The 144,179-nt window shown below is 43.5% G+C and overlaps 4 protein-coding genes across 12 annotated transcripts; 1 reads left to right on the top strand and 3 right to left on the bottom strand.

Moving 5' to 3' along the window:
- Positions 1–61,512: 61,512 nt before the first annotated feature.
- LOC115156592 (nucleoside diphosphate kinase A) lies at positions 61,513–71,285 on the top strand. Its single transcript, XM_029704087.1, has 5 exons — positions 61,513–61,655; positions 63,883–64,012; positions 67,263–67,364; positions 68,754–68,866; positions 70,910–71,285. The coding sequence occupies exons 2-5, from the start codon at positions 63,887–63,889 to the stop codon at positions 71,022–71,024; spliced, it is 456 nt and encodes a 151-aa protein (XP_029559947.1). The 5' UTR covers positions 61,513–61,655; positions 63,883–63,886; the 3' UTR covers positions 71,025–71,285.
- A 3,994-nt stretch (positions 71,286–75,279) lies between these two features.
- On the bottom strand, positions 75,280–89,301 carry mbtd1 (mbt domain containing 1). 6 transcript variants are annotated; one of them, XM_029704032.1, is made up of 17 exons: positions 89,122–89,300; positions 87,980–88,181; positions 87,578–87,711; positions 87,267–87,387; positions 86,887–86,969; positions 86,604–86,721; positions 86,278–86,412; positions 85,998–86,086; positions 85,648–85,873; positions 85,479–85,534; positions 85,256–85,360; positions 84,896–85,043; positions 84,597–84,679; positions 84,103–84,337; positions 83,320–83,391; positions 80,267–80,440; positions 75,280–79,717 (listed from the first exon to the last, which is right to left on the bottom strand). In XM_029704032.1, the coding sequence occupies exons 1-17, from the start codon at positions 89,140–89,142 to the stop codon at positions 79,596–79,598; spliced, it is 2,124 nt and encodes a 707-aa protein (XP_029559892.1). In that variant the 5' UTR covers positions 89,143–89,300; the 3' UTR covers positions 75,280–79,595. The 6 variants fall into 6 exon arrangements, with proteins under 6 accessions (XP_029559892.1, XP_029559914.1, XP_029559902.1 ...); XM_029704054.1 differs by lacking the exons at positions 75,280–79,717; positions 80,267–80,440 and adding an exon at positions 82,294–83,022 and having other exon boundaries at positions 89,122–89,301; XM_029704042.1 differs by lacking the exons at positions 75,280–79,717; positions 80,267–80,440 and adding an exon at positions 82,294–82,982 and having other exon boundaries at positions 89,122–89,301.
- A 229-nt stretch (positions 89,302–89,530) lies between these two features.
- On the bottom strand, positions 89,531–99,164 carry tdrkh (tudor and KH domain containing). 3 transcript variants are annotated; one of them, XR_003868286.1, is made up of 16 exons: positions 99,054–99,164; positions 98,062–98,194; positions 96,597–96,754; positions 96,421–96,509; positions 95,496–95,712; positions 95,231–95,367; positions 95,030–95,143; positions 94,644–94,839; positions 94,267–94,433; positions 93,840–94,015; positions 93,488–93,704; positions 93,221–93,331; positions 93,079–93,133; positions 90,671–91,846; positions 90,351–90,427; positions 89,531–90,132 (listed from the first exon to the last, which is right to left on the bottom strand). XR_003868286.1 is itself a non-coding variant. In XM_029704021.1 (14 exons), the coding sequence occupies exons 1-13, from the start codon at positions 97,687–97,689 to the stop codon at positions 90,372–90,374; spliced, it is 1,767 nt and encodes a 588-aa protein (XP_029559881.1). In that variant the 5' UTR covers positions 97,690–98,008; the 3' UTR covers positions 89,531–90,132; positions 90,351–90,371. The 3 variants fall into 3 exon arrangements, 1 of the variants encoding a protein (XP_029559881.1); XR_003868284.1 differs by having other exon boundaries at positions 98,062–98,104; XM_029704021.1 differs by lacking the exons at positions 90,671–91,846; positions 98,062–98,194; positions 99,054–99,164 and adding an exon at positions 97,616–98,008.
- A 6,164-nt stretch (positions 99,165–105,328) lies between these two features.
- On the bottom strand, positions 105,329–128,616 carry LOC115156546 (transmembrane protein 94). Of its 2 annotated transcripts, XM_029703996.1 has the most exons (30): positions 128,433–128,616; positions 127,305–127,602; positions 120,828–120,953; positions 120,594–120,721; positions 119,590–119,726; positions 119,201–119,415; positions 118,878–119,029; positions 118,392–118,494; positions 118,220–118,306; positions 117,973–118,089; positions 117,833–117,889; positions 115,355–115,459; positions 115,099–115,254; positions 113,494–113,673; positions 113,070–113,379; positions 112,794–112,967; positions 112,527–112,629; positions 112,239–112,447; positions 111,861–112,039; positions 111,556–111,768; positions 111,377–111,476; positions 111,063–111,171; positions 110,697–110,886; positions 109,626–109,703; positions 109,427–109,512; positions 109,245–109,326; positions 107,465–107,723; positions 107,124–107,217; positions 106,830–107,000; positions 105,329–106,659 (listed from the first exon to the last, which is right to left on the bottom strand). In XM_029703996.1, the coding sequence occupies exons 2-30, from the start codon at positions 127,326–127,328 to the stop codon at positions 106,587–106,589; spliced, it is 4,017 nt and encodes a 1,338-aa protein (XP_029559856.1). In that variant the 5' UTR covers positions 127,329–127,602; positions 128,433–128,616; the 3' UTR covers positions 105,329–106,586. The 2 variants fall into 2 exon arrangements, with proteins under 2 accessions (XP_029559856.1, XP_029559861.1); XM_029704001.1 differs by lacking the exon at positions 117,833–117,889 and having other exon boundaries at positions 128,433–128,615.
- Positions 128,617–144,179: the final 15,563 nt, after the last annotated feature.

The following is a 144,179-nucleotide window of genomic DNA, read 5'->3' as shown; positions in this document are numbered from 1 at the left end:
AATATTTCCTCACCAATCGACACACAATACCCCATAATGACACATTGTTGCAAATGTCTTAAAAATAAAAAAAACTGAAATATCACATTTACATAAGTATTCAGACCGCTATATTGAGTTTTTTGTTAAAGCACCTTTGGAAGCGATTACAGCCTCGAGTCTTCTTGGGTATGAAACTACAAGCATGGCACAGCTGATGAGGAGTTTCTCCTATTCTTCTCTGCAGATCCTCTCAAGCTCTATCAGGTTGGATGGGGAGTGTTGCTGCACAGCTATTTTCAGGTCTCTCCGGAGATGTTCACTCGGTTTCAATTCCGGCCTCTGGCTGGGCCACTCAAGGACATTCAGAGACTTGTCCCAAAGCCATTTCATTGTCTTGGCTGTGTGCTTAGGGTCGTTGTCCTGTTTAAAGCTTCACCCCAGTCTGAGATCCTGAGTGTTCTGGAGCAGGTTTTCATCAAGGATCTCTCTGTACTTTGATCCATTAATCTTTCCCTCGATCCTGACTAGTCTCCCAATCCCTGCCGCTGAAAACATCCCCACAGCATGATGCTGCCACCAGCATGCTTCACTGTAGGGATGGTGCCAGGTTTCTTCCAGACATGACATTTGGCATTCAGGCCCAAGAGTTCAATCTTGGTTTCATCAGACCAGAGAATCTTGTTTCTCATGGTCTGAGAGTCTTTGGGTACCTTTTGGCAAACTCCAATGGGCTGTCATGTGCCTTTTACTGAGGAGTAGCTTCTGTCTGGCCATTCTACCATACAGGCCTGATTGGTGGAGTGCTGCAGAGATGGTTGCCCTTCTGGAAGGAACTCTGGAGCTCTGTCAGAGTAATCATCGGGTTCTTGGTCACCTCCCTGACCAAGGCCCTTCTCCCCCAATTGCTCAGTTTGGAAGAGTCTGGCTCTTGGTGGTTCCAAACTTCTTCCATTTAAGAATGATGGAGGCCACTGTGTTCTTGGGGACCTTCAATGCTGCAGAAATGTTTTGGTACCCTTCCCCAGATTTGTGCCTCGACACAATCTTGTCTCGGAGCTCGACGGACAATTCCTTCGACCTCATGGCTTGGTTTTTGCTCTGACATGCACTTTCAACTGTGTTACCTTATATAGACAGGTGTGTGCCTTTCAAAATCATGTCCAATCAATTGAATTTACCACAGGTGGACTACAATCAAGCTGTAGAAACATCTCAAGGATGATCAATGGAAACAGAATGCACCTGAGCTCAATCCCGAGTGTCATAGCAAATGGTCTGAATACTTATGTAAATAAGGTATGTTTTTAAATTTTTTATACATTTGCAAACATTTCTAAAAATTTGTTTTTGCTGTGTCATTATGGGGTTGTGTGTGGTAGATTTGAGGAAATGTTTAATTTAATACATTTTAGAATAAGGCTGTAACGTAACAAAATGAGGAAAAAGTCAATAGGTCTGAATACTTTCTGAATGCACTGTATTTTGATTCAATGAATTTCTGAAGAACAGAGGAAGATTTCAGTGGGCCTTAAAAGAATCATGACAACAGAAGTTTTGTGATATGAACTTCGGAGTAGAGGACCTGTCAAATGAGTCATCTCAGGAGCAACAATGGACGATCAGGTTGAATACCTGAAGAGAATTCCTGGTGTGGTTGGTGCCCGGCATCTGACCCGCTGGGTGAATGGAGAAAAAGAAGGAAGTCTGTCGGTCTTGTTGTTTTTTGATAAAGAGCATCTATCTACCTACGCATGTGAAGCTTGGTTATGTAAGACACGCCTTAAGAGTTTTTATTCCCAAGCCACTGCAGTGTAAGAACTGTAAAGAATTTGGCCATGTTTCAAGTGTGTGTGGACAGACGGAGAATAATGAAGAATGATATGTAGAAGGACGACGGTGTTGCAATTGTGGTTGGAATTAAGATCCCGAGTTCCTGGAGTGCCAAAGCCCTGGAGTGCCCTGTAAGGGGGAAGGAGATTGAGGTAGCAAAAGTTAGAGCGACCAATCGAATCTCCTATGCGGAGGCAATTCAAATAATTGAGAAAACAATGCTAGTGAAGATATGGTAGCGGATGCACCACAGCCTGCAGTAAATGTTTGCTGCCAGTCAAAATATACACAGTGTGTTAAAACGGTGGATTATTGCTACAGTTATGATCTGTACGGCTCAAGTCTCAAAGAAGTCTAAGAACCTGGACATTATTGTGGCTGCGGCAGAAAAGTTTTTGGGACTTAAGGATTCTACATCTGAAGACGTGCATGGGGTACTGGCGCTGGAAGATGGACCGCCCTATCAGGCTCCCCTTAAGCCTGTGTATGGATCAGATCTATTTATTTTTTAACAGTAAAGTTGTTTGATTTATTTTAGGTAATTTTTTGGTTCATTTTTTGTGTAGGTTGTTCGATTTCTGGGGGGGAATCTTGTTTCCATCCCGCACAATCATCAATATACCATAAAAGAAGACGAAGATATAGACGGTCCATGAACCGGCATATGTGAACCTGTGGCTCAGCTGGAAGAGAATGGCACTTGCAATGCCAGAGTGGTGGGTTCAATTCCTACAGGGGACCAGTATGGGAAGAAGTTCAAAAATATATCCACTCATTACTGTAAGTTGCTCTGAATAAGAGTGTCTGCTAAATTACTGAAATGTAATGTCAACATGATTCTGTTGAAAACAACGGGTGGACATCTTGTAGCCAGTCTCCTGTTCTTATAGATGGGTCAGATGACAATGTCAGGAAAACAATGTGCACGCTTCAATGGGGCCGAAGTCTGAATAGTTGTGATCCTGGATGGCCATATAGCTACCAACAATGAAAAGGAACTGCCATGTGGGGAATAGTAAGTAGCTAGTTTCATCTTGTTCTTGATACCATGTCTTGTTTTGAGGTGTTTTGGCTGATTATGTCAATGATAATATGGCTAACATTCTCTAGCTAGCTAACCAACTGTAATGATGTATTTGAGAGACAAGTACTCATTCTGCTAATTTATTTGTTTTCAATAAACATTGGAGACAAAATATAGTTTGCATGTTGTCAACTATCTAAGCCAACCCTGTCTGTTTTGCCCCATAGTTGCGCACACGTTTGTTATGTTAATAAACAACTAACTAATCTATTATATGTCAGTGATTCAGCCCCATTCAGCAATATGGCGCGCTTCAAATTCAAATACTTGCGGCTTCATGCACCATCGGGAGTTTTCCATAGAAATACATGGATGACGTCAGCGCTACCACTATCTACTGGTTTTAATGTCTATGGCCTCAAACTCAACTCTGGACCTCAAAGCCAGTTCCACTGCATTTTTTTATTGTTCCCCTCTAATCAGGGACCAACAACCTCTCCCTCAATGTGCGCAAGACGAATTAGATTATTATGGAATACAGGAAAAGGAGGGCCGAATAGGCCCCCATTTACATCGACTGGGCTGAAGTTGAGCCGTTTGAGAGTTTCAAGTTCCTTGATGTCCACATCTCCAACAAACTATCTTGGTCCAAACACACCAAGACAGTCATGAAGAGGGCACCACAACACCTATTCCCCCTCAGGAGACTAAAACGATTTGGCATGGGTCCTCAGATCCTCAAATTTCTACAACTGCACCATCGAGAGCATCCTGACTGGTTGCATCACCGCCAGGTATGGCAACTGCTCAGTATCTGTCACGACTTCCGCCGAAGTCAGCTCCCCTCCTTGTTTGGGCGGCGTTCGGCGGTCGACGTCACCGGCCTTCTAGCCATTGCCGCTCCATTTTTCATTGTTCCATTTGTTTTGTCTTGTTCCCCGCACACCTGGTTTACATTCCCTAATCACACTGCATATATATACTGCTCAAAAAAATAAAGGGAACACTTAAACAACACATCCTAGATCTGAATGAAAGAAATAATCTTATTAAATACTTTTTTCTTTACATAGTTGAATGTGCTGACAACAAAATCACACAAAAATAATCAATGGAAATCCAATTTATCAACTCATGGAGGTCTGGATTTGGAGTCACACTCAAAATTCAAGTGGAAAACCACACTACAGGCTGATCCAACTTTGATGTAATGTAAAACAAGTCAAAATGAGGCTCAGTAGTGTGTGTGGCCTCCACGTGCCTGTATGACCTCCCTACAACGCCTGGGCATGCTCCTGATGAGGAGGTGGATGGTCTCCTGAGGGATCTCCTCCCAGACCTGGACTAAAGCATCCGCCAACTCCTGGACAGTCTGTGGTGCAACGTGGCATTGGTGGATGGAGCGAGACATGATGTCCCAGATGTGCTCAATTGGATTCAGGTCTGGGGAACGGGCGGGCCAGTCCATAGCATCAATGCCTTCTTCTTGCAGGAACTGCTGACACACTCCAGCCACATGAGGTCTAGCATTGTCTTGCATTAGGAGGAACCCAGGGCCAACCGCACCAGCATATGGTCTCACAAGGGGTCTGAGGATCTCATCTCTGTACCTAATGGCAGTCAGGCTACCTCTGGCGAGCACATGGAGGGCTGTGCGGCCCCCCAAAGAAATGCCACCCCACACCATGACTGACCCACCGCCAAACCCGTCATGCTGGAGGATGTTGCAGGCAGCAGAACGTTCTCCACGGCATCTCCAGACTCTGTCACGTCTGTCACGTGCTCAGTGTGAACCTGCTTTCATCTGTGAAGAGCACAGGGCGCCAGTGGCGAATTTGCCAATCTTGGTATTCTCTGGCAAATGCCAAACGTCCTGCACGGTGTTGGGCTGTAAGCACAACCCCCACCTGTGGACGTCGGGCCCTCATACCACCCTCATGGAGTCTGTTTCTTACCGTTTGAGCAGACACATGCACATTTGTGGCCTGCTGGAGGTCATTTTGCAGGGCTCTGGCAGTGCTTCTCCTGCTCCTCCTTGCACAAAGGCGGAGGTAGCGGTCCTGCTGCTGGGTTGTTGCCCTCCTATGGCCTCCTCCACGTCTCCTGATGTACTGGCCTGTCTCCTGGTAGCGCCTCCATGCTCTGGACACTACGCTGACAGACACAGCAAACCTTCTTGCCACAGCTCGCATTGATGTGCCATCCTGGATGAGCTGCACTACCTGAGCCACTTGTGTGGGTTGTAGACTCCGTCTCATGCTACCACTAGAGTGAAAGCACCGCCAGCATTCAAAAGTGACCAAAACATCAGCCAGGAAGCATAGGAACTGAGAAGTGGTCTGTGGTCACCACCTGCTGAACCACTCCTTTATTGGGGGTGTCTTGCTAATTGCCTATAATTTCCACCTGTTGTCTATTCCATTTGCACAACAGCATGTGAAATTTATTGTCAATCAGTGTTGCTTCCTAAGTGGACAGTTTGATTTCACAGAAGTGAGATTGACTTGGAGTTACATTGTGTTGTTTAAGTGTTCCCTTTATTTTTTTGAGCAGTGTATATTCCTCTGTTCCCCAATGTCTTTGTGTGGAATTGTTTTGTTATGTGTCTTTTGTTACGCCTCAGACTGGTTGTTCCCCGGGTATCATGTTTTGACCCGTAGTATGTTCATTGTCATACATTTGCATTATTGTGAGTGTTTTCGCACTTATTCACTTTTGCCATTGGCTGGAGGTTTTTGGACGCAGTTGCGTCTGTTTTTGTGCTTCTGCCAAATAAAGTGCACCTGATCAAATCAAATCTAATGTATTTATATAGCCCTTCTTACATCAGCTGATATCTCAAAGTGCTGTACAGAAACCCAGCCTAAAACCCCAAACAGCAAGCAATGCAGGTGTAGAAGCACGGTGGCTAGGAAAAACTCCCTAGAAAGGCCAAAACCTAGGAAGAAACCTAGAGAGGAACCAGGCTATGAGGGGTGGCCAGTCCTCTTCTGGCTGTGCCGGGTGGAGATTATAACAGCACATGGCCTAGATGTTCAAATGTTCATAAATGACCAGCATTGTCAAATAATAATAATCATAGTAGTTGTCGAGGGTGCAACAAGTCAGTAACACAAGAGTAAGTGTCAGTTGGCTTTTTCATAGCCGATCTTTGAGAGTATTTCTACCGCTCCTGCTGTCTCTAGAGAGTTGAAAACAGCAGGTCTGGGACAGGTTGCACGTCCGGTGAATTGGTCAGGGTTCCAGCAAGTCCTTTGACAACAGGTCTGGGACAGGTAGCACGTCCGGTGAACAGGTCAGGGTTCCATAGCTGCAGGCAGAACAGTTGGAACTGGAGCAGCAGCACGGCCAGGTGAACTGGGGACAGCAAGGAGTCATCAAGCCAGGTAGTCCTGAGGCATGGTCCTAGGGCTCAGGTCCTCTGAGAGAGAGAAAGAAAGAAAGAGAAAGAGATAATTAGAGAGAGCATATTTAAATTCACACAGGACACTGGAAAAGACAAGAGAAATACTTCAGATGTGACAGACTGACCCTAGCCCCCCGACACATAAACTACTGCAGCATAAATACTGGAGGCTGAGACAGGAGGGGTCAGGAGACACTGTGGCCCCATCCGATGAAACCCCCGGACAGGGCCAAACAGGTATAACTCCACCCACTTTGCCAAAGCACAGCCTCCACACCACTGGAGGGATATCTCCAACCACCAACATACCATCACAACTCTTTGCTCTCCTGCACCTGACTTCTTACCAGTAGTGCACAACCTTGACAGAATTCCACACCACCCATGGAGTCAGCAGGAGCAGGTACCCCGGTCAGAGGAGTCGAGGATCGCGTCCAAAAACACTCGGCGATGCTGCAGCATCTCGGCGCCACGATGGATTGCGTTGTCCATACCATGGACCGCTGGGAGAGACAGGGAGTCTCTCCAGCGCCTCGACCAGCACAACCAGGGTTACCTCCATCAGTCCCTCCTGTATCCGGTCCCAGTGGGATGCGTCTCTCCCTTCCCAGGGAGTATGATGGGATGGCAGCAGGGTGCCAGGGATTCCTGTTACAGCTGGACCTATACGTAGCCACCGTTCACCCAGCTCCCTTGGGAAGAGAGAGGGTGTCCGCCCACGTCTCGTGTCTCTTGGGGAGAGCTCTGGATTGGGCAAACGCCGTGTGGGGAGAAGGAGATATGGCGTTGGACCACTTCGAGGAGTTCACCTGAGGCAGGGGACGAGCAGCGCCCAGGAGTTTGCCGTGGAATTTCGGACCTTGGCCACCGGAGCAGGATGGAATGACAGGGCCCTTATCGACCACTACAGATGCAGCCTGCACGAGGACGTCCGTCAGGAGTTGGCCTGCAGGGATGCCACCATCACCTTTGACCAACTGGTGGATCTGTCCATTCGGTTGGATAACCTGCTGGTCACCCGCTGACGTCCAGAGGGGCTCTGTCGGTTCCATCTTCCAGCACCACCGCTCCGGTGCCTATGGAGCTGGGAGGGGCTGAGCTTAGGGAGGATGGAGGAGGGGCCTTCACATGCCCCATCTGTGGCCGCAGAGGGCACACTGCCGGTCGGTGCCGGGCTGGTTCCTCTGGGAGTCGAGGCAGCAGGCAGGGCTCTCTTGAGTCACCCCAGGTGAGTCTGCACCACTCTCATCCGGAGTCCTCTGTTGTCCATCTGTTTGTTCATGTTTGTTTTCCTGAGTTTTCCCCGCATTCCCAGCATAAGGCGCTCGTCGATTCAGGCAAGGTTGGGAATTTTATCGACAGAGCGTCCGGCCTTAGTTTAGGGATCCCATTGTTCCTGTGGTTAGACCCTTCCAGGTACACGCTCTGGATAGTCGACCATTAGGGTCCGGGTTAATTAGGCAAGCCACCATCTTCCCTGGTTATGGTGATGCAGGGGCGTCACAAGGAGAGAATCAGTCTCTTCCTCATTGACTCTCCTGCGTTTCCCGTGGTACTAGGCCTTCCCTGGTTAGCTCGTCATGACCCCACCATTTCATGGCAACAGAGGGCTCTCATGGGGTGGTCACGAGAGTGCTTGGGGAGGTGTGTAGGGGTTTCCGTTGGTGCTGCCACGATGGAAAGTCCAGACCAGGTCTCCACCGTGTGCATCCCCCCAGAATATGCCGATTTGGCTCTCTCCTTCTCTAAAAAGGAAGCAACTCAATTACCACCCCATCGACGGGGGGGTTTGTGCAATAAATCTCCTGGTAGACGCTACACTTCCCATGAGTCACATGTATCCCCTGACGCAAGCGGAGACGGTGACTATGGAATAATATGTCTCTGAATCCCTGCGTCAGGGGTACATTCGGTCCTCCACTTCACCTGCCTCCTAGCACACAACCTTGACAGTATTTGACCGCAAGTCACTACAGAGGGTAGTGCGTATAACGGAGCAGAGCAAGTAGGTCAAGCAAGTGCAGCCAGTCCGGATGAGCTACTTTGTTTTGCCCGCGATATTTATTACGGCTTCTACTTTTAACATTTTGTGCTTTGGCACCCTCATTGCCCCAATATGTCTCTGTCAAAAAAGAGAAAAGTGGATGCAGAGTGTTCCAAGAAAAATGGTCATCCTCCTATTTATTCACGGAATTGAATGGGAAAGCTGTATGTTTGGTGTGTTCACAGCATGTTGCAGTGCTGAAAGAGTATAACCTTCGTCGCCACTATGTGAGTCTTCATGCCGACAAATATGACAACTTTCAAGGACAGCGGAGAAGAGAGAAGGTGAATGAACTGTTGGCGGGTCTGAAGAAACAGCAGTCTGTGTTTACTCACAGCCGAGACATCAGTGACACTGCAGTGAAAGCTAGCTACCTCATTGCTAATGAAATCGCAGTGGCTTCAAAACCATTTAGTGAGGGTGAATTTGTAAAAACATGCATGATGAAGGCAGCGGAGATTGTGTGCCCTGAAAAGCGCCAGGCTTTTGCAAATATCAGCCTGACAAGAAACACAGTTGCAGACAGGATTTCCGATCTTTCAGTGGATTTGGACAGCCAGTTGAAGCAAAAAGTAAAGTAATTTATTGGGATTTCAGTTGCAATTGATGAAAGCACGGACATTACAGATGTTGCACAACTGGCCATAGTTCGTGGAGTTGGTGCCAATGACAGATACAACGACAGCAGCTGATATTTTCACCGCACTCGTCGGCGCGCTGGACAGGGTCGGAGTGGACTGGTCCCGCGCTGTCAGCCTGGCTACAGATGGTGCGCCCTCAATGATCGGGAAAAAAGCAGGCGTTGTGACAAAGTTCAGAGAGAAAGTGCAATCTGCAAATGGAGGACGTGATTTTTGGACTTTTCACTGTATTTTGCACCAGGAGGCTTTGTGTTGCAAGTCATTAAAGATGGATAACGTCATGAAGGTGGTCATCCAAACTGTTAATTTCATCCGATCCAGAAGCCTGAATCACCGTCAGTTTGACAGCCTTCTCAGAGAGAAAGACCACATCCATGGCCTGCCATACCACACTGAGGTAAGATGGTTAAGCCGAGGTGCTGTGCTTAGGCGTTTCTTTGATTTACGAGAAGAAATTGAACAGTTCATGGAAGAAAAGGGCAAACCAGTGTTAGAATTTCATTCCGCAGAATGGATGCAGGACCTTGCATTTATGGTGGATGTTACAGAGCACCTGAATAACTTGAACAAACAGCTGCAAGGGCGCAACAAAGTCGTCACGCAGTATTATGACAGCATACGTTCTTTCAAGTTGAAGCTGTCATTGTGGGAGACGCAACTTGCAGGTGGTGATGCAGCTCACTTCCCCTGTCTGAAAAATGTGTGCGCGACCCAACATGTGGCAGACATGAAGCGGTTCAAAGATAAAATAACGGCAATGTTACGGGAGTTTGAGCAACGCTTTCAGATTTTTGGTGAACTGGAGAAAGACTTCAACGTTTTTTGCTCGCCATTCACCGTGAATCCCTCTGATCTGCCCGTCAGCATCCAACTTGAAATAATAGACTTGCAGTGTGACTCGGATATGAAGGGCAAATTTGCTGCAGCTGGCTTGGACACATTTTATCAGAATCTCTTGCCAGGTTACCCCAACTTGACAGCCCTCGCTGCAAAACTGTTGTGCATGTTTGGAACCACGTATCTTTGTGAGCAAGTTTTCTCTGTAATGAGCATAAATAAAACAAAACTGCGCTCAAGGCTCACGCACAAGCACTTGAATCACATCCTGAAGTTGGCTGCCACTCAGGATGTGACGCCTGATATTGATGCGCTGGTGAAAGCTAAAAGATGCCAGGTATCAGGAGTCAAATAAACTATGCAACCCCACTTAAAGTGCTGCATGAGACACCCTGATATAGTTCTGTGATCTGTGATATACTTCTGTGAATCACTGAGGCATTGTGTGTTTGTGTGTTCTTTTTCTTTAGAATTTTCAAATAAACTTGAGATGTTTTATGATTAATAGTGATGTTGTGCTTGTACTATTGTGGACACACTGTCCTCAGGCTCCAGCTTTATGTTTTATGTTGATCGTATTAAAACAAAGAAAACAATCTGAAGTTGTTGTTTTTAAGTTATATATACCATGATTTTACCGGTCCGGCCCACTTGGGAATAGATTTTCCTCCATGTGGCCCCTGAGCTAAAATGAGTTTGACACCCCTGCTCTATGGCCTATTTATTGCCTTACCTCCCTACTCTTCTACATTTGCACACACTGTACAGTGAGGGGGAAAAAAATTGATCCCCTGCTGATTTTGTACGTTTGCCCACTGACAAAGAAATGATCAGTCTATAATTTTAATGGTAGGTTTATTTGAACAGTGAGAGACAGAATAACAACAAAAAATCCAGAAAAACGCCTGTCAAAAATGTTATAAATTGATTTGCATTTTAATGAGGGAAATAAGTATTTGACCCCCTCTCAATCAGAAAGATTTCTGGCTCCCAGGTGTCTTTTATACAGGTAACGAGCTGAGATTAGGAGCACACTCTTAAAGGGAGTGCTCCTACTCTCAGTTTGTTACCTGTATAAAAGACACCTGTCCACAGAAGCAATCAATCAATCAGATTCCAAACTCTCCACCATGGCCAAGACCAAAGAGCTCTCCAAGGATGTCAGGGACAAGATTGTAGACCTACACAAGGCTGGAATGGGCTACAAGACCATCGCCAAGCAGCTTGGTGAGAAGGTGACAACAGTCGGTGCGATTATTCGCAAATGGAAGAAACACAAAAGAACTGTCAATCTCCCTCGGCCAGTCAGGCTGGGGATTATTGCCGTCCTAAGGAGGAGATTGAGGCAGCGACGGCGGAGCGGCGATATTATGAGGCACTATACCAACCACGAGGCAAGTGCGAGAGGCAGCCCCCCCAAAAAATTGTGGGGGGGGGGGGCACACGGGGAGATTGGCAGAGTCAGGGTGGAGACCTGAGCCAACTTCCCGTGCTTACCGTGGAGAGCCGAGGGGTGAACCAGAGCCAGTCAGGGAGTCGAGTGAGGAGCTCGATGCAAGATTCTGGAGAGGTGCTGGCGTGGAGAGCGCTGAGGAGCGGGCGTGCTGAGGAGCGTGACATCAGTCCGGTGCGTCCTGTGCTACCTCCCCGCACTCGCCCTGAGGTGTGCGTCATCAACCCGGTTCCACCTGTACCGGACCCACGCATCAGGCCTCCAGTGCACCTCCTCAGTCCAGTATATCCTGTGCCTCCTCTCTGCACTCGCCCTGAGGTGCGTGTCATCAGCCCGGTGCCACCTGTACCGGTCCCACGCATCAGGCCTCCAGTGCGCCTCCACAGCCCAGTACGTCCTGTGCCTCCTCCTCGCACTCGCCCTGAGGTGCGTGTTACCAGTCTGACGCCACCTGTGCCAGCCCCACGCATCAGGCCTCCAGTGCGCATTCGCAGCCCAGAGCCTCCGGCGGCGGCCTGCAGCCCAGAGCCTCCGGTGGCGGCCTTCAGCCCAGAACCTCTGGCGATGATCCACGGTCCGGTGGCACAGAAGCAGAGGGATCAGCGGGTGGAGCGGGGGTTACGCCCTGAACCAGAGCCGCCTCCTCTGTTGGAGGATCCGCAGGATAAGAAGGTTGTGTGTACTGCACCAGAGCCGCCATAGACAGTAGTTACCCACCCTACCCTCCCTTTAGTTTTTTTTTGGGGGGGGGGGTTTGTTGTTTATGTGTAGGTGCGGTCGGAGTCCGCACATTTGGGGTGGAGTCCGCTCATTCCTACGACAACCGTGACATAGATGGCCTAGTATCAACTTCTCCAAACCGTAGTGGGGAAGTCTGCAGGTTTTACATCCATGTTTTGACTTATAAATGAATAAGACATATTACTGATTCTTGAAGAATGTAATAAATGCCTGGTGAGCTTAGTTCAACTATTGTACTCCATCAGAACCCAAGACGAGTTTGTTTTACTCTAGCTGCTTTTAGCAACGCGGGTGTATTTACATACACAAGCGTTGCTTTCAATTGTATTGGGTTGCACATAAACAGTCCGCAGGCAGGACGGTTGGTCATTATTACCAGGGTCTTTGATACAAAGGCTGCGTTTCAAACTCAAAGTAGACAGCCCTTGGCCCAAGGGGGAATACCCGCCGACATATTTGTCGTCGGTCCAAATTATGAGCCAAGCAAGGGAAGTTTACAACGTAAGCCCCTCAGCCTTCGTTTTTACTATTTTACAGCATTTTAAAGACAAGACTCTCGTTAATCTAACCACACTGTCCGATTTCAAAAAGGCTTTACAGCAAAAGCAAAACATTAGATTATGTCACGAGAGTACCCTGCCAAAAATAATCGCACAGCCATTTTCAAAGCAAGCATATATGTCACAAAAACCAAAACCACAGCTAAATGTAGCACTAACCTTTGATGATCTTCATCAGATGACACTCCTAGGACATTATGTTATACAATACATGCATGTTTTGTTCAATCAAGTTCATATTTATATCAAAAAACAGCTTTTTACATTAGCATGTGATGTTCAGAGCTAGCATACCCACCGCAAACTTCCGGTGAATTTACTTAATTACTCACGATTAACGTTCACAAAATACATAACAATTATTTTAAGAATAATAGATACAGACCTCCTTTATGCAATCGAGGTGTCAGATTTTAAAATAGCTTTTCGGCGAAAGCACATTTTGCAATATTCTGAGTACATAGCTCGTACATAGCTCGGCCATCACGGCTAGCTAATTTGACACCCACCAAGTTTGGCGCTCACTAAACTCAGAATTACTATTAGAAAAATTGGATTACCTTTGCTGTTCTTCGTCAGAATGCACTCCCAGGACTTCTACTTCAACAACAAATGTTGTTTTGGTTCCAAATAATCCATAGTTATATTCAAATAGCTCCTTTTTGTTCGCGCGTTCAGGTCTATATCCGAAGGGTGATGCACGAGCGCATTTCGTGACAAAAAAATTCTAAATATTCCATTACCGTACTTCGAAGCATGTCAAACGCTGTTTAAAGTCAATTTTTATGCTATTTTTCGCGTAAAATAGCAATAATATTCCAACCGGGCAACATTGGATTCATTCAAAGGCTGAAAGAAAAAAAATTTAGAATTCTCATGAACGCACATCTCCAGTGTCACTGTTCCCAGCCTAACCACTCACAAAATCTCCTGCTGTTCTTCGTCCAGAGACAGGAGACACGTCATTCCACTTTCTGGCGCCTTCTGAGAGCCAATGGAAGCCTTAGAAAATGTCACGTTACAGCAGTATTTTTGATAGAGATGCTACAGAAGGACAAGAAATTCCTGTATGGAATCTTCTCAGGTTTTGGCCTGCCATATGAGTTCTGTTATACTCACAGACACCATTCAAACAGTTTTAGAAACTTTAGAATGTTTTCTATCCAAATCTACTAATTATATGCATATTCTCATTTCTGGGCAAGAGTACTAAACAGTTTAAATCGGGTACGTTTTTTATCCGGCCGTGCAAATACTGCCCCCTAGCCCTACAGGTTAAATGAGATGTTGTTTTGGAAAATGCTACACTGTGCTCTAACATAGTCTACATTATTAAAATGCATCCAAATGCTACTGTGCTTCCAACTCATTTCCAGCTGTTGTTTTCACAGCTGTCCCTCCTCTCTCTCTTCGGCTGCTAAGTGTGTGACTGTGAGTGAGTTGGCTCGGCCCTCCCTCACGCATCTTTGGTTCATTGGTTGACGCTGTGTGTCTGATTGACAGGAACAACAGGTGAGGCTGTTAGTCTGAGCAGACAGTCAGAACGAATGTGTGCGCTTGAGCATTTAAGCCTATATTATTTCTTTCTTTTTTTGTTCTTTGAATTAGTTAATTCTATTCATTTAAATATTTTGATTATTCATATCTTAATTTTTCACATTTTTATAAATAGATTCGGCTCTTCTGATATGCGAGCAGGCTCCCAACGTTCACCTACAAGAGCCGGCTCTTACACGGAATCCAAACCGGCTGTGCACTTGCGCCATCGTGCATACATTTATTTTGTCCCCCTACACCAAACGTGATCATGACACGCAGGTTAAAATATCAAAACAAACTGAACCAATTGCATTAATTTGGGAACAGTTCGAAAAGCATTAAACATTCATGGCAATTTAGCTAGTTAGCTTGCACTTGCTAGCTAATTTGTCCTGGGATATAAACCATTGAGTTGTTATTTCACCTGAAATGCACAAGGTCCTCTACTCCGACAATTAATCCACATATAAAACGGTCAACCGAATCGTTTCTAGTCATCTTTCCTCCTTCCAGGCTTTTTCATCTTTGAACTTATATGGTGATTGGCATCTTAACTTTCATAGTATTACTACACCGACCGGCCACACAGTTCGTCTTTCAATCACCAATGAGGAGATGACACGTGGGTACCTGCTTCTATAAACCAATGAGGAGATGAGAGAGGCAGGACTTGCAGCGCGATCTGCGTCAGAAATAGAAAGGAGTTCTATTTTAGCCCTTGGCAACGCAGACGCTCGCGAGAAGTGTGGGTGCAATAATTGAATAGCATAGATTTCTACATTTATTTTGCAACTTGCACGAGCGGTGTGGTTAGCCTATTAGAGCTGACTCATTCGCGAACGACCCATCAATAACATCCGCTAAGAAAAGTCAGCCAAAACTTAAAACCTCAACGTCAATATGGAGTCAACATACAAGTGTAAGTAAAAACAAATGTAAATATGTCAAGCTTGGGTGTAGTGGGTGAGGAATCAAATGCAGGAAGCTGCGATACAGGGTAGTGGCTTTAATAAGCACAACGGCAAAAACACAAGCCTTCCCAAAACAGCGATCAAAGCGCACAACAAAACAAGGTGCCCCAAACACAGGGGACAAAACACTGTTGGTGCAAACACACGCACTACTGCAAAATACAAAATCAGAGTGTCACCAAGCAAAGCAAACAGAGAAACACAATCACGTACAAAAACCATACATCCTACGCTAACCTAAATAACCCCCCCTTTCTAATGACTAACCCAAAACAGGTGCGTGCCTACCTAGACCTAACCAAACGAAAGTGAAACAAAACAGGGATCGATGGCAGCTAGTAGTTCGGCGACGACGACCGCCGAGCCCCGCCCGGCCGAGGAGGGGCGCCACCATCCGTCACAGTCGTGACAGTACTCCCCCTCTGACGCGCGGCTCCCGCAGCGCGCCGTCGCCGACCTCGAGGACGCCCCGGAGGGCGAGGCGCAGGGCGATCCGGATGGAGGCTGTGGAACTCCCGGGTGAGCGCTGGGTCCAGTATGTCCTCCACCGGTACCCAGCACCTCTCCTCCGGGCCGTACCCCTCCCAGTCCACGAGGTACTGCAGGCCCCTCGCCCGGCGTCTGGAGTCCAAGATGGATCGGACTGTGTACGCCGGGGCCCCCCCCGATGTCCAGGGGGGGTGGAGGGACCTCCCGTACCTCATTTTCCTGCAGCGGACCAGCTACCACCGGCCTGAGGAGAGACACATGAAACGAGGGGTTAATACGATAATAAGAAGGAAGTTGTAATCTGTAACACACCTCGTTTGTTCTCCTCAGGACTTTAAATGGCCCCACAAACCGCGGACCCAGCTTCCGGCAGGGCAGGCGGAGGGGCAGGTTCCGGGTCGAGAGCCAGACTCTCTCCCCTGGGGTGAACACGGGGGCCTCGCTGCGGTGCCGGTCAGCGCTCGCTTTCTGTCGCTCCCTGGCTCGTTCCAGGGATTCCTGCACAGCGTTCCAGGTCTCCCTTGAGCGCTGCACCCATTCCTCCACCGCAGGGGCCTCCGTCTGGCTCTGATGCCATGGCCCCAGGACCGGCTGATAACCCAACACACATTGGAATGGTGACATGTTGGTGGAGGAGTGGCGCAAAGAGTTCTGAGCCATTTCGGCCCATGGCACGAACCTTGCCCACTCCCCTGGCCGGTCCTGGCAATAGGACCGCAGGAACCTGCCCACCTCCTGGTTTACCCTTTCCACCTGCCCATTACTTTCGGGGTGAAACCCCGAGGTCAGACTGACCGAAACCCCCAGCCGCTCCATAAACGCCCGCCACACTCGGGACGTGAACTGGGGGCCTCGATCTGAGACGATATCCTCGGGCACCCCGTAGTGCCAGAAGACGTGGGTGAATAAGGCTTCCGCGGTCTGCAGGGCCGTAGGAAGACCGGGTAACGGAATCAGACGGCAGGACTTAGAAAACCGGTCCACAACGACCAGGATCGTAGTGTTGCCCTGAGACGGCGGGAGATCGGTCAAGAAATCCACCGCCAGGTGGGACCATGGTCGTTGTGGAACCGGGAGGGGTTGTAATTTCCCTCTAGGCAGGTGCCTGGGAGCCTTACACTGAGCGCACACCGAACAGGAGGAGACATAGTGCCCCACGTCCTTCACCGAGGTGGGCCACCAGTATCTCCCACTAAGACCACGCACTGTCCGCTCAACCCCTGGGTGACCCGAGGAGGGAAGCGTGTGAGCCCACCGAATCAGCCGATTGCGAACACCGAGCGGAACGTACTTACGACCCACTGGACACTGTGGAGGAGTAGGCTCCGTCCGTAACGCCCGCTCGATGTCCGCGTCCACCTCCCAGACCCCGGTGCCACCAGGCAGGAGGCTGGAAGGATGGGCGTGGGCTCGGTGGACCGTTCCTCGGCGTCATGGAGACGAGACAGTGCGTCGGCCTTAGTGTTCCGGGAACCTGGGATATACGAGATGTTAAACCGAAATCTCGTAAAGAACATCGCCCACCTGGCTTGACGCGGGTTCAGTCTCCTCGCCGCCCGGATGTACTCCAGATTGCGGTGGTCAGTCCAGATGAGAAAAGGGTGGCGCGCCCCCTCAAGCCAATGTCTCCACACCTTCAGGGCTCTGACCACAGCCAACAGCTCCCTGTCCCCCACATCATAGTTACGCTCCGCCGGACTCAACTTCCTAGAGAAGAAGGCGCAGGGGCGGAGCTTGGGGGGGGCGCCCGAGCGCTGGGACAGCACGGCTCCTACCCCAGCCTTGGACGCGTCCACCTCCACTATGAAGGGCAAAGAGGGGTCCGGGTGCGCCAGCACCGGGGCGTCGGTGAACAAAACCTTCAGACGACTAAAGGCCCTGTCCGCCTCCGCGGACCACTGCAACCGCACCGGGCCCCCCTTCAACAGTGAGGTAATGGGAGCCGCCACCTGCCCAAAGCCCCGGATAAACCTCCGGTAGTAATTGGCAAATCCCAAAAACCGCTGCACCTCCTTCACCGTGGTGGGAGTCGGCCAATTACGCACGGCTGAGACGCAATCACATTCCATCACTACCCCTGATGAGGAAATGCGATACCCCAAGAAAGAGACGGCTGGTTTGGAAAACTCACATTTCTCAGCCTTGACGTATGGGTCATGCTCCACCAGTCGCCCAAGCACTTTACGCACCAGAGACACATGCTCGGCTCGTGTAGCGGAGTAGACCAGAATGTCATCGATGTACACCACTACACCCTGACCGAGCAGGTCCCGGAGAATCTCGTCCACAAAGGATTGAAAGACTGCGGGAGCATTCTTTAACCCATACGGCATGACGAGGTACTCATAATGGCCAGATGTGGTACTAAATGCAGTTTTCCACTCGTCCCCTCCTCGGATACGCACCAGATTATATGCGCTCCTGAGATCCAATTTCGTGAAGAAGCGCGCCCCGTGAAATGACTCCATCGCCGAGGCGATGAGAGGTAGTGGGTAACTGAAACCCACTGTGATGGCATTTAGACCTCTATAGTCAATGCACGGGCGCAGACCTCCCTCCTTCTTCTTCACGAAAAAGAAGCTCGAGGAGACGGGTGAGTGAGATGGCCGAATGTATCCCTGCCTCAAGGATTCAGTGACGTATGTCTCCATAGCCGCTGTCTCCTCCTGAGACAGGGGATAAACGTGACTACGAGGAAGGGCAGCGCCCACCTGGAGGTTTATCGCACAGTCTCCTCGTCGATGAGGTGGTAATTGGGTCGCCTTCGTTTTACTGAAGGCAATAGCCAAATCGGCATATTCTGAGGGAATGTGCACGGTGGAGACTTGGTCTGGACTCTCCACCATAGTTGCACCAATGGAAACTCCTATGCACCTGCCCGAGCACTCATTTGACCACCCCTTAAGAGCCCTCTGTCCCCACGAAATCTTAGGGTTGTGAGTGGCTAGCCAGGGAATCCCTAGAACCACTGGAAACGCTGGGGAATCGATGAGGAAAAGACTAATCCGCTCCTCATGACCCCCCGCATTACCATGACCAGAGGTACAGTGACCTCCCTGACCAGCCCCGACCCTAGTGGTCGACTGTCTAGGGCGTGTATGGGGAAGGGTTGGTCCAACTGGACCAGGGGAATCCCTAACTTAGCCGCAACCCCACGGTCCATAAAACTCCCTGCTGCTCCTGAATCGACTAGCGCCTTAAACCGGGAGTGAGGGGAGAAACAAGGGAAAGACACTGACACATACATGTGACGTACAGGGGGCTCTGGGTGAGGCTGGTGCTGACTCACCTGAGGTGTCAAAGGAGCGCTCTGCCTGCCGTCTGGACTCCTAGGGGAGTCTCCCCAGCACCGGTCCACAGTGTGCCCTCTGCGACCACATGAGGTGCAGGAGCGACCCCCCCCCCTCCAGTCTTCCTGGCTGCTGCCCCCCCTATCTCCATAGGCGTGGGAGCAGGAGGGTTGGAGGGTGGAATGAGCAGGGCCCGGGTCGGACGTCCGCGGGCGGCCAGCAGATTGTCCAGTCGGATGGACAGATCCACCAGTTGGTCCAGTGTGTGAGTCGTGTCCCGACAGGCTAATTCCCGGCGGACGTCCTCCCTCAAACTACAACGGTAGTGGTCTATAAGGGCCCTCTCATTCCACCCTGCTCCCACGGCCAGGGTCCGGAACTCGAGAGCGAAATCCTGCGCGCTCCTCGTCTCCTGCCTCAGGTGAAACAGCCGCTCACCCGCCGCTCTCCCCTCCGGGGGATGATCGAATACTGCCCGAAAGCGGCGGGTGAACTCTGGGTAGTTGTCCCTGGCTGAGTCCGGACTGTCCCACACGGCGTTTGCCCATTCCAGGGCCTTACCCGTGAGACAGGAGACGAGGACGCTGACGCTCTCCTCCCCCGAGGGAGGGGGACGAACGGTCGCCAGGTATAACTCCAACTGGAGTAAGAAGCCCTTACACCCAGCGGCCGTTCCATCGTACTCCCTGGGGGGGGCGAGCTTCACCCCACTGGTACTGGGAGCTGTGGGTGCTGGGGGGGGCGCAGGCTGTTGGACTGCCGCGTTCGGGGGGCCGAGAGCGCGTCGGTCCCAGCTCTCCAGGCGCGCCAACACCTGATCCATGGCGTTACCCAGCCGGTGGAGCAGGGTAGAGTGTTGGTCCACGGTTTCCTCCATGGACATGGCTGGCGCTGAAGCTCCTGCTGACTCCATTACGTTAGGGTACGTGATTTCTGTCAAGCTTGGGTGTAGTGGGTGAGGAATCAAATGCAGGAAGCTGCGATACAGGGTAGTGGCTTTAATAAGCACAACGGCAAAAACACAAGCCTTCCCAAAACAGCGATCAAAGCGCACAACAAAACAAGGTGCCCCAAACACAGGGGACAAAACACTGTTGGTGCAAACACACGCACTACTGCAAAATACAAAATCAGAGTGTCACCAAGCAAAGCAAACAGAGAAACACAATCACGTACAAAAACCATACATCCTACGCTAACCTAAATAACCCCCCCTTTCTAATGACTAACCCAAAACAGGTGCGTGCCTACCTAGACCTAACCAAACGAAAGTGAAACAAAACAGGGATCGATGGCAGCTAGTAGTTCGGCGACGACGACCGCCGAGCCCCGCCCGGCCGAGGAGGGGCGCCACCATCCGTCACAGTCGTGACAAAATAAGTTAGAAATTTGGCTACTAATGCACAAATACGTCTCATAAAAGTAATTATGTTTTTGTTTGGTTAGCTTTTGGAAATTGTAGAAATAAACATTTTCCTTGAGAAGTTAATTAATTTGCTAGCTATCATACAGTAGGTGTATATTAGTAATTATATAGTTAATATAAGTAGACATGTAATAATAATTGATTGTAGCACATATATAGCACCCACAAGCTACCGGTGGCTGAAAACACAATCATCGCGGGATGAATGAGTGACGAATTTCAGGACAAGGGCGGTCCATTTAAAAATCATTCCTTCCTCCCTCGTCCTGCAAGTGTATACTCGTCAGACGTCATCAGAAGTGTCCACTTAATTTGAGGGTAGAGGGGATAGTGTGTGTGTTTTAAGTGTTTTGGATACAGCCAAAGGCTGCGTTTCAAACGCATAAAAGACATCCTCCTCAATTTACTCTCGCCTTGGGGGAATCCCCGCGGCCATCTTTATCGCTGGTCCAAATGATTAGTCAAGCAAGGGAAGTTGGCAACATAAGCCCCTCAGCCTTTGTTTTTAATCGAATTTGCGAGTGTACAATTATGTTCCCTCCGGGCCTGAAACGCCCCATAATTCAATTCATGATGCATCCGCTAAGAAATATCAGCCAAAACTTAAAACCAACATTTTATATGGAGAAGTCAACATACAAGTGCAAGTAAAAACAAATGTCAATAAGTTAAATTGTGCTACTAATGCACATGACGGCTCAAACACGTATCATAAAAGTCATGATTTTGTTTGGTTAGCTTTTGGAAACGTTAACTTGCAAAGACCACACAGCTCTTGATATATTCACAGTAATAAAATTACTACTTGTTTGTGTCTTCTAGTTTCCCTCCATGGACTGGATCCATCCCCCGGCATCATCATCCTCCACACTGATATTACTAATGGTTGTTTCACTTCACACAGTTTAAAAGCCAGGCAAAGAGGTATTTGTTCTAAATTCTGTTTAAATTTAAGTATATTTATACTCATATAATTATACTTAAGAGTACAGTATTATATGTATAAGTTTATACTGTATTTCAGAGCAATAGACAGACAATTCTCAGTTATATCCACTAGAGTAGGGTTCCCCAACTGGTGGCAGGTATCGGAATACAAAAAACGCTAACTGTAATCCGTTACGTTACCATCACAAATATTGTAATCGGATTACATACTTTTGAAAAACTAGATGATTACTAAGGATGTTTGCAAAAAAAAATCTTTGACACTTCTCTGTTTTCTCAAAGACATTCAAATCAGCATAAGTTTAAGTTTGTTCTACCTGAGCGACTCTGACCACAAGTCAGAGACCACTATGATGGCACACCAAATGTGTTTGATGGATCGTGGAAAAAGAGCAGGAATAGGCTTTTGTAGGCTACAGTCCAAGCTATGTCTTCTAATGGTTCGACTGCTGTCGGCATCCAAAGATTATCCAACATGAATAAACGCTTGGAGGTAAGGATGACAGCAGTGGTGTAGTCTACGGTGATATGGATATCACTTATTATTGATATCTACATAGTGCATTGATGTGAATCACACTGATGCTCTCTCATTTAGCCATTTGCACCTTGCGGATTGTGGTTGTTGTGGATGGCGGTTCACAAATCTAAATGTGTATTTGAACCCAAAAATGGTTGAATTCAAGAAGTTAATAACAATGCCTATCAATCATTGTTTTTGAAACCAGTGGACAGACAGTGAAAAATGCACTCTTGCAACAGCTGCATAGTGCAGATCCCAACCTATGGAATAAAAGTGAGGCTTTTATTGTTCACTCTAATTTATGCTGATAAGAAAAATAAATCCATAGGCCTAATGGATACATGCTCAAACTCACACTTTTGATAGACTTAAAGGGGCAATCTGTAGTTGCTACATCCATTTTTGGACTTATAAATGATATTATTGTAAAGATATCATTTCATTGTATTATTATATGTAGTAGAAAGAGATGGGTTAGAAGAAGCATACATAACCAACCCATAAAGTAAAAAAAACCTAACTGGTGAACAAGGGTTGTGGATGAAATCTGTTATTCTGTAGGATTTTCAGACACCGTAAGTGAGGAATTTGTGAGCATTTGGTCAAGATGGTAGTAACTTCCCTGAGACAGAGTGACCAAATTTGAGCTACAGCTCGTGAATGAAAGAGAGGACAGGAAATGGAGAACGAGAGGGATGGAGAGCAGACCGGTCAGATATTTCTCTCTCTCTACTTTCTAAGTTGCCTTATTAGAACATTCTCGAAGCTTCTAAAACCCACAAAACACAATCTAAATCTTCAACTAAACTTGCCAGACTGAGTTAATCTATATGGTTCTGGCTTTTCCTAAATTGAGCTGCTGTGTGTCTTTCATTTGGCTAGGTTGCTAATTGTTCCCTATGTAGAGCGGCTCCAATCAATATAACCAAGGGAGTGATTAACAGAGCATGTCAGGTGACCTGCTGTATCAGATACATGACCTCTCACTACCTCTCTCTCTACCTCTCTACCGCTTTCTCTACCACTCTCTACCTCTCTTTCTCTACCTCTCTACCACTCTCTCTACGACTCTCTACCTCTCTACCTCTCTCTCTACCTCTCTCTACCTCTCTCTACCTCTCTCTCTACCTCTCTCTACCTCTGTCAGGCAGGTCACCCATGATACAAATCAGTATTTGACGTCCATCCATGTCTGAGGACGTTGGGAAATGATGTGGAAACAGGACACTAGGGGCAACAGTGAGCGCTGTTACCTTCAAGTAGGTTTCTGTTTTGCTAGGGCGTTGTTGACGGGGATGCTGGATGTGCATAAGCATCTGCTTTTGATTCCAAAGGTTGCAATATTGAATCCAGCGATAGAGTTGTTTTGATATTTTTGTCTTAAGCCTAACCCAAACCTTAACCATTCTGAGTTAACGCCTTAACTTAAGAATTTGGAGTTCATGCCAAACTTAACCCTAAGCTTCAAAATTTGGAGTTAATGTCTACACCTTAACTCCCACTTGTTTTGAACTGTTTAGCAAAAAAAGTATATACAGTACCAGTCAAAAGTTGACACACCTACTTTTTCAAAGGTTGTTCTTTATTTTTTACAATTTTCTACATTGTAGAATAATAGTGAAGACATCAAAACTATGAAATAACACATATGGAATCATGTAGTAACCAAAAAAGTGTTAAACAAATCAAAATATATTTTATTTTTGAATTTCTTCAAGGTAGCCACCCTGCCTTGATGACAGCTTTGCAGAATACTGGCGTTAACAGATGTGCCTTGTTAGACATTAATTTGTGGAATTTCTTTTCTTCTTAATGAGTTTGAACCAATCAATTGTGTTTTGATAAGGTAGGGGTGGTATACAGAAGATAGCCCAATAGTAAGAAGAGACTTGCTTGGGCCAAGAAACACGAGCAATGGACATTAGACCGGTGGAAATCTGTCCTTTGGTCTGATGAGTCCAAATTTTAGATTTTTGGTCCCAACCACCGTGCCTATGTAAGATGAAGAGTAGGTGAACGGATCACCTCCGCATGTATGGTTCCCCCCGTGAAGCATGGAGGAGGAGGTGTGATGGTATGGGGGTGCTTTGCTGGTGACACTGGGATTTATTTAGAATTCAAGGCACACTTAACTAGCATGGCTACCACAGCATTGTGCAGTGATACGCCATCCTGGTTTGCGCTTACTGGGACTGTCATTTTTTTTCAACAGGACAATGACCCAACATGGAGGAGGAGGTGTGATGGTATGGGGGTGCTTTGCTGGTGACACTGGGATTTATTTAGAATTCAAGGCACACTTAACTAGCATGGCTACCACAGCATTGTGCAGTGGTAGCCATGGTAGCCACAACACCGCCAGGTTGTGTAAGGGCTATTTGACCAAGGAGAGTTACGGAGTGCTGCATCAGATGACCTGGCCTCCACAATCACACGACCTCAACCCAATTGAGATGGTTTGGGATGAGTTGGACCAAAGAGTGAAGGAAAAACAGCCATCAAGTGCTCAGCATATGTGGGAACTCCTTCAAGACTGTTGGAAAAGAAATCCAGGTGAAACTGGTTGAGAGAATGCCAAGAGTGTGCAAAGCTGTCATCAAGGCAAAGGGTGGCTACTTTGAAGAATCTCAAATGGAAAATATATTTTGATTTGTTTAACACGTTTTTGGGGTACTACATGATTCCATATGTATTATTTCATAGTTTTGTGCTAATTAGCTCATGTTTGCCAATAGATCTATGTAACTCCAGTTCATGTTGCAAGGGTTGTTTTGTTTGCTCAATGCACTGTCTGTGCGTCGGTATATTGTCTATAAGTGAATCCTTGTGATTGTATTTTCTTTTTAGACCACATAGACCTAATAAAATACTGGTAGGCTAACTGTCTCTCTCTCACTCTGTGGCGACTTAAAGAAGAGTAAAGTTAAGGCCTGAACATCTTGCTCAATTTATCTGAACTAACATCTGAATATCTATCGGTGTCTATTTTGAAAGTGCTGAACAAAGGCCTACCTCGTCGCAGTTTGTTTGCTTGCGAGTGCTTATGCTTAGTTAATAATATAAAAACATACATTATGAATTTACATAAATGTAATAAAGTCAAATGAAGCCAAAACTCATGTCAGCATTCATAATTTTTGAAGGAGATAGCAGTTGTTAATCGAGTTACACAAATCCACAAGGAGTTAGTAGAAACCATATTTATTTAATTAAGCAAGTCTGCCACATCAGCTGTGTTTCTTAAAATGGCAGAATAAACTGTTTCGCTGCCAGACAAGGCTCTGCTGATAGCCAGGTGTAGCGGTGGTAAGGATTGTGCTGAAAGGAAAGCTCTCCTCTCAGGACAGCTTTATGTAGGCCCTAACAGTTTGTGGGCACCGTTTGTTACCATTCTAGTGCAATTAATGTATTGTTTAGTGTTGTGTAGTGGCTTTGTTGGCATGCATCTAAAAAAAATTGGTTGAGTTTGCGCCACCAAGCTCCACTGATGAATTTCTGTCTAATTCTGACTTGAGACTGGTTACTCTCTGTACCACACCTCCAGTCCTGCTGTAAATGACCTCCTATACTCTGCTATACCACAGAACCTCCAGTTCCTCCTCTTAACTAAACAGCTCCACTGAAGAGTTGACGCTTTAGCCACTGCACAGGAGGTTGGTGGCACCGTAATTGGGGGAGGACGGGCTCGTGGTAATGGCTGGAGCGGAATAGGTGGGATGGTATCAAATACACGGTTTAATGCCATTCCATTAGTTCCGTTCCGGTCATTGTTATGAGCCATCCTCCCAGTTTTCAGCTGTCCTTGTGTCTCCTTAAATTCTTCTACATTGATGTGAAACAACTAGACAGGTGAAATCAGGTTCCTAAAGGTTGTGGTCAGAGCGAACAAAGGAGAGGTGACCACTAGACTATTGAGACAGACCCAAAACTCATCACTGGAACAACACTGCCCCCTGGTGGCCAAGCCATGTCTTATTTTACTAGGCAAGTCAGTGAAGAACAAACTCTTGTTTACAATGACTTCCTAGGAACAGTGGGGTTAACTGCCTTGTTCAGGGGCAGAACAAGATATTTTTTTGAATTTTTTTTTACCTTGTCAGCTCAGGGATTTGATCTTGCAACCTTGTGGTTGCTAGTCCAACACTCTAACTACTAGGCTACCTGTAACAACACAACATGGTCTTGGCATATATTACAGTTTATATAATAATACATTTCGGCACACAGCTTCAGTTCTCCGTGGGGACACAATTTATAATGACAATCTCATCCCAGTAAATCCCCTGATTAACATTTTTGTATCAGATGATCCTCATCTGCATCATAAGATTTGTAAGTCGCTCTGGATAAGAGCTGTCTGCTAAATGACGTAAATGTAAATAAGATGAAATAAGAATTCTCAATGTATGAATACGTTTCTGCCATATGAAGGCTTCTGCATGGCAGCATGCATGTATGTCAAAGCAGTGATTGGTCTGTGGATGTGGGTCAGGCAGCAGTCCCCAGTTCACACATGAAGAAATGAAGAAATGAGCATCCACTTTTTTACCTCGCTGCTGCTTTCCTGGCTCCTCCCTCTTTCCCCCTCTCTGTCGCTCTCTCTCTGTCTCTCTCTTCTCTCTCTCTTCTCCCTCCTTCCCTCTCCCCCTCTCGCAGAATTCCTTGATGCGGTTACAAGGACATGAGCAGTCGTGAATACTAACTACTGTACTCCTGTTCTGGCTTTTATTCTTGTCCTGTTACTGTCATCATCATGCACCCCTCGACAAAACTCCTTGTGATTCAGCTAGTCTGTTTTGCCCTCCTACTGTGTGAATCCCACTCAGACAGTACAGTATATTAGAGTCATGCTGTGTATAAGGACCTGTCCTTTCGTGTGGTATCCTTTGGCTACTGCTCACCTTTCCCCATACCAAGACCCATGCCTGTATTCGGTTGATTTATCTTCTCCCACCGATATCTTATTCACTAAACTCAGGTAGGTAGTGTATCAGAGGAGGCTGGTGGGAGGAGATATAGGAGGATGGGCTCAGAGTGGGTGAAAACGCGCTTTGGTGATGACTTCTCCCTTCTTTATGTTACAAAATACATGTTACCAAGACAAATATGGATTCTTAATGTTCTGAGTCGTTGAGCGAGATCTTTCTCTAGCATTTTCTTTTTCTTAGTGGGTGGCAGGTAGCCTAGTGGTTAGAGCGTTGGACTAGTAACCGAAAGGTTGCAAGAATGAATCCACAAGCTGACAAGGTAAAAATCTGTCATTCTGACCCTGAACAAGGCAGTTAACCCACTGTTCCTAGGCTGTCATTGAAAATAAGAATTTGTCTTAACCTCTTCACTATAGGGGGCAGTATTTTCACGGCCGGATGAAAAACGTACCCAAATTAAACTGCCTCCTACTCAGACTCAGAAGGTAGGATATGCATATTATTAGTAGATTTGGATAGAAAACACTCTGAAGTTTCTAAAACTGTTTGAATGATGTCTGTGAGTATAACAGAACTCATATGGCAGGCAAAAACCTGAGAAAAATCCAACCAGGAAGTTTGATATCACATGGTTGTAGTAATTTCAAATTATGTTCTATCTAAACTGCAGTGTCTGTGATGTCATTTTGCACTTCCTAAGGCTTCCACTAGATGTCAACAGTCATTAGAACCTTGTTTGAGGCGTCTACAATGCAATTTGATTGAATAATACCCGGAACAGTAAGTGGTTGACCTGGTGTCATTGACTTACCTCTTGCGCGCTCACATAGGGCTAGCCATTTTTATTTTTATTCTGTAATGAATCTGCTATTGTCCGGTTGGAATATTATCAAAATTCTAAGTTAAAAACACCCTAAAGATTGATTGTGAACATGGTTTGACATGTTTCTACAAACGCTGAGGGAACTTTATAACTTTTCGTCGACGGTGGATAGATGTATTTTGGAATGGTGATCTGGACGCGCCATCAAAACTGATTTATTTCGACATAAATTATGGACTTTATCGAACAAATGAACATTTCTTGTGGAAGTGGGAGACCTTCCAAGTGCATTCAGCCGAAGATCAGCAAAGGTAAGATAATATTTTTAACATATTTCAGCGTTTTGAGGATGCCGTGGCTGGACGGCTAACTCAATAGCTTTGGGCTCAGTACTCACAATATTGAACAATGTCCTTTCTCCGTAAAGTTATTTTGAAATCTGACAAAGCGGTTGCATAAAGGAATAGTTCATCTATATTTCTTTAATTAATTGTTATATATTTTGTCAACATTTATGATGAGTATTTCTGTAAATTATGGTGCCCATTCACCGGGAATTTTGGGGTGAATACATTTTCTGAACGTCACGCGCCAATGTAAAATGTTTTTTTTTATATAAATATGAACTTGATGGAACAAAAAATGCATGTATTGTCTAGCATAATGTCCTAGGAGTGTCATCTGATGAAGATCGTCAAAGGTTAGTCCATAATTTTAGCTGGTTGTGTGCTTTTGGACGGCTACCCTTGCTTGGAAAATGACTGTCCTTGCTAAGAAAATGGCTGTGTTGTTGTTTTTTTTGCTGTGGTGGTATCCTAACATAATCTAATGTTTTGCTTTCGCTGTAAAGCCTTTTTGAAATCAGACAACGTAGTTGGATTCAGGAGAGGTTTATCTTTCAAATGGTGTAAAATAGTCGTATGTTTGAGAAAATTGAATTGTGGTATTTTAGTTGTTTTTGTATTTCGCGCCATGCGATCCCATTGGCTGTTGGCTAGGGGTTCCGCCCGTTCCGCTAGCGGAACGCCTAGATGTAAGTTAACTGACCTGCCAAGTTAAAAAGAAATGTCATTAACATTGTAACCAAAAAGTCAGATTTCGTAACCTAATACGTTGGGTAATACACACCTGTTGACAGAGCGGCGTGGCTTTATCGCTGAAAGTTTTGAAGATTTTACATTTTGTGGTCATCGTCTTCCAAGTTGTTTCCGCTGGTTGCAAAATTAGCATGACACGAGCTGAATTAAAACCTCTTAAAGCTACTTAAGGATAGGGGGCAGTATTGACAATTTCAGAAAAAATATGTGCCCATATTAAACTGCCTCCTACTCAAACTCAGAAGCTAGGATATGCATATTATTAGTAGATTTGGATAGAAAACACTCTGAAGTTTCTAAAGCCGTTTGAATGGTGTCTGTGAGTATAACAGAACTCATATGGCAAGCAAAAACCTGAGAGAAATCCTACCAGGAAGTGGAAATCTGGATGCATGGGCTCTCTTCAAGTCGTTTCCTACTGAATACACAGTGACGTAGTAATAATTGTGCACTTCCTACAGCTTCCACTAGATGTCAACAGTCTTTACAAAGTTTGTTTGAGTCATCTACGATGAACAGAGTCCGAATGAGAAGGCTGGGAACTTGGTCACCAAGGGAATGACATCACTTCATTGGGGCGCGTTCACGAGGATGGATCCTCCGTTCCAAAATGTTTTTCAAGACACAGGAACCGTCCGGTTGAAATATTACTGAATCTTCACGTTCTAAAGGCCCTAAAGATTGATGTTTTACAACGTTTGACATGTTTGAACGAACGTAAATACAACTTTTTTTTACTTTTCGTCGTGACATTGTCCGCGCGCTTCCTACATTTGGAGTAGCTTACTGAACGCGCGAACAACAAGGAGTTATTTGGACATAAATTATGGACTTTATCGAACAAAACAACATTTGTTGTGGACCTGGGATTCCTGGAAGTGCCTTCTGATGAAGATCATCAAAGGTAAGGGAATATTTCTAATGCAATTTATGATTTTAGATGACTCCAAGATGGTGGCTATCTGTATAGCCTAGTGTATTTTTCTGAGCTCAGTACTCAGATTATTGCAGAGTGCTTTCCTCGTGAAGCTTTTTTGAAATCTTTCATAGCGTTTGCATAAAGGAGATGTTCATCTATAATTTTATGAATGACAGTTTATTTTTATATCAATGTTTATGACAAGTATTTTTGTAAATTGTGGCGCTGATTCACCGGCAGTATTTGAGGGAAAATATTTTCTGAACGTCACGCGCCGATGTAAAATGCTATTTTTATATATAAATATGAACTTTATCGAACAAAAAATGCATGTATTGTGTAACATGATGCCCTAGGAGTGTCATCTGATGAAGATTGTCAAAGGTTAGTGCTGCATTTAGCTGTGTTTTGGGTATTTGTGATGCATGCTAGTTGCTTGGAAAATGGCTGTGTGGTTATTTTTGTCGATGTACTCTCCTAACATAATCTAATGTTTTGCTTTCGCTGTAAAGCCTTTTTGAAATCGGACAACGTGGTTCGATTCAGCAGAAGTGTATCTATAAAATGGTGTAAAATAGTCCTATGTTTGAGAAATAGAAATTATTAGATTTGGTTTTGAATATGGCGCTCTGATTTTTCACTGGCTGTTGATCCCGCTAACGGGATCGGAGCTGTAATTTTAAATGTAAAAGGCTTTCAAACTAAAATGATTGGGTGCGCTCAGTGCTTCCTTGACATTTCACAGAGATCCGCTTGATTTTGTGATAAGTCTTCGGAAAAATAACAGGAATTTTGCATTAATATGACTGCCGTATACTAAAATAGAAAAATACTACGTGTCTAAAAATCAATATCTATCTTACCTCTATATTGGATTCAAGAAGGAAGATTACAAGTTTAATAGGGAGCCTGTCAGGTAGACTTACTGACGTTATCCTATTTTCCTGATTGTTGACCACCTTTTTTCTTGGCCATCCTACAATGGTAAAAACTCCAATAAGTTTTGATCGGGTTATGATAGAAACATGAGGTTTGGACTATTGGTTTTATTACAGGAGTATCTGCACAATTATTATTTCCACAATAAGTCAAAATATACATTTTGATTGGACACCCTATAGAGAGAGTGGAACCCACCTTTCAGCATTATAAGTGGTCAAATGACTCCTAAGCGGCTACGATAGAAGTAGGAAGAGAGATAAAGAACATTTATGAGACATCTTAACAATCAATCCCCCACTTTATACCCGGCTTCTGCCCTGTGGAACAGACAGATAGCAGACGGGAGACAGCAGATAGCGATTGGTAGTTAGCACAGGGTCTGTGGTGTTAGTGGACAGTAATGGGTCTCTCTGAGAAGCGTAGGGAGCTTGTCAGAGTGGCCTAACGAAGACAAAGCCTAGGGCTGGGACTGGGTTAGGGGGGAGGAGTGGGTTGGGGGGGGCTAATGGGGTATTAATGGGGACCTCTACTGTCCTTGGCAAATCATGAGGTTTTGGTTGGCGCACAAACATACACACAGTAGTGTACACACACTAATCACACACACAATGAGAGAACACACACACACCCACCTACACAGTAGACCCGCAACAAGCCCCAAACTAAGCACTTGCCACCATGTACGAGTTTAGTAAGAGTAGTGACAAGCGGCATTTGTGGCTCTCATTTGCGTAACATCATCTATGTCTGTCTGTCTGTCTCTCCACATCACATTTAATAGCACTGATAACGGTTCCATAATGGCAAATGAATGTCAAAATGGCACAGCGTACCCCCATTGCCTTGTATCAGGGGAATGTAGCGTGCCAACAACATCGGATGCTTTTAATGCTCTGCATCCCTAATGGCCATCTGGTCAAAAGTAGTGCACTACATAGGGAATAGGCAGCCATTTGGTACACAGCTTGAGTTTCCCCTCAGGATAAAACATAAAGTGTTAACAGCTTAGTTGAGAACCCTAAGTGTACCACGATCACTTTACTACCATAGACACAAAACAACAATCCTCTGACAGAATCAAAAATGTATGTTAATATGTGTTCAGCATGACGTTATTGGATGTGGATGTTGGTGTTGTGTTCAGCACTCCGGGTGGTCCAGCGTGACATTATTGGATGTGGATGTTGGCGTTGTGTTCAGCACTCCGGGTGGTCCAGCGTGACGTTATTGGATGTGGATGTTGGCGTTGTGTTCAGCACTCCGGGTGGTCCAGCGTGACGTTATTGAATGTGGATGTTTGGCATTGTGTTCAGCACTCCGGGTGGTCCAGCGTGACGTTATTGGATGTGGATGTTTGGCGTTGTGTTCAGTTCTTGTATCACAATAAAGGAGAAGTCCTTTATTTAGATGCAATGACATAAAATGGTAATCAGGGGACGTACTGAACTCCACCCCACTTTCCATCTCTCTCCCTCCCTCCCAATTTCTCTCCCTCCCTCCCTCCCTGTAGTGGTACAGTCACCCTCTGGTCCTGTGAATTGAGTTGTAAATTCCCGTCTGCCATGAAATGGCTCTAAAGAGCTCTGAGCGGGTGAGCGGAGCTATAAATTGAAGACAGTGGATCCTGGGGTAAGTAGTTGTACGCGACATGCATTACCCAACACCAGTTTAATGCACTTGGAGATTAATTGATTTAAAGCTATTTGAGAAGTTAATGTTTCAGGTATTATTCTGCTAAGTGGGTAGTAATGTCCCTGTGCTCTCCAGTGGTTAGAATGTAATTGTATAGATAGAGAGCATTGGAAAGGTATTGCAACTGATAGAGGATAATTGATTTTGGAGTCATACCATATTTCACACAGAAAAACACATTCTCACTCAGACGCATGCACACACACACATACACACACACACACACACACACACACACACACACACACACACACACACACACACACACACACACACACACACACACACACACACACACACACACACACACACACACACACACACAAACACACACAGCTCCTGGATGCACACGGACACACACACACACAGGGTGAGGGATGCTGGATGCACGTATTCACACTCTCACACAAACACACACACACCTCCACTCCCAGCTTATCCTTGGCCCAGAGCAGAGGTAGAGGTAGAGTGATGGTTGTAAACGAAAACAGACCATTAGCTTCATTGGCATCTGCCAAGAGGCTGACAGAGGAAACGCTGTCACAACGTTGTAAAGATGTACCTGAGACAACTCCAGCCCTCACAGTCTGACAGCACAGCATCACTCACCCTGTGTGTGTGTGTGTGTGTGTGTGTGTGTGTGTGTGTGTGTGCGCGCGCGTGCGTGCGTGCGCGCGCGCGCGTGCGTGCGTGCGTGTGTGTGTGTGTGTCAGGCCGTCATCATTCCCCTTGTCTTCCTCCTAGAAGTGGCCGTCACAGCCAATAACCCTGGCCTCTCTGTCACTGAGGACTGTGGGTGCCATGGGAATGAGCCAGGAGAGAACCAAGGAACTCCAACACAACACCCGTAACGAAAGTATAATTTGGAATTAGAAAAATACTCAAATTCTCTTGCAATCCAATGAGGGCTATGGAAAGAACTGAGTTTTCTTCAAAAAATACATGTTTAAATAAATAATTGAACACTGCACCAGAAGTACTTGCTACAGTGATTCCTGAAATGCAGAGCCTGTTGGAGTATTTTTCTAATCCCAAATTATACTTTTGTTACATTGTTTGCTAGCTCAGCAGGCTAGCTAGTTCAGTCTCATTGACCACCAAACGCTGCCAATGCTAGCTAGCTAGCCACTTAATGTCACTTGTTTTCTCAAAATGTATGTTAGCTACCTAAGTTATCCATGTTACTAATACAACTCCCATCTGCTGTCAACATCAGGATACGATTCGAGAGCATGAGTTACCTCCAAAAGTGTGTATAGCTTTGACTGCATGCTGACAGTGAATTCAGCACCATTCAGTGGCTAGCTAGCTACAGTACAAACATCATTTGACCAGGTTCCCATGAAGGAATTGTAATGACAGTCCACCACAACATAGCCAAAAGTTTCCTGATTAGCAAGCCATTGTGTATTAGAAACACAGTTTGAAATCATTGTGAGGGGATTTCGCCAGTGGTTCAATGGGGAATTGGGGAAAATGTTGTTTGAGGTTGCATCAGTAACCAAGGGGGGCGGGGCTTAGCGAAGGGTCAATTGTTTACGCCAGGGATCATCAGCTAGACATAGCCGCAGGCTGATTTTTCTTGTGTGGATAGTCAGGGGGCCTGAACATAATTACAAATCATTTGTAGACTGCAAATTGACCTCAAGAAACCCATGCAGACATAACATTTCACTAAAACATATTCATTTCAAACCTTGCTAACATTTGCATGGGATCACATATCTCTCTCTATTACGCATGGGAATACTTTGGAACAGATTTCCAAAAATAAAATCACTTGGAGCTGATTTGTTGGTGTTTTTACAGTCTCTTATGTCCAACAATATAAACAAAAATTAAATAAGCTGTTATTTTGCTCATAAAACTTGGGCGGGGAAATACAATCACCCGCAAGCAAAAATTCAGCCCACGGGCCACCAGTTGGGGAACGCTGGTTTATGGTATTCACCTTATGGTGCCCCGCCCACTTGACCCAGTTCCTGATCAAAAGTGATTGTTTTCTTCCTTCCGCCCCATTCACAAACACTGCATGAAAAGCAGAGTTCCTGGGTGAAATCGGATCTTCTATTGTATATTGGAGTCTAGAGGAGTAGAACGAAAACAAGACGTTGAATTCCACCCACCTGAATTCCACCCACCTGAGTGGCTGCTAACCCCCGTAGTTCAATTAATCACTGATTGCTGTACTTTGTTGGAAACACTAATTGCTTCTGTAACTGCATGGACTGTTTCACTGAAAATAACAGTAATCATGAGCTTGGTACAAGTTTTGGCACAAATTCTGTTAAATACTCTAGTCCACATGCCTGTAGCTCTGTGCACTGACAGTATCAAATGAAAAACTTGTAGCTGGTTTGATAATAATGACCTTTGGGTAGGTGTTTGTGGGAGATACATTGAGTGTATGTAGCCAAAGGCTTGTGGACCCTCTTCCAACCTGGTGGATGGAATTCAACTGTTGTTTTCACAGTAGTCCCATATTACTAATAAATACAGTAATTTCACAACATATTAAAAAGTGTTTGGGGGAAATTCAAGGTTAGTGATAAAGGTCAAAGGTGAGAATTCCTCTTTACTATATCTCAATCTGTGGGTTGGATAAAGGTTCCGATTTTATATTAATTATATAAATATTCATGACTTGAGACTGATGCAAATGGTACCGTGTTCTATCGGTCGTAGATGCACGGTCGAGAGTGCCTGCAGAGAATGAGAGCGACATCTGGAGAGGAGTTCATGTGGACCTGATAGAGATGAGGAGGATGGCCTGCAAACCGGCAAACTAATGTGCCTTCAGAAAGTGTTCACACCCCTTGACTTTTTCCACATTTTGTTGTGTTACCACAGCCTAAATTTAAAATATACTGAACAAAAATAAACACAACATGTAAAGTGTTGGTCCCATGTTTCATGAGCTGAAATAAAAGATAACTGCCTTGTTCAGGGACAGAACGACAGATTTTTACCTTGTCAGCTTAGGGATTCAATCTTGCAACCTTTCGGTTACTAGTCCAACGCTCTAACCACTAGGGTACCTGCCGCTACCTGTGGAGATTGATCATTACACTGGTGCACCGTGTGCTGGGGACAATAAAAGGCCACTCTAAAATCTGCAGTTTTGTCACACAACACAATGTCACTGATGTCTCAAGTTTTGAGGGAGTGTGCAATTGGCATGCTGACTGCAAGAATGTCCACCAGAGCTGTTGCCAGATAATTGAATGGTAATTTTTCTACCATAAGCCACCTCCAATGTAGTTTTAGAGAATTTGGCAGTACGTCCAACCGGCCTTACAACCACAGACCATGTGTAACCACACCAGCCCAGGACCTCCACATCTGGCTTCTTCACCTGAGATCAACCACCCAGACAGATGATGAAACTAAGGATTATTTCTGTCTGTAATAAAGCTCTTTTGTGAGGAAAAACAAATTCTGATTGGCTGGGCCTGACAAGCCAGTGGGTGGGCCTGGCATCTTCACCTGCGGGATCCATAGATTACGGCCTAATGAATATATTTAAATGTACTGATTTCCTTTATATGAACTGGAAATCAGTAAAATCATTGAAATTGTTGCATGTTGCGTTTATATTTTTGTTCAGTATATGTTGAGAAATATTTTGAAAAAATTGGCCAAACCCCCCCACCCCCCGACAATCCCGCAGGTATTCTTTATATCAGACTTGTCTCAAGACAGCTATGCATATTCATGAAATGATGCTAGTAGCCTAGCATTTCTCTCCATTGAATACAGGCGGTTGACCTCACAACCCTCATCTAATATTTTAAAAAGGATTACAATAATGAGATGTATCCACCAATCCAAAGAAATGACAGGCGGGACCTAGAAAGGCCGCCGTGCCGCTTTGTGGACAACGACTCCCATTGTTAGAGCGGAGAGACATATATCTTGTCAGTATATCCATAATCTTTGGTGATGTGAAGCTTGAGACAGGCATTTGTAGTTCTGCAGTTAATAAGCATTTCATTTTGGGGGGGTAAATACAGGTGAATATATTGATAAAAGCCATCTTGTCCCAGAGAGATTTACAAGGTTACCAAAACGTCATGCCAGGGTGAGGCTACACAAAATACAGCCCTTATTTGAAGTGTTTCAAAATCCCCTTTAGGAAAAATGAATGGTGGAAAAACGATTGGAACCATTTCCGTGTTTGACCACTAGGTTTTATGGGTATTTCAACTCATACTGTGGTACTCTATTGTAGTGGCAGATATTGGCTAGGACCTCACCTCTTTGGTGTACTTACTGTATATCCACTTTTGTATTGATTGGTGATGTACTATAATGTGAATTATTAAACTTTAAAATATCTGACGCAAAGCTGCAAAATCACTGTCAATTGGGGGGAATGATTGCATGAAAGAATCCAGAGTTGTAAAATAACCTCACAGACCAGTTATCTACCATGACACTACTTTTGAGAAGAGAGTGAAATATTGTTTTGTTCTGCAGCTGAGGATGTGTTCAGTGAATGTCAACAGGGACATGCTCACCAAGGAACAACATTAACATTCATGTCAGGGTGAAGACACAGGTGTAACATTACTAGAACACGGCCACCATGTTGATAGCAGATTTTTCTCCGCTAACCACTCTAACTCATTCAAACAGACACACTGCCATCTTGTGGAGGTAGATATAATGGCATGCAGGGGATTGTTGATTACGGGCTGAGCTCCAAGTCTGCATTCGTTATCTCCTTGAGGTGCATCTTAATAATTGTCTGTACTGGTTTCCTTTCCTGTTGCTTAGAATGACTATAAATGAAGGAGAGGAGACAAGGAGTGGAAATCACTTTAGACTGTTGTGGGCTGGCTGGTAGCCTAGCTGTTAAGAGGTTTGGCTGGCAACCAAAAGGTTGCTGGTTCATATCCCCAAACTGACTATGTGTAATCTGCCAATGTGCCCTTGAGCAAGGCACTTAACCCTAGCTGCTCTGGATAAGAGCATCTGCTAAATATGTGAGGTGGAACCAACCATCTAAGGTTCTTTTTTTAATGAGTCATCGCAATAGAGTGTTGGGTACAGATAGATTTCAATTATTTAGATGTTTGAAAGTGAGTTCATGTGACATTCTACGTTCTTGCCGTTCTATTTCTTTAGTACAGTACTGTTGTCTTAGGAGGTTAGGAGGGGTAAAATGTTAAATCATGAACACAGAGGTGTAGAAATGTAATGGAATTCTTAAGTACGCTGAGAATGATCCTTACCAGTTGGTGTCAGAGTAAGGCCCTGAAATAGACTCCAGCCACCCAAGTCATAGACTGTTCTCTCTGCTACCGCATGGCAAGCGGTACCGATGCACCAAGTCTGAAACCAACAAGACCCTGTACAGCTTCTACCCCTAAGCCATAAGACTGCTAATAGTTAGTCCAGGTAGCTATTGGACTATCTGCATTGACCCTTTTTGCACTAGCTCTTTTGACTCATCACATACGCTGCTGTTACTGTTTATTCTATATCCTGTCGCCTAGTCACTTTATCCCTACCTATATGTACTTATCTACCTCAATGACCTCGTACCTGTCAACTTGGTACTGGTACCCCGTGTATATAGCTATGTTATCATTACTCATTGTGGATTTATTTTAACTTGGTACTGGTACCCCATGTATATAGCTATGTTATCATTACTCATTGTGGATTTATTTTAACTTGGTACTGGTACCCCGTGTATATAGCTATGTTATTATTACTCATTGTGGATTTATTTTGACTTGGTACTGGTACCCCGTGTATATAGCTATGTTATCATTACTCATTGTGGATTTATTCCATGTGTTATTATTTTTCTATTATTATTTGTTGGGAAGGATTTCACAGTTAGTCTTCTTGTTTTATATATATTTAACCTTTATTTAACTAGGCAAGTCAGTTAAGAACAAATTCTTATTTACAATGACAGCCTTGTTCAGGGGCAGAACAACAGATTTTTACCTTGTCAGCTCAGGGATTCAATCCACCAACCTTTCAGTTAATGGCCCAACACTCTAACCACTAGGCTACCTGCCACCCCAGTCTACACCTGTTAGTTATGAAGCATTTGACAAAGACAATTTGATTTGACCTTGACTCCATGATTTCAGAGCAGTCTTTGATGTTATTGATCATAATTTGTCATTGAAAAAACTCCCTTGCTTTGGCTTTACATCACCTGCCACCACATGGTTGACAGTTACTTATCCAATAGAACTCAGAAAGTGTTCTTAAAAGGAAGCTTCTCTAACATCAGAAATGTACAGTGCGGTATCCCTCTGGGAAATTGTCTTGGGCCGTTACTCTTCTCTAGTTTTACAAATTATTTGCCACTGGTCTTACAGGAAGCTAAAATGACTGCATATGCTGATGATTGCACACGCTACACATCAGCACCTACAGCCAGTGAGCTCACTGAGACTCTTAGCAAGGAGTTACAGTGTCAGAATGGGTAATTAACAGTAAACTGGTCTTAAACCAAAAGCATTGTATTTGGTTCAAAACATTCTCTAAGACATAAACCTCAACTGGAGTTGTACATAAAGGGTGTGACCATTGAAAAATTTGAAGAAGCTGAACTCCCAGGAGTAACATTGGATGGTCAGTTATCATGGTCAAGTCATATTGACAAAATTGTTGTGAAGATGGAGAGAGGTCTGTCTGTTGTAAAACCATGTTCTGTGTTTTTGACACTAAAATCAACTGGACTATTTGTTCAGGCTCTGGTCTTGTCCCATCTTGATTACTGTCCAGTAATATGGTCAGGTGCAGCAAAGAAAGACCTAGCAAAGCTGCATCTGGCTCAAAACAGAGCAACACACCTTGCCCTTAACCGCACACAGAACTAACATCACAATAGTCTTTCATGGTTAAGGGCTGAGGAGAAATGTACTTTTTTAAAGAAACATTTGTGTGTTGAAAGTGCCTTAACCACTTGTATAATCTATTTGAATACTCTTCAAACAGACATACAGTACAAGTCAAAAGTTTGGACACACCTACTCATTCAAGGGTTTTTCTTTATTTTGACTGTTTTCTACATTGCAGAATAATAGTGAAGACATCAAAACTATGAAATAACACATATGGAATCATGTAGTAACCAAAAAAGTGTTAAACAAATCCAAATATAGATTTTAGTTTTTAGATTCTTCAAAGTAGCCACTCCTTGCCTTGATGACAGCTTTGCACACTCTTGGCATTCTCTCAACCAGCTTCATCTGGAATGCTTTTCCAACAGTCTTGAAGGAGTTCCCACATATGCTGAGAACTTGTTGGCTGCGTTTCCTTCACTCTGCGGTCCAACTCATCCCAAAACATCTCAATTGGGTTGAGGTCGGGTAATTGTGAAGACCAGGTCATGTTTTGGGTCATTTTCCTGTTGAAAAGCAAATGATAGTTCCACTAAGTGCAAACCAAATTGTCACGTCCTGACCCTAGTAAGATGTCATTTTCTATAGTAGAGTAGGTCAGGGCGTGACAGGGGGTGTTTTGTGTTTTTCTATGTTTTCTATTTCTATGTTTAAGTTCTATTTTTTCTATTTCTATGTTGTTGTTTTTTGGGTTGATCTCCAATTGGAGGCAGTTGGTCCTCGTTACCTCTGATTGGAGATCATATTTAAGTAGGGGTTTTTCTTCCTGGGTTTTGTGGGTGATTATATTTGAGTAGTGTGTTTTCTCTCTGCGTCACAGTTTGTTGTTTTGCTATTTCAAGTATTTGGTGTATTGCATTACGTTTCACGTATAAATAAATATGTGGAACTACAACCATGCTGCATTTTGGTCCGATCCTTTTGACAGCTGTAACAGAATCACCCACCACAAAAGGACCAAGCAGCGTGCCCAGGAGGAGCAGGGATCCTGGGCTCGGGAGAAAAGAGAATGGAGGACGTCCTGGACCTGGGAGGAGGAAATGGCAGGGGACAAGACCCTGCCATGGAAGCAGGTGGAAATGGCACAAGCGGAACAGTGATGCTATGAGGAGCTAGCAAACGACGGAAGCCCGAGAGGCACCCCCCAAAAAAAATTGTGGGGGGGGGCACACGGGGAGTTTGGCAGAGTCAGGGTGGAGACCTGAGCCAACTCCCCGTGCTTACCATGGGGAGCAAGTAACGGGGCAAGCACCGTGTTATGCGGTGATGCGCACTGTGTCGTCAGGGCGCACTCACAGGCCGGTGCAATCAGTGCACGCGCATTGCAGTTGTCAAGCTGGGTTGAGCATCCAGCAAAGACGGGTTGTGCCAGCCATAAGCTCCAGACCTCCAGTGCGTCTCCACGGCCCAGTATACCCAGTATCTCCGCACTCGCCCTGAGGTGCATGTCATCAGCCCGGTGCCACCTGTACCGGTCCCACGCATCAGGCCTCCAGTGCGCCTCCACAGCCCAGTACGTCCTGTGCCTTCTCCCCGCACTCGCCCTGAGGTGCGTGTTACCAGTCTGGCGCCACCTATGCCAGTCTCAGGCATCAGACCTCCTGTGCGCATCCCCAGTCAGGAGCCTCCAGCGATGCTCTCCAGCCCGGAACCTCCAGCGGCGGCCTGCAGCCCAGAACCTCCAGCGGCGGCCTGCAGCCCAGAACCTCCAGCAATGATCTACAGTCCGTTTCTTTCGACGACGATCCACGGTCAGATGGTAATAAAGCAGAAGGATCAGTGGGTGGAGCGGGGAGTACGTCCCCTATGCTGGAGGTTAAGGTTATGTGGACTGCATTTGAGCCGCCATAGACAATTGTCACCCTCCCTACCCTCCCTTTTGTTTTTTGGTTTCTTTTGTTTTTGTTGCATTCGGAGTCTGCACCTTTGGGGAGGGGGGGGGGGGTACTGTCACTTCCTGACCCTAGTAAAATGTCATTTTCTATAGTAGAGTAGGTCAGGGCGTGACAGGGGGTGGTTTGTGTTTTTCTATGTTTTCTATTTCTATGTTTAAGTTCTAGTTTTTCTATGTTGTTTTTTTTGGGGTTGATCTCCAATTGGTGGCAGATGGTCCTCGTTACCTCTGATTGGAGATCATATTTAAGTAGGGGTTTTTCTTCCTGGGTTTTGTCGGTGATTATATTTTGAGTAGTGTGTTTTCTCTCTGCGTCACGGTTTGTTTTGTTATTTAAAGTAATTGGTGTATTGCATTATGTTTCACGGAATAAACAAATACGTGGAACTACAACCATGCTGCATTTTGGTCCGATCCTTTTGACAGCCGTGAGACAAATGGGATGGCGTATCGCTGCAGAATGCTGTGGTCGCCATGCTGGTTAAGTGTGCATTGAATGCTAAATAAATCACAGACCATGTCAACAGCAAAGCACTCCCACACCATCACACCTCCTCCTCCCTGCTTCACGGTGAGAACCACACATGTGGAGATCATCTATTCACCTACTCTGCGTCTCACAAAGACACGGCGGTTGGAATCAAAAATCTCAAATTTGGACACATCAGACCAAAGGACAGATTTCCACCAGTGTAATGTCCATACCTCATGTTTGTTGGCCCAAGCAAGTCTCTTCTTATTATTGGTGTCCTTTAGTAGAGGTTTCTTTACAGCAATTCGACCATGAAGGCCTTATTCACGTAGTCTCCTCTGAAGAGTTGATGTTGTGATGTGTCAGTTACTTGAACTCTGTGAAGCATTTATTTTGGGCTGCAATCTGAGATGCAGTTAACTCTAATGACCTTATCCTCTGCAGCAAAGGTAACTCTGGGTCTTCCTTTCGTGTGCCGGTCATGAGAGCCAGTTTCATCATGGTGCTTGATATTGTTTGCGACAGCACTTGAAGAATCCTGTTAACCTCACTAGTGGGTGTGGGACGCATGAAACATGCAAGTGTTATACATGGGTTTAAAGAAACGTTTTATTAATCCAACCACAGTGTCAGATTTCAAAAAGGCTTTACGGTGAAAGCATACCATGCGATTATCTGAGAACAGCGCCCAGCAGACAAATCATTACAAACAGTAACAAGCCAAGTAGAGGAGTTACACAAGTCTGAAATAGTGATAAAATGAATCACTTACCTTTGATGATCTTCATATGTTTGCACTCACAAGGCTCCCATTTACTCAATAAATGTTCGTTTTGTTCGATAAAGTCAATGTTTATATCCAAAAACCTCCATTTTGTTAGCGCGTTTTGTTCAATAATCCACTGTCTCAAACAACATCCGGTGAAATTGCAGAGCATGAAACTAAACAAAACGGAAATTCTCATAATAAACATACATAAAAGATACAAATGTTATACACCAGCTTAAAGATAAACTTCTTGTTAATCCAACCGCTGTTTCAGATTTCAAAAAGGCTTTACGGCGAAAGCAAACCATGCGATTATCTGAAAACAGCGCCCAGCAGACAAATCATTACTATCAGTTGGCAGCCAAGAAGAGGAGTAACAAAAGTCAGAAATAACGATAAAATGTATCACTTACCTTTGATGATCTTCATATGGTTGCACTCCGAAGAGTCCATGTTGCACAATAAATGTTCATTTTGTTCGATAATATCCCCCTTTATGTCCAAAAACCTCAGTTTTGTTGGTACATTTTGTTCAGCAATCCATTGGAAAAAAGCACGGTCACAACAGACAGACGAAAAATCAAAAAAGTACAATAAAATTTCATAGAAACATGTCAAACGATATTTAAAATCAATCCTCAGGTTGTTTTTGTCATAAATAATCAATAATATTTCAACTGGACAAAAGCTTCGTCAATAGAAAAGGAGAAACAAGAAAAGTGCGCTCCCGATCGCGCTCTGGACTCATGTCTGGAAATTTCCACTGTCCACTCATTGAAAGTGCGGTACCTCCCTCATTTTTCAGACTAAAAGCCTGAAACAATGCCTAAAGACTGGCCACATGTAGAAGAAGCCATAGAGATCGTGAACTGGGTCCTAGTCTTTGTATGGTGGATAGGCTTTCAATGGAAAAACAGCCTTTCAAAATAATAGTACATCCTGGATGGATTGTCCTCAGGTTTTCGCCTGCCATATCAGTTCTGTTATACTCATTATTTTAACAGTTTTGGAAACTTTAGAGTGTTTTCTATCCAAATCTACCAATTATATGCATATTCTAGCTTCTGGGCCTGAGTAGCAGGCAGTTTACTATGGGCACGCTTTTCATCCAAAATTCCGAATGCTGCCCCCTACCCTAGTGAAGTTAATTGAAATGGATTCCAGGTGACTACCTCATGAAGCTGGTTGAGAGAATGCCAAAAGTGTACAAAGCTGTCTTTAAGGCAACGTGCGGCTACTTTGAAGAATCTCAAATATAAATATATATATATTTGAGGGGTTACTACATGATTCCATATGTGTTATTTCATTGTTTTGATGTCTTCACTATTATTCTACAATGTAGAAAAATACTAAAAATAAAGAAAAACCCTTGAATGAGTAGGTGTGTTCAAGCGTTTGATTCGTACTGTACATACCCCACCAGACACGATAGTATGGGTTTCTTCACTGTACCCAAACCAAAAATAGATTTAATGCGTCGCTCAGTTATGTATTCACACTGAAAAATGTTGGTTCCTCAAGGGTTCTTTGTGAAGGGTGATTGTTCTAAGTGGAACCATAATGACTCCAAGAACCCTTTGAGCTCTTCAATTGTTCTTTACATTTCACAAAAGGGTTCTTTGCTCTTTTAGTGATATTTAAAATGTAGGGATGGCGGCTCATTCAAATATTTGGGGGGCGTGGTTTACGCACAGCTCTTTTTATACAACCGTGAGTGTTATCCAGTTTATCTAATACAGGTACTGCAATTTTGGAAAAGAAAGTCTTTACCATATTCTGAAATTGCATTTTTGGCCTGCCCAGTTTTGTCATTAGAATGTGATACAAAATCTGCTAAAATTGTGCTTTAGGACCATGAAAACGCCTGAGTGGTCGGGTATGCTGTTTGGAGTGTTAAACCGACTGAAAAAAAGATATATATTATTTTTTATGTCCCCCTCGCTTCTAAAACTAAAGTTGCGCTCCCGATCTAATATGTTGTGTTATGCCATTCTATATGACTATGGCCAGCAATGGTGTCTGTGAAAGATGCACATGTGTCTTTTCTCAATTGTTTACGTTTGATTAGCTCAGTCAGTGGTTCTCAAGTCTCTCCTCAGTGACCCCCAGCTGTTCCAGAGGTAGCTCACTTGATTCAACTTGTCAATTAACACAGTAATACCTATGGAATTTGAACTATTATATGGCTGACCGGAATAAAAAAAACCTGTATGGTTCTTCAAAAGGATCTACAAATAACCTTTCAGATTGAGAAAGGTTCTTCATAGAAACATTTTCCATAAAGGTTCTATAAAGAACCATAAAAAAAATCAATATAGCCCCAAAAAGGATAGTAAATTTAGCAGAAGACTTTTATGGTGCTAAATATACTGAATAAAAATATAAACGCAACATGCAACAATTTCAACGAGTTACAGTTCATATAAGGAAATCATCAATTTAAAGAAATTCCTTAGGCCCTAATCTAAGGATTTCACGACTGGGCAGGGGCGCAGCCATGGGTGGGCCTAGAAGGGTATAGCCCACCCACTTGGAAGCCAGGCCCACCCACTGGGTTGTCAGGCCCAGCCAATCAGAATTAGTTTTTCCTCACAAAAGAGCTTTATTACAGACAGAAATAATCCTTAGTTTCATCATCTGTCCGGGTGATTGATCTCAGATGATCCCGCAGGTGAAGAAGCCAGATGTGGAGGTCCTGGCTGGTGTGGTTACACGTGGTCTGTGGTTGTAAGGCCGGTTGGACGTACTGCCAAATTCTCTAAAATGACTTTGAAAGAGTTCTTCATAGCACCATAAACATTCCATTTAGAACCTTGTGAGCATGGTTCTTTATTGAACCTTTAAAAAACGTTCTATATAGCACCGAAAAGGGATCTGCTGTGGTTACAAGCCAAATAACCCCTGTCTGGTACTATTTACAACCATCATTTTTTTGTGTAGAGCCATGTCATCATGGAATAATCTGCCACCAGAAGTTACTCAATCACAAAGCAAGTTTATCTTGGAAAAAAAGATTTTAAAAAACATACTGTATCACAGCACCTCCTCTTTCTAAATATCTAATTTAACTTTACTGTATATAAGAATATGAATATCAGTGGTGAAAAAAGTACTCAATTGTCATACTTGAGTAAAAGTAAAGATACCTTAATACAAAATGACTCAAGTAAAAGTGAAAGTCAACCAGTAAAATACTGCTTGAGTAAAAGTATTTGGTTTTAAATATATACTTAGGTATCAAAAGTAAAGGTAAAAGTATAAACCATTTCAAATTCCTTATATTAAGCAAACCAGATGGCACAATTGTCTTGTTTTTTTTTATTGACGGACAGCCATGAGCACTCTCCAACATTCAGACATCATTTACAAATGAAGCATTTGTGTTTCGTGAGTCCGCCAGATCAGAGGCAGAAGGGATGACCAGAGATGTTCTCTTGATAAGTGTGTGAATTGGACCATATTATGGAGTATATTATTTTATTTAGAAATATAGTGAAGTAAAAGTAAAAGTTGAAAAAAATATAAATAGCAAATTACAGATACGCCAAAAACGACTTAAGTAGTACTTTAAAGTATTTTGACCTAAGTACTTTACACCACTGATGAATATGTATGGATACTGTGTAAATAGTATTTTTGTTGTCCCCTGGTGTCTTTCCAATATATAACTCTTAGAATTTTTTCATTTTTTAATGTAATATCTTATGTTGTTCTTGTCTATAACTGTTCTGTACTTTGTCATGTATTTGTATGTTTTATGTGGAACCCAGGAAGAGTAGCTGCTGCATGTGCAGTAACTAATGAGGATCCTAATCAACTAAAATAAACTATGACCCTCAGTTTATGGTGATATTGTCGGAGTCACAGATCGAAGTAGGTGTGTGTGTGCGTGTGTGTGCGTGTGTGTGCGTGCGTGCGTGTGCGTGCGTGTGTGAGTGTCAGCGTGTGTGCTTACAAGGTCACTTCAGACAGCTTGAGAAATATTCACTGCACAAAACACTAAAAACTAAAACTAATTTGAACTGACAAGAAAACAGATCTCTCTCGACAAAGCTTGTTCAGCAATCTGTTAAATTATGGATTCATAAAACGCTGCATTTTCTGGGGGGAGGGGGGCTCTGCACTTTCGAGAGTACAGTACAGAGTTTGCTTACAAGGGGCAAATCACAATTTTGATCACACAGCAATCTCCTCTATTTTACAGTAGTGATCCCTGGCCTGCCAATCACCTCTCTTTTACAGTAGTGATCCCTGGCCTGCCAATCACCTTTCTATAACAGTAGTGATCCCTGGCCTGCCAGTCACCTTTCTATAACAGTAGTGATCCCTAGCCTGCCAGTCACCTTTCTATAACAGTAGTGATCCCTGGCCTGCCAGTCACCTTTCTATAACAGTAGTGATCCCTGGCCTGCCAGTCACCTTTCTATAACAGTAGTGATTCCTGGCCTGCCAGTCACCTTTCTATAACAGTAGTGATCCCTGGCCTGCCAGTCACCTTTCTATAACAGTAGTGATTCCTGGCCTTGTAATAATCCACCTTGGACGGACAGAGTTGTTTGCGTATGCAGATTTCATAAAATGTTGTATTAATACTGGGCAACTCAATCAGGGAATAATGTATGTGTCCAACTGGATGCGCTGGCTGCTTCCACAGATTGAGTCTGGCCCCCTATCTGTTAAGATAACATAGAGGAGCTAGAGCTTCCTCCCAGGCACTTTAAATGTCGCCTGTAATTTGTCATATAGACCTGCCAGATGATCTGCAACAACCATTAGGCCAACCTTTTCCCCCCGACAACTCCATATCTCTCAATTTCTCTATGGGTGAATGTTTGCTGTTCTCACCCTTCCTGTTATGAATAGTGATGCCTCTGCTGTGGTGTACAATGATCCCACACCATTACAGGCTACAGTATTAAAACAGAAACAACTCCCTGCTTACCCACAGCGTACCACATGCTCAATGAAAGATGAGCTCCACGTACAGAGACAGAGCCATACAAGTCCCAAGGTGAAACACAATTAAATCCAATTACTCTACACAGCAACTTCTCCAGTATAAAAAAAAATATATATAAAAAAATAACACTGAGTGTTAAACCAACAGAGAAATGGGTGTTGCAAATAAATCATCCTAGTCCTATGGACTTCACCAAGTGATATCCTAAGATAATATTTTATCATTATAAAAATATATACACTGCTCAAAAAAATAAAGGGAACACTTAAACAACACAATGTAACTCCAAGTCAATCACACTTCTGTGAAATCAAACTGTCCACTTAGGAAGCAACACTGATTGACAATAAATTTCACATGCTGTTGTGCAAATGGAATAGACAACAGGTGGAAATTATAGGCAATTAGCAAGACACCCCCAATAAAGGAGTGGTTCTGCAGGTGGGGACCATAGACCACTTCTCAGTTCCTATGCTTCCTGGCTGATGTTTTGGTCACTTTTGAATGCTGGTGGTGCTTTCACTCTAGTGGTAGCATGAGACGGAGTCTACAACCCACACAAGTGGCTCAGGTAGTGCAGCTCATCCAGGATGGCACATCAATGCCAGCTGTGGCAAGAAGGTTTGCTGTGTCTGTCAGCGTAGTGTCCAGAGCATGGAGGCGCTACCAGGAGACAGGCCAGTACATCAGGAGACATGGAGGAGGCCGTAGGAGGGCAACAACCCAGCAGCAGGACCGCTACCTCCGCCTTTGTGCAAGGAGGAGCAGGAGAAGCACTGCCAGAGCCCTGCAAAATGACCTCCAGCAGGCCACAAATGTGCATGTGTCTGCTCAAACGGTCAGAAACAGACTCCATGAGGGTGGTATGAGGGCCCGACGTCCACAGGTGGGGGTTGTGCTTACAGCCCAACACCGTGCAGGACGTTTGGCATTTGCCAGAGAACACCAAGATTGGCAAATTTGCCACTGGCGCCCTGTGCTCTTCACAGATGAAAGCAGGTTCACACTGAGCACGTGACAGACGTGACAGTCTGGAGACGCCGTGGAGAACGTTCTGCTGCCTGCAACATCCTCCAGCATGACCGGTTTGGCGGTGGGTCAGTCATGGTGTGGGGTGGCATTTCTTTGGGGGGCCGCACAGCCCTCCATGTGCTCGCCAGAGGTAGCCTGACTGCCATTAGGTACCGAGATGAGATCCTCAGACCCCTTGTGAGACCATATGCTGGTGCGGGTTGGCGCTGCGTTCCTCCTAATGCAAGACAATGCTAGACCTCATGTGGCTGGAGTGTGTCAGCAGTTCCTGCAAGAGGAAGGCATTGATGCTATGAACTGGCCCGCCCGTTCCCCAGACCTGAATCCAATTGAGCACATCTGGGACATCATGTCTCGCTCCATCCACCAACGCCACGTTGCACCACAGACTGTCCAGGAGTTGGCGGATGCTTTAGTCCAGGTCTGGGAGGAGATCCCTCAGGAGACCATCCGCCACCTCATCAGGAGCATGCCCAGGCGTTGTAGGGAGGTCATACAGGCACGTGGAGGCCACACACACTACTGAGCCTCATTTTGACTTGTTTTAAGGACATTACATCAAAGTTGGATCAGCCTGTAGTGTGGTTTTCCACTTTAATTTTGAGTGTGACTCCAAATCCAGACCTCCATGGGTTGATAAATTGGATTTCCATTGATTATTTTTGTGTGATTTTGTTGTCAGCACATTCAACTATGTAAAGAAAAAAGTATTTAATAAGATTATTTCTTTCATTCAGATCTAGGATGTGTTGTTTAAGTGTTCCCTTTATTTTTTTGAGCAGTATATTTAACACAATACCATACGTATTTCATAAGGCCTTATTTTGAGGTCCTATTTTTACTCTAATACAGGTAAAGGGGATATCTCGTCAGTTGCACAACTGAATGCATTCAACCAAAATATGTCTTCCGCATTTAACCCAACCCCTCTGAATCAGAGAGGTGCGGGGACTGCCTTAATCAACTTCCATACACCTCACTTTGAAACAAAACCACGTCCCTTATTATCATATTTCCGAGAGAGAGAAAAAGAGAGAGAAAAATAGAGAGAAAAAGAGAGAGAAAAAGAGAGAGAAAGAAAAAGAGAAAAACAACACTAAAACATTCCATAAAGCTTATTCCACTTTCCCCAACGCACAAGTGGTTATCTCCACCCTGCCACCATACAGCCTCAAAACCTAATGTCTACCTGGACTTGAACAGCCTTTACGACCAGGTCTACAGGATTTCTGGTAAACCTGGGAATTTTCGGGAAAGTTAACAGAATTTTGCAACCCTAACTGCAAGTTACAAACTTCTTTCTTGCAAAGATGTGTTATTCCTATTGGAATCCAGCCAGAGTTAGTATATCCAACAGTTAAAATTTGTATTCACCTGCGACCACATTCAGAATGAGTGCCAGGGTTAGGAGCATTATTAGGACACTACCTAAAGCATTTAAACTGGAACAAATAAAATAATAAAATAATAAAATAATAAAATAATAAAATAAAATCAATAAAATAAAAGAAAATTGTATTTATCACATGCTTCGTAAACAACAAGTGTAGACTACCTGTGAAATGCTTACTTCCCAACATATACACAGAGGAACCAGCACCGAGTCGATGTGCAGATATACGAGGTAATTGAGGTTGATATGTACATACAGTGCGTTCGGAAAGTACTCAGACCCCTTGACTTTTTCAACATTTTGTTATGTTATAGCCTTATTCTAAAATGGATTAAATAGTTTTTTTTTCCTTCATAAATCTACACATAATACCCCATAATGTTTTTTAGACATTGTTGCAAAAGAAAAACACATTTAGAAGTATTCAGACCCTTTACTAAGTACTTTGTTGAAGCCCCTTTGCCAGCGACTACAGCCTCGAGTCTTCTTGGGTATGACACCACAAACTTGGCACACCTGTATTTGGGTAGTTTCTCCCATTCTTCTCTGCAGATCCTCTCAAGCTCTGTCAGGTTGGATTAGGAGTGTCGCTGCACAGCTATTTTCAGGTCTCTCCAGAGATGTTCGATCGGGTTCAAGTCCGGGCTTTGGCTGGGCCACTAAAGGACATTCAGAGACTTGTCCCGAAGCCACTGCTGCGTTGTCTTGGCTGTGTGCCAAGTCCTGTTAGCACACAGCCAAGGTTCACCTGTTGGAAGGTGAACTTTTCCCCAGTCTGAAGTCCTGAGCCTTATGGAGCAGATTTTCATCAAGGATCTCTCTGTACTTTGCTCCGTTCATCTATCCCTCAATTCTGACTAGTCTCCCAGTCCCTGCTGTTGAAAAACATCCCTACAGCCACCACCATGCTTCCCCGTAGGTATGGTGCCAGGTTTCCTCCATATGAGATGCTTGGCATTCAGGCCAAAGAGTTCAATCTTGGTTTCATCAAACCAGAGAATCTTGTTTCTCATGGTCTGAGAGTCCTTTAGGTGCCTTTTGGCAAACTCCAAGCGGGCTGCCTTGTGCCTTTTACTGAGGAGTGGCTTCTGACTGGCCACTCTACCATAAAGGCCTGTTGGTGGAGTGCTGAAGATATGGTTGTCCTTCTGGAAGGTTCTCCCATCTCCACAGAGGAACTCTGGAGCTTTGTCAGAGTGACCAAGGCCCTTCTCTCACGATTACTCAGTTTGGCTGGGCGGCCAGCTCTAGGAAGAGTCTTGGTGGTTCCAAACTTCTTCCATTTAAGAATGATGGAGGCCACTGTGTTTTTGGGGACCTTTCAATGCTGCAGACATTTTTCAGTACCCTCCTCCATATCTGCGCCTCGACACAATACTGTCTCGTTATATAGACAGGTGTGAGCCATTCCAAATCATGTCCAATCAATGGAATTTACCACAGGTAGACTCCAATCAAGTTGTAGAAACATCTCAAGGATGATCTATGCAAACAGGATGCACCTGAGATCAATTTTGAGTCTCATAGCAAAGGGTCTGAATAATTACGTAAATAAGATTTATATATATATATTTCTAAATACATTTGCACAAATTCTAAAAACCTATTTTCGCTTTGTCATTATGGGGTATTGTGTGTAGATTGATGATGAACAAAAATATATTTAACCTCTACACGATTGGTGGGTCCCCACGGGACGGTTGAGCTAACATAGGCTAATGCAATTAGCATGAGGTTGTAAGTAACAATAACATTTCCCAGGACATAGACATATCTGATATTGTCAGAAAGCTTAAATGCTTGTTAATCTAACTGCACTGTCCAATTTACAGTAGCTATTACAGTGATAGAATATCATACTATTGTTTGAGGAGAGTGCACAGTTATGAACTTGAAAATGTAGTAATAAACCAATTAGGCACATTTGGGCAGTCTTGTTACAAAATTGTGAACAGAAATGCAATGGTTCATTAGATCAGTATAAAACTTTGCACATACACTGCGGCCATCTAGTGGCCAAAATCTATATTGCGGCTGGGCTGGAATAATACATTATGGCTTTTCTCTTGCATTTCAAAAATTATGGTACAAAAAATATATATATGCATGTTTTTTTCATTGTATTATCTTTTACCAGATCTAATATGTTATATTCTCCTACATTAATTTCACATTTCCACAAATTTCAAAGTGTTTCCTTTCAAATGGTATCAATAATATGCATATCCTTGCTTCAGGTCCTGAGCTACAGGCAGTTAGATTTGGGTATGTAATTTTAGGCAAAGATTGAAAAAAAGGAGCGGATCCTTAAGAGGTTTTAGTCCATTTTAGAATAAGTCTGTAATGTAACAAAATGTGGAGAAAGTTGAAGGGTCTGAATACTTTTCGAATGCACTGTATAGATAGGGGTAAAGGGACTAGGCAACAGGATCGATAATAACCAGTAGCAGCAGCGTATGTGATGATTTAAAAAATATATATTTCACCTTTATTTAACCAGGTAGGCTAGTTAAGAACAAGTTCTCATTAACAACTGCGACCTGGCCAAGATAAAGCATAGCAATTCGACACATACAACAACACAGAGTTACACATGGAAGAAACAAAACATACAGTCAATAATACAGTAGAAAAAAAGAAAAAAAAAGTCTATATACAGTGAGTGCAAATGAGGTAGGATAAGGGAGTTAAGGCAATAAATAGGCCATGGTGACGAAGTAATTACAAAATTGCAATTAAACACTGGAATGGTAGATGTGCAGAAGATGACTGTGCAAGTAGAGATACTGGGGTGCAAAGGAGCAAGATAAATAAATAAATACAGTATGGGGATGAGTTAGTTGGATGGGCTGTTTACAGATGGGCTATGTAGGTGCAGTGATCTGTGAGCTGCTCTGACAGCTGGTGCTTAAAGCTAGTGAGGGAGATATGAGTCTCCAGCTTCAGAGATTTTTGCAGTTCGTTCCAGTCTTTGGCAGCAGAGAACTGGAAGGAAAGACGACCAAAGTTGGAATTGGCTTTGGGGGTGACCAGTGAGATATACTTGCTGGAGCGTGTGCTTCGGGTGGGTGCTGCTATGGGGACCAGTGAGCTGAGATAAGGCAGGGCTTTAGCTAGCAGAGACTTGTAGATAACCTGTTGCCAGTGGGTTTGGCGACGAGTATGAAGCGAGGGCCAACCAACGAGAGCATACAGGTCGCAATGGTGGGTAGTGTATGGGGCTTTGGTGACAAAACAGATGGCACTGTGATAGACTGCATTCAATTTGTTGAGTAGAATGTTTGAGGCTATTTTATAGATGACATCGCCGAAGTCGAGGATCGGTAGGATGGTCAGTTTTACGAGGGTATGTTTGGCAGCATGAGTGAAGGATGCTTTGTTGCGATATAGGAAGCCGATTCTAGATTTAATTTTGGATTGGAGATGCTTAATGTGAGTCTGGAAGGAGAGTTTACAGTCTAACCAGACACCTAGGTATTTGTAGTTGTCCACGTATTCTAAGTCAGAGCCATCCAGAGTAGTGATGCTGGATGGGCGAGCAGGTGCGGGCAGTGATCGATTGAATAGCATGCATTTAGTTTTACTTGCGTTTAAGAGCTGTTGGAGGCCACGGAAGGAGAGTTGTATGGCATTGAAACTCATCTGGAGGTTAGTTAACACAGTGTCCAAAGAGGGGCCAGAAGTATACAGAATGGTGTCGTCTGCGTAGAGGTGGATCAGAGAATCACCAGCAGCAAGAGCAACATCCTTGATGTATACAGAGAAGAGAGTCGGCCCGAGAATTGAACCCTGTGGCACCCCCATAGAGACTGCCAGAGGTCCGGACAACAGGCCCTCCGATTTGACACACTGAACTCTATCAGAGAAGTAGTTGGTGAACCAGGCGAGGCAATCATTTGAGAAACCAAGGCTGTCGAGTCTGCCAATAAGAATGTGGTGATTGACAGAGTCGAAAGCCTTGGCCAGGTCAATGAATACGGCTGCACAGTAATGTCTCTTATTGATGGCGGTTATGATATCGTTTAGGACCTTAAGCGTGGCTGAGGTGCACCCATGACCAGTTCTGAAACCAGATTGCATAGCGGAGAAGGTACGGTGGGATTCGAAATGGTCGGTAATCTGTTTGTTAACTTGGCTTTTGAAGACCTTAGAAAGACAGGGTAGGATAGATATAGGTCTGTAGCAGTTTGGGTCTAGAGTGTCACCCCCTTTGAAGAGGGGGATAACTGCGGCAGCTTTCCAATCTTTGGGAATCTCAGATGATACAAAAGAGATGTTGAACAGGCTAGTAATAGGGGTTGCAACAATTTCGGCAGATCATTTTTGAAAGAGAGGGTCCAGAATGTCTGGCCCGGCTGATTTGTAGGGGGCCAGATTTTGCAGCTCTTTCAGAACATCAGCTATCTGGATTTGAGTGAAGGAGAAATGGTGGGGGCTTTGGCGGGTTGCTGTGGAGGGTGCCGGGCAGTTGACCGGGGTAGGGTTAGCCAGGTGGAAAGCATGGCCAGCCGTAGAGAAGTGCTTATTGAAATTGAAAACGGTGGTAACAGTGTTTCCTAGCCTCAGAGCAGTGGGCAGCTGGGAGGAGGTGCTCTTATTCTCCATAGACTTTACAGTGTCCCAGAACTTTTTGAGTTAGTACTACAGGATGCAAATTTCTGTTTGAAAAAGCTAGCCTTAGCTTTCCTATCTGCCTGTGTATATTTGTTCCTAACTTCCCTGAAAAGTTGCATATCACGGGGGCTATTCGATGCTAAAGCAGAACGCCACAGGATGTTTTTGTGCTGGTCAAGGGCAGACAGGTCTGGAGTGAACCAAGGACTATATCTATTCCTAGTTCTACATTTTTTGAATGGAGCATGCTTATTTAAGATGGTGAGGAAGGCACTTTTAAAGAATAGCCAGGCATAATCTACTGACAGGATGAGGTCAATGTCATTCCAGGATACCCCGGCCAGGTCGATTAGAAAGGCCTGCTCGCAGAAGTGTTTTAGGGTGCATTTGACAGTGATGAGGGGTGGTCGTTTGGTCGCAGACCCATTACGAATGCAGGCAGTGAGGCAGTGATCGCTGAGATCTTGATTGAAAACAGCAGAGGTGTATTTGGAGGGAGAGATAGTTTGGATGATATCTATGAGGGTGCCCGTGTTTACGGATTTAGGGTTGTACCTGGTAGGTTCATTGATAATTTGAGATTATCAGAGATTGAGATTGAGGGCATCAAGCTTAGATTGTAGGATGGCCGGGGTGTTAAGCATGTCCCGGTTTAGGTCACCTAGTAGCATGAGCTCAGAAGATAGATGGGGGGCAATCAATTCACATATGGTATCGAGGGCACAGCTGGGGCAGAGGGAGGTCTATCGCAAGCGGCAACAGTGAGAGACTTGTTTCTGGAAAGGTGAATTTTTAGAAGTAGAAGCTCGAATTGTTTGGATATAGACTTGGATAGTAATACAGAACTCTGCAGGCTATCTTTGCAGTAGATTGCAACACCGCCCCCTTTGGCAGTTCTATCTTGGCGAAAAATGTTATAGTTAGCGATGGAGATTTCAGGGTTTTTGGTGGTTTTCCTAAGCCAGGATTCAGACACGGCTAAGACATCCGGGTTGGCAGAGTGTGCTAAAGCAGTGAGTAAAGCAAACTTAGGGAGTAGGCTTCTAATGTTAACATGCATGAAACCAAGGCTTTTACGGTTAAGTCAACAAATGAGAGCACCTGGGGAGTGGGAGTGGAGCTAGGCACTGCAGGACCTGGATTAACCTCTACATCACCAGAGGAACAGAGGAGAAGTAGGATAAGGGTACGACTAAAGGCTATACGAACTGGCCGTCTAGCACGTTCGGAACAGAGAGTAAAAGGAGCAGGTTTCTGGGCACGATAGCATAGATTCAAGGCATAGTGTACAGACAAAGGTAAGGTAGGATGTGAGTACATTGGAGGTAAACCTAGGCATTGAGTAATGATGAGAGAGATATAGTCTCTAGAGACGTTTAAACCAGGTGATGTCAACGCATATGTAGGAGGTGGAACAACATGGTTGGTTAAGGCATATTGAGCAGGGCTAGAGGCTCTACAGTGAAATAAGACAGTAATCACTAACCAGGACAGTAATGGACGAGGCATATTGATATTAGAGAGAGGCATGCGTAGCCAAGTGAACATATGGGCCAGTGAGTGGATGGGCTGACTGGAGACACGGCGATTCAGACAGTTAGCAGGCCGGTGCTAACAAGCTAACAGTTAGTAGGCCGGGGCTAAACAAGCTAGCAGTTAGTAGACCGGGGCTGGCAAGCCAGAAGTTAGCAGACCGGGTTAGCAAGCAAGCAGTTATCAGACCGGGGCTAGCAGTTAGCAGACCGGGGCAGGCAAGCTAGCAGTTAGCAGACCGGGGCAAGCAAGCTAGCAGTTAGCAGACCGGGGCTAGCAAGTTAGCCTTTGGGGGACGTCGCGATGGGGGTAAGTCTGTTTTTGCCTCTTCGTGCGGTGACGTCGATAGACCAGTCGTGGAATTAGTAGGGTTCCAAGTAGCTCTAGGTAGCTAGCAGGCCACAGTTAGCAGAATGGGCCTTCAGCGGACGTCGCACCTGAGGGGCCTGTTGGAATCCTCGGGCAGATTATGTCGGTATTCCAGTCGTAGAGGATCGGCGGGGTTCCGTGCCCCGTACCGGCAGTAGAAGGGGTCCAGATATTGTAGTCCAGGAGTGGGCTTCGGTGGTAGCACAGGAGCCCTGGCTTCAGGCTAATTGGTGCTTGCTCTGGGATGGAAACGCTAGCCAGGAGTAGTCACCCGGGATTGCGGTTTGCTAGTTGCGAAGATCCAGATGAAAATGTTCAGAGTTTGCCGTAGGAATCCGGGGATATGGAGAAAAAATATTTATATAGGTCCGTTATGCTCTGGTTTGAGTCACGTTGTTCGGTCTGACGAGAGCTTTCCGAGCTAAAGGTTAGCTGATGGCCGCTAGCAATGGTTTGCTGACTGATAGCTGGTAGGTAGTTAGCTGACTAGCTTCAGTTGAGGGATTCCAGATCCGAAGTAAATAGAAATACTTTAGAAAAAAAACAGATCCACGCCACATTGGGTGAGGCGGGTTGCAGGAGAGTATTTAGAAGTGGAAGTTTAGGAAAATATTTTTAAAAGATATGCAAAGAAAAAGATGTAAAAAGATATATACAAGGGACACGACAGGACAAAGACGTCTGAATGCTACGCCATCTTGGATCAAAGTCATACCAGATACCATACAATTTCAGTAACGGGTGCAAAAAAATCTAAATATCTGGTTGGATTAGTTTAGAAAATATGATATGTTATTTATCTTTGTGTACCCCAATCAATCAATCAATGTACATGCACTAACATGACATTGAAACAAACAAATGATGGATGTAGTTTTGGTTCAAAGTGGTGTATGAGTTTAAGGCCCCTCTATTAGGGTAAACTTAGGCCCTGAAAATAAGGCCTTATGAAATATGTATGGTATTATATTAAATAAATAATATTTGCTTAGGATCTCACTTGGTGAATTCCATAGGACTGAAAATGGATGAATGTCTCCGTCACAACCATGTCTCCGTCACTAATAAATACAGTAATTTGTGCTAACTACAATTTTCTCTAAAGGCAAGGCACTCTGGGAAATATTTGAATAAGGCTTTACGCTAAGTGTGTTAGTTTAACACTGTTCCGGTGTCTATATGGGTCCACAGACTGAACACTTTCAGTGTTGATTTATCCTATTTTTTTAACACTGGAGAATTTGCTGTGTACCACTTAGTCTGCCTACTCCATCTCCCCAGGGGAGATTTATAGTAGTCCTAGCCCCCCTAGCCCCCCCCCCCCCCCCCCCCGTAACTAGATTTAAGGAGATGAATGAATAACGACTACGATAAACAGGCGCTCCGGAATAGAACCTCACTTAAACATGGGTATTAAACAGTACCACTTGGCTGCAGAGGCTCCTAATCCTGGCCTTAAACGCTGGTAAAAATAGGACTGGGAATAGCAGTCATCCAGGCAGCAGAGAGTCAGGAGATTAGGGGAAGGGATTAGCTATCCAATTGTTCTCTAAGTGCATCCGCTCGGTGAGCGCTGTGGATTGGGAAGGAGAGGTAAGAAAGAGAAAAGGCTTGGAGAGGTTCTGGCTGCTGGTGCTCTGTTCAGCTTGCCTCGCCTGCCTGGAAAGCTAATGCTTGCTATTCCATTAGACATAATGAGCTGAGAGAGAGAGGGAGCTTGAGGAGGAGTAGAGAAGCTGAAAGGGTGATGGTGAATCATGGTTTAGGGATGCAGAGAGACAAGGGAGTAGGAGGGAGGACAAGAGGGAGACAAGTGAGATTTCCACACATAGTTGTGTAGAGAAATGGATGTATTTTATGTCACTCCAGGGGAGTGTGTCTGTGTGCACGTGTGTGTGTGTGTGTGTGTGTGTGTGCATGTGTGCGTGTTTGTGAGTGTGTAGAACCTGTGTACTGACATCCAATGTTTTTGTATAATTGCACTTCCTCCATCCTCTACCTGTCTAATGACAATACTAAGAGCTCCTCTACCTGTCTAATGATAGCACCAAGGGAGCTCCTCTACCTATCTAATGATCACAATAAGAGAGCTCCTCTACCTGTCTAATGATAATACTAAGGGATCTCCTCTACCTGTCTAATTATCACACCAGGGGAGCTCCTCTACCTATCTAATGATCACAATAAGGGAGCTCCTCTACCTGTCTACTGATCACACTTACCACCAGGGAGCTCCTCTACCTGTCTAATGATAACACCAAGGGAGCACCTCTACCTGTCTAAGGATCACACTAAGGGAGCTCCTCTACCTGTCTAATGATAACACTAAGGGAGCTCCTCAACCTGTCTAATGACCACACTAAGGGAGGTCCTCTACCTGTCTAATGATAACACCAAGGGAGCACCTCTACCTGTCTAATGATCACACTAAGGGAGCTCCTCTACCTGTCTAATGATAACACTAAGGGAGCTCCTCAACCTGTCTAATGACCACACTAAGGGAGTTCCTCTACCTGTCTAATGATAACACCTAGGGAGGTCCTCTACCTGTCTAATGATCACACTAACCACCAGGGAGCTCCTCTACCTGTCTAATGATCACACTAACCACCAGGGAGCTCCTCTACCTGTCTTATGATAACACTAACCACCAGGGAGCTCCTCTACTTGTCTAATGATAACACTAACCACCAGGGAGCTCCTCCACCTGTCTAATGATCACACTAACCACCAGGGAGCTCCTCTACCTGTCTAATGATAACACTAACCACCAGGGAGCTCCTCTACCTGTCTAATGATCACACTAACCACCAGGGAGCTCCTCTACCTGCCTAATGATAACACTAACCACCAGGGAGCTCCCCCACCTGTCTAATGATCACACTAACCACCAGGGAGCTCCTCTACCTGTCTAATGATAACACTAACCACCAGGGAGCTCCTCTATAAATACTCCGGTCTGCAGAAGCTGCCTTCCTTGTTTAACAGTCAGCCAGCCTGCAGAGAGAGAGAGAGACTGGTCTTAGTAGACATTAGATCACTGACTTGGATACAAGCCAAGAGCTGGGATGAAAACTTAATGTTTAAAAGTAGATTCCATCTAAGGGGGGGATTTGAGTCAGTATTGAGATATCTAATATTTTTATACTAAAAAACCTCAGGGGAGCTGCTCGACAATACTCAGTCCATTTCCACAGAATTAAGTTTAAGTTACAAGGAGAGGAGATGTGTGTAGATTAATGTAGATCTATATCTCGATGTAGATCTCATCAAATCTGTGATTAGACTGTTTCATAAGAGGCAGCTTATGAGGATTTCCATCAGTGAAATGTTATTCAATGAGAAATGTAATGACATCATAACTCTTCATAGATTAAATGTCTCTGCACTGAAGCGAGAAATGTCAGATGCCACAAGATTAAATTCCATAAGATTTAAAGCGGTACGCATTTTATGCAGTATTACAGCCTTATATGAAACTAAACTGTATTAAAAACATGTTATAAAATGTAATAAACATGTGATGAACATCATGTAATATGTTTAAAAGTATACATTCTCAGGTGGTGAGTCTGTTTTAGTCAAAACACTTTTTACCATAGAGGACCATCTTTGGAAACAAGTGTTTTAATTAATATTTCTAAGTGCTGTCCCCTGGGAATACAATGTACATCTTCCTGTATATGTTTTTAACCAAATAAATTAAATTCACACCATCACCTGACTGAAGTCAGAGAAGTCATTACCTTACAGGATAGCATGGGATGTCTAGCAGGGATCCATTTCAATAGTCTACAATGGCCTCCCTGATTTCACCTGTCCAGCTCTTTCAAACCATTGTAATGTACTTTTACTTAGGAGAGGAGATGAGGAGAGGATGCCACATTAGACTATTGAGATGCAGACATTAGCATCCTGCCAGACTGAGACAGCCCGGTTGGTGACCTAGGCCAGTATCTACAAAGCATCTCAGAGTAGGTATGCTGATCTAGGATCAGGTTCCATCTGTCCATATAGTCTTATTCATTATGATATGAATAGCTAAACTGATCCTACACTCTTAGAAAAAAGGGTTCCAAAAGGTTTCTATGGTTGTCCCCATAGGATAACCCTTTTTGTTCTGGGTAGAACCCTTTTTTGGTTCCAGGTAGAACTGATTTTGGTTCGACATAGAACCTTAGGTCAATACAAGTCTGCCTTGGACACATAGTCTTACTGTCTGTAGACTACCTATTTTCCTTGCCAGAGAGTTCATTTTTACCTTCATTTTAATTTAATGCAACATTTTCACCCAATTATGTTTGACTCAAGTCAGTTTGTTTACCTGTGTAATCTATTGTAAAAACATTATAAAGATTGAGTCAAACATTTAGCCTGTTAAATTAATTAATTGGATATCAACACTGGTAGTGGTGCCAAAATGCACCATGGCTTACATGAGACACAGATTAAACAATTAGGGTTCCTCAAAGGTTATTGGCCCTTCTTTCTTCTTTTAGTGATAATTAAAAGGTTAGTGCAACCCTAAACCCTAACCCTATCCTTCCCCTAACCTTAACCATAACCCTTACCTAATCCTAACATTAACCCTTACCTTAACCATATTACATTTAAACTTTAATTGGATAAAGTCTCAAGGATCCCATTTAGACTTAAAATGTAGGGACGGCGACTCATTCAAATATTTTGGGTCATAGTTTGTTCACAGCTCTTTTTGTGCAACCGTGAGTGAGAGTGTCAATCCAGTTTATCTAATCTGTTGTGTTATGCTATTAATTATTATGTATGACTACAGCCAGTGATAGTGTCTTGTGAAAGACTCATGTATGACCTTGTGCTAATTGAGAACTGCTGAATAAGTCAGTAGTTCTCAATTGTCTCCTCAGGGACACAGCTGTTTCAGAGCTTGCACACCTGATTTAATTTGTTAATATAACACAATAAAACCTATGGAATTTTTACAATATATGGCTACTAAACCAGACTAAAAACACTTTATGTTTCTACAAAGAACCTTTGAGATTTAGAAAGGTTCTTTATAGAACCATTCTCTATAATGGTTTTATTTAAAAAATTATTAAAAGGGTTCTATATAGCGTAAAAAAAAGGTTTTAACAATAGTGGAACCCTTTTTTGGTGCTAAGGAAGCTTTTTTTAATGGGTATTTATAGATCTTTAGGAAAGGGTTCTTTATAGCACCATACAGGTTCCATTTGAGCATGGTTATTCATAGAACATTGAAAAAAAAGGTTCCATATAGCACCAAAAAGGATTATGCTATGGTTACAAGCCACTTTAGTATAGAAACATCTGTTTTTAGCGTGTAGCATGCCACAGTTGTCACAATTTTTAAAGACTGCGCACGTAAAAGTAGGCTACTTGTTTCAATAATGTTCATATAATCTCAATACTCCCCATACCCATTAGGTTGTTACGACCCACATAAAGAGGGAGGTAGTACAACATGGATAAACAAACATTTATTCGTTATAACTAATGTATTTCGTTGAACCCCCGCCTCCATGTATAAAACCAAGAGCCACTCCTAGAATCTGCCTTGGCTTACTGAAAGCACAGCATTAGCGGAAGTAACCCACCTAGCTCACTGTCCGTCGCTAAGAGAGGCTGTCATCAAGGTATAGTACAACTATTTCATAGTCTATATGCTACCTCTTGCGAACAATTTCACTTTGAAATAAATGCCATATCTTCATCGGGTATATTTGAGACCTAATTCGTTTCTATTCAGTGTATATAATCGCGGCAAACATGTCGTAGGCTAGTTGTAGCTCTTATAGACAACCTTTACCCTCTCGAATGGCGATATGTCATCTAGCGTGAATGAATTCGGTGAATGATTTTTTTTCCACATCGTTTTAACAGGTTTGCCATTCGGGATATTATCCTACAGAATATATGAATACATTGGTGTTTTTATGACATTCTATGACATTGTATTTTTTCAATGTTGTAAGACAATATGTTGGAGCGAATCAGGGTGTATTGATGCTTTGATTTATTAGGATCTCATTAGCCGACGCCATAGTCTTACTGGGATCCGACACATAACTACAAATACATTAGTCAAAAGACTCTTGCGCTAATTTGAATGAGTTGCAACTTCCATTTGTAGGATTTTGCAAACATGTTACATTGTGTTGTGTTATACAAGTGTTTAACATGAATTGAGCTCTAATACCGATTACAGAAGTGTATATTGAGGTCATAAAGCGAGTGCGCAGAAAGTAGCCTACTTGCTCTTCCTGGTTCATGGCACCACGTTGGGCTTTGGCGATGGTGGGACGAGGTGAGGGATAGCATATTCTGGCACTCCAGTTCACTCACTTGTATAGGCTTGCACTGTAAAGGTGAGGGAGCGATTTTGACAGTAATTTACAGGCAGCTCAGTGGCAAGTAAATTACTGTATTTCATATTGCATTACATCTACTCCAATCTAAATACAGTAACAAAGCAAATACTGTGTAATGGTACATAGTTAAATAGTTATTTCTCAGGTTTTGAACAATTGTTAAAAAAAATTATGCTAGTCGTAATGAATTCATTAATTCATGGATAAAGGAAGGAAACTCATTGGGGAAGGGTTTATGTTTCACAGCATTTTACTTTAATTACATAGGATTGGTGTGAGCAGGTTGGATGCTAAGTAATGTGTTTACACATTACATCATATCCCTGCTGTTTCATTACAATATCAATTAATATTTGGTGTTTTATATCACTTGCACTTGTATAAGCCTTAACCAACGCTTCCAAACTGGTAGCAACTACAGGGCAAAACAGACCAAAAGGACATGGAAAAATGCTCAACCAGTAAAGTTCAAGACTGGCACTCCAATCTGTCCTCTAAATTGATGAGGCACTATAACAACAGGGGGTAAATTGGTAGCGTATTCTCACTAACTGCTGGCACAAATGTAGCCTCTTACAAGGCACACCTCAAAACAATTCTATGCACCCACTAGTGGTCAAAAGGTTTTTGGCTGTCCAAAAATACGGTACACTACTGTATTCTGTGGGGTGGAATTACAGTACCATTTGAAATTCAGCAATTCTTTCCCCACCCACAACATTTTCCCAAAACGCACCATAATTGACAGTATGATGCAGTAAAATGTTTCACAGTATTTTTATGTTGATAAAACCCCAAATGACTGTATAAATTACAATTAAAAAAATGGTATTGTCATATACACCGTATAGGTGCAGTGAAATGTGTTGTTTTACAAGGTCAGCCATAGTACTACAGCACCACTGGAGCAAATTAGGGTTAAGTGCCTTGCTGAAAGGCAACCATTTTTTCCCCGTTACAGTGTGGCTACTTCTTGGCGTAGCCAGTAGGTAGCTATTTAAATGTAAAGAGGATTATGTGCATACTGAGCGGCACACTTCTGGTCATGCGCAAACGTCATTTTGATGCAGGTGATTATGGAAGATTACCTTCTGGCAGCGAGTCAAAGACCTTACAGAGCATGACAGTTGTCAGACTTCAAATGCAAAGTTAGAGGGGTTACCTTGCAATGGGAGTCCGGTGTGCACAGTGTCTGTGTCTCTATTCATGAGATTGTCCCGTGATGGGGTCGAGGGCCTCGGCACCGCGACTCAAAACCCAATGTGCCAAATGCACGAAAGTAACGTTGTTTGCACTGATATTCAGTGGAATTTGCTTGTTTATTTACGCTCTCTCCTCTACCCCCTCTTTCTCTCTTAATCCCCCTCTCTCTCCTCATCACATTCTTTCTCTATTCTCTCTCCTCATCACACTCTCCCTCTCTCTATTCTCTCTCTCCTCATCACTGTGTACCACCTCTCTCTCTTTCTACTGTCATGTTCTGTCCTTATAGCGCAATGTCAAACGAGGAGCGGACTTTCATTGCCATCAAGCCAGATGGAGTTCAGAGAAGGCTTGTCGGCGATATCATCAAGAGATTTGAGCTGAAGGGCTTCAAAATGGTGGGGATGAAATTCATCAAGGTACGTTATTCTACTGACTGTAATCTCTTTTATTTCAGATGTAAGCCATATAATCCTTTTCACTTTCAGAACATTATTAACCAATAATTAGGACTGAATGGCAGGCCTGTCCATTATGTAAACCAGCTATCTCACAGATATTCTTAAAAACATGTAAACATGTATCTTGAACCATGACAAAAGTCAACTATAGTTTGTGTGTATGCATTGATATGTAGGCTACATGTGCCTTTAAAAATATCTATTTGTAGTGCTGTTCTTCTCATGTTTCATGTTTTGTGTGGACCCCAGGAAGAGTAGCTGCTGCTTTTGCAACAGTTAATGGGGATCCTAATAAAATACCAACTAAGCAAGAACTTGTGCCAATACACAATGATTGGACATACAATACAGTAGAGTACAGTAGGCTACAGTATAGTAGAGTACATTAGGGTAAAGTCGGGTACATTTGTACATTAGAGTATCTATAGAAAATATATTCACGTCACCAGATAATTGATTAAAATACACTGTTTTGCAATGAAGGTCTACAGTAGCTTCAACAGCACTCTGTATGTAGGGTAGCACCATGGTGTAGCCGGAGGACAGCTAGCTTCCATCCTCCTCTGGGTACATTGACTTCAATACAAAACCTAGGTGGCTCATGGTTCTTCCATCACCCCCTTCCGTAGACTTACACAGTAATTATGAAAACTTCCGGAGGATGTCCTCCAACCTATCTGAGCTCTTGAAGCATGAACTGACATGTTGTTCACCCAATCAAAGGATCAGAGAATGAATCTAGTACTGAAAGCATAAGCTACAATGAGATGTGGTGAGTAGTTGACTCAAAGAGAGAGAAAGAAAATAGTTGAACAGTTTTGAGCAAAAATGAAGGAGAAGCGAGAGAGGGATATTTCGTTGTATTTTTCTTTCACTTAACTAGCGAATGCAGCTAGCTAGTTTAGCCTACTCAAACACCCGGCTCAAACAGAGAGGGATGCTATATTAGCTAGCTGGCTATGGCTATCCAACACTGGAACTCTTCCAAGGTAAGCTTTTGGTTTAATTAATTTATTGCCACCGGGGCCGCTGGTGTAACTGACTGAATTCATTCCACAGATTCTGTTGGAAAACTTTCTTAGACGGAAGCAAACATAACAAAACGGGGATCAACCAGTGGAGGCTGGTGAGGGGAGGACGGCTCATAATAATGGCTAGAATGGAGTAAATGGAATGGCATCTAACACATGGTTTTCATATGTTTTATACCATTCCATTCACTCCATTCTAGACATTATTATGAGCCGTCCTCCCCTCAGCAGCCTCCACTTGGATAAACATACCTGAATTTGTCCTTTATAAACTCTCTTATTTGAGACTGTTGGACTAATGATTACACACTGGATCAGCTAGATGCAGGCAAGAGTGTGCAAGGCGGTATTGAATATGTCGCTGTCTGTCACCTTGATTACTCAAATTTCTCTCGACCTGAGTGCACCTACATTGTAAACTTTCATTAATAGGCTAGGTTGTAGCAACCTCATCGTGGGTATAGGGAACATTAGAGTATCATGTAGTAGCCTAAACCTATCATTGGTATGTTGAACTGGGTGCATGGAATATGAATATGGTGTATTTACAAATAAAGCCATGCTCATAAAAACAATGATCGTCCTGCTTCATCTTAAACGACACCAACCACCACTGAGTGCAGTATGGGTACAGTAGGCTACAGTAGGGTGCTGTACAGTAGGGTGCTGTACAGTGGGGTAGACTACAGTGGGGTACTGTACAGTAGGCTACAGTGGGGTACTGTACAGTAAGGTACTGTACAGTAGGTTACAGTAGGGTACTGTACAGTAGGGTACTGTACAGTAGGCTACAGTAGGGTACTGTACAGCAGGCTACGGTAGGGTGCTGTACAGCAGGCTACGGTAGGGTGCTGTACAGCAGGCTACAGTAGGGTACTGTACAGCAGGCTACAGTAGGGTACTGTACAGTAGGCTACAGTAAGGTACTGTACAGTAGGTTACAGTAGGGTACTGTACAGTAAGGTACTGTACAGTAGGGTACTGTACAGTAGGGTACTGTACAGCAGGCTACAGTAGGGTGCTGTACAGCAGGCTACAGTAGGGTGCTGTACAGCAGGCTACAGTAGGATACTGTACAGCAGGCTACAGTAGGGTGCTGTACAGCAGGCTACAGTAGGGTGCTGTACAGTAGGCTACAGTAGGATACTGTACAGTAGGCTACAGTAGGGTGCTGTACAGCAGGCTACATTAGGGTGGAATACAGTATAGAGGATCTTGCTGACTGTTCTTATCCACAGGTGTGATTAGCATTGGGTGTTGTCTCCTGATCCTCTGTGTGTTGGTCTGTGGCCAGGAAGGCTGCCTGTGACCCCCGAACCCAGGGATCAGGAGGGCCCACTGATAATAGTCTCTCTGTTTATGGTGGGCTATTTCAGGGTTAAGCACATGCAGTCAACTGGTTCCTAGTTATAAGCTCTGGTGACTTCCTGTGAATGTACAAAACATTAAGAACTCTTTCCATGACATAGACTGACCATGTGAATCCAGGTGAAAGCTTTTATCCCTTATTGATGTCGCTTGTTAAATCCACTTCAATCAGTGTAGATTAATGGGAGGAGACAGGTTAAAGAAGGATTTTTAAGCCTTGAGACAATTGAGATATGTATGTGTGCCATTCAGAGGGTGAATGGGCAAGACAAAATATTTCAGTGCCTTTGAACAGGGTATGGTAGTAGGTGCCAGGCGCGCCAGTTTAAGTGTGTCAAGAACTGCATTGCTGCTGAATTTTTCATGCTTAACAGTTTTCCATGTGTGTCAAGAATGGTCCACTACCCAAAGGACATCCAGCCAACTTGACCCAACTGTGGGAAGCATTGGCGTCAACATGGGCCAGCATTCCTGTGGAATGCTTTCGACACCTTGTAGAGTCCATGCCCCGATGAGTTGAGGCTGTTCTGATGGCAAAATGGGTACAACTCAATATTAGGAAGGTGTTCTTAATGTTTTGTACACTGGAGCTCTCTAGATATTGGCTGTAGCTTTACCGTATGGAGAGAGTCTGCTAAATCATGAAATAAATGTTGTCGACATGATTGTTACAGGATCCTTTGCTCCAATCGATTCTACAACTGATGTTCAACACAGCCCACTGTATTTTGCCGTGATATGCCTTGTGTGTGTCACTATGGTTATGATGGGTTATTGACGGTTGTGGCTGTTGTGTCTAACTAACCCAGGCCCCAGAGTCTCTGCTGAAGGAGCACTATGCCGACCTAAAGGACAGACCCTTCTTCCCTGGTCTCGTCAGCTACATGACCTCAGGCCCAGTGGTGGCTATGGTAAGACAAATGTTCCTTGTTGTCTTCATTGACATGATGTAAGTGTCTAGTTTCTCCTACAAGAAGACAGAGAAGCCTACACATTGTAATGCTGTGGTTCCTAATACCTCCTGCAACAGGGAACTGTGGTTCCTAATACCTCCTGCAACAGGGAACTGTGGTTCCTAATACCTCCTGCAACAGGGAACTGTGGTTCCTAATACCTCCTGCAACAGGGAACTGTGGTTCCTAATACCTCCTGTAACAGGGAACTGCACCATAAATTTCACCATAAACACATTCGCTACCTGTACCAATGTCAGATCATAACTTTGATCCTCCAGGCGTCAACATATTAACCCTCCTGTTGTGTTCATTTCATGTTAATTCATTCTGTGTTTCCGGTCCAAAATAACCGCCCTATTTTAGCTGATTATAAATCCATAATAATACATATATTATCACCTAATGTTGTGTTAGATCTTCTTATCAACTTAAGTTCTTGTGAACATTTTGAACTTCTATTTTCTATTTATGGCCTGTAGGCCTCATTGACCTGAGCTCATACAACGAATTTTTCAGTTAAAAAAGCATAATGTATGGGTTATTTTGACTAACAAATACTCAGATGAAACATATTGTGCCATTTATCACAAACTACTTTGTGTCAAAGTTTAACAAGGACTCTCTTCTCCTCAACAGTGTCATGATCAAAGATATGATCAAGAGCCTCACATACAGTATATCATTTGGTCATTGTGCTGCCACAGAATGAAGTGTGAGCAAGGCCTTAAAAAATCTTTATATACCAGGGCTGTGAGAAAAGTTATATACATTATTGAAACAATGTTGCGATTGTTTGTGAGAATGCCAGCAGGTGTGGTTCCCGTGGGGGAATGATTCTGTTGGAGAAAGGTTCCCGTGGGGGTTGCCATGAAAGCCAAGAAGGGGAGTGAGGTGTGTGTGTGTGTGCTCAAACACACATGCATGTGGGGGTCTGGGAGAGGAAGTGTGTCCATCTGATGAATGGTCATGTGCCTGAACTCAATTTTATACACTAATTGTAGTGTCACCCATTCATTTCTAATGCCTGGTCATTTTTGCCCGGGAACACCACATTTGAACAAAAGTTAAATAAAACACCCAAAATGTAATGAAAATCATAAATATGTATTTTGTGTGTTCAGATGACCTGTGTGGACAAAGTCATGGAACCTGATGACAATTTGATTAAATGAACTACATTTTTCAGAGAGAACTTGTGAATCGGTCCAATTTGACTGGAACACAACGGGAGGGTTAAGATTTAGTACTTATATTTTGAAATGTTTTTGACCGCTGTGCATAGAAATGGAAGATCAGAAAGAATACTGGGTTAATAAAGTGTTATCCCTCTGTGTGTGGTGGCAGGTGTGGGAAGGGTTCAATGTGGTGAAGACAGGCCGAGTGATGCTCGGAGAGACCAACCCTGCCGACTCCAAACCCGGCACCATCCGAGGAGACTACTGCATCCAAGTGGGCAGGTGAGAATCAATCGCAGGCCTGTACGAGACATAACACAATGATCTATAATGTAAAGATTCTATGAAGCTTCAACTTTATGATGGATAATAGTATTATCATCAGGGCCAGGACAATACCAGTATCGCGATACACACACTTTATGGGGTATTTTCACATTAGACAGAGAGAGATTGAAATGAGAGGGGAGACGGAGAGAGCGAGGGAGATGCAGAGCGGTGGCTGGGACAGGATTCGTACCCATTCTGAGGGTGTAGTATTTGTGCTGCAGGGCGGTGTAGTATTTGTGCTGCAGGGCGGTGTAGTATTTGTGCTGCAGGGCGGTGGCGTATTTGTGCTGCAGGGCGGTGGCGTTATCCGTGCAGGTTGACGCTTATTGTCATACGTCTTCTCCTGGAGGCAGAATTGAGCCATTTCTCCTTAAATAGGCCGGCTGCAAGGTCAAAATAGTTTATATTGTAAAAATTTATGAAAACATAAATGTGCTTTTTGGTCTTAATGTAAACAGTGTCGTTAAGGTTAGGGTTCAAATCAAATTGTATTTGTCACATGCGCCGAATACAACAGGTGTAGACCTTACAGTGGAATGCTTACAAGCCCTTAACCAACAATGCAGTTTAAGAAAAAAAAGTATTTACTAAAATAAACTGAAGTAAAATTAAAAATTAAAAAAACGAATTTAAGGAGGAAGAATAAAATAACAGTAGTGAGGCTCTATACAGGGGTTACCGGTACAGAGTCAATGTGCGGGGGCACCGGTTAGTCCAGGTAATATGTACATGTAGGTAGAAGTAAAGTGACTATGCATGGTTAATAAACAAGAGAGTAGCAGCAGCGTAAAAATGGGGGGTGGGGTGGGGACAATGCAACTAGTCCGGGTAGCCATTTGATTAGCTGTTCAGCAGTCTTATGGCTTCGGGGTAAAAGCTGTTAAGAAGCCTTTTGGACCTAGACTTGGCGCTTCGGTACCGCTTGCCGTGTGGTAGCAGAGAGAACAGTCTATGACTAGGGTGGCTGGAGTCTTTGACAATTTTTTGGGCCTTCCTCTAACACCGCCTGAAATAGAGGTCCTGGATGGCAGGAAGCTTGGCCCCAGTGATGTACTGGGCCCTACGCACTACCCCATGTAGTGCCTTGCGGTCGGAGGCTGAGCAGTTTCCATACCAGGCGGTGATGCAACCAGTCAGGATGCTCTCGATGTTGCAGCTGTAGAACTTTTTGAGGATCTGAGGACCCATGCAACCGGTCTCCTGAGGGAGTAAAGGTGTTGTCGTGCCCTCTTCACGACTGTCTTGGTGTGTTTGGACAATGATAGTTTGTTGGTGATGTGGACACCAAGGAACTTGAAGCTATCAACCATCTCCACTACAGCCCTATCGATGAGAATGGGGGCGTGCTCGGTCCTCCTTTTCCTGCAGTCCACAATCATCTCCTTTGTCTTGATCACGTTGAGGGAGAGGATGTTATCTTGGCACCACACTGCCATGTCTCTGACCTCCTCCCTATAGGCTGTCTCATCGTTGTCGGTGATCAGGCCTATCACTGTGTCATCGGCAAACTTGATAATGGTGTTGGAGTCGTGCCTGGCCGTGCAGTCGTGAGTCAACAGGGAAGACAGGAGGGGAATGAGCACGGTCCCCTGAGGGGCCCCCATGTTGAGGATCAGTGTGGCAGATGTTGTTACCTACCCTCACCACCTGGGGGCGTCCCATCAGGAAGTCCAGGATCCAGTTGCAGAGAGAGGTGTTTAGTCCCAGGGTCCTTAGCTTAGTGATGCACTTTAAGGGCACTGATCCTAGACCTGTGTCTGGGGTTATGGTTAGGTTTAAAAACCAGATTTTATGACTTTGTGGCTGTGCCAGCTAGTGCCCACTCTCTGCAGCGCTGCCTTCAGAACAAGCTCTCCTGCGTTATCAGCTATCAGGCACTATTTACATCACTTTGACAACTACAGTACTTTCAAACTCTCCATAGGCCCTAAAGTTAAATATCTGTTTCCTTATGTCATTTAAACGATAATAATCGTTCTTTCTTTATTGTTTCAGGAACATCATCCATGGCAGTGACTCCGTAGAGAGTGCTAACACAGAGATCAATCTGTGGTTCAAACCTGAGGAGCTGTGCAGTTACACTAGCTGCTCCAGCAGCTGGCTCTACTGAGGAGCTAAAGGCTACAAGTTGCCCCCAGGCACAGGTCTAGGATCAGTTTACCATCCACAAACCATTAGCATTAGAAGGGGGAATATAAATCTCTTCCTGGCCACTCTGGACCACACCACTTCCTGTTCATCTTCTGTACCCATCTGTAATTGGTCCATCGCTGATTCCATTCATTCCTCTGCACGTACAGTTGTCATTGTGAATATGTTTTTTATTGTCATTTGTTCAACTTTCCAATAAAAAAATAATCACAACCCCTTATTTTTCCTTGTTGCTGATTTATAACACACAATTTTCTATAGATTATATTGTTATTGTACGTTTAATCATGAACATAAACTTTTCTTTGAACATAGTTGGTTTAATAGTGCATCCATGTCTTGTGTGCCTCAGTGCTGTGACCAGATTGACATTTCAAACATTAGCAGGCAGGCCTCGTCACTGCCAACATTAAGAGGGATTAGCCGGCTCCATAATCTCAGATTGGGATTAACTGTAGATCTGCTGCTTTGCTCAGTTGAGCTAATGGTCAACCTAATGGTGGAGGAGCGGGTGGGACCTGGGATGACACTAAGGTTGGAAGCATCACGCACGCACACAGAACAGAGAATATGCTTAGAATAGTGCTGGTGTCATTGGGAAGGTTTGACCTGAGATGCCTATTGTGAGAGTGCTGGAAACACCTGAGCCCAGCAGGGTCTTAAAATCATCTGGCGGATCTCCGTAGTCCGTCTCATTGCAGGCGTCTCTAGAGACGCACTGGGTGTCCACTACAGGCTGCAGTGACCTCAGAGCTCCAATCCTCAGGTCTGGCGCTCATCTCCAGGACGGTGCCCACAAGTCCCAACCCCATTTTGTCTGTCTTATCGGCCCGGGAACATCTTCTCATCAATGGCCTTGGCGTTCTGTTGAACCGACTCAAGTTGATGCACGTGTCCATTTCTGATGGATTTATAATGACGAGGCGAAGCCGTGGTTTAAAAGGTTTTGGAGTGTGTGCTTCATAATGGATAGTGGTGTAAAGTACTTAAGTAAAAATACTTTAAAGTACTACTTAAGTAGTTTTTGGGGGTATCTGTGCTTTAATATTTATATTTTCAACAACTTTTATTTCACTACCTTCCTAAAGAAAATGGTACTTTTTACGACATTTTTACGACATTACATTTTGAATGCTTAGCAGGAGAGGAAATGGTCCAATTCGTATACTTAAAGAGAACATCCCTGGTCATTCCTACTGCCTCTGATCTGGCACACTCACTAAACACAAACACTTTGTTTTTAAATTATGTTGGAGTGTTGGAGTGTGCCCCTGGCTATCCGTAAATAAATAAACTGGTTTGCTTAATATAAGGAATTTTAAGTTATTCATACTTTTACTTTTGATATTTAAGTATATTTTAGCAACTACATTTAGTTTTGATACTTAAGTATATTTAAAACCAAATACTTGACTCAAGTAGTATTTTACTGGGTAACATTCACTTTTCCTTGAGTCAATTTCTATTAAAGGTATCTTTACTTTTACTCAAGAATGAGAATTTAGTACTTTTTCCACCACTGATAATGGATCACCAAATTACCTCATTCTACTTCATACGACTTTTCGACCACATCTTTTCATGGCGTCTTTATAGTTTTTCCCAATTGCTAAAACACAATTCTGCAAACTAGGCTGGTTTTATCAAAATACTTAACACAATTCACAAAACCACACACCCAAACTGCAAAATACCTCATATATCCTGCAAAATGAAGCACTGCAACCAAAACTACTACATATAGCATTATCAAAATCAAACATTTGCACGAAATGGCACACACTTCATTCATATTACCAGATTTTTGTCTAACCAACTACACACTGTTGGGCATAATGAAAAGCACTCTCATCTTTAGTATGCTTTGCCATAATACTAAAATAGTTGAAATTGTAGAAAATTCTAAAGATGCACAGAAATATTTGCAGATACACATGCTGTTGAAACGTTTTATTTTTCATCAAACAAGTCAGTGCAACATATGCACAGCAGATATATTTACATTGGACTGAACAAAAATATGGTAAAAAAAAAACACTAAACTGAAAAAGAAAAGTGCAGAAAAAAAATATAGAAAACAAAAGAGGCAAGAAAAATAATTAGGCAGCATCTTGCCGCACAGCTGGGTCTGGCCACAACGCCTCGTCCACATCACAGGCAATATCTTCCCTTGCCAGACATCGAGGGAAGAAGCGCCTTGAGTGCCTTATCCATCCCTGAATCGCACCCACATCAATCTCATCACATGCCTCTTCCATAGCCTGCACAAGAGGCATGCGCACAAAGGGCTGCCGGTCGTATACCTTCCACCGCCATGCCGAGGAGAACTCTTCTATGGGGTTCAGAAATGGTGAGTATGGTGGGAGGTATTGCACGAGAAATGGTGGGTGGTCAGCAAACCAGTTTTGGACTGGGGCTGCACGATGAAAGCTCACGTTGTCCCATACTACAACGTACCGGGTTCTTTGATGGTCTGCATCATTCATACGTTCTGGTGGTATGAGAATGTTGTGGAGTCTGTCCAGAAATGTGAGAATATGGGTTGTGTTGTATGGTCCAAGGTTGGCATGACGGTGGAGGACACCATGCGTATTGGAGATGGCAGCGCACATTGTGATGTTCCCACCACGTTGGCCAGGAACATCTATAATGGCTCTGTGGCCAATGACGTTTCTCCCCCTTCTTCTGGTCTTTGCTAGGTTGAACCCAGCCTCATCTATAAAGATGAACTCATGTGGGATTGCATGAGCATCCATTTCCAGTACTTCCTGAAAACAAAGAACAAAAGCAGTCAATATGGTGTTATCCAGTACACACTGGGAAACAATGTTGCGTGTAGTGTACTGCAGTCAATATTGTACTTACGTCCACATATGCTCGTCTGACCTCTTTGTTTCTTTGAGAGTTTCTCACAAACGGCACCTTATAAAGTTGTTTCATTCTGATTTGGTTTCGCTTTAGAATGCGAGCCAATATGGACAGACTGACTCGTTGAATGTTGTTGAATATGGTGTTGTCTTGGATGATGTGGCTTTGGATTTCTCGTAATCTGATTTCATTATTTACCAAAACCAAGTTTACAATGGCAGCTTCCTGTACCCTGGTGAACATTTGGCCCCTTCCTCCACCATGGTTGCGTCTCTCAGTCCTTTAGAAAAACAAAAAAACAAAAATATAGGGCTTGGACAATGCAGCCTAAAGATATTTCCCCCACAGTAGAGTAAATTCTACAGGAAATTTGTGCAGTTAGTGTATGCCATTCATGAAGTAAACAGGTGTCACCCAACTGATACACTATGACATGGGGTGTACTACATAGTGTGAAAGAAATTTTGGTTACATGCCTGTACTCCAGTCTAAATGTCCAGATGACACAGGCGACAGTAAAACGGCTCAAGTTGGGCTGCATTCTATGTCCAGCCTCTCACATTGTCAGCCCATGGTTGATGACATGATCAACTAAGGTTGCTCTGATTTCATTTGAAAGTTGTCTTCTTTGGCCATGAACTCCTCTACCAGCTCTACCCCTACCTCTCACTCTTCCTCCCCCTCTCATTCTCACCCTCCCTCTTCCTCTCTCTGCAACAGCTTCCATTGTTGTTGTAAAACAAAAGGTGCTCACTTGTGGTCTTTTCATAGTGCTTACTTCCTGATTGAAGTGGTAACAACTAACCATTGAGGTGTTTGGCCAGGTGGCACATGTATTGGCCAATTAGCTCATGTAGTGTCATTTTGAATGGCAGTGTTTTGAAATGGCAAACATGTGACTTTATGTCAGATTGTTGTGTCTTATGCAGATAACCGTGTGCAGTGCATTTAAAAAGTGCCATTTTGAATTGCAAAATGTGTGTAAAGCAGAAAATGTGTTTAGACTTTTGGAGACTTTTAAGAGGTTTTGCTCTCTGTATGTCATTTTAGTGTGTTAGCAATTGGAAAAAACGAATTGCCTGTGGTGTTTAAACCAAAGGAGGCTGGTGGGAGGAGCTATAGGAGGACAGGCTCAATGTAATAATGGCTGAAATGGAATACACGGAACAGAGTCAAACGTGGTTTTCATGTGTTTAATGTGTTGGAATAAACAGAACGGTATCAATTACTATGGTTTCTCCCACCAGCCTCCTCTGGTTCAAACAGCATAGAGGTGAAGTAACCTATAGAACTACAAAGACAGAGAAAAAAATAAATTAAAAAAATAATCAGCATTGACAAATATGGTAATTTATAAGTATCATTTTAATCAGCGTAAAAAAATGTGTTTCTTACAAAAATTGTTAACAGATACCTTTTCACAGCCATGCTGAAACAGTTTGCAATACTTGGAAACAAAAGACAAAAATAATACAACCAATATTATGTCCCCAAACATTTGGTTTATTTACAAATTCAAGGTATTGTCTATCAAACCTCAATCACAGCACAAAATAACCAGAAGAAAGAACAGAAACCTCATGTATCTAGATAGAGATGTACAAACCACATTGCAACCAAATTTCTACCACAAGGGTCAGTGTTAATAATTTCAATATTATACATTTTTTTTAACAAATCATTGTTATTTGTATCCAAAATAAAACACCAAAACATAACTTAAGCCTCTCCATTCATAATTACAGTTAATGAGAATTATTTCCCCAATAAAATAACTAATAATCACTTTATCAAATATATATGTAGCACCATGATATATAACGGTTGAATATAGAGGGGTTGTCACATACAAAAAGAGACCCGTGTTAGTATTCAAAGAACAAACAGACACCTCATTCTAGATTGACTCACCGCCCCCTACTTCCACTAGACATTTAAGATACGAAAGGTTTGGATAGGTGTAAGCAATATGCCTCAAAATGCCACTAAGCCTATCAAAAGGGCAAAATGGAGCTAGTACCATCTTTCTCATACCCATCCAATCCTTTCGGATCTATAGGATACGTAGGGTTAGTGGCTAGGGGTCGATTTAGAGTGAGCGGTAGCACTACCAAAGACCATAACAGCAAAACAAGCTCAGTGTTGGTCCACAGAAAGACCTTACAATTTTACATGCACTAACTCGATTGATCCGGTCCCAAATCAGCCCCTCCCTCTACACACTTCCTGAATCGCCCCTTGTACATCTGAACAAATAGGTATGAGCCTATAATGGCATCCTGTTCTTTCAGGTCTCTAAGGGGGGATTCAGAGGTGTTGATTTTGGATTGGGCATCTCGGTGACATTGGGATATTTCTAAGAATAAAGAGTCATAGTATCACTGAAAAAGAAACCTCTCTCCAAAATGTGATTGTGCATTAGGAATTATTTGGGTTATTTGGAAGGTAGCAGCAAAGTTAGTCTATAAACAGTTGTGTCTTTTTGTTTTTCTAAGATACGTAATTTGATCAGTTAATTGGTTAAGATTACCACAATCCTTTAACGCTTTCTTTATTCTCATCTAGTTAGTCATAGTCTGTGCCAGATCTGATTTCTTGAGGTTAACAAAAACCAAATCCTGAACTCCAAACCTTTTCCACATAAGAGGATAGTGACACACTACATTTAATTATTCTGCTGGACATTGAATTGTTAATATTAATTAAGGTTATATACAATCTAAAATCCAGAGAGGAAACGGTAGAAACTATTGATCGTACATCCTTTGGAAAAGGAACTACACATGGAAACAATAATTGAGGGTAAAACCTAACTACACAAAGCATGGCGTCAAACTGAACACTGATCAAGGGGTTCTCAATGCATTGTTAATCCTTAGAACATGAAGGGTTTATGTAAAATACCTCACCAAATCAACAGAACAATAATTATTGAATACAAGAAACCATATCAAAAACGGGAGAAATCAACATTCAGACATGGACAAGAAGAAACATTAATTTGTGAGCAAGTTATTCCATTAAGACTTTCCTTTGAATAACTTTATGCAATGTCATTCTGTTTAATTTTGACTGTAATGCACTTTGCTTGACCCTTGCAGCCAAGAAAACACCGTAGAGAAAAATGCAAACATTTCCTGAGAAGTTAATTGTCAACCTTACTGGTATAGAAAGAGAGATTCTAGGTAATTTCCCATCCACTGCAACAATAACTGAGCTAGATCAACTTTTCTGTACTATTCTATTTATACATAGTGGGTTCAAATGACATCTATTATATTATGTTTATAGACCATAGTTCACATAGTTGCCATAGTTATGCAATAGAATGTAGGTCAATTGAAGCAAGTAAAATATATTGCATGTACCTTAATATCACTTCAGGGTGTTGTAATTCAGCGATCTGACATAGCAAAATACAGAAAACATTATTGCATATTATTCCATTTCGAGGACTACCTCAAAATGTGCTGTTACAAATATCTGTGTTCGGTGTCTAGTCAAACATATGAGGATATCATTATTTTTATTTGCATATGGTATATCAAGTTGCCCAAACCTGCATCTAGGATTAGAGACAGGTTATGATGTCACTATGACCCCCAACCCTGTCTCTATTTGACTGCCAAGCTCATCAGGAGGTAGTACAACAATATAACATATCACTGCGAGGGAAGAGAGGAAGTCTAGATATAAATTGTCACCACTCACTACCAGCTGCAATGCACAAGCAGATCCAGGAATTCGGGAGGATCTCCAACCAATCAGGAATCTAGCAAAAATGTATGCGGTCTAATTGGTGAATAAAGAAGCCAATGGGAAAGGTTTTCTCCTGCTATAGCCTACTCCAATCAGATCCCATTGGTTTTGTGAACGTACACTTACAAAGGCTATCAACAAAGCAATGTTTAATAAATGGAGACATTAACACCGACAAAGTTGTCATCCAGTGGCTCAGTTGAATACTTAACCAGTACACACCCATTTGGCTCTGAAATAAAGAATTACCCATAAACAAGAGGGGGGATCCCTAACCAAACGGTTTTGCAAACCTTGATGTCATTCTTGACATGTAGCCTACATTGTTTTATTTCTGATTGACATCATTTTAGGATTAAACTTTGCTCGATTGATAGAAATTCTCTCTCTTTTAAGAGACAGATTTATGAAGAGTTTGCACTTGTTTTCTTAGAAGAAAATAGGTTATGACAAGGAATAAGACATTATGGTTGAGTGTAATAACGAGTATCTAATGTGGTTTAGCTTTGTTTCTGGAGTTGTCTCCCTAGTAAAAAAACAGATGCAAACACTAGATAAGTCTGGTCTTTCTATTCTAAAGCTGCTGACATGCTAGAGGTAAGGATGGTTTCAACAAGCCAAAGAGACTGGCTGTTTGTTCCTGTAGTGCAATCTGTGACCGTGTTTATCTAGTGTATCCCAATACACACACTAGCATACTACATAGTATGCATAGCCAATACTAAGTAGTATGTCAGTTAGACTAGATGGGGTTTGTGCCCCAATAGGTTAAGAGATTCAGTCCTTTCACAAGGTTTCAAAACCCACTCAGGCCAAATCACAATCCTTATATTGAATAGGTCTCGTCTATGAATATGTATCCTTATTATAATATCCACACCACTCCCCCAAAGAGCTGTTGATAACAAATCAGCATTTAAGACAAAATAACAACCCTCCAATTTAAAAGTACAAAAACTAAAAAAAACAGAAACTCTACCAAAACTTCAAGTACTATTAGCAAATCAAAGCAAGTCCACCTGGCAAAACTGTTGGGAAAACAATTCCTGTTTTATACAGCTCTTTCCCTCCCTCCCTCCTTTCCTCGCTTTCAAGACCAAGTGAAATAAAATCCCTCCCAAGACCAAGTGAAATTCAATCCCTCCTTCCTTAGCTCTCTTACCTGAAAGAAATAAACCAAGACCTATATATCTGTCACAGTTAGTGCAGGTGTCTGTGTGTGTGTCCCCGAGTTGTGTCAGAGGTCCTGCCTGGCCTACGGCAGGGTGGTGGGAGACACAAAGTACCCAGAGAACAGGCTTCGGTTGTGGGCATCCAGAGCTCCAAGGCCCCCTGCCTAGATGCATTTATGGAGGAAGACAGAACGCCATGGTCGTATCCAATCATTCAGGGATGTGGGATTCTGATCAGGTTGTCCAGGTAGCATAGCCCTCTTCTGGGCCAGTGGCTTTAGGAAGTGTCCAGTTACCCGTTGTTTATATGGTATGTCGGTCTCACTGAATGAGTGACTGTCCATCAGGGCTCCAGGGTTTGATGTTGTAGCTTCTCAGAAGTGTTCTTCTCCCCTGGATGGTTTTGGGGAGACCTAAGTAGCTCCCTGTCTTGATTTTGTGGAGTAAGGGTTTGGGTTTCAGGGCATGTAGTCACTTAGTGTTTTTGGGGTACCAAGTCCCCCAGCAGTATTCTCCCCTAATTGCAGTGTTAGAGGCCATATTTTCTGGATGAGGTTTTTTAGAGCTCTCCATGCTCCCTGCCCTGTTGCTCTTGTCTTGGTTTAGGGATGTGTCTTGTCCTAGTTGGGGGTTGTAGGCAGTGTCTCTCTGGATGTTGGATTTCAGGGGTTTCTATTGTCCGGCTCCCCCTACCCTTCCAGGCTTAGCATCCGATCCCCTGTCCCCCCCTGTCAACAGGGCTCCTGTTTGATGTAGTAGCTGCCAGAGCCGTTGCTCTCCTGGTCTGAGACGCCCTGGGAGAAGGTGAACTCATCCACTTCAGCCTGTTCCTCCTTAAGACGTAATAGAGACTCTAGGGTGAGGGAGAGAGAGAGGGAGTTAGCAAAATAGAGGGTTACATAATTTTGAAAGAAATTGTCGAAACCCTGTCCAGCATACCAAGACAGATAAATGTTTAACACCAAGACAGAACAAAATAGCTAAACAACCATTACATTTTATTTTTTTTATCTTAGGGGGTAAACAACCATTTTTAGTCACAAAACGTTTTTCAGCACAGGAACAGCTATCCTTGTTAATACCTAGCTCTCCATCTGAGCCTGTAGTTCCTGTAATGAAACCAGACTTCTACAGTATATCACCACTTTTCCTCCTTCCTGCAGACATCCTGCTCACCTACTATGCATCATGAGGTGAGAGGAGAAATTGCCATTTCTCACATTAGTACTTAAACTTCAATAACATGACACAGAAACAGGTGAATAGAACTTGCTTTCATGCAGGTGTATCCAACACACAGCGATCGCCCAGCAGGGTCAGCACCTACAGTGGCTGAGGACTGAGCCCTGTTAGTCCCTCTGTCTGTGTGGAGGTCTCAGAGGTTATTTATTGGTAGTGTTACCTGGTTTGTGGGTGTGATGGTGGTGGTGGTAGTGGTGGTGGGTGCGGGACCGGGGGGCCAGAGTGGGGCCCTGGCTGGAGTAAGGGGGCGGACTCTGCTCTTCGTCCTCCCCTGATAGGCTCCTCCTCCTGCCTGCCTGACTGAAGAGCCGACGACCAACCGGAACCTTCCGCTCTAGACACCAAGTTAGACTCAGGTAAGCTACTAAGGGTGCTACCGTTCCCAACAGTGTACATTTGAATGTTCGGTTGCATAGGGTTACTTTATATGTATTTTGAATAATAAAATAAATACTAACTTATTAATTCATTAATTATAGATCCTATTGTGTGTGTATATAAAGGTAAATGACCTAGATAATCACATGATTTAATGAATTATAAAGCATATACAGTTGAAGTGGGAAGTTTACATACACCATAGCCAAATACATTTAAACTCAGTTTTTCACAATTCCTGACATTTAATCCTGTTAAGAATTCCCTGTGTTAGGTCAGTTAGGATCACCACTTTATTTTAAGAATGTGAAATGTCAGAATAATAGTAGAGAATGATTTATTTCAGCTTTTATTTCTTTCATCACATTCCCAGTGGGTCAGATGTTAACATACACTCAATTAGTATTTGGTAGCATTGCCTTTAAATTGTTTAACTTGGGTCTAACGTTTCGGGTAGCCTTCCACAAGCTTCCCACAATAAATTGGGTGAATTGTGGCCCATTCCTCCTGACAGAGCTGGTGTAACTAACTGAGTCAGGTTTGTTGGCCTTCTTGCTCGCACACGCTTTTTCAGTTTTGCCCACAAATATTCTATAGGATTGAGGTCAGGGCTTTGTGATGGCCACTCCAATACCTTGACTTTGTTGTCCTTAAGCAATTTTGTCACAACTTTGGAAGTATGCTTGGGGTCAATGTCCATTTGGAAGGCCCATTTGCAATCAAGCTTTAACTTCCTAATTGATGTCTTGCGATGTTGCTTCAATATATTCATATATTTATCCTGCCTCATGATGCCATCTATTTTGTGAAGTGCACCAGTCCCTCCTGCAGCAAAGCACCCCCACAACATGATGCTGCCACCCCCGTGCTTCACAGTTGGGATGGTGTTCTTCGGCTTGCAAGCCTCTCCCTTTTTCCTTCAAACATAACAATGGTCATTATGGCCAAACAGTTCTATTTTTGTTTCATCAGACCAGAGAACATTTATCCAAAAAGTACGATCTTTGTCCCCATGTGCAGTTGCAAACCGTAGTCTGGCTTTTTTTAATAGTGGTTTTGGAGCAGTGGCTTCTTCCTTGCTGAGCGGCTTTTCAGGTTGTGTCGATATAGGACTCGTTTTACTGTGGATATAGATACTTTTGTACCCGTTTCCTCCAGCATCTTCACAAGGTCCGTTGCTGTTGTTCTGGGATTGATTTGCACTTTTCGAACCAAAGTACATTAATCTCTAGGAGACAGAACGTGTCTCCTTCCTGAGCGGTATGACGGCTGCGTGGTATCATGGTGTTTATACTTGCGTACTATTGTTCGTATAGATGAACGTGGTACCTTCAGGCGTTTGGAAATTGCTCCCAAGGATGAACCAGACTTGTGGAGGTCTACCATTTATTTTCTGAGGTCTTGGCTGATTTCTTTTGATTTTCCCATGATGTCAAGCAAAGAGGCACTGAGTTTGAAGGTAGGCCTTGAAATACATCCACAGGTACACCTCCAATTGACTCAAATTATGTCAATTAGCCTATCAGAAGCTTCTAAAGCCATGCCATCATTTTCTGGAATTTCCCAAGCTGTTTAAAGGCACAGTCAACTTAGTGTATGTAAACTTCTGACACACTGGAATTGTGATACAGTGAATTATAAGTGAAATAATCTGTCTGTAAACAAATGACTTGTGTCATGTACACAGTAGATATCCTAACTGACTTACCAAAACTATAGTTTGTTAACAAGAAATTTGTGGAGTGATTGAAAAACGAGTTTTAATGACTCCAACCTAAGTGTATGTAAACTTCCGACTTCAACTGTACATTTTCAAGTTATTTTATTCTGTTGAAATAGAATATTTCAAAAACCTCAATCATGTTTCAAACGGTTCAGAAGAATGACCTCTGATCCATTGTGAAATGTTCTAAAACATGTTCTCAATACACCCAAGGTAAGCCAGACTCAAGTAAACCAGCTAGCGTTGGTGTGTGACCACATGTCTGCACATAGCCCTGCTAAACCACTTCCTAAGACGTGAAACAAGCTGTGCTTGGAACATAGAGGTACACGGATGGCTCTAGATGGATAGAACCAGTTTCAGCATAGACATTGCCATCGAGACCTTCCACCATTTTAAAGTGGTCAACTGGGTGGGGATTCCTATGGGTTGGGAGTGATCAGCCAAATATTTAGGCTTTAAGCTATATCACTGCCATTTAGTGGCCACAAATGAATAACACAGAAGAAGACTCCAGCACAGCAGGGGACGATAAATCAACAATATTATCTTTATGCTTTTTCAAACACAACAGAAGAACATTCACTACTTTAAAAATGGAGAGAGCCCCAATGGCACTGCCCATGTTGTCATGGACACCATAATGGTACAGATTTAAAAATAGGACTTATCTTTCTCTCTATGGTTTGGACCATCACACCCAGAGTTACAACACCCTCGCCACCTTTTTGGCCCTCACCCAGAGTACCACAGCTTCCTGTCATGGGACTCATGCCAACCAATCAGATCCCAAGGAACAGACAAGAAAGAAAAAACTAAACATTAACAGAAATTCTAAACTAGATAGATTTCCCCCCACTAGAGTGTGGAACAGTGGAGGCTGGTGGGAGGCGCTTAGGGAGGACAGAGTCATTGCAATGGCTGGAATGGAATCAATGGAACAGTATCAAACACACGGAAACCACGTTTGACTCCGTTGCACTGAATCCATTCTAGCCATTATTACAATGAGCCCATCCTCCTATAGATCCTCCCACCAGCCTCCACTGGTGTGGACCAACGAAAGGAGGGAAAGAGGGAAGCAAGTGATGATGAAAGAGAAGAGAACTCACTTTTCTTTTGTCCTTTGTATTGTTGGGCTTTCTTCTTGTGCTTAGGTACAGCTGCTGGGATTTCTCTGGCCACTGAAATGACAGTTGGTGTGTTACATGTTGGTGTGTTTGTGTTACATGTTAGTGTGTTAGTGTGTTACACGTTGGTGTGTTACATGTTTGTGTGTTAAATGTTTGTGTGTTACATGTTGGTTTGTTACATGTTGATGTGTTTGTGTGTAACATGTTGGTTTGTTACATGTTGATGTGTTGGTGTGTTACATGTTGGTGTGTTACATGTTGGTGTGTTACATGTTGGTGTGTTACATGTTGGTGTGTTACATGTTGGTGTGTTAGTGTGTTACATGTTGGTGTGTTAGTGTGTTACATGTTGGTGTGTTAGTGTGTTACATGTTGGTGTGTTAGTGTGTTACATGTTGGTGTGTTAGTGTGTTACATGTTGGTGTGTTAGTGTGTTACATGTTCGTTTGTTACATGTTCGTGTGTTACATGTTGGTGTGTTACATGTTGGTGTGTTAGTGTGTTACATGTTAGTGTGTTACATGTTAGTGTGTTACATGTTGGTATGTTACATGTTGGTGTGTTACATGTTGGTGTGTTTGTGTGTTACATGTTAGTGTGTTACATGTTGGTGTTACATGTTCGTGTGTTAGTGTGTTACATGTTTGTGTGTTACATGTTAGTGTGTTAGTGTGTTACATGTTAGTGTGTTAGTGTGTTACATGTTAGTGTGTTACATGTTAATGTGTTACATTTGGGTAGAACTGTGGTGTTTGATCTCACTCTGTGCGGCGGGGGGCTGTAGCTGGTAGCCGGTCAGCTGACACCAGCCCACGGGGTAGAGGTCAGACGACTGACAGTCCACCCATTGGTCGTACTCGTCCTCCCAGCCGTCAAAGTGGATGCGCAACAGGCGGTGGACGATCCGAGTCACCGTGGCAACACACACCAACCTGGGCTCCATCAGGTCCACGGCCTCCAGCTTCATACCCTGACGGAACCCGTGGTTTGGAACATCCTGGGCAGGGGCAACAAGATGGCGGAGGCAAAGACGAGAGACATTTTAGGTTCATGGTCAATAGTGTTTTTTCCATAATTTTTGAAAAATGTCTTACATCAAACATGTATGTAAGCGAAAAATAGATAATTTGCCTTGTAGGTAATGCCTGCTTGTAGTCGTTTGAAGGATAATTTTCATGTGATCATAGAAAGACAGAACTACAGGACTGCGCTAACCAACAAAACAACACAGCCACGATGTCAGGAATCAGTCCTACCTTGTTAAAGAGCTTCACAGGAGCGGCTATTGAACTTGTTTCTCTGAGGTAGTCAAACCATTTAAATGGCAGTTTAGTGTACCCTGTGGGGCAGAGTCAGTGGTAAGGCTGGGTTAACACACAACCCTTGACCAGAGAGGCCAAAGAGGAAGAGGAACAAGAGCTACCTTCAACAATTGGGACAAAGAGATACTATCTCAATGAGACTATCCTTAATTAAATAAACAACGGTTGAAAAAAAAATACCTGAGTGAGGGAATCTTGCAGTCTGTAAAAGAAAGATGGGGTAAGAAGTGTACCTCTAGGGTGTGTGAGTTCGATGTTGTTGATTTCACAGAAGCCGGCAGGGAAGATGGAGGGAGAGGTGGAGTGGTAGCAGAACCAGTCTGAGCCGTTCGTCACCTCCGACCCGTCGACGCCGATCATGAGGTACCCGTCTGCCAACACCTGAAACAGACAGCAAACATCAATCTAAGATGTATACAACTCAAAACCTTAACAGGTGACCGGGGACCGAAGGTAAGTAGAGGGAAACCCCAATCCAGGGGAGCCAACAGCGGAGTATTATGACCCTTGAATTTTACCACGGAAACGACCCAAACTGTTGCCATGCCTTTATTACAGTGTCTACACAGAAAGTGGAGAAGTGAGACAGTTACCTTTCTTACAGTGGCTACACTTATAGCTGAGAGGTTAAGAGGGTCGATGGCCTCTAGTTTCATCCTGTCCCTGAACCATTCACCACTCTGGTCCACGTCTTTCACCTGAGGAGATATCACAGATTCATTCATCATTCTGGATACGTACATTGGAAAATATCCATACAAACCACAGAGGCACAAAGACTTGGGGCATTGTAAAAACGTGGTGTATTTACAGTACCTTGGCAAACAGCTGGGCGGGGGCGTCCATTTGACCATCGATTTTCTTTGACACATCTGGGAAACAAACATTGTCAGCAGAGTCCGAAAACAAACACATTGGACTAACTACCTATCTAGGCCTAACTCACTAACAAATGAACTACCCAAAACCAACTAACTTGACTGACCAGATCGTTTGAAGCGGTGTCCGATGCTCCGGGACCATCCGATGGAGTGTATGAGCGGTGAGTACATGTGACACCAGAAGTCGTCAGAGCCCTCCTCGTAGACGAGCCTCAGCCGCCCCCCAATCACCTGCTCCACCAGAGCCACCCGTGTCCGGCACAGGTGGCTCTTATCCACCACCTCCACACGCATCAGCTTCTTAAAGGGGAACTGCATGTTCTCATGGACCTGGGTAGAGAGGGGGGAATGAAAGGAAGCGCTAAGAGTAGGTGCTTTTAGAGAACTAGGTAGAGTTTAAGCCATCGTCCTTACCAGTGTTTACGTCTTGCAGCTCAAAATTATGAAATCTTACCTTGGTGGCAAAGTCCGGTGGTAGTGTTTTGGCTCCAGTGAGACGCTTCACAAGGAAAGCTTTCCAGTTAGAGTACTTTAGCTGTATCGCTGAGAGAGAAACCAAAAACATAATCCATCATCAGTCATTCAATCTGTTTTCTATCTTCTGTTAAGATCAAGGCATGTTAAAAGGCATGTTAAAAGGAATGTTAAAAAATGAATGTTAAAAAAGGCATGTTAAAAGGAATGTTAAAAAGGAAAGCGTGTTACTATGATCATGATTATGGAGTGATGTTTACATTTGGGAGGTACGAGCGGTTTCCCGCTGGATGCGCACCACCCTACGTGGTGAATCTCTGGAACACAGAGGTTGCACCAGAAGTCCCTGCTGGTGTCGTTGTCAAAACCCTCGTACCGCAGCAGAGCCTTGAACCCTGGGGAAGAGAACACAAACAGAAAGAGCCTTTCACGGGACATCTTTACAACCCCATTACTGTGCATTATTCTAAGAAACATTAAGAATAGTCTGCTCATTATGGCAAACAAAATAAAAAATACTTTTAAAATTGTAAAAATTGTTTGGTTACACGGATAAAATTCCCCAAGTGGTTAGATGTGTTCTTACCTGACAGTTTGACGATCCCTGCTACCCAGTAGACTTTAGTAGAGAGGTTAGTATCGGAGTTGAGCACCTCCACCCTCACTCCTTCAGCTAGGTCTCCCCAGCACGTACCCATAGGGACCTGAGACACCAACAAATAATGAAATGTAACATAAGTTCATAATATATCCCACAAGGTACAATTGTGTTGATCAAAACAAGGTGGATTTACAGATATATAACCTTAGTATCTGCGATAGACTTCAATACAGGACAATTTGAATGCCTAGCTGTTGTTTAAACGTACGTGCTTGAAGCAGCTGACTGGTGCTCCAACCAAGTTATTGCTACAGATGTACCGCCCCCAGTCAAAGCCTTCAACAGGAACCACTGTAGGGGAGAAGGAACAAGGTCAACATCACCTTCACTATACTGGGTCAGGACAGAGAATGTGTGTTCTTATGACTAAAACCATCTTCCATTCAAAGCCATTCTTCTGCATGACAACAATATGAGAGATTGTGTGTTCTGTCTATAATATAATATATGCCATTTAGCAGAAGCTTTTAACCAAAGCGACTTAGTCATGCATGCATACATTTTACATATAGACGGTCCCGGGAATCGAACCCACTATCCTGGCTTTGAAGCGCAATGCTCTACAAACTGAACTACAGGTGGACTCGCCTGCTTTCGACTTAGCCTGGTTCTGTTGTTGTTGACTTGCTTGGTACTGGGCGTAAGCTGCCAACTTTGCCATGAGAGGCTGTTTCTGTAAGACCTTGGCCTTTTTCGTAGGTGGTTTACCCTTCAGTAAAAAGCACAAAACATTAACAGTGAGATTAGATTGAAGAAACAAAATAACAAAATATGCCCACACTTTTTACTGGTTATGTTCTCTTGCATTTCCAATGGAAATAGAAGAAGAAGATGTTCTAATTCTACTATCTGGCTACAACAAATAACATACAGAACATAGTATGGGATTATATGGTTACCTGGAGTCTAGCCAAGATGCTGGCTTTCTTAGAGTTGGAGGAGTAACTTCTAGAGCAGGAGACGCTGCAGAAGCGTTTAGTTTTGGAGTAGAAGGCGTCTCGCACTCCGACCATCCCACACATCTCACACGTGGCTGGAAAACAAGGAAACACAAACATTTCCTGGAAACTCAGAATAAAGCAGGAAATTCCAATTCATTCAAAGCAATGTATTCTTCTTTCATCAGTTATTTTTCTCAACTATATTGTATGAAATGACAGGATAGCTATGACAGTAGCAGGCCGGGATCTATGTCAATCACAGGCAGCCACTTAATTCACGTGCTCAACCGGTTTTGTGCAATCACCCCAGAGACACTGACTGACCCATAGGATTCTATATCAATATTTCCCTGTACTGACCCATGCCGGTCTTGCCGTCGGGATAGGTGTAGACCTGTCCATTGTTTTTGATGATGGGCAGGCTGGCGGGGATGGATGGCACCTCGTCCTCACTGTCTTCTGAGCTGGAGCTACTGGTGCTCTCCTCACTGCAGCTGTCGTACCGGTCAAACATCCCAAACGAGTCCTGGCGCTTACGCTCCGAACGCGGGGTACGTTCAGCCTGGAAGGAGCAGAGAGAGGGAACGCATGACGCCTACTGACACCAATTGTACAGTGAGAGGGATATAATATAATTTCTTATTGACAATTGTTTTTCTTTCAACAAGTGAATAATCACAACTTAAATAACATGTTTTATTATGGCATATTAGTCCTAATAGAAGATCGGTATACTTGGAAACAGTGTACGGTAAACAATGTGATACAACAGCCACACTGATATGTAGCAGATAAAACTACCATGGCTAGGCATATGTACATGGCTACAGACAATGAGATGAGAAACATCCATACCAATACAGTTACTAGCATCGGATAACAAAATTTAACTGAGCAATAACTGAGTCTTACAAAAAATACAATACCAGTTTCCTTGCTATATAATCACAAAGCCGCCTAAAAGTGTTCATTTATTTACCACCTCTGCACATGATAGTAGCTGGTAGCTAACGCTAGCTTGCTAACTTAGCTGTCTGGAGAAACACCTCCAGCTAAACGATCCTTTCTCCATCTTATTCGCACTAACGTTACTGGCTAGCTAGCTAGTAATGTTATCGTTAACACTTAGCTAGCTAACATTGTTAAAACGGATTGTGCAGAATGAATGTGAGAGACATGGGCTGGGCCTTAGCTAGCAAACCTGTTTTTCCAGTTCTAGCGTTAGTTACTTGGCTAGCTGACCTAGCTACCGTCAGTTACAAGACACCGCTTGCAATAAATTATTTAAATGAGTAGCCATTTACCATGTAAAAACCGAATAAAGTATCCACATATTCACTTTCCAATAAAATAAGGGCTGTTGGATATTGCTATTTTGGGGATTCAATCAGCTGTTACTACAATCCGATAACGAAGAGGGAGCGCTAGCTAAGGCTAAAGTTAGCAAGCTTGCTACACAACAAATCGGATACGGACGGACCACATCCCGAACATTAACTCACCAAATCCCTTGTGTTCTCCATCAGCCCTTCATATAGTTAGAGTATTTTATTGGCTCAATTAGAATAGTAAACCCCCCAAAGTAGGGGGTTTAATAGCTTGAAAAAGCTAAACTCAGAGCCCCGAAAGGAACTCAAGCAGGATAGTATCAACAAAAATACCATGTATCAAATGAGCATGCGCGATCAGAACCCACTCTGCTGTGATTGGTCAGTGCTGAACGACAAGACACAGAAACAAAACAAAGTGTACATAGTCAACCCTACTTTCATTACATATTAGTAAGTGACCACCATTTTCAATAGTAAAAGTAAAAAGATCAAAGTGACCTGCCAAAATGTTCGTAGTCAAAAAGACAAGGCACAGCTATACTTTGAATTCAAATCAGCAAATAATTTGACATTTAACATATTTAAGTGTAATATATCTTTATTCTCACAACATAAAACTGAAGCACAATATTACAGAGGCTTACATTTTAATTTACAGATTGATTTTGTTCTAACAGCCACAATCACCTAATATAGGGCTCGAATGGCTCATATCACAGTGCTTTATCTTAAACAATACTGGCATTCGGCTTCTTTTTCTCCATCTCGTCTCCTCAGCAACTTAAACAATAAACACATAGCAGCACAAGGCATAACTGCATGAAAGGCATAAGGGAATTACCAAAAATCAACCCGTATTGGGGAAAGACAACAGTTCAATGAAATTGGCTGCATTCCAAATCGACCTCTAACCATTCCAGTAGATCAGTAGTGATCGGATAGGTTCAGACCACATGGTAAGTGGTTCACCTTGCCCGCTGAGGTTTTGCAAAAATTGTTATCATCCAATTGTTTCAAATAAACATAAAATGCCAAGGAGTATGGGGCTAATGGACCATTTGGGATTCAGCATTAGTCAAGTAAGGCTTCTTGAAGAGGGTGAGGGGGTTGGTGACGTGGGGGTTGGTGTCCACTTCATAACATGGAGTTGATGCAGAGTGGATGGTCAGTGCTGAAATAAATCTAAGGTGAGAGGGGGAAAAAAATAAATAAAAAAAAAAAAAAAAAAGTTAGTGCAAGACATCCCACTACACACTTCCAATATTAATAAAGACATGTTAACAAAAAGTCAATCGTTTTGAATTTGTATCCATTCATCATTAAAATAAATAGATAAATTACATCAGCGCATATTTAACAAAAACATTACACTACAAAAACCAGGGAAGGGTATACAGAACTTGACATGTCTGTCTTTGGTCTCAGACGAACTCGTCCTCTAGAACATCATCAACGCTTCCTGAGATTGAGGCCACTTCTGTAACAGAAATATAAAAACACGCAATAGGTTAAGTAATAAATAAGCATCGTCATTCTGGCTTCAAATTTAATTCACCACCACATCAGTGAATTGTCCAGAGTGTTCCACGCGACCCCTGATGAACGACAGGAAGTGCCTTGGTGATTCAGAGGAGTGACGCAGGCCCAAAGACACACAATAGCCATGTGACAAATCAACCCTCGTTGTGAAAAGTGGAGTCCCTCTGAAATTCAGCTTTACCTCTGTTTGGGATAGACTCCTTCATAGGTCATAATTCCTGAGGGCTCGCTCTCCTGTCATTTGCTTCAGTGCAGTTGGGCTCCTCGTTGAATTGCTCTGAGGTTTGCAGACCACTCCTCTGATGCGGTGGCCGCTCAGCAATACCCAATCTTCCACTCTCCGTCCCAACCTCCTCTGGTGAAAGGAATCCCGCTGAAGGTTCGTTCCTGTTTTCAGACCCTGCCTCCTTCCCAAGTGGACTCTTCACTTCCTCCATCTCGTGTTCGTCCAGTCGGTTTCTCTGTTCCTCAGTCTTCTCATTCATTCCAGCTTGGCTTTCCAGGGTATTCATGTCCATTGCCTCCTCAGAGAGGTGGAATTGTAGTCTTGTTGCTTTCCTCTTCCTCTGTGGGTTGCCACCATCAACATTAGGGTAGGATACAGCCTGACCCTTCACCCAAGCAGGCGCCACTGACCCCATATAGATAATATCACTCCCACTGCTACTGAAACTACTGCTGCCAACTACAACCACACTAGGACTTTCAGTGTCATCTTCACCACCCCCATGCCTGCCCTCTTCCAGCCACGCGTGCCTCTGTGTGGAGGAGGTAGGAGTGGAACCAATGCTGATGGCCCCCTCACTGTTCTGCTCCTCGTCCACTTCCTCTTCCAGACTGTCACCTCTAGTCGACCACCAAGTTGAATTTCCCCCAGTTGTCTCCACTTCTCCGGAAGACGAGGTTACGTCACATTCCTCATCCCCGTCATAACTGGAGCCCTCCAGGAAGACGTTGTCACTCAGCGTGACCGAATCCAACACAGAGGTCACAACCTCCAGAGGCAACGAGGAAGTAGATGAAGAGGTACAGGAGGACATAGGAAGTGTGTGTGTGAGTTGCAGCTGGGGCACTGAGAAGCTGTAGAGGTTGGTGGTTCGGTTGAGTGTGTTACAGCGCTCGCCCGGGACCTGGTGGTCTGGGGAGAGGGGGTGTTCAGAGGGGCTGGGGGACTCCAGGATGTGGGAGACCAGGTCCACCAGGGCTCGCTGGGCCGGGGTGGAGTGGATCAGCCCAAAGCCAAACCCAGAGGGGCCGTCATCAACATCAGCCCGCTGCAGCTCCAGAGGGCTCAGAGAGCCTGAGAATGAGCTGGCCACACCATCAAACACCCACTCTTCATTCTGATGGCCTGTAACTTAAAACATGTGTCGCCAAAAGGAGTTGGTCACACTGCGAATAGAGAAAACACCTGGGGACAACGGTTTGATTTTCTAGGGCCGTGTTTAGGGCCTTGGCGGTCACGGAATTTCATCAGCCGGTGACTGTCAAGCAAATAAGTGTCAGTCTCAAGGTAATTGACATACACATTTAGCATCTCCTGGCTTCCACACAGCCTACAAGCCATTTTAAAAATTCTAATAAATCCATGTAATATAGCCTACACCTTCACAATACATCCATTATTATTATTTTAGACATGCCTAATGAAGCATGACATGAAGAAAATGTCTATTTCAGAAGAACAGAATAGCATACTTTTAGTTGTCCTTATGTTAGGTCCTGATGTGGCTATGCCAAATGGCTGTGGGCTACACTAGTTCATTTACCAGACAAGATTTGTTTAGAATTCCATGGCATTATTTTATAGTATGAAGAATACAATTTAACAAAGCTGAATAAAATATTAATATTTTCTCCAAACAGTGCACATTCTGTGTTGAGCGGTTAACAAAGAAATAGGTATTCCTATATGCTTAAACTTAGTTAATGTAACTTTCTACAAATGTTGGGCTGTGTTTTAATACATTGTAAGGCTGCATGAGACTAATCATGATTTGAAAGAAGTCACTTGAAAAGGCATGAGCTCTGCTTTGTTTTTTTGCTCAGGCTGTAACACAATCCAGTAGCCTCAGGACGCTTTCCCTTTGGATAATTTTCATGCATGCTAGGTAGGCTATACTGCTGTTGTAAAGAAGCAATGTGCTTAATATTAGGAAAGTTGATAAATAAATATAGTAGGCCTATAGAAAGCTGATGGGATCCTCTTTATATTAGCAGCCATCATTCAGTTTTTTCCTCAATTGCACAGCCTATAGAAATATTGAGCAACATTTGCATTGATGTCACAGTGATTAGAGGGACAATAGAGTGCTGCGTACCAGGCAGTTAGTAGCCTACCAAACTTGCTAATGACCAGCAGCAGCATCAGAGCTTAGAGAAGCCTAATTACATGTGGAATTTGACTGCCTTCATGACTCGTGACCGCCAAATAAACAGTCACCGCAACAGCCCTAGTCATGTTCAATAAAGCGAATAAATGCATTGAAAAAGAACATGAAAGTAAGTTATTTCACTCAGGTAGAACATAATCCATTGAAATGTTTTTGTTGATTTACCTACTGAATGGAACCCTCAGTGTATACCCACCTGATAAGCTGATGCAGGACAGGCTTAGCTCCGACGTGGCTCCAGTCACGTCATCCTAAAAAGAACACAGAAGTCATATAGTTCTGTACTTGAAATCTTCATCTCTAATTGATGGTCCCTCTCCTCTGCCTGGTGTTCTTACCAGCATCCTCTGTAGCGTTCCAGGGTCGTCCCTGTCGCCACTCCCGTTCCCATTATCCTGGCTAGGTACAGCATGGCCCAGACTCACCATCTCCCCTCCTAGATCTACAGCCTGACAGAGACACCACCAGATCAGGAAGTTCAAATGTTGACAATCATAGGGGGAGAAAAAAGTATGACAGAGAGAATTTAAGAGCCTGAGAGGGAAAGAAAGTGAGTGAATGAGTGATAGTTGAGACAGACATTTCCATCCTAGTCCAGTACTGACCTTGCCCTCGGTGTTGTCGTAGAGCTGTACACTTGGCCAAGAGGAGACCTCAGAGTGGGTGTAACTGCACAGTTTGGCCAGCAGGGGTCTCCACTCGGCAACATACGTCAGGCGCTCAAAGTCGTCCAGGGCTTGGTCGCTCCACACCTCACCTGCCGGGTTGACTCCAGCTAAGCTGCACTCGATGGCCTGGAATGGTAGGCTGAGAAAGTCACTTCTAGAAGGGGCATGAGAGAAGACAAAACAGAACATTAGCCAAAGAGCCATTAGAGAAAGCTTTCATCTATTATTTATTAAGACCTAAATACAATGAGTGCTGGACTGTATTGTCCAGCTCTTTCTGACCCCTCACCTCATACTCCGGAGACTATCCCTGGGTAGTTCTCCATTGTCCCCAAAGTCGACATAGTAGAGGTCCACCAGTCCAGAGCCAATCATCCCCAGGACCCTCGCCCTGTTCCAGGTGCCATAGTCCCGGTACGGAGCTGCCACGATGTCCCCCACCACGATGGTCTCCACTCGCTGCTCCTGGAGGAGTAACACAAGGGACTCAACACTACAGACAATCTTATAGAAAGTGTAAAAACATTTCTCTGCAATGTAGAATAGAATGGTGTTTAGAGAGGACTATTTCAATGGTTATTTTAGGCGGGATCTAGACAGTCGTGTTCATTGGGGCACGCAACGGGAAACAAATGTGCATGTCTTATTGGACAAGACAAAAATAGTCCCTTCCTGTTTGTCTGTTTGGTATCTAAAGAACACAAGCAATGACTGACCTGCAGGGTGCCGTTGTTGTAGAAGCGGCTCATCTCGGCAGTAAGTTTGTCCAGCTGGAGGGAGCGGACCCCCAGGATCTGGATCCAGAAGTGGTGGGGGTTCTCTGACGCTGATACATACACCTCCAGGTGCTCATCTGGCTGGAAGCTCAGGTCTGGACTGGGGACTGGATGAGAGATATATATATTTGAGAGAAAATATGAACATGCACACCACTACATAGTCTGTGTTGCAGAGAATAGGAAAACTCATTACGTAGTCAATGATTTAGGAATATAGCAGTGTCAATGGGAGAGCACCAGTATTCATCTCAGTATTGTACAGCCAATTTCAAAATGGCTACAAATATCCCAAAAGTCAGAACATCAAAACTTACTTTCAAATTTAGAAACATCTGATAGAGAGTCAGGCGACAGAAGATCATCATCCTCCTCTCGTGCCTCTGTAGCCAGCTGTACCGCCTCTCCTCTAGCCTGGGCAAGGGCTCCCACTGCGGTCTGGACACCATTAGCATGGACTATCCCCCCTTCCTCCATCCAGAGAGGTCGTGGAGCCTCCTCCAGCTTCAGCTCCTGTGTAGGTTTGATCTCAGTGACAACTTTATAGTGACAGAGTAGAGTCCATACAGCCAGATGCTCTAATACACCCCTATACAGGTTAACCATTAAAGGAATGTGTTAGAGCATCAGGGTGTATGGGCCACTACATAACTACTATAGCAGGACTTCTGCAGTCCAGAAAAGTGACGTGTTGGACCTTTACCTCTGACCTCTGACCCTGGGGCTCAAAGGGTCTTCGTTTCTGGCGCAGGGCCGAGGACTGGGTAATCCTCCTCCTAACAGCCTCATCCTCAAATACCTTCTCTAGGATGAGCTCCTATGAGAAGAATTAACATGACATTGTTTAAGTGTTAGGTACATAGCTGTACATAACACTGCCGAAGACAGGCATTCTTGCCCTCACCTTGGCCTGTCTGACCTCCAGTCTCGTCCCTGTGACAGACACCTTGCCCTTCTCTAGGCCCCGCCCCCTCTCCCTGGGACATACGACTCTTGCTCCTGTTGTCCTGGTAATGAGCTTCAGAGACTCCCCTCCACGACCTGAAGCACAGAGCAATATAATTCAATCATTCATACGATTTATATCTATGAAACGGTGTGAAATGGAACATAAGTCTTTTAACCTACACATGGCAGTTTTCTACAGACATCTAGAAAATCCTCTTTACCTATGATGCGTCCGAAGGCGGTCTGAGGCACCTCCATGACGTCAGTGGTGGTCTCCCAGTCTGTGGCCAGGTTCTCCAGGGCACACCTGGCCAGCAGCACCTGCTGAGGTGAGCCCTGCAGCAGGAAACACACTGAATTCTGGTAACTTTGCTCCCCCTCCCCTGCCTGCGAAGACTCAGAGAGCACCCTCACGCGGGCACTGGACTTCTGCATCACCTGGATGCAGGGAGAAAGAGGGACAAGTTGGAAGAGACCCTCCACAAGGCACTACAGAATACTTTATCACACAGAGCCTGACAACAATTTGCCTGGTACGGCAATTGCTCGACCTCTGACCGCAAGGCACTACAGAGGGTAGTGCGTACGGCCCAGTACATCACTAGGGCAAAGCTGCCTGCCATCCAGGACCTCTACACCAGGCGGTGTCAGAGGAAGGCCCTAAAAATTGTCAAAGACCCCAGCCACCCCAGTCATAGACTGTTCTCTCTACTACCGCATGGCAAGCGGTACCGGAGTGCCAAGTCTAGGACAAAAAGGCTTCTCAACAGTTTTTACCCCCAAACCATAAGACTCCTGAACAGGTAATCAAATGGCTACCCTGACTATTTGCATTGTGTCCCCCCCCTTTTACGCTGCTGTTACTCTGTTTATCATACATGCATAGTCACTTTAACTATACATTCATGTACATACTACCTCAATCAGCCTGAATAACTGGTGTCTGTATGTAGCATGTCTTTTTACTGTTGTTTTATTTCTTTACCTACCTATTGTTCACCTAATACCTTTTTTGCACTATTGGTTAGAGCCTGTAAGTAAGCATTTCACTGTAAGGTCTACACCTGTTGTATTCGGCGCATGTGACAAATAAACTGATTTGAAATAGTAAGACAGCCAGGTCAAGTGGGCTGGTAGGACACTGACCAGGTCCAGGAAGGAGGCTTGGTACTTGGTAATGTTCCTGTATACCTCCAGAGGTACTGACATCCTGGACTCGGTGTTAGCCAGCGGAGCTGTAAATAAAAAAATAAAGACATCACTTCCATAATCCATAGTGTAATAGAGAAGGTTATCTAGTACCAAGAAGACGCAAGACTCACAGCTGGTGCTTTTGATTTGTCGGTAGACGATGTATCCCACCGTCGCTCCTACAGACAGCCCCGCTGCCAGAGCCACAACTTTACCAGAGCACAGGGTGCTCTTAGGCCCCTCCCTCACTGCCTCCATCACACGCCGCGTGCCCAGGGAGAGACTCCACCTACACAAGGCATGTTACATCAGACACCACTTAGACAAGTAGAACACGAACACGTCATAATTCAGAATACCTAGACAGGCACAACATCAGATTCCACCTGAAACGCACGTGTTAAATCTCCTCCTGACAGTGGCGTCCATTCCCACATGACACATTCGCTGTTGGAAACTGCACATCCTGAAAGCTCCATAGAAGCCATGCAGTGAAAATGCGAGCGCACAAGCCAGTTGGCTAAATGATATTTACCATTGAAATTTGTAAAATAAAAATAGTTCTTCCAAAGTAAGAGAACAGGGAATAACACAATTTTCCTCAACATCTATACCGTGGAGATAGGAATGTGAAGCTATCGCCCCGCTAGTCTGATCCCTGATGTAGACTACTGCATTCTTTCAGATCCAACCAACACACACAATAGTAACTGATGTGATTAGCCGCTGAGCACGAACACACACAAAGCACTGTTCAGCCATAGGGCAGAGAGCATAACTGCCTTTGCCTCAGCCCAGAGTGGTGGCTGCAGACAGAAGCTAACCTAGACGTGCTGTTAGCTGTGCAACAAACACCACAGTTGGGCCAGCTCAACTCCTGCCTTTAGAAGTAGACTACATGGGGCCCGAAACACTATACAGAAAAATATGTCCATCGTTCTAATCTTCATAACTGGTCCAGGTCCATTAATGTTAATGCGTTTGCTGCAATAGGACAGGACTGGGGAGGAGACTATACTGTAGAACTGAAAGGATTTGGAGTCGGTTTTGGGGCATACGTAACCCAACAGTGTGGTGTATATGACCCACTCAGGCCTGAGGCAGCTGTAGCGGTCCCACCATGCAGACTGAGGCGTGTGTGTCATCTCACTGTGACAGGATGGCCCGCGGGCTGTAGTTCAGAAACACCTGGGACTGAGAGATCCCCAGGTTCCCCACGTCCATCTTGGCAACCCAAACAATGTCACTCCTCTAGAATTTGGGTTCTTTTGAGTTCACCAACAAGGAGAATTGACAGACAGGTAAGAGGTTATCAGAGAGTGGCTCATTTTACAGCAAAAATAATGTATGAGGCACCATCTAGAGACGTAGAGACCTGCTTGCAACTGTGGAAAGGACAAAGTTTGATCATAAACTCATGCTGAGCTGGACCATTGGTTGGAATTTGGCTGAATGTCAGTGACCCTGCTGTATGCAGGAAGCTAGCTTGCCTAATAAAAAAAAAATAAAAAAAATCAGACTGATGGTAATTGGTATATAGTCTGAAACAAAGCACTTACAAGCCAGAATGTTGAATAAAATTACATTTGTACTTACTCTACTGGCTCTCTGCGGGGTTGGTCCTTCAGCTGGTCGAAATCTGAGACAATATCCACAGGAAACTTTTTAGAGCACCAGTACTGATGTTGAAATGGCTATCACCTGACATGGGCAATACCATGCAAAACACCTGCAAGACATTAGTATGCATGCACATCCAAATTGTGCACGTGCCTTAGGTCATGAGAAAACATCTTGAGTACCACAGAGACCCGAATATTGAAGTGGGTCCAACCTCACGGACAATCGGCAGAGTATGTTCAAATATAATTGTGTTCAGAATTAAAAATAGCTAAACGTAACTTGTCTATGTAAGATGTGCGTGACTACGCTGTACAGGCAACGGAAAGCATCGCCACTAGGTACCGCTGCAGCAATTAATCCGTAGTACTCAAATGTACAGCGTCGTGTAAAACAATTAACTCCGGAGACCACAAGCGAAGATGCTAGCGTAGAGAACCCGGTTTTCAACCAGGACGTTCAAAATAAGCTAACATTCTTTACATTTCCTATGAGACATATGCTCAAGTTACATGCGGATGCAACGAATTATTTCCTTTCAGGCGGCAGTCATTGATTGCAATGGAGAAGTCCGCAACGTTACGTTTGGAGTGCCGCACTAGGCTGTGATGCGTTCTGTGTACCACATGCGTTCAATATTTTCAACTCGTGCGTTGCTTTATGGTGCGGTGGTAAACGGAAGTACAGACTCTAACTAGCTAGCTTTTAACTAGTTGAAAAGCGAAACACATGTACGGCAAATGCGGACTACACATCCGTCAAAACAAAAAAAACGCATATACATCGAGCAGTGACCGTTAAGAACGCAGTGTACCGACGTTCGATAGCTAGCTTGTTCGCTCACTCAGAATGAGGTCCCAAGTCATTTGGTACAAGCGGAGTCGCAGTGACATTGTCTAGCAGCATTCGATATGTCAAACATGATCATTAAAAGCAATCAAAACTAGTTAGTTATCGTTGACACTTACAAAAACACCTTCTCGTCGTTTGACCGCTCTGCAAAAATCTTCCCCGTTCCAAATCGACGTACGTAATGTTATTTCAAGGAACACTCAATGCTTTTGATTAAGAATCCGAATACTGGTAATTTCAGCCAATCACAGCCGAGGTTCTCGGTTGGTCATGCTTTGGGGGAAGAGCTGTGGCCTAAAGTAACCAATCACCAATCAAATTATAAATTGTCCTCTACAACGTGAATTGATGTTGCAGAAAAAACAATGAAACAAATATATTGTTATTGCCTTGCTGGAAGATCCACTCGTGGGCAAGTTTTAGCCTCCTGGCAGAGGTAACCGAGGCTAAAATGTCCTGATGCTGGGTAAAGTGCACAAACAAAATCTCTTTCTCTGAGCAATTGTAGTAGTATAAAATCTGTATTTTTTTTTGCATACAATATAGCTCAATATTTGTGTTATTTATTTTTGTCTTTTTTGCTCATTTTTTTTATCAAGGGTGACAATTTTTGACCTGACTGTAGGATGATTGGGCAGTGATGGCCTTTAATTTTCATCCAAGACCTATAAATCATGAGGTTTCAGTGGCGATTTTATTTTGGTGGGGCAAAATAAAAAAAATGTGGGATGCATGCCAGCAAACCCACAACAACACTAAACAATACATTAATTGCACTATAACGGTGACAAACGGTGCCCACAAACTGTTAGAGCCTACATAAAGCTGTCCCAATAGCAGAGTCCCACAGCAGTCCCAACACCTTACCACTGCTACACCTGGCTATCAGAGGAGCCTTGTCTGTCAGCGAACAGTTAATTCAGCCTCATTTACTGCCTTTAAAAAAAACAGATGAAATGGCTGACTTGCTTAAAAACAAATGTGGTTTCTGCTGACAATTGAGATGTACAAACTATGGCATAAGGGGACAACAAGCAGATAAGAGGCAATCTATAATTCCGATTAAGACATTAATGAGCGAGCTAGGACGGACATAGCCAATATAATTATTTGTTCAGCACTTTTGAAATGTACAGCGCCAGAATTCAGAACATGGGCCATTCTTACAGTGTTCTCCCTGAACACCAAGTCAGAACCGGAAGATAAATAAAGGGGGCATATAAGCAGACAATGAAAGCTCTTACAATATTCAATGATTACATTTCTCAAAAACAGGTTATAGGCTACATGTGCACCACCAAGTCAGAACAGTAGGCAAAATTAAGAGGTGAAAATAGACCAAATTATTAGGGTGAGGCACATAGGCTACTAACAGCTTACTACACAACATACACTTAGTATTACTTTCTTAGCTACAGTATACATATCTCCCTGGCATATTACATCATTTATGCAGCAGCATACAATACATTTTTGGACTCACCTTGTTGTGCTGTGCTCACTTGAACAGGAAGGTGGCGCGGCGGTCCTTCGTGGGAACATTTTGTCGTCAAACTTTGTCATCAAAGTCTGGCATTCTCTGGATTTATTGTGCTTTCAAGTGGGAACTCAATAAAAAAAAGTTGAATCATGATGTCAGTTCCCAGTTGTCTTGAACTCACTAAAGTCCGATTTTGCAGTTCCGAGCAAAGTTGTTTTGAGCCTGGCACAAATCATGCTTCATTGACAGCATGGCCAATGTTGAATGTTTATAATTTTAAACTAGAAAAAGAGACCCTTAATCTAAGACTTGGGACCACACAGCCACTCCACTGAATAGCAGGCTAATGATTGCTTTGCAATGCTTGCAGTTAGCCGCTGATTCCTTCCAAACTACTCATTGTTGAATTTGTGATTTCCGACTTGTGTCATTTTTATGTCCAATGGCCGATGAGCACCGATACGTTTTATCTATAATTTATTTTCATTATTTCTCTTCATATGACAAGGATTAAAAAGGATTTGCCAGTAGCTTGTCGACTTGATGATGGACAGCTAGCTAAGATTTTAAAGGTATGATTTTGACATGATCAGTCCAATCAAAGCTACTGTAGATATAACGTGATCTGACATCATTTTATCTGTGGCCAATGACCTTGAGCCTTCTTGGATGGGAACTTCTAATGTAACTCTATGGCAGCCCCAAAGGGGCTTGAATTTGAGCTCTACCCTTAGACTTTAGCGGTGACGTAGTGTCCCCATGAGTGACAGAACACTGAGCCAATCACGGCACACTGCTCCGTATTTTCTGTTGGCTTGCCCCACCACCACAGAAAGCACTGAGCTAGGCTGAAACACCTGCATTTTAGAGCTGCCTTACTCAAGAACACAAAAAAAGAGACCATGATTGTATGCGGCTTTATTAACTCAATGATATATATTTTTTTACATTGTAAATTGATGTGACACGTATTAATGCCAAAATAACATTCAAAACAAGCCAGCCCAACATTGTTTTTGCAAAAAATGTCGTGCTCTCTGTCCCACCTGCCCTGAATGACGGGTCGCCACTGAGGTTTATATTTTAGTCATTTAGCAGACGCAGAGCGACTTACAGCAGCAGTTAGGTGCCTTGCTCAAAGGCACAACAGATTTTTCACCTAGTCTGTGACCTTTTGGTTACAGGCCCAACGCTGTTAACCACTTTCTGTCCAATCTGTGTACTGTATCAGAGATGAAGAGGCACATCTTTGACTGTACAATGGTACTGTGAAGGCCATAGCTCTGATTTATAGGGTCAGAATACTGGTCTAGATAGTTTTGCGTTAAATAGTTGCTCTCCCATATATTGTTATTCAAAGACGTTTTAATAAGTGCATTCTATAGTCGTTCTCAACATGTCCTTCTCTAAGCCTCAAGCAGCCTGCCTTAATTCTGCACAGAACATCCATTTTGTGTCACAGAGGCCATTGGATGCTTTTAATTTTTGGAATACATATAGCTAGGTGGAATAAATATTTATTTAAAAATACCATATTTATGACTGATTCACATACATTTTTGCACAAAAAAAAACAATTATACATCTTTAAAAAAAATATACATTTATCAAGTCACCAAGTCTCACATTTCAAGTCAATCGACACAAGGTTCAGCTTTACGCATTTTAATATGGACAAAGTTCCAGAGCCTTGGTTGTTCCACCAAAACTGATGTATACCCACCCCAACCAACCCACAGCCCATACCTTCAACACCAACCCAATCCACCTACAGCCCGTATTGCTGTATTGCCTACACTGATCCAGTCCTTTCAGATCTACACATGTCTAGGGGTAGATTTGGGGCTGGGTCGTAGACGAGGGGTAAGTTGGTGTCTAGGGGTCGATTTGGAGCTGGGTCGTAGAAGAGGGGTAAGTAGGTGTCTAGGTCGATCTGTGCAGCGAAAAACACCTGTAGGCCAAGCTCCACTGAGTTCACATTGCATACTCAAACTGAAAGAACCTAAAAAAACTGAAACCATATCATGACCAAGACTGGGCATCGATAAGGTATTATTTATGCATACATTTAAGCAATGAGATATATTAGATACACAAAACTAGTCAAAAGTTTGGACACTCATTCAAGGGCTTAGGGTTAGGGTTTTACATTGTAGAATAGTGAAGACAAACTAATACGGGATCATGTTGTTACCAAAGTATTAAACCAATCAAAATACATTTTATATTTTAGATCCTTCAAAGTAGCCACCCTTTGCCTTGATGACAGCTTTGCACACTTGGCATTCTCTCAACCAGCTTCATGAGACAGTCACCTGGAATGTATTTCAATGCACCTTGTTAATTTGTGGAATTTCTTTCATTCTTGATGCATTTGTGCCAATCAGTTGTGTTGTGACAATGTAGGGGTGGCATACAGATGATAGCCCTATTTGGTAAAAGACCAAGTCCATATCATGGCAAAAGAGAAACAACAGTCCATCATTACTTTAAGACATGAAGGTCAGTCAATCTGGAAGATTAAGAACTTTGAAAGTTTCTTCAAGTGCAGTCACAAAAACCATCAAGCACCATGATGAAACTGGCTCTCATGAGGACGGCCAGAGGAAAGGAAGACCCACAGTTACCTCTGCTGCAGAAGATAAGTTCATTAGAGTTAACTGCACCTCAGATTGCAGTCCAAATAAATGCTTCAGAGTTAAAGTAACAGAAAGCTCAACATCAACTGTTCAGAAGAGACTACGTGAAATCAGGTCTTCATGGTCGAATTGCTGCAAAGAAACCACTACTAAAAGGACACCAATAATAAGAAGAGACTTGCTTGGGCCAAGAAACACGAACAATGGACCGGTGGAAATCGGTCCTTTGGTCTGATGTGTCCAAAGACACAGCGGTGTTCCAACCGCTGTGTCTTTGTGAGACGCAGTGTAGGTGAACAGATGACCTTCGCATGTGTGGTTCCCACCGTGAAGCATGGAGGAAAGGGGGATGCCTTCAACTGAAATGTGTCTTCCGCATTTAATTCAACCCCTCTGAATCAGAGGTGTGGGGGGCTGGAGTCTTCGGTGCCCAGGGAACAGTGGGTAGATCGACAGATTTTTACCATGTCAGCTCAGGGATTTGATCCAGCAACCTTTCGGTTACTGGCCCAACACTCTACCCACTAGGCTACCTGCCGGAGGTGGTGTGATGGTGCTTTGCTGGTGACACTGTCAGTGATATATTTAGAATTCAAGGCACACTTAACCAGCATGGCTACCACAGCATTCTGCAGCGATACGCCATCCCATCTGGTTTGTGCTTAGTGGGATCATAATTTGTTGTTTAACAGGACAATGACCCAACACACCTCCAGGCTGCATAAGGTCTATTTGACCAAGAAGGAGAAGAGTGATGGAGTGCTGCATCAGATGACCTGGCCTCCACAATCACCTGACCTCAACTGAGATGGTTTGAAATGAGTTGGACTGCAGAGTGAAGGAAAAGCAGCCAACAAGTGCTCATTATGTGGGAACACCTTGAAGACTGTTGGAAAAGCATTCCTCATGAAGCTGGTTGAGAGAACACCAAGAGTGTGCAAAGCTGTCATCAAGGCAAAGGGTGGCTACTTTGAAGAATCTAAAATATAAAACATATTTTGATGTGTAACACTTTTTTGGTTACTACATGATTCCATATGTGTTATTTCATAGGTTTGATGTCTTCACTATTATTCTACAATGTAGAACATGGTACAAATAAAGAAACCCCTTGAATGAGTAGGTGTGTCCATATACATAAATGGGAAATACATTTAAAAAAAATCATGGATTGAAATGTACTTATGCATTCTACTGTATAAAAATCAACATCTTCAGTCTGTTTTCCCTCGTAAGATAGCTACGTTGTTCATTCAATAAGGAATTCTAAGTAGTTCAGTGCTTTTACATTATATCTACCTCACACACAGATCTAGCAGACCATGCAACTACCAACTCTTCTATGAAATAGTGTACTTAAAAAGTAAGTACGCTCCAACCAAAGGGAGCCTATGAAGACCACAAGTGTGCAAGGCCCGATCCTGAGGTGTTAATCTAAAAAGGTAGGCACCATGTTTTTATGCCATCTTGGGCCCTGCCCCGACTCCTAGTCAATATAACATGAGCATTGTAGCCCTCATTCAAAACAAAGACAGGTAAACAATACCAGAGCACGTGGTGAGAAGTCGAGAGGTGTGGCGCATGCATTATCAAATGTATACATGTATATAGTTTGACTGGGGCACAGGAGTTTTTTCTGACCACATGATACAACCGGGGAAAAACTCCAGACCGAAGTGCATAGGGTGCCATTTGGGAAACAAGGATAAGAAGATCAACACATCAAGCTGTAAAAATAAGATACAACAAAAATGAAAATAGAACAGCAGTGGCCGATCAATCTGTAGCTAGTCATCATTTGTAGAGTTCAAATGGGTCTACTGATATGATCACCCAACACAGACAGGTAGCCTGGTGGGTCTCACTAACTCCGCTTCTAGGCCGGGATTCAATCCGAAACCACCATTCAGCGCTTGACGTAGGTCATTTCCAAATGAGCCGAGATCTGCAGTTTTTCCTTAAATGGGATCTTCACGAATGCAGTACTATTGCCTTTGAAAGCAGCATTGTCTATAAGCGTGATCGGAATGAATCGCAGACTATGTCAGCTTGCGCATTGTTGTTGTCCAATGCAGAAACAAGCACACAGGCTAGTAAAAAAAGACAACTGGATGACATGAAGCACCTTCAGGATACCCTGGGATGCTCTAGAACCCTAGAGGGTATTCTAGTCTACAACACCACTGACAAAACCTTATTAGCTGAGTAGACCACAGTCCCTTAGTAGAACTCTGGCGGGAAAAACAGTATGTACACAAGGATCAAACCAGTCTAGGATGATTGATGATTATTAAACCATAAATCCCTTTCTTACAGTACATGAGTTTCAAAGTGGCAGGCTAGCACATTCTTCAAAATACAATTTACCTAGAAAGAGACTAATTCGGTTCTACTTGTTTATAGTAAATTAATCTTCATTACTTATTGCATTAGAGCATGATTGCCCTTGGCTTAGCTCGGGAGTCGGATCGTGTAGGGGTGAAACAAAGGAAACATTTGTTAGGAAGGAAAATCACAAGGGATATTCCTCTTGGATCCTGGTTAAGAACATGCCACGTTCATTATATGGCTAGAAGGCTGGGCTATAAAGAGTCTTGTTAAGAAATCCTTAGTATGGTGAACAGAACCTTTCAAAAACTGGTTCACGTGAATCCACAGGGTTAGCACTACATTGTGGACTCCAGACATCACCTGATTGCAGGCTTTTCAGGTCTATCAATGCCAATTATTTGACAGATTTAGGACCAGGACGTTGTCCCAGACCAGGATCTGGGCCATGTTACTAGATACATCATCCGTTCCTTTTAGCACTGCTTGGCGTTCAGATATACAGCAGCAAGTGGCTGTAATGACTGACTACATTCAAGGTGAAGGCTATTGTACTCTACTATGGTATTGGGATTCATGTGAAAGGGGGAGACATGCTGAAGTGTGATAATCCCTATGTGAGCCAGTATCAGAGACCAGTGACAAGGAGAAAATACCCCCTTCCCTAAACTCAAGTAGGGGCTACAGTAAAACATTCCCCATGCGTTAAAAAATACATTCCACTATATAATAAATTATTCACATTTCTATGCTGTCTTTCTTTTAAAAGCAAAAAAGGAAAGAACATTCTTTGGGATTTTCCTTTTTTTTAACATAACAATGATACAATATCATTTAAATCTAAAAAATAAAAAAAGATTGGATTTTCGCAGTGTTAAACCACCCAGCACGTGTAGCGGTTTGGAGGACCTGCTAGGCAAAGTGCTTTCAGGTTGAGGTGGGTTGAGTGATCCTGGGTTCAAGTCAATGAATCAAACTCAAGAGGAGTTTGATTCTGGGTTTAAGGTAGAAGTTCCCCTAAACCACAGATCTAGAATCAGATAGACCCTGTCTCCAATCCTAACAGAGGGATGAGAACCATCTGACCCTGTGTCAGTGGTTAGGGACAACTTCGACCTCCTCCAGATTCTGGTGCCTCATCTTTTCCCAGTGGGCTGATTGGTTCACAGCATGCATTGCCACGCCCCTCTGTTAATTGTCAATCAGAAGGGAGAGTTCATCCCTAGTTTAGTCTCAAACTGTAGCTTCTGTCTCTTCTGGTAGCGAACCCTCACCCTGCAGACAGAAGGAATGGAAAGATCAACACATGAGAACCATTCTCCCCCCACATGACATCATCCTCCATCCCACAATCCTCTACTTTCAACCCTTCTGTCTTTTCCGCAATCTTCCTCCCATCATACCCCTCCTACTCCTCCTCTCACCCCTTCCTTCCTCCAGCTTACCGTATCTCGTGTAGTTTGACGGCCTCGTTGAGCAGCACTACCACCAGGCAGGACAGGGAGACCAACAGCCAGGCCAGCATGGGGATGTCCTTCAGGCCAAAGGTCAAAGAACCCGACCTGTCCTGCCACAGCTTGTAGTCCACCGTGGCCTGTACCATCTGACCCAACAGACTGGAGGTGGGGAGGAAGGGAGGGGACGAGTGAGAGTATCAGATGGATGCCAACAAAAACAAACATATCTATTGCAGCTGCCGCTTCGTAGTTGTTGGAAACAGTTCGGCTACACACACTTACACTACAAGGACAGTGAGGCACCACCAGGTGTTGCTGAAAGGGTTCTTCTTCCACAGAGGCTGGGAGCGATGGACGTAACTTAGCGAGATGACCACTGGAAAAGAGGAAGGGAAAACAAAGACATGATTCTCCAGGGGCAGAACAGAAGTCAGAGGCTGCGTCTGAAATGGAAACCTATTCCCTATATTACACCCTGGTTAAAAGTAGTGCACTATATAGGGAATATGGTGCCATAGAGCTCTGGTCTAAAGTAGTGCACTATATAGGGAATATGGTGCCATTTAGGATGCATCCTGACTTAACAAATGCAGGGGTGAGAGTTCACCGAGAGCTCCTCCTACCGGTGTGCAGGGCCAGGAACCCAGCCATGACCTTCTGAGTGAGCAACAGGCCGTTGGACAGCTCTCTGAACCAATGGGGAGCATCCCGAGCTGAACTGACACTAAGGATATCAGTACAGTTGATGGTTGTGTTCTCTGCCAGTGTCAGGTTGTTGGTCCTCAGGCAGACCTCGTGCAGCGTGAAGCCAAAGCCTAGCAGGTAGGCACACACTGTCAGGCCAAACTTCAACAGGAAACAACCCAGGAAGTAGGTCTGCGTCTGCAGGAAGTATATGTATACAAATCAAGATGTTAAAAGGAATGCTATGGTACACGTCATGAGTAAGATACTTTTGTATATATAGTGTATGTGAACACCACTTCAGATGAGGGGATTTGGTTATTTCAGCTATTAAAATGGAGCACACAGCCATGCAATCTCGACAGACAAATATTGCAGTAAATGGCCTTACTGAAGAGCTCAGTGACTTTCAATGTGGCATTGTCATAGGACGCCACTCTTCCAACAAGTCAGTTTGTCACATTTCTGCCTTTCTAGAGCTGCCTCGTCAACTGTAAGTGCTGTAATTGTGAAGTTGAAACTTCTAGGAGCAACAACGGCTCAGCCGCAAAGTGGTAAGCCACACAAGCTCACAGAATGGGACAGCCGAGTGCTGAAGTGTGAAGCAACACTCACTACCCAGTTCCAAACTGCCTCTGGAAGCAATGTCAGCACAAGAACTGTTCGTCGGGCGCTTCATGAAATGGGTTTCAATGGCCGAGCAGCCGCACACAAGCCTAAGATCACCATGCTCAATTCCAAGCGCCGGCTGGAGTGGTGTAAAGCTCAGCACCATTGGACTCAGGAGCAGTGGAAATGTGATGAATCACGCTTCACCATCTGGTAGTCCGACGGACGAATCTGCGTTCGGCGGATGCCAGGAGAACGCTACCTGCCCCAATGCATAGTGTCAACTGTAAAGTTTGGTGGACGAGGAATAATGGTCTGAGGCTGTTTTTCATGTTTTTTTTCAAGTTCCAGTGAAGGGAAATCTTAACGCTACAGCATACAATGATTATTCTTCCAACTTTGTGGCAACAGTTTGGGGAAGGCCCTTTCCTGTTTCAGCATAACAATGCCCCTGTGCACAAAACAAGGTCAATACAGAAATGGTCTGGTGAGATCGGTGTGACTTGACTGGCATGCACAGAGCCCTGACCACAACCCCATCGATGGGATGAATTGGAACACCGACTGCGAGCCAGGCTTAATCTCCCAACATCAGTGCCAGACCTCACTAATGCTCGTGGCTGAATGGAAGCAAGGCCCCACAACACTGTTCCAACATCTAGTGGAAAAACTTCCCAGAAGAATGGAGGCTGTTATAGCAGCAAAGGGGGGACCAACTCCATATTAATGCCCATGATTTTGGAATGAGATGTTAGACCAGCAGGTGTCCACATACTTTTGGTATGTAGTGTATCAATAATAAGCATCTGACTCAGCATATTTGGAGTTGGCAAATCATGACAATCCTCACAAAATTAGCATAGTGTGAAGTAATATTTGCACTCACTGTATATAGACTTTTTGTTTTCTTTTGTTCTACTGTATTATTGACTATGTTTTGTTTATTCCATGTGTAACTCTGTGTTGTTGTATGTGTCGAATTGCTACGTTTTATCTTGGCCAGGTCCCAGTTGTAAATGAGAACTTGTTCTCAACTAGCCTACCTGGTTAAATAAAGGTGAAATAAAAAATACAAATATGTCTGAAACAGGGCCGGTGCGGGTATAGTACCTTTCTAGGGATGGCATCTTGGTTCTTCCCTGTGGCCACATTCATCACAGAACTGTCTGGTGGCTTTCCTAAGAATGAAACACTGCCAACACAACACACAGAGACATGGTTAGTATCATGTAAGTCTACTGTTGTACTATATAACACGAGTGTGAAATCTCTATGGTTGGTAGTGGTGGTACCTGAGCAATGGACAGCTGAAGCAGGACAACCATAGGATGTCAGTGATGTTCATAGGAGGAGGGAGCTGGGCTAGGCAGGCCAGAAACTACACCAACGGGATGGGAAACAATAACGGAATCAAATATTCAGGTTTAACTGTTGCATCCTCAGTTCTTTTATTATAGTTGAAAATAATTGGCTGTACAGGTGTTCTCTCACCTGGATGAGGACCAGGGTCAGCTGACACTGCAACAGGAACAGGAAGCTCTTGCGGATGGTGTAGGTAGTGTGACGTGCCTGGAAAGGAATCATAACTTGTCAAATAAATATATTGTATCTTTGTGTCTGTACATGTTTTGCTACCTCATCAGAACTAGAATGTTCCGACAAGGTAGGAAAACAAGAATAATTTGGAAAGTCTGTACTTTTTTCAGGTCCTGAATTTGTTAACATGCTATTTTAGTCTTAAGGGTTAGGTTTGGGGTTAAGGTTAAAGGTTAGGGAAAATAGGATTTTGAATGGCAATACATTTTTACTCCCCAAAAAGTCCTGAAATGTCATGAGAGAGAGAGAGCGAGAATGTGGTCGGAAATCCCACTTGTCACCCAACGTCCCCCACCATGCAAAAAATATAAAAAGTTACGAAATGTAAAAAACTCAGAACTCCCTCCCCAAAAAATGCAGCTCCAAATTCGCTCAATTCATTTTGTTTAAAAATATCATTTAACAAACACCCCATCTACTTTTGTGACTATGTACCATTTGGTTTTGAAGTAGGCTGTCGTAAGAAGCTTCAACATTTCAACATGTCGTAGGCTATTAAACAAGAATCGACCTGATGGTAGGCTATGTGGCCACCGTGTTAAAAAACAAATAGCTATTTCTCTAATCTATTGATGATCAGATACTTCAGCCGTAACTGGTTCTGTTGCGCTCATATTTTACAGTCGATAAACAACTTTAGTATTGTTCCAAACTTACTCCTTTCTTCATAAAAAAAATAAAAATAGCCTGTATAGAAATGAAAACGTCTCTGGTTCTGCAGCATGGGTTCATTCATCGTCTTGCCATCAATTATACAGGCTGTGTGACCTAGTTCTTGGTTGACTCATCCACAGCTCTGTGCATTAGTGATGGGGTAGGCTAAATAAATACAATAGAAATCAGAGCGGGAGAGAAGGACGACACTTTAAAACACTTTTATACTCTCCACGTGCCAGAAAAATTACTCATGCTCTGCTCCAGCTCCACTCACATCCTCTGGTGTGTGTGTGTGTGTGTGTGTCTCACCTGTTCTATGAGTTTGACCATGCTGACAGACTCCCCCTGGTGGAAGGTGACAGAACAGGCCAGGGTGTTGAGTTGACCAGACAGACTGAGAGGAGACAGACCCTCCACCTCCCCGTTCAGCCCTGCTCCTATAGCGTAGCCAAACGTCTCCCACGAACACCGCGACGGGTACAGGGGGTCCAGGGCGATGCTGGGGGGGGGTTAGGAAACAGCGTGTGTGTGATCTGCATTCCTCTACATACTCTCATTAAGTCCAGCAATATTATGTGGTTGTAAGTGTACTTATGGACGCACATCAAAGACTATTTATAAATGAACTAGGCAGCAGCTGCTGTGTTTGTGACATGTGATTACGTGTGTGTGTACCTGAGGTCACTCTGTAGAAAGAGGCAGCTGTTGCGGAAGTTAGCAGAGCTCCCCAGGCAGCATGTCACTTCTCTGTTCTCCTGCATGATCTTGATCATCTCACACATGGCTACACACAGTGAGAGATTTAGAGCACTAACACATGCGTAGCTGTAACACGCATAACTACATTGCATATCTTGTGATAAAATACACTCCTATACCGTGGTCAATTGATTTGTATATTAAAATATAGGAATGTCTCAGAAACAAATACTACGGTTTTTGAAAAACAGAAAAGGTTGTTTCATGTAAGTGGAGATGTTCAGACTCACTCTCTGGGGTACAGTCGGTGAAGAGGGGTACCAACAGAGGCACGTTGTCAATGTTCTTCAGGTGAGGACGAACCTGGTGGATACCACGAGGTAGCTTGGCCTGGAGGGAGACAGAAGGATTAGCATGAGACAGGGGGAAGGGACAGACGAGGGAAGACAAACAGTACTTGTTCCTGTACCCGGTTGCAGTCCTCCAGGAAGCTGGGGACATCAGTGGTCTCCTCCTCCGGTAACAGCAGCCCTTCTGCCTCATCTCTAGAGTCTTGATGGTCATCGTGTACGGAGTACTGGCCGGGGCTGTTGGGGGTGCCGTCACAGGGACTGTCTCTGTTTGGGGTCAGAGAGATATGACAGTTCCACCCTGTTTCCAGGCCCATCTTCTCTGCAAACACCTACCACATTCACAAAACAGACAGATCATCATCATCATCATCGGCATCATCATCACATACATCTCAGCAAACACACACACACACACACACACCTTGCTGCGTAGTTCGTCCTCCATAGAAAAGTAGACGAAGCGTATGCAGGCGGTGACCAGTGCGTCTATGAGCCTGACGGTGTCCAGACGAGCCTGGAACTGGGATGACACCATCCCCATGAAGATCTGACCACTCAGAGCCTGAACACAGTCGTCCTTCTCCACACCTCCTATACCCTCTATGGAGAGAGAGAGAGAGAAGAGGGGGACAAGACAAAAATACATCCAAGCAAAAGTTACACTAAGGTACAAAACACATCTGTAAGTGTAGCAGCATCTCCCTTCCTGCATCCCTCCCTCAATCCCTCCTTCCCTCAATCCCTCCTTCCCTCAATCCCTCCTTCCCTCAATCCCTCCTTCCCTCAATCCCTCCCTCACCATCAGAGCTCCAGGAGTTCCTGCGGGAGACATGTTTGATAGGGGTGGTGGAGGGCAGTTCTACCCCAGAGAAGAGGTTGGGTCCGGGGGCTAGTTCCACACATTTCCCATTGAGCTGGTTGGACAGAGACACCTGCATGGGCTTGTAGGCAAAAGCAGAGCAGTATCCCGACAGACAGGCCCGCTGGTAGAAGTCCAGAACCTTCTTCCTGTAGAGGGGTTACCATATAAAGGGTTAATAATGGTTTTCATAAGGCTGCCATAAGGCTGTTATTAGGCTGTTCTGACCTGTCGGAGCCAGAGAGGGGATAGATGTCGGATCCGTCCCAGACATCAGTGCAGGCCTCCAGGATGAGGTCAGCTGAGCCGTGAGACAACATCTGGACGTTATCTAGAGGTGATAGTTCAGGGGTCACAGAGGTGCAAAAAATTATTCCAAGAAAGAGGTCAAGGGTTAAAGAAGAGGGAGGGTAAGAGAGATAAGTGAGAGGGGAGAAATACAAAGAACAAAAAGAGTTAGAGAAAAAAATTAAATACAAATTGAGCTATTCTCACTGGAAGAGGAGTCTCTTATGAAGAGGGAGATGAGGTGGCTGATGGGAGGTTGTCTCTTGGTAAAGTTATGTTGGCGTCGAGGGACAGACTCCTTGGCCTTCTCCCCACAGGGCATCTGGTACAGAGCTAGGTGGTTCTCCTGTTTAAACAGCTCCCTCGCTCCAGGAGTGAACCCTGAGAGAAACCCAGGAAGAAAGAGAAGGGGTCAGTGTGTATGAGTCTGGAGTTCACAAAGTAAATGTATAGTTTTCTGTGTGATTCTCTTCCTCTCCTCACCTATAAGCCTGGACAGCTCACACAGTCCCCAGGGCACGTGGACGGGCAGCACGGCCCCATGGCTCTCCTGCAGCGCCAGGTTACTGAGGTGGTCGGAGAAGCGGCAGAGCTGCTGGGTGACGCTGGCGTTGCACAGGTTGAGCAGGATGTTGAGGCCCAGGGGCTTGAGGCTGGGCAGGTGGCACTGCCAGCCCTGCTCGTCAAACTGGATACTCACCGGGTTCTGCTGGTCCTGAGACAGACTCAACATCTCCAGGTGGTAGTCACACACGTAGTCCTCTGCGTCGTTGTCACAGCAACCCACCATGTCCTGAGAGAGGGGTGGTGAGAGAAAGAGAAGAGAGAGGGGAGAGAAACGCTGTGTAGTAAGATGACAAGAGAATGATATACAGGATGTGTGTGTGTGTGTGTGTGTGTGTTTTACCTGTTCAGGGCCCTGATCCCCGCCATCTGTGTCGTGGCTGAAGCTGACATTAGATCCTGAGGGGTGTTTGGTGCGTGGGTGTGTCTCCCGTGCTTGCGAACAGCCAGTGTCATGTGACGTCTCGCTGGGCTCATATCCATCCATCATTGGCATACACAGCAGAGCCTCCCCCTCCTGTGTCTGACGGACAGGATGAACAGCCAATCAGACATCACTCTTTACACCACTGCTTTTCAGTGATTGAAAGTACTCAAGTTAAAATAAAGTAAATAAATACTTAAGTTGTTTTTTGGGGTATATTTTTTACAACTTTTAGGTCACTATATTCCTAAAGAAAGTGTTTTTTCTCCATACTATTTTTCTCAGTACTATTACATTTTGAATGCTTAGCAGGACAGAAATGGTCCAATTCACAAACTTATCAAGAGAACATCCCTGGTCATCCCTACTGCCTCTGATCTGGCGGACTCACGAAACACTTCGTTTATAAATTATGTCTGAGTGTTGGACTGTGCCCCTGGCTATCCATAAAATAAAATAAATCGTAAATCGTGCCGTCTGGTTTGCTTAATAGGAACGTTAAATCGTGCCGTTTGGTTTACTTAATAGGAATGTGAAATTATTCATAATTTTACTTTTGATACTTAAGTATATTTAAAAAAATACTTTTACTCAAGAAGTATTTTACTGAGTGATTTTCTATTAAGGTATCTTTACCACCACTGCTGAAAAGACACTCACCTATCAAACGAGTCTCACAGGAACTAGATCATTGTCTCACGTCAGATAGCCATCTCACGGAAGACAATGGGAACTACAAAGCCTTCAGAAAGTATTCACACCCCTGGACTTTTCCACATTTTGCTGTCTCACAAAGTGGGATTCAAATGGACTAGTCATTTTTTGTCAACAATTTACACAATTTACACAAAATATTCTAATGTCAAAGTGGAAGATTTTTTTTTAATTAATGTTAGATATTTTTTTTTTAAATACAAAAAAAAAAAAAACCATACTAATATACACTATGTATACAAAAGTACGTGGACACCCCTTAAAATGTGTGGTTTCGGCTATTTCAGCCACACTCGTTGCTGACAGATGTATAAAAATCAAGCACACCGCAACTCTAGAAGGGCAGTGTGTGACCAACTGACTTGTTGGAAAGGTGGCATCCTATGACGGTGCAAAGTTGAAAGTCACAGCTCTTCAGTAAGGCCATTCCACTGCCAATGGAGATTACATAGCTGTGTGCTCGATTTTATACACATGTCAGACACGGGCGTGGCTGAAATAGCCAAAGCGGAAAGCAGCATCGTTGTCGTCAACGTCTTGTTTCATCTGCTGCATTGACCATGCAGACTGAATAGTGAGCGTCAAGCGGACTTGTGGTCGAGCAACAACTGTGCTCCTTGAGTGACAGGGGTGGGGCATGATGAGAGACGACTCAAGTAGCGGAGGAAACTATAAAAACGGACGTTACACACAGCGGAGTGGCGTATCACATTTAACCAAACATTGAAATACTGTTAGAACCAGTGAAGTAAATGTATCCATACCGGTATATAGGAAGATACGACATACCACCCACACACACACACCCACCTCGTCCCGGTCCTCGGAGTTGACAGAGAGGTCGTCTCGCAGGTCTTCTTGACTGTCGTTGTGAGGCGGCTCCACGCGACCACTAAAGAACAGCACCGTCTCTGGACTGGGGTTAGGCCAGGATAATACACCCCGTTTATCCACACAACACAACACCTAGAGAGAGAAAGAGAGCGAGTTACACACAAATGCACACACACACACACACGCAAATGCACACACGCAAATGCACACACGCAAATGCACACACACTTACAGTGACAGAGCCAAGTGTGTGTAGCAGGCTGGAAGTGTAGCAGAGTGTCTGTGACTCTCCCTTCAGCACGCCCACCAGGTGTCTCCACACACACCGCAGCATCTCCTGCACACACACAAACACACATTTAGACTAGATAGCATTTTCACCCACTAAAAAAATGTATATAGTTGATACATAGTTGACTCAATTTTGCAGGCAATATAATCTACAGTATAGTGGGCTACAGTGGTAATTGAGGTAGATACAGTGTCTTCAGGAAGTATTTAAACCTCCTGACTTATTCCACATGTTGTTGTGTTACAGACGGAATTCAAAATGGATTCAATTGAGATTTTGTATCACTGGCCTACACACAATACCCCATAATGTCAAAATGGAATTATGTTTAAAGAAAGGTTTACCAATGAATAAAAAAAATGACTCATTGTGTGTACAATAAGTGTTTAACATGATTTTTGAATGACTACCTCATCCCTGTAACCAACACATATGTGTAAACTCCTTCAGTTGAGCAGTGAATTTCAAACACAGATTCAAACACAAAGATTGGGGAGGTTTTCCAATGCCTCGCAAAGAAGAGCACCAATTGGTAGATGTGTAAAAAAAAGTTTTAAAAGCTGATACTGAATATCCCTTTGAGCATGGTGAAGTTGATACACCATCCAAAGTGTAATTAACACCCCAAGTCACTACAAAGATACAGACGTCCTTCTTAACTCAGTTGCCGGAGAGGAAGGAAACCCCTCAGGGATTTCACCATGAGGCCAATGTTGACTTCAAAACAGCTACAGAGTTTAATGGCTGTGATTGGAGAAAATTGTATTTACGCCACAATCCTAATACTAACCTAAATGACAGAGTGAAAAGAAGGAAGCCTGTACAGAATGAAAAATATTCCAAAACATGCATCCTGTTTACAAACAAGACACTGAAGTAAAACTACATGAAATGTGGAAAAGCAATTAATACAAAGCATTATGTTTGGGACAAATCCAACACATTACTGATTACAACGCTCCATGTTTTCAAACATAGTGGTGGCTGCATCATGTTATGGATATAGTTGTAATCATTAAGGATTGGTGATAAAAATAAAACGGAGCTAAGCACAGGCAAAATCCTAGAGGAAGACCTGGTTCAGTCTGCTTTCCACCAGACACTGAGATGGATTTACCTTTCAGCAGGACAATAACCTAAAACACAAGGCCAAATCTACTGGAGTTGCTTAGCAAGACGACATTGAATGTTCCTGAGTGGCCTAGTTACAGCTTTGACTTAAATCAACTTGAATGGCTGTCTAGCAATGATCAACAACCAACTTGACAGAGCTTGAAGAATTTCAAAAAGAATAATGTGCAATTACACAATCCAGGTGTGCAAAGCTCTTCTTAGAGACTTACCCAGAAAGACTCACAGCTGTAATCGATTCCAAAAGGTGCTTCTAATATGCATTGACTCAGTGGTGTGAATAAATGTGCAAACATTTTAAAAACATGTTTTCACTTTGTCATTATGGGGTGTTGTGTGTAAACAAAATATATTTAATCAATTTTGAATTCAGGCTGTAACACAACAAAATGTGGAATAAGTCATGGGGTCTGTATATTTTCTGAAGGCACGGTATATAACTAGTGGCAAATAAAACACCTCTACAACACCTTCATCTTTCCCAGAATGGTTGAAACCTAAATGTGAGTAAACACAGTATTTGTAGACGTAATTTTAGATGTCTTCAGTCTGACTACAGTCCAGGCGATGCAATCAGGGACTGTGACCCAATACTCTCAGATGCTTCCTTTTCTTAAGAAATTATATTTCTCCCAGGTCCTTCTGACCCTTTCCAGATTAATGTTCATCAAGTAAAGCATTTGAGTAAAGGACACAAGGAAAGGAAGTCGTTTGAGAGTTGAAGTACACAGCTAGTGAGGCAGAGTTTCCCCATCATGCATTGCAAGCTAGAGGACAGAAGTGGCAGGCTCATGGGAAAGGCCGATCCAGTACCAAGCCCTATAGCAGGGAAGGGGTTAGTTCTGGACTGGGCCAATGTGTCAGTAACGTAGAGGTGGGGGCGGTGAGTACTGCCGTTTGTGGGGGGAGTCAAAGGGTTACATGATTGGCTGAAGAAATGGTATGATGAAAAATTGCCCAAACTAGATGAGTCAAATTTGCCCTTCCATTAGGGATGATCGGAGAAAGACTGATTGGCTGACAGCGAGAGAGAACCAATAGAAATTCCAAAGAGACAAGAGATCTCATCATGCCAGTTGAGGAAAATCAATCACATTAGGGATAAACAATGCAAAACCAAATAGATGATTGGAGTCCCAAACTCAAACAACAAAAGAAGATGAGTGAGGCGGGTGTGTGTGAGCTACAGGGTTTCACAGTGGTGGGTGCAGGGGCGAGGGCGGGCAGCGTGAGGACGGGGACGAGTGAGTGAGGGGGGAGGCAGGGGTAGGACTTGAGGAGTTATACCTGGGAGGACACCACTTCAGTGTAGCTGCTTAAAGTGTCCTCGGAGAACTTAGCAAGCTGGGGCGAGAGAAGAGGCTAGTTAAACCACACAGGAGGCATCTCTCTGTGTCTCGCATGGCGCTTGTGTATGTGTTTCTCACCAGGCCAGTAGGAGAAGCTCTGCTGGACTCAGCCAGGACGCTAGCCTCTCCATAGGTGTTGACCAGCACCCACATGACAGGAAACAGCAGGGGAAGGATGGGCAGCACTCCCATCAGCTGGAACACAACACTTATTACAATAGGAATATTTTATAGGTTTGAAGAGATTCCGTCCCCACTGGTTAGCCAACCCTGCTATAAATATAGAGAAGGGGCACGGCCAGGAAGAGGTGTTCAGTCTCCATACCTGCAGCTGGATGAAGTTGAAGCGTCCAGGAGTGAGGCTAGGGGCGTCAAAGAAATAACGCACTGTATTCACAACCAAGAACGCCATCTATAGGAGGAGAGAGGGATAACATGAGGGACAACGTCAAGTGGCTTTAATTAAGAAACTGTGTTTCTGTGTTTGCTTTCCTCACCAGTACAATAGGGCAGGCGAACTTGGCCATGATGGACTGAACGGTGAACCTCTCGTTATCCAGGGCTGTGATTGGTCGAGACAGAGCCAGGTCCAGACTGTTCCTGTAAAGCACAGAGGTGGATTCAGCCAGGGGTGTCAGTCATTTCAGATGAAGTCATGAGACGGTTTGAGCCTCATCTTGGACAACAACAAACATGCAGTTTAGACCAGTATTAGACTTAATGTGGGTCTGGGAAACCTGCCCAGTATCTTTAAACTGCTTCAAAATGACACACTGAGACGTCACAATCACGGGACAATTTCAGGTTTCCTTTGACTCTAGATGATCATTCATGATTTGCGCAAACTTTCTCCTCGAGTTGAATTCTTGGACCAAGAATTGTTGGATAGCAAACTAGAGAGTGGTGAATTATTACCTCAAACCCGTTCACCTCGAAATCAAAGTTTGTCTGACTGTTCAGCCTCAAGAGGATGCATTGCCCACCTGACGCTGTCGAGGATGGGCGTGCGGACCACCCTGAAGAGGCGGTGCTGCTGGGGGCTCTGGGGACCCCTCTTCTGGTCCCCCCGGGGGGAGGGAGGGGGGGAACGAGGTGGGAACATGTCACCTGGCTCCAGAACTATATGATCGTCATCCTGGAGAAGGGAGATACAGGTGAGACATCCACATAAGCAGTATCCACCTCCTCTCTCGCCTTTACCATCTACACCCCCCCTCTCTCTCTCTCTACCCCCCTCTTTCCCTCTCACCTTTACCATCTACGCCTCCCTCCCTCTCTCCACCCCCCTCTTTCCCTCTCGCCGTACATTGATGCCTCTGAGAGAAGCGAATGTCTCCTGTCCTGGCCGTAGTGCTATGACGTCTCCCTCCACCAGTAGGGACACAGGCAGGTTGACCAGGTTGGAGTCGCGGTAGGTCCAGTGGAGTGACCAGGAGGGGGAGGAGGGGGTGTACAGGTCAGGGTAAAGGGAGGGAGACCACCTCATCCCCTCACCCAAATCTGCCCAGCCCGACAGGTAGCCTGGAGGCGGGAGAGAGAGGGTGGAAGGGGAAATTAAAAGATAGGATCATAAAACGAGAATGGTGGAAACTTGCCAACCTCAAGTAAAAGTGTTTATTACTTAACATTTTCCCTCCATTTAAATCTCCAACTGTCAACTCTCATCTCCTTGCGCCATCCCCCCTTTTCTCTCACCGTTGAGCTGATTGATGATGCTGTTGAGTCGGTGCACCATCTCAGTCCTCCTCAGCCTCTGCTGTCGACCAATCAGCATGAAGCTCAGCGTGAAGAGCATGAGGAGGGCCGCAGCGTTCACCAACTCTATCCCAGAACTACAGAGAGAGGAGAAAAGGAGAGATATGATAGTATTCAGACTGTTGGGGATTCCTGTGTTTCAACCTTATTTTACCATGAGGAAGCTCTGATTGGAACTTAAACCCACCCGTTTTCCAGTCCCCACAACACCCACCCGTTTTCCAGTCCCCACAACACCCACACGTTCCAGTCTAATCACCACCCACACGTTCCAGTCTAAACACCACCCACACGTTCCAGTCTAAACACCACCCACAAGTTCCAATCTAAACACCACCCACCCGTTCCAGTCCACACAACACCCACCCGTTCCAGTCCACACAACACCCACACGTTCCAGTCTAAACACCACCCACACGTTCCAGTCTAAACACCACCCACACGTTCCAATCTAAACACCACCCACACGTTCCAGTCTAAACACCACCCACACGTTCCAGTCTACACACCACCCACACGTTCCAGTCTAAACACCACCCACACGTTCCAGTCTAAACACCACCCACACGTTCCAGTCTAAACACCACCCACACGTTCCAGTCTAAACACCACCCACACGTTCCAGTCTAAACAACACCCACAATCAAATAAAATTAGACCATATGGATTTGTGTCCATACCGCAATATATTGCCTGAATTGATGCCATAACAATAAAGAGAATGCTAAGTTTATAACATGAATGTGCACCACCGATTATTCAAATGATCCTTTAAACTACTACTACTAGTCTGATGGTTGTAGCCACCAACTGTCCCATTAACAATCCCCCATATTAACACACTTATTTCACATTTCTCTAGTATAGGCTACTTATCGTAATGAACGATATGGTCTGTGTGGATAATGTTCTGTCTATTGTCCCAGCTCTACAGTCAAACACACCTGCCGTGCGGCTGGTTGCCATAACAACAGAGAAGTCCCACCACCACCAGCAGTGTGAGGGCGGCTCCCGGCCAATGGAGACAGGAGTGACGGTTGCCATGGTGAAGGAAGCTTTTCACCCACTGCTCCTAAAATAACATCAACAAACAAAACAGCTCATTACGCTCTACAACAAAGAGTGTGTGTGTGCGTCAATGTGTGTGTATGTATGTGAGTGTGTGCAGTGGTATCTACCTGTGCAGTGGGTTGTTTGCCACGGCCTGTGGTCTGGTGCTGGTCAAGCAGGGTGGTGAGCTGGTCCCTCAGTGTTCCCAGAGCCTGACCAGTGGACAAGCCCAGGGTCCCCACCCCCCCCTCCTCCTGAAACACACACACACACACACACAAAATATATCATTTGAATCCACAAATCACATTACAGTCAAGAATGATTCAAACACTTCAAAGGTCACAAATTCATGGACATTTATGGTACAAAAAGCACCTTGTACACACAGCTTGGCTGCCCATGACAGCTGAAACAGAGCAGTACCTTGCTAGCTGCTTTGCCTTGGTCCTATGCACAGCTAAACTGTACGGTAGAATTATCGTCACTCTAATGAGCTTAACTAACTGAAGCCAATAAGACACGGTTTTAAATGAGCAGAGATCAGAGGTCGGACAATCGGCATGGCCGATTAATTAGGGCCGATTTCAAGTTTTCATAACAATCTGTAATCGGCATTTTTGGACGCCGATTACATTGCAATCCACGAGGAGACTGCGTGGCAGCCTGACCACCTGTTACGCGAGTGCAGCATCAAAAGGACCTTGTGGCTGCAAGGAACCAAGGTCAGTTGCAAGCTAGCATTAAACTAATCTTATAAAAAAAACAATCTTAACATAATCACTAGTTAAACTTGTAATATCGTCAACCATGTGTAGTTAACTAGCTTGTCCTGCGTTCCATATAATCAATGCAGTGCCTTTTAATTTAGCGTCAAATCACAGCTTACTTCAACTTCGCCAGACGGGTGATGATTTAACAAAAGCGCATTCGCAAATAAAGCACAATCGTTGCACCAATGTACCAAACCATAAACATCAATGCCCTTCTTAAATTCAATACAGAAGTATATATTTTTTAAACCTGCATATTTAGTTAAAATAAATTCCTGTGAACAGGCAATATTAACTAGGGAAATTGTGTCACTTCTCTTGCGTTCTGTGCAAGCAGGATCAGGGTATATGCAGCAGTTTGGGCCGCCTGGCACATTGTGAACTGTGTGAAGACCATTTCTTCCTAACAAAGACCGTAATTAATTTGCCAGAATTTGACATAATTATGACATAACTTTGAAGGTTGTGCAATGGAACAGCAATATTTAGACTTCGGGTTGCCACCCGGTCGATAAAATACTTAACAGTTCCGTATTTCACTGAAAGAAAACGTTTTGATTTCGAAAGAATTGTTTCCGGATTTGACCATGTTAATGACCTAAGGCTCGTATTTCTGTGTGTTATTATATTATAATTAAGTCTATGATTTGATAGAGCAGTCTGAGCGGTGGTAGGCAGCAGCAGGCTCGTAAGCATTCATTCAAACAGCACTTTCCTGCATTTGCCAGCAGCTCTTAGCAATGCTTGAAGCACAGCGCTGTTTATGACTTCAAGCCTATCTACTCCTGAGATCAGGCTGGCAATACTATAGTGCCTATAAGAACATCCAATAGTCAAAGGTATATTAAATACAAATGGTATAGAGAGAAATAGTCCTATAATAACTACAACCTAAAACTTCTTAACTGGGAATATTGAAGACTCGTGTTAAAAGGAACCACCAGCTTTCATATGTTCTCATGTTCTGAGCAAGGAACTTAAACGTTAGCATTTTTACATGGCATATATTGCACTTTTACTTTCTTCTCCAAACAGTGTTTTTGCATTATTTAAACCAAATTGAACATATTTAATTATTTATTTGAGACTAAAATGATTTTATTTTTGTATTATATTAAGTTAAAATTAAAGTGTTCATTGTTCATTCAGTATTATTGTAATTATAACAAATATGAATATATATAATACTAATAAAACATTTTTTTTTTTTTAAATATCATTTTAGATAATTTGGCAGTATGTCCAACCGGCTTCACAACCGCAAACCACATGTACGGCGTCGTGTGGGCGAGCAGTTTTCTGATGTCAACGTTGTGAACAGTGTGCCCCACGGTGGCAGTGGGGTTATGGTACAGGCAGACATAACCTACGGACAACGAACACAATTGCCTTTTTATCGATGGCAATTTAAATGCTCAGAGTTACTTTGACGAGATACTGAGGTCCATTGTCGTGCCATTCATCCGCCGCCATCACCTCATGTTTCAGCATGATAATGCACAGCCCCATGTCACAGGGATCTGTACACAATTCCTGAAATATGAAAATGTCCCAGTTCTTCCATGGCATGCATACTTAGACATGTCACCCACTGAGCATGTTTGGGATGCTCTGCATCGATGGGTACGACAGCATGTTCCAATTCCCGCCAATATCCAGCAATTTCGCACAGCCATGGAAGAGGAGTAGGACAACATTCCACAGGCCACAATCAACAACCTGATCAACTCTATGTAAAGGAGATGTGTTGCACTGCACGAGGCAAATGGTGGTCACACCAGATACTGACTGGTTTTCCTTTTCTTAAGGTATCTGTGACTAACAGATGCATATCTGTATGACCAGTCATCTGAAATCCATAGATTAGGGCCTAATGAATGCATTTAAATTGACTGATTTCCTTAGATGAACTGTAACATCTTTGAAATTATTGCATTTATATATATTTTTCAGTTTTGTTATGCGCAACAGTAGTGAAGCCAGCTGCAGAGGAACAGTCATGCCTAATGTCAGTGGGTTAGGGTTACAATGGAAGTGAAGCCAGCTGCAGAGGAACAGCCATATCTAATGTCAGTGGGTTTGGGTTACAATGGAAGTGAAGCCAGCTGCAGAGGAACAGCCATATCTAATGTCAGTGGGTTTGGGTTACAATGGAAGTGAAGCCAGCTGCAGAGGAACAGCCATATCTAATGTCAGTGGGTTAGGGTTACAATGGAAGGGAAGCCAGCTGCAGAGGAACAGTCATACCTAATGTCAGTGGGAACCCAATCTTTTCCCACACTCCACAGACACACCTAATTTCAGCTCAGCTTTGTTTTCAAGCTCCACATCCCACACAGCTATAAATAAATGGACAATTCTCCAGAGTCAAGAAGCAGAAAATCCTGTAGACATGGACACACACACACAAACACACCCGGGCGTCAGAGCCTGTGTGACACCGCTTCAGCATCCTAATGCCTGGCTAGCCTGTCTCATCTCTCGCTGCCCTACACTGAATCTTGGTCTAGCTCAGCAACAGCCCAGTGCCAGCTGGACTAGCTCTGACTGAATGTGCCTCTGCAAAGTCTGGCTAGATGATACAGGAGAGTGTAAAAAGAGTGGAGTCATATGAAAGCTGAAAGAAAGAGTGCATGGGTGGAAAGAAGAAGAGAAACTGTATTGAGGGTTGTGCTTTGCAGTGTTTCCGCAGCAGTTGTTTAACTGTGGTGGTGCGCCACGACAAAATTACAGTCCACATGTAATTTTGCTCTGCAAACAAAACAAGTAATGAATAGAAAGACTATTCTACTCTGAGGTTGTCAGATTGATCTATTTACCTAGTCGGCTTGTTGTGCGTTTTATGCGAGATAATTATTCCTTGAGGAACAAGTTACGAGTGCTATAGGGAGGGATACATGCATTCTGACAAGAAGTCAATGCATGACAATTCTTGCAATTGCAGGGAAAACAGAAGTTAACGGCCTTTGTTAAAAAGAGGACCCCAGCATTCCATTCCTACTTTTAACTCCTAAATATGCGCAAACTGCAACATTTTAAACCAAGAGTTTTTAGCAGTGGCATGGTTAAGTAAGTTACCACTGCTATTCCCTGTGAGTGCATAGGGGAGAGTGGGGCTAAATGTAACATGGGTAAATTGTAGGGTAACTTGGGATAAAATGCCACCCGACCTCAAAACACTTTCAGTTGAGCAAGAGTAGTGGTCACCAGTGAAAGTGTTGGGGGAAAAACTGCCATGAAATGGTTTCTGTGAGAAGTACAGACAGGGGGCGTATTACCCCTGGTGGTGGAGTGGCCCCAAGTTACCCAAAATTTTAACAAATCATTTAACAATTTCTGGGAGGTGGAAATATATTTTTTGGAGTAGAAAGTCCTTTTAAAAAGTCACCCGAACTGAGCATAGTCCTTCTACATAATCGCCAGGCCCCTAAAACAAGTGGGGGTAGGGACCCAACCTTTGTGTGGTAGCAGGGAGTAGCAGCACTTGCTATGCAAACGTGAGTATAACTCTTTTTTCCCCTCATCAATCTACACAAAATACCCCATAATGTCAAAGCAAAAACAGGTTCTTAAAAATGTTTGCAAATTTATGAAAAAATATGAATAAATTAAAATATCACATTTACATAAGTATTCAGACCCTTCACATAGTACTTTGTTGAAGCACCTTTGGAAGCGATTACAGCCTCGAGTCTCCTTGGGTATGACACTACAAGCTTGGCACACCTGTATTTGGGGAGTTTCTCCCATTCTTCTTTGCAGAGCCTCTCAATTTCAGATCCTCTCAAGATCCTCTTCTCCCTTGATTGCTCAGTTTGGTATTATGTGTAGAATGATATGGAAAAAAATATAATTTAACCATTTTAGAATAATGCTGTAACGTAACAAGATGTGGAAAAAGTCAAGGGCTCTAAACACTTTCCGAAAGTACTGTAAGTGAAAGAGCTAGCTTACCTCTATGCTAACGTTAACTAGCTATAGAACTACCGCATTTACCGGTAGCTCACATCTTCCATCAATTTTTACATTTTAGTCATTTAGCAGACGCTCTTATCCAGAGCGAATTACAGTAGTGAATGCATACATTTCATACATTTCTTTCTGCGTACTGGTCCCCCGTGGGAATCGAACCCACAACCCTGGCGTTGCAAACACCATGCTCTACCAACTGAGCCACACGGAACCTAAATAACACTGAATAACGCTAAAGTAACCAAATGAACATGTCTGCCAACTGTTGGTAGCCAACTGCTGGTGCTGTCATGCTTGATAGTACAAGCCTATGGGAAAATAGTTGTTTTGTTCGCGATGGAGGGCAATGTTTTTGTATAGAGCCCTGTTGCTAGGGCCAAAACTGTGTGCGTCTGTGTGTGTGGTTTGCGGGCTAAAACGAAACACGACGCCTCGGGCATGTATTCTATCATGGATGTGGTGACGTAGCGGTGAAAGGAGCCATGTTTTCTTTAGAGGGGTGGATAGTTTATTTCTGGAGCTAGCCGCATGATTTGTGTTTTGGGAGCCGCTGGCTGTCTGCACTTGGGCTCTGTGTGTGTGGATGGCTCGATGGATGGTGTCTGTGGTGCCGGGGGAGTTTTCAATAGAGCCTGCCTGCGGCCTAAATTAAAATGCGATGCGTTGGTCATGGATCTGATTGTGGATCTGGGGTCATTTTGGAGAAGTCCCGGAGACAGGCTTTCTTTGGAGGAGTGAACTGTGGATTTTGTTCAATGGGAAAGTTTTATTTTAAAAATTCTTAGGTTCAATGTTGTCACAGTTGCTTCTTGTTGAAGAGGCATCAGCTAACATTAGCTTGCTCCATTTCTGAATTCATTTGTGGCCTTTTCTTTCTAGCTGGCAAAATAAGTGAGCTAGATTTTGTTTGTGTATTGCCATATGTTGATAACATACCCAAGTTTGTCACTGGTATTGGCTAGTAAATACCCGAAATCTAGCCAGCTAGACAGTTATAGCAGCAAGCTAAAACCAGGGAGAGAGGGAGGAGAGAATTTACTTTGTTTCATCTGCTGCTGGCTTGATAAAGTAATTTTACAGACTATAATTGCTCAATATGTTGTGAATATTGTAGGAAAATCTTCACAATAACCTGCCCTGGGACTGCGGTTGAAAATTAGCCGGCTGGCTAAAACCGGCACTTTTACTGAAACGTTGATTAATGTGCACTGTCCCTGTAAAACAAAACCAACTCAAACAGCTGTTTTCCAGACTAAAACGTGAAGTACAACTTAGTGGGCATCAGCTCATCATGTACAGTAGACTCACCGTGCGAATCATCTTGTGCTCGGTTTTCATATGCAGGGAGAATAAATTGTACAATTGTAAAGTAAAAAGTTAGAACCCATGTACATTCACAGCCGTGGGAAGTAATGGTGTCGAGGGTGTTGATAAAATAATATGAATTGGATTGTGATTTAACTTATATACTCTTGGCCTTTATTACTCCTGTATGAGCGGAGCAAAACACTCCACAGCAGAGCGGGGTGAGAGAAAGGGAGGAGGCTGAGAATGAGAGCGGATGGTGTGGTTGCTGACACTTGTCAACCTTCAGCTCACTGCTTTTAAAGTACAGGCTCATGATAACAAGCTGACAGTCCAGTTCCTCTTTTGAGACACCAGACCAAAGACGGATTCAATGTGTCTGTCATGAATAGCTTACATTTTCTGGCCAGCTTCAAAAAACCTTGGAAGAGCGGCTACACACACACACACACACACACACACACACACACACACACACACACACACACAGTCTCTGTTTCACAAACAGCCCACTTCAGGGAGCCAGCTGACGTCGCTGGGCGCTAGGAAACTCACCTGCTTCTTATCCTGTAGCTCCATGGCAACCAGCGCAGCCTCACACCATGCTCCGAGTCTCACACACACCAGACGAGCATAGGCAGCGCCTTCACCCTCCGAATGTCCCCTTGATCCCCTCCGGATGTCCCCTCGATCCCCAACTTCGGCTGGAGGACAATGTCACCCACTGGCCCCCTCCTGGTGCCGCTATGTCAGCCTGCTCTGCCAGTCTGAAGGGATGACCATGCACGCCCACATGGACTCACTGCAGGGTTTTTGGAGGCTAGTTACTGTAGTCACGAATGTCTGGGTAGATCTGTGTGGGGAAGAGATCAATTAAAGGGAAATAAATTATTACGGTATTGGCATATAGCAGTCAGTCAGCGGTGATTCCATTCCCTAGCTATAGGTCAGTAGATCTGTGGGCTACATGACTGCAGTGGGAAAGAGGTAGAGACGATGTCTTTCTGACAATTTCATCTTAACAGGTACAGGAACCACACCCAACTTGTATGATAATTTACTTTACATGTATACATGGTGTAAGAATGCAGTCCAATAAGCAACTGGTGCAAACTACTGTACACATACGGAAAGACGTCATCAATTTATATAGCCAGCCATTCAGAAACAGAACTATTCGTTGCTGACAGATGTACAATAGATGTAATGTAATCCCTTTCTGCGTATGCTTATCCTTGGATTTCCTTGCACTGATTTGACCTGTACTTACACTGTCGTCTATGGGAGAGAGAGGCGAGGAGCGACAGCTCACATGTCATGATGCTTTTATAGTGACTTCCGGTTTTAGTGTGCATATGGAGCTTATGGTTTCACATGCCATCTAGATAACTGGGAGTCAATGGTAGTGTCCGCAGATTCTGCCATGGAAAAACAAGAATGCAATGCACCTAGCTAAAACTTCGCACAATCAATGCTGTGTGACAAAACACGTGCTAATGTTTCCGATTCATCGCCAGCTAGCTAATACGAGCTAATCTAGCTAGCGTTGCCATTTACAGGTTCGTTTTCTAATCGATGTCAAGAGACGCCTGCGATAACTGGCAACCGCGCGCTAAGCAATTTACAGAGCAAATGACACCACTGTCACTGCACCAAATATATCCGCATATCTGTCATACTCACGTTCAGGTTGCAACGAGGTCTGTCTCTCGTCACACCGTTTAAACCTCAATTTTATCTCAAAAAGCCAGAGTCCAGTCCACTAGTGAAACGCCATGTTAGTGAAGGAGTGGCATTGTTTTGTTGGAAGCGGTGAAGTACGGTTGTGATAGGTTGAGATTCCTGGAGGGCTTGCCATAGGTGGACTACTCTCTCTGTTGTTGATAAGAGGTTTGATTGACGTGTGTAGGAGGGGCGGCTGCTGCAAGTCCTATTTTTACGGTCTCCGACACGATTCGACCGTTTTATTTTGAAATACGGTCTATCCTCAATTCAATTTCAATTCAAGGGGCTTTATTGGCATGGGAAACATGTGTTAACATTGCCAAAGCAAGTGAAGTAGATAATAAATAAAAGTGAAATAAACAACAATAATTTACAGTAAACATTACACTCACAGAAATTCCAAAATAATAAAGCCATTAAACATGTCATATGTTTAATGGCTAAACTCCCAGTAAATATGGGAGTTTATCAAAATTGGGTTTGTCTTCTAATTCTTTGTGGGCAGTGTGCACATAGCCTGTCTCCTCGAGTATGTCCTCGAGTTCTCAATAGCAAGGCTATGCTCACTGAGTCTGTACATAGTCAAAGCTTTCCTTAAGTTTGGGTCAGTCACAGTGGTCAGGTATTCTGCCACTGTGTACTCTCTGTTTAGAGCCAAATAGCATTCTAGTTCGCTCAGTTTTTTTGTTAATACTTTCCAATGTGTCAAGTAATTATTTTTTGGTTTTCTCATGATTTGGTTGGGTCTAATTGTGTTGCTGTCCTGGGGCTCTGTTTCTGTTTGTGTTTGTGAACAGACCCCAATGACCAGCTTGATCAGGGGACTCTTCTCCAGGTTCATCTCTCTGTAGGTGATGGCTTTGTTATGGAAGGTTTGGGAATCGCTTCCTTTTAGGTGGTTGTAGAATTTAATGTCTCTTTTCTGGATTTTCAATCTCTGTAATCTTTTTCAAAAGTGAGTAGGTTACTGCGTAGTTGGCTTAACTTCTATGGGCTACGTGGGACGCTAGCCAGTGACACAGCCAGTGAAATATCAGGGCGGCAAATTCAAAACAACAAAATGTCATAATTCAAATTTCTCAAACATACAACTATTTTACACCATTTTAAAGATACACTTCTCCTTGATGTAACCACATTGTCCGATTTCAAAAAGGCTTTACAGCGAAAGCAAAACATTAGATTATGTTAGGAGAGTACATAGACAAAAATAATCACACAGCCATTTTCCAAGCAAGGACATTTGTCACAAAAACCCAAAACACAGCTAAATGAAGCACTAACCTTTGACGATCTTCATCAGATGACACTCCTAGGACATTATGTTTCACAATACATGTATGTTTTGTTCAATAAAGTTCATATTTATATCCAAAAACATCATTTTACATTGGCGCGTGATGTTCAGAAAATGTATTCCCCCCAAACCCTCCGGTGAATGTGCACATCAATTTACAAAAATACTCATTATAAACGTTGACAAATACGTTGAAAATCTAACAATTATTTAAATAATTATAGATAGACTACTCCTGGATGCAACCGCTGTGTCAGATTTTAAAATAGCTTTACGAAGAAAGCACATTTTTCAATATTCTGAGTACATAGCTCGCCAGCACAGCAAGCTATACAGACACCCGCCAAGTTCGGGGTCACCTAAACTCAGAATTAGTATTATAAATATTCTCTTACCTTTGCTGATCTTTGTCAGAATGCACTCCCAGGAGTGCTACTTCCACAAGAAATGTTGTTTTTGTTCGAAGTAATCCATATTTATGTCCAAATACCTCCGTTTTGTTCGTGCGTACAGAGCACTATCCAAAGGCATAACGCGCGAGTGCAGTACCAGAGACGAAAAGTCAAAATGTTCCATTACCGTACTTAGAAGCATGTCAAACGCTGTTTAAAATCAATCTTTATGGTATTTTTAACGTAAAATTGTGATAATATTCCAACTGGACAATAGCATATTCATTCAACAAGAAAAAGAAGGAACGGTGCGCTCGCGGGATCGCGCATATCCAATCCCTTTGTCCCCAGGCAGTCCACTGATTGACTGAGCTCCTATACTCTGCCCAGTGACAGGAGAATGCTGAAAGAACTTTCTGAAGGCTGTTGACAGCCAATGGAAGCCTTAGGAAGTGCAACATGACCCCACAGACACTGTAGTTTCGATAGAGAATCAAAAGAAGAACTACAATTCTCAGACTTTCCACTTCCGGGTTGGATTTTTCTCCGGTTTTTGCCTGCCGTATGAGTTCTGTTATACTCACAGACACCATTCAAACAGTTTTAGAAACTTCAGAGTGTTTTCTATCCAAATCTACTAATAATATGCATATTCTAGTTTCTGGGCCAGAGTAGTAACCAGTTTAATTTGGGTACGTTTTTCATCCGGCCGTGAAAATACTGCCCCCTACACCTCAACAGAGTGGAAGACGCGAAGCGAGAGGTAGTACTCCGCTCAAAATGGTGCAAAAGCCGTCCATGAAAATAGGCCCATGAAGTAACGATTTTTTTTTTGTATGGTGGTCCATCAGAGCGTATCGAATCTGGCCAATAAAACATTGAATTGTTAATTTGCTACATGAGGCAATTTTTTTTGATTGCATAGAAGTTTCTCCATGGTTAGGTTGTTACCAATGCATTGATATAAAAATGGACGCACATTGCATTCCATCAATTTTGAAAAAAAACTACTTTATATCAGAGTTGTGCAAGTTGTCATGGAGATAGAAGCTTCATCATGGATTTAACCTGTTTTAGCATGGACATTGCCATTGAGGGCTTCCACCATTTTAAAGTGTTCAACTGGGTGGGGATTCCTATGAGTTGGAAGAAATCAGCCAAAGAAGAAGAATACATTGTACTACTTTAAAATGGAGAGAACCTCAATGGCGCTGCCCATGCTGTCACAGACCGGTATTCCTGATGTGGCCGGTGAAACTTTGCTTATTCACAATGATTCACAGCTGTAATGGCTGCCAAAAGTGCTTCCACCAATGGTAGGGCAACATTTTAATTTCCACCTAAATAGACATACCCAAATGTAATTCTTTTTCATGACATGGCCGTTAAAATAACCAATATTGTTGCATTGTTTTAGAAAGGTCTGGAATTCACCTTTCTGGTAAAAATAATTATAAATGCTGAGATTTTCTCCTAAACGTCCAATGAGCGGCGCAGATACCATTCAAATGTGTGCAGGCTGATTACAACTGCAGCTTAGAGCACAAAGTGATTTTGTCCATCTGTGACCAAGGAAAAGTCATCTTCTTTCAATTCTATAGTATTTTTTCCATGTTGAGAGCTCAAAATCCAGCTGAGAATATCACAGCGAGATGAAACCACAATGGCTGGACTGTCATCGTTCATTTGTTGTATTTAAAGCTGGGCTCACTCGCTCAGAAGAAGAGATAATTGATTCTTTGTCTGGATAGAAGACCTGGGATAACTATAGTTTTAACTATGCTTTGTGGAATGTTCCTATTTTCTCTGGGAACGAATAGTTTCTTTGGAGGTGACTACAAATATTTAAATACATATCCCAAAAAGTACTACTTTTTAAAACTATTTCAATACAGATCTCAGAAAGTAACTACTTTTGTAAACTACTTGTATACAGATCTTGGAAAGCAACTACTTTTTAAAACTATTTCAATACAGATCTCAGAAAGTAACTACTTTTTAAAACGTTTGAATACAGATCTCAGGAAGGGACTTCTTTCCTGAAGCTAATGGATTGGCTGCTTTAAACTAATGTCAGGAATGTATCTGGACCTGCATGTTGAAGGTAGAAATGAAAGGGATAGAGCACACATCATCTCCTACACTATTTCAATCTATCTGACAGTCATATGTGATCTACACAATACATTTCTATCTGAACATTCCATTGTCCTAAATGTCCATTTCCCCAGGTGTACATAATCAAGTCAAACTAATTATATTCTGAACAGATAAGTATAAATAAGTTGTAATTCTCAACAACTGTCTGACTCTTTCAACATGCCACTGAAAAGGTTGAAAGCTGCAATTCCTTTTATGATACCTGAAAAATACTGTGGAGTAATTCAAAGCCTTTTGCAACTGTTGCAAACAGCAAGTTGGATGCTTAGCAAAAACAACTTCAAACCTCTTTGTCCATCTGAGGGTAAGAGTCCTTGTTTCAAGCACACCCTCTTTAAAGGGATAGTTTACTCAGAATACAAACTAACATGATTTTCAACCTACCTTGGTTGTAGTTCATTCAAGAAGGCATTTTTTTGATATTTTGCAACACTTAATAGCCATATTTTGTGACTGCTAGCATTCTGTTTTATTTTACTAGGCAAGTCAGTTAAGAACAAATTCCTATTTTCAATGACACCCTAGGAATAGTTGGTTAACTGCCTTGTTCAGGAGCAGAGGGACAGATTTTTACCTTGTCAGCTCAGGGATTCGATCTTGCAACCTTTTGGTTACAAGTCTAACGCTCCAACCACTAGGCTACCTGCCGCCTCAGTAACACTTAACATTAAACTGTTCAAGAAACAGCAGAGGGAGCACCCCCCCAATCCACATCGATGGGACACCATTGGAGAAGGTAGAACGTTTTTTTTTAAGTTCCGCGGCGTACATATCACTGACAAACTGAAATGGTCCACCCACAGAGACAGTGTGGTGAAGAAGGAGCAACCGCACCTTCAACCTCAGGCGGCTGAAGAAATTTGGCTTGTCACCTAAAACCCTCAAACTTTTATAGATGCACAATTGAGAGCATCCTGTCCGGCTGTATCACCACCTGATACGGCAATTGCACACCCACAACCGCAGGGCTCTCCAGAGGGTGGTGCGGTCTGCACAACGCATCAAAGGGGGCAAACTACCTGCCCTCCAGGACACCTACAGCACCCGATGTCACAAGAAGGCCAAAAAGATCATCAAGGACAACAACCACCCGAACCCCTGCCTGTTCACCCCGCTATCATCCAGAAGGCAAGGTCAGTACAGATGCAGCTTCTATCTCAAGGCCATCAGACTGATAAACAGCCATCAGAGGGGTTGCTGCCTACATACAGACCCAAATCATTGGCCACTTTAATAAATGGATCACTAATTTAATAATGTTTACATATCTTGCATTACTCATCTCATATGTATTTACTGCATTCTATACTGTATCTCAATCTATGCCGTTCTGACATTGCTCATCCAAATAGATCAATCTGACAACCTCAGAGTAGAATAGTTTTTCTATTCATTACTTGTTTTGTCTGCAGAGCAAAATTAAATGTGGACTGTAATTTTGTCTTAATTCCTTTACTTAGATTTGTGTGTAATTGGGTATTTGTTGTGAAATTGTTAGATATTACTTGTTAGATATTGCTGCACTGTCTGAACTAGAAGCACAAGCATTTTGCTACACCCGCAATAACATCTGCTAAACACGTGTATGTGACAAATACAATTTGATTTGACTGTGTAATAAAACCAATTACTTTTGGAGCACCATTTTATTTGCATGTCGTTACATACAGTCATACTCTGGTAATTGTATTTTAATTGCGAAGCAATGAGCTTGTCACCACCTGACCATAGAAGCTTTAATTTTTTATGGTAGAGTAGGTCAGGGTGTGACGGGGTTGTGTCTAGTTTAGATTTTCTATGTTATGTTCTTGTTTCTGTATTTCTATGTTTTTTTTGGAGGGGGGATGATTTCCAATTGGAGGCAGCTGGTCATCGTTGTCTCTAATTGTAGATCAGGCGTTCCCTGTGGCTCAGTTGGTAGAGCATGGAGTTTGCAACGCCAGGGTTGTGGGTTCGACTCCCACGGGGGGCCAGTACAAAAAATAATAATAATAAAAAATAAATGTATGCATTCACTACTGTAAGTCGCTCTGGATAAGAGCGTCTGCTAAATGACTTAAATGTAAATCATACTTAAGTAGTTGTTTTTCCCACCTGGGTTTGTGGGAGATTGTATTTTGAGTATGTTGCACCTCTTCGGCACGTTTTGTTTATTAGTTATTTTGTATGTCTTGCATAGTTTCACAGTTATATTAAAATGTGGAACGATACACACGCTGCGCTTTGGTCCCATTCTTCAGACAGCCTTGACAGAGCTGAGGTTTTGTAACTACTGTACAAGAGGTATCGTGACTGTTCTTTATTCCACTTCTGTAATGACTCCATTATTATGCAATTATAAATGAGTTTACAAAGTCATAGGTAACAACAAGGTTACTATTGTAGTAATCACAAGGTTACTATTGTAGTAATCACAAGGTTACTACACATGTATAAGAACTGGATGTCAAGTGTTACTGTATCACTTTCTCACTCATTATGGCAATATAGTCATTTTGAAGCTCCAAAAGTGCAAAAAAAGTCTAATGCTGAGGTGATTCCCTAAACGGAGTACACAGCGGCAGAATACCTGACCACTGTGACTGACACAAACTTAACGAAAGCTTTGACTGTGTATAGACTCAGTGAGCATAGCCTTGCTATTGAGAAAGGCCGCTGTAGGCAGACCTGGCTCTCTAGAGAAGACAGGCTATGTGCACACTGCCCACAAAATGAGGTGGAAACTGAGCTGCACTTCCTAGGCTCCTGCCAAGTGTATGACCATATTAGAGAGATATATATTTCCCTCAGATTACACAGACCCAAAAATAATTTGAAAACATATCCAATTTTGATAAACTCCCATATTTACTGAGTGAAATACCACAGTGTGCCATCACAGCAGCAAGATTTGTGACCTGTTGCCACAAGAAAAGGGCAACCAGTGAAGAACAAACACCATTGTAAATACAACCCATATTTATGTGTATTTATTTTCCCTTTTGTACTTTAACTTGTGTGAGTGTAATATTTGCTGTACACTTTGTTTATTTCACTTTTGTTTATCCATTTCACTTGCTTTGATTTAATATTAAGGCAGCAAATTGTGCAAGTTGTGTGAACTTTGGACAGCTTGAAGAGACATGGCTTCTCTGCCACAAACCAGACCTGTTGTAGCAGTAAATAATGAGCCCACCAATAAAACAAACAAAACAAACTTATATTAACTTTTTTTGTGTGCGAAGATTTATGGATCCCGTGTGGCTCAGATGGTAGAGCATGGTGTTTGCAACACCATGGTTATGGGTTCTATTTCCACTGAGAAATAGTACAAAAATGTATCCGCTCACTACGGTAAGTTGCTCTGGATAAGAGCATCTGCTAAATTACTCAAATGTAATGATAGTGTACTGCCCTGTTGAGAGTGTATCAAGGTACTGTTTACACTGTATCCTGTGCATGTGACCAATAAACTGTTGAGAGCATTTCACTGTACTGTTTACACTATTCTGTGCACGTGACCAATAAACTGTTGAGAGCATTTCATTGTTTCCTGTGCATGTGACAAATGAACTTTGGTTTATTTTGAGACCATTTGACTTGAGCCTGTTGTAATCTGTTAACAATTGTATAAGTAGCCTAGCAGTAGTAACTTTCATGTTATGGGTTAGATGGAATGATCTATGTGCATTGTGTTTGGGCAGAGATAAAGGGGGCCTGTCTCTGAGTGCAAGAATGATTCCATAACATACTGACCAGACCGCTCGACCACATGTTGATTTTGTCCACCCAAACCAGACCCGATCAGGACGCACAGGTTGAAATATCAAAACGAACTCTGAACCAACTGTATAATTTGGGGACAGGTCAAAAAGCATTAAACATGTACTGTATGTCAATTTAGCTAGCTAGCTTGCTGTTGCTAGATAATTTGTCCTGGGAAATAAACATTAGGTTGTTTTGTCACCTGAAATGCACAAGGTCCTCTACTCCGACAATGAATCCACAGATAAAAGGGTAAACCGAGTTAGTTTCTAGTCATCTCCCCTCCTTAGGGTTTTCTTCTTCTTCGGACTTCATATGGCGGTTGGCAACCAACTTTAAGGTGCATTACCACCTCCAACTGGACTGGAGCGTGGACCTCAGTTCATCTTTCAATCACCCACGTGGGTATATGCTGCTAAAAACCAATGAGGAGATGGGAGAGGCGGGACTTGCAGCGAATCAAGCATCACAAACAGAACCAAGTTCTATTTTAGCACCCATTGTGGGTGAAATGATTGAATAACTTGCAATGGTTGCACTAGCTCTGTGTGGTCAGCATGTGAGGGTTGAATAGGAGCCATGTGTCTGGGGTTAGCTCTGATAGACCATAATCACTGTTTTATAACTTTACAGTTTTATATCCTTATATACTCTTAAATAAATGCATATTCATTGTAATATATTCTTAGAGATTGAAAGTAGTGTTAGGTTTAAGGTGTTTGAGAAGTTTAATTATCTAGTGGACAGCAGTAGACTGTAGGAATGTGTACTACCAATAACTCAAAGCCTCTCCTGACTGATTTTAATTTTTAAAATTTTTATGTAACCTTTATTTAATTAGACAAGTCAGTTAAGAACAAATTCTTATTTATAAAGACGACTTACCCCGGTCAAACCCTAACAATGCTGGGCCAATTGTGCGCCGCCCTATGGGACTCCCAATCAAGGCCGGTTGTGATACAGCCTGGATTCGAACCAGGGTGTCCGTAGTAATGCCTCTAGCATTGAGATGTAGTGCCTTAGACCACTGCGCCACTCAGGAGCGCAGAGATAAGAAGACCTGCGAAAGGCACGGAGGAGTGCGAAGGCTCTGGACTCTGGGACACGATAACGCCAAGAGGAACGGACTCAGTTTCTGCTCAGCAACAGAGACTGGTTGTTCATCCTAGACATACGGTAGGGGGGTCTAGTCAGAAAGGTATACATCTATGTGCTTGTGTGACCTGTAGATTGTCTTTTGCAGCTGCAACACTCAGTGTGGTGAATAAATCTAGCTTGATTTTTCTCGGAGTCCGTCTGGAACACAAGAGGTTGGTGGCACCTTAATTTGGGAGGACGGGCTCGTGGTAATGGCTGGAGCGGAATGAGTAGAAAAGTATCAAATACATCAAACACATGGTTTGATGCCATTCCGTTCACTCCATTCCAGCCATTCTTGTGAGCCGTCCTCCCCTCAGCAGCCTCCACTGGTCTGGATTATTGTACCAGAAATTAGAACCTACCAGTAGCCTACAAAGATTCCAGGATTGCCAGGCCTACGGTAGACCTACTGCAAGCTTCTGGGCTAGAAGTTGTTTCCATACTGTAGTAATGTAGTCTAGTAAGAATGGGACAGGTCAGTTTGCAGTTTTATAGGCCTATCAAATTAAACACAGCTGGAAAACAGTATCTCTTTCTAACATAGTTTTTCCATTAGCAATACATGTACATATAGAGTTTAAACAACAATACCAAATTCATCAAGCTTTTTCATAGTTATACACAAAGTAAACAAGAACATCAATCGCCAAAATATTTTTAAGGCCAGGCACCACAGGCTGAAAGGACATTTTTGTTTCTACCTATACATTTTGAGATTTGTTGGTATTTTATCATTTGAGCAATTTCTAAAAAGAAGCATCATTTTTTAAAAACTTGATGAAAATGTATATTTTATTTAGTTTATCATACTATAGTGCCACTTTAAAATGGACATATATCAATCATTTCAAAACTCACTACATTGAATTTGAAATACCGTTGCATAGATAGTGTTACAAACTGGACTATATTCAGTAACCTACTTTGAAGAGATGGTGATTGGGTATAAAAAGGCATTTGGCCTCCAAATTCAGTGTTCTTAAACTGCCACTTCCAGAAAGTCACTCTTTCCACAACTAGTTTTTCTCAGCTTCAGAAGCATCTGCATTTACAACATATTGTGTGGTTATCCTTAAATATATTCTCCAGACTTCCCTTGAAGGAATTGTTGATACACTAAATGACCAAAAGTATGTGGACTTGTCGAACATCTCATTTCAAAATCATGGATATTAATATGGAGTTGGTCCCCCTTTTGCTGCTTTAACAGCCAACACTCTTCTGGGAAGTCCTTCCACTAGGTGTTGGAACATTGCTTAGCCTGTTTGGGATAGGGGGCAGTATTTTCACGGCCGGATAAAAAACGTACCCGATTTAATCTGGTTACTACTCCTGCCCAGAATATGCATATAATTAGTAGATTTGGATAGAAAACACTCTAAAGTTTCTAAAACTGTTTGAATGGTGTCTGGGAGTATAACAGAACTCATATGGCAGGCCAAAACCTGAGAAGATTCCATACAGGAAGTGCCCCGTCTGACAATTTATTGCCCTTCTGTAGCCTCTCTTTTCGAAAATACAGCGTCTGTGCTGTAACGTGACATTTTCTAAGGCTTCCATTGGCTCTCAGAAGGCGCCAGAAAGTGGAATGAGAGCTCTGCAGTCTCTGGGCTAAGTACAGCAGCTCTGTTTGTTACTGGCCTGCCTGGGGACAGTGACACTGGAGATGCGCGTCCACGAGACGACTCCATTTTGTTCTTTCAGCCTTTGAATGAATACAACATCGCCCGGTTGGAATATTATCACTATTTTACGAGAAAAATAGCAAAAAAATATATTTTAAACAGCGTTTGACATGCTTCAAAGTACGGTAATGGAATATTTTGAATTTTTTTGTCATGAAATGCGCCAGCGTGTCACCCTTCGGATAGTGACCTCAATGCACGAACAAAACGGAGGTATTTCAATATAACTATGGATTATTTCCAACCAAAACAACATTTGTTGTTGAAGTAGAAGTCCTGGGAGTGCATTCTGACGAAGAACAGCAAAGGTAATCCAATTTTTCTTATAGTAATTCTGAGTTTAGTGAGCACCAAACTTGGTGGGTGTCAAATTAGCTAGCCTGTGATGGCCGAGCTATCTACTCAGAATATTGCAAAATGTGCTTTCTCCGAAAAGTTATTTTAAAATCTGACACCGCAATTGCATAAAGGAGTTCTGTATCTATAATTCTTAAAATAATTGTTCTGTTTTTTGTAAACGTTTATCGTGAGTAATTTAGTAAATTCACCGGACGTTTGCGGTGGGTATGCTAGTTCTGAACATCACATGCTAATGTAAAAAGCTGTTTTCTGATATAAATATGAACTTGATTGAACAAAACATGCATGTATTGTATAACATAATGTCTTAGGAGTGTCATCTGATGAAGATCATCAAAGGTTAGTGCTGCATTTAGCTGTGGTTTTGGTTTTTGTGACATATATGCTTGCTTTGAAAATGGCTGTGTGATTATTTTTGGCAGGGTACTCTCCTGACATAATCTAATGTTTTGCTTTCACTGTAAAGCCTTTTTGAAATCGGACAATGTGGTTAGATTAACGAGAGTCTTGTCTTTAAAATGGTGTAGAATAGTTGATTGTTTGAGAAAATTGAATTGTGGTATTTTAGTTGGTTTTGTATTTCGCGCCGTGCGATGCCATTGGCTGTTGGCTAGGGGTTCCGCAGGCGGAAAGGGGTTAGAGGACTTGCTTCCATTCAGCCACAAAAGCATTAGTGAGGTCGGGCACTGATGTTGTGCGATTAGGCCTGGCACACAGTCGGCATTCCAAATGATCTTCCACACCGATCTCAACAAACCATTTCTGTATGGACCTCGCTTTGTGCATGGGGGAAATGTCATGCTGAAACAGGAAAGGGCCTTCCCCAAACTGTTGCCACAAAGTTGGAGGCGCAGAATCGTCTAGAATGTCATTGTTAGCCAGCCTGCCAGCTTAGTGGAGTCTGCCACTAGCACAGTCAGTGTAGTCAGCTCAGCTATCCCCATTGAGACCGTGTCTGTGCCTCGACCTAGGTTGGGCAAAATTAAGGATGGCGGTGTTCGCCTTAGCAATCTCACTAGTATAAAGACCTCCTCCATCTCTGCCATTACTGAAAGAGATTGTGATACCTCACATCTCAAAATAGGGCTACTTAATGTTAGATCCCTCACTTCAAAGGCAGTTATAGTCAATTAACTAATCACTGATCATAATCTTGATGTGATTGGCCTGACTGAAACATGGCTTAAGCCTGATGAATTTACTGTGTTAAATGAGGCCTCACCCCCTGGTTACACTAGTGACCATATCCCCCGCGCATCCCGCAAAGGCGGAGGTGTTGCTAACATTTACGATAGCAAATTTCAATTTACAAAAAAAAAAACAACAATGACGTTTTCGTCTTTTGAGCTTCTAGTCATGAAATCTATGCAGCCTTCTCAATCACTTTTTATAGCTACTGTTTACAGGACTCCTGGGCCATATGCAGCGTTCCTCACTGAGTTCCCTGAATTCCTATCGGACCTTGTAGTCATTGCAGATTATATTCACATTTTTGGTGACTTTAATATTCACATGGAAAAGTCCACAGACCCACTCCAAAAGGCTTTCGGAGCCATCATCGACTCAGTGGGTTTTGTCCAACATGTCTCTGGACCTACTCACTGCCACAGTCATACTCTGGACCTAGTTTTGTCCCATGGAATAAATGTTGTGGATCTTAATGTTTTTCCTCATAATCCTGGACTATCGGACCACCATTTTATTATGTTTGCAATCGCAACAAATAATCTGCTCAGACCCCAACCAAGGAGCATTAAAAGTCGTACTATAAATTCTCAGACAACCCAAAGATTCCTTGATGCCCTTCCAGACTCCCTCTGCCGGCCCAAGGACGTCAGAGGACAAAAATCAGCTAACCACCTAACTGAGGAACTCAATTTAACCTTGCGCAATACCCTAGATGCAGTTGCACCCCTAAAAACTAAAAACATTTGTCATAAGAAACTACCTCCCTGGTATACAGAAAATACACGAGCTCTGAAGCAAGCTTCCAAAAAATTGGAACGGAAATGGCGCCACACCAAACTGGAAGTCTTCCGACTAGCTTGGAAAGACAGTACCGTGCAGTATCGAAGAGCCCTCACTGCTGCTCGATCATCCTATTTTTCCAACTTAATTGAGGAAAATAAGAACAATCCGAAATTTCCTTTTGATACCGTCGCAAAGCTAACTAAAAAGCAGCATTCCCCAAGAGAGGATGGCTTTCACTTCAGCAGTAATGAATTCATGACCTTCTTTGAGGAAAAGATCATGATCATTAGAAAGCAAATTACGGACTCCTCTGTAAATCTGCGTATTCCTCCAAAGATCCGTTGTCCTGAGTCTGCACAACTCTGCCAGGACCTAGGATCAAGGGAGACGCTAAAGTGTTTTAGTACTATTTATCTTGACACAATGATGAAAATAATCATGGCCTCTAAACCTTCAAGCTGCATACTGGACCCTATTCCAACTAAACTACTGAAAGAGCTGCTTTCTGTGCTTGGCCCTCCTATGTTGAACATTATAAACGGCTCTCTATCCACCGGATGTGTACCAAACTCACTAAAAGTGGCAGTAATAAAGCCTCTCTTGAAAAAGCCAAATCTTGACCCAGAAATTATAAAAAACTATCGGCCTATATCGAATCTTCCATTCCTCTCAAAACATTTTGAAAAAGCTGTTGCGCAGCAACTCACTGCCTTCCTGAAGACAAACAATGTATACGAAAAGCTTAAGTCTGGTTTTAGACCCCATCATAGCACTGAGACTGCACTTGTGAAGGTGGTAAATTACCTTTTAATGACATCAGACCGAGGCTCTGCATCTGTCCTCGTGCTCCTAGATCTTAGTGCTGCTTTTGATACCATCGATCACCACATTCTTTTGGAGAGATTGGAAACTCAAATTGGTCTACATGGACAAGTTCTGGCCTGGTTTAGATCTTATCTGTCGGAAAGATATCAGTTTCTCTCTGTGAATGGTTTGTCCTCTGACAAATCAACTGTACATTTTGGTGTTCCTCAAGGTTCCGTTTTAGGACCACTATTGTTTTCACTATATATTTTACCTCTTGGGGATGTCATTCGAAAACATAATGTTAAATTTCACGCTATGCGGATGACACACAGCTGTACATTTCAATGAAATATGGTGAAGCCCCAAAATTGCCCTCGCTAGAAGCCTGTGTCTCAGACATAAGGAAGTTGATGGCTGCAAACTTTCTACTTTTAAACTCGGACAAAACAGAGATGCTTGTTCTAGGTCCCAAGAAACAAAGAGATCTTCTGTTGAATCTGACAATTAATCTGGATGGTTGTACAGTCGTCTCAAATAAAACTGTGAAGGACCTCGGTGTTACTCTGGACCCTGATCTCTCTTTTGAAGAACATATCAAGACTGTTTCAAGGACAGCTTTTTTCCATCTACGTAACATTGCAAAAATCAGAAACTTTCTGTCCAAAAATGACGCAGAAAGATTTATCCATGCCTTTGTTACTTCTAGGTTGGACTACTGCAATGCTCTACTTTCAGGTTACCTGGATAAAGCACTAAATAAACTTCAGTTAGTGCTAAATACAGCTGCTAGAATCCTGACTAGAACCAAAAAATGTGATCATATTACTCCAGTGCTAGCCTCCCTACACTGGCTTCCTGTTAAGGCAAGGGCTGATTTCAAGGTTTTACTGCTAACCTACAAAGCATTACATGGGCTTGCTCCTACCTGTCTTTCCGATTTGGTCCTGCCGTACATACCTGCACGTACGCTACGGTCACAAGACGCGGGCCTCCTAATTGTCCCTAGAATTTCTAAGCAAACAGCTGGAGGCAGGGCTTTCTCCTATAGAGCTCCATTTTTATGGAAGGGTCTGCCTACCCATGTGAGAGACGCACTCAGTCTCAACCTTTAAGTCTTTACTGAAGACTCATCTCTTCAGTAGGTCCTATGATTAAGTGTAGTCTGGCCCAGGGGTGTGAAGGTGAACGGAAAGGCTGGAGCAACGAACCGCCCTTGCTGTCTCTGCCTGGCCGGTTCCCCTCTCTCCACTGGGATTCTCTGCCTCTAACCCTATTACAGGGGCTGAGTCACTGGCTTACTGGTGTTCTTCCATGCCGTCCCTGGGTGGGGTGCGTCACTTGAGTGGGTTGAGTCACTGACGTGGTCTTCCTGTCTGGGTTGGCGCCCCCCCCTTGGGTTGTGCCGTGGCGGAGATCTTTGTGGGCTATACTCGGCCTTGTCTCGGGATGGTATGTTGGTGGTGTGGGGGCTGTGCTTTGGCAAAGTGGGTGGGGTTATATCCTACCCGTTTGGCCCTGTCCGGGGGGTTTCATCAGATGGGGCCACAGTGTCTCCTGACCCCTCCTGTCTCAGCCTCCAGTATTTATGCTGCAGTAGTTTGTGTCGGGGGGCTAGTGTCAGTCTGTCACATCTGGAGTATTTCTCTTGTCTTATCCGGTGTCCAGTGTGAATTTAAATATGCTCTCTCTAATTCTCTCTTTCTCTCGCTCTCGGAGGACCTGAGCCCTAGGACCATGCCTCAGGACTACCTGGCATGATGACTCCTTGCTGTCCCTAGTCCAACCTGGCCGTGCTGCTGCTCCAGTTCCAACTGTTCTGCCTGCGGCTATGGAACCCTAACCTGTTCACCGGACATGCTACCTGTCCCAGACCTGCTGTCCCAGACCTGCTGGAACCCTGACCTGTTCACCGGACGTGCTACCTGTCCCAGACCTGCTGTTTTCAACTCTCTAGAGACAGCAGGAGCGGTAGAGATACTCTCAAAGATCGGCTATGAAAAAGCCTACTGACACTTACTCTTGTGTTGCTGACTTGTTGCACCCTCGACAACTACTATGATTATTATTATTTGACCATGCTGGTCATTTATGAACATTTGAACATCTTGGCCATGTGCTGTTATAATCTCCATCCGGCACAGCCAGAAGA

The sequence above is a fragment of the Salmo trutta genome, chromosome 2 (assembly GCF_901001165.1).
Source record: "Salmo trutta chromosome 2, fSalTru1.1, whole genome shotgun sequence".
In the NCBI taxonomy this organism is placed as follows: domain Eukaryota; kingdom Metazoa; phylum Chordata; class Actinopteri; order Salmoniformes; family Salmonidae; genus Salmo; species Salmo trutta.
Note: the sequence above shows the minus strand (reverse complement) of the source record. Positions and strands in the feature narration are given on the sequence as shown.

Bases quoted from the DNA above. Each gene is read 5' to 3' on its own strand.
- LOC115156592 (XM_029704087.1), top strand. From the start codon at position 63,887: ATGTCAAACGAGGAGCGGACTTTCATTGCCATCAAGCCAGATGGAGTT. The intron at 67,365-68,753 runs GTAAGACAAATG...GTGTGGTGGCAG, and splicing joins CAGGCCCAGTGGTGGCTATG to GTGTGGGAAGGGTTCAATGT. The intron at 68,867-70,909 runs GTGAGAATCAAT...TTATTGTTTCAG, and splicing joins TACTGCATCCAAGTGGGCAG to GAACATCATCCATGGCAGTG.
- mbtd1 (XM_029704032.1), bottom strand. From the start codon at position 89,142: ATGGAGAACACAAGGGATTTG. The intron at 86,722-86,886 runs GTACGTTTAAAC...TTGGTGTCTCAG, and splicing joins CAGTCAGCTGCTTCAAGCAC to GTCCCTATGGGTACGTGCTG. The intron at 85,044-85,255 runs GTAACTGTCTCA...TGTCTGTTTCAG, and splicing joins GTGTAGCCACTGTAAGAAAG to GTGTTGGCAGACGGGTACCT.
- tdrkh (XM_029704021.1), bottom strand. From the start codon at position 97,689: ATGGACGTGGGGAACCTGGGGATCTCTCAGTCCCAGGTGTTTCTGAAC. The intron at 95,144-95,230 runs GTGAGGGCAAGA...TTCTTCTCATAG, and splicing joins TGGAGGTCAGACAGGCCAAG to GAGCTCATCCTAGAGAAGGT. The intron at 93,134-93,220 runs GTAAGAACACCA...TGTTCTTTTTAG, and splicing joins GAACGCTACAGAGGATGCTG to GATGACGTGACTGGAGCCAC.
- LOC115156546 (XM_029703996.1), bottom strand. From the start codon at position 127,328: ATGGAGCTACAGGATAAGAAGCAG. The intron at 115,255-115,354 runs GTAAGTGTGTGT...TTCTCTCTCTAG, and splicing joins ACACACTTGGCTCTGTCACT to GTGTTGTGTTGTGTGGATAA. The intron at 112,040-112,238 runs GTGAGGGAGGGA...CTCTCTCCATAG, and splicing joins GAACTCCTGGAGCTCTGATG to AGGGTATAGGAGGTGTGGAG.